The following is a 144,179-nucleotide window of genomic DNA, read 5'->3' on the forward strand; positions in this document are numbered from 1 at the left end:
GCAATGTATCATTGCATGCAAATGTTGTGATTTGCATCATAATGATGCGACACATCATTTGTCATCTTTCCCCTTGCCCCTGGGCAGAAGGCTATGATTAAAACTTTTATAATACAGTACCTCCAATACCCAATTCCACAAGGCCGTTCAGAAATAACAGAATAAGACAGTCGGAAGAGATCTTCTAGTGAATCTAGTCCAACCCCTGCATAAGCAGGGGACCCTATAGCAGTGATGGCAAAATTTTTAGAGACTGAGTGCACAAACTGCAACCCAAAACCCACTTGTGTATCGTCAGGTGCCAGGTGGGCATGGCCCATTGGGTGGACGTGGCCCATTGGATGGGTGTGGTTGCAGTGGTAACAGCAGACTGTGTGGGACTAAAAAGTTCAATCAATCAATTCCAACTTTGCAAGATCTTTTTTTTTTCCCGCAAGAAGTTGAAATTAATTGATTGATTGAACCTTTTTTTTTTTTTGCACATGGCAGCGGAGGCCTAAAGCAAAAAGGTTTTATAAAACCCAGCTGAAGGCCTAGGACTGGGGTGACAGCGCGCATGCCGCAGAGAGGGCTTTGTGTGCCACCTGTGGCACACGCGCCATAGGTTCGCCACCACAGCCCTATAACCTATACCAGGGGTCGGCAACCTCGGCTCTTTTATGACTCGTGGACTTCAACTCCCAGAATTCCTGAGCCAGCATAGCTGGCTCAGGAATTCTGGGAGTTGAAGTCCACGAGTCATAAAAGAGCCGAGGTTGCCGACCCCTGACCTATACCATTCCAGACAAGTAGCTGTCCAATCTCTTCTTAAAAGCTTCCAGTGATGCTGGCACCTGACGAACACCCACAACTTCGGACAGCAAGCTGTTCCACTGGTTAATTGTTCTCGGGGTTAGGAAATTACTCTTTAATTCTAGGTTGCTACTCTCCCTGATTAGTTTCCATCCACTGTTTCTTGTCTTCTGGTTCTTTGGAAAAATAGTTGACCCCCCCTTCTTTGTGGCAGCCCCTCAAAAATTGGAACACTGCTATCATGTCACCTCCAATCCTTCTTTGCACTAGACTAGACATACTCGATTTCTGCAACTGATCTTCATGTTTTAGCCTCCAGCCCTCTAATAATATTTGTTACTTTTTTCTGCCCTCTTTCCAGAATCTCAACGTCTTTTTAAATTGTGGTGACCAAAACTGGATGCAGTATTCTAAGTATGATCTTACTAAGGCTTTATAAAGCAGTACTAATACTTAGTGGGATCTTGATTCTATCCCTCTGTTAATGCAGCCTAGGATTGTGTTGGTTTTTTTGGCAGCAGCGGCACACTGCTGGCTCATATTTAAGTGATTATCCACTAGAACTCCAAGATCCCTCTCACAGTTACTGCTATTGAGCAATTCCACATATTCTATACTATACATTTGGGTTTTCTTGCCTAAGTGAAAAACCTTAATTTTCTCTACAGTGAATTTCATTTTATTAGGTAAGGCCCAGTGTTCAAGTCTGTAGAGATCCATCTGGATCTTGAGCCTATCTTCTGGAGAGTTGGCTTTTCCTACCAGTTTAGTCTTGTCTGCAAATTTGATGAGTTCCTCCTATATTCCCTATTCTAAATTGTTTATGAAGATGTTGAAGAATACAGAACAGAAACGTGGGGTACCCCTCTGCTTCCTTCCTTCCATTGCAATGTTACATTGCAAGGACATTGAGGACCACACGATGAGTGCGATTTGTCACCATCATATTCATCTGATGTTGATTAGTCTATCCCACAGTTTTTTAGCTTACCAAGAGGTGGGTTGTGATTTACTTTGTCAAATGCCTTACTGAAATCGAACTATGTATACTATGTAAATCCAAGTGTACTATGGACTTCACAATAATTCCATTGACCCATGGCATCAAAAGCCATGCCAGACGAATTAGCAGTCTGCTCTCCCAATTAGTTTCCTGCATTGGCTGTCTACCAAGGCAACATTTGGTTGTTACTAATCCAACTGCAGAACTTCTGCTAGTCTAAACAATGATAGTAGTGTAATACATTTATTTTTAATTTTTTGAAAGTTTAGAAAGATCAGTCCCAAATGTATTCAACTCTTAATGAATATTTTGGGAAAACTGTGTGACCATTAGTGGGACCAAGATAGATATAACTCTACCGGTTCTATTTGTTTTTTTTGGCAGGTTTCAATGCCATCTATTATGATATCTAGATGAACTTTGTAGGTTGAAGTGAAGGGCACTATGTTATAGTTTTCTTCCTTCCAGTTTGTGTTCGTAGAGAGGAAAGAGATTTGTAGGGTTTCTCATGGCCTGATAAACTCCCCATTCTTACTTAATAACTACATGAGGCTGCTAAGTGAGGCCATCTATTGTTATTTAATTTAATTTAATAATATTTCTATACCGCCCTTCTCCCTGAGGACTCAGGGCGGTTCACAGGGCAAAAGTAGAATACAAAATACAAACATTAAAAAGAAATTAAATAATTGCCCAAGTTTAAAACAATTACTATTCAATTATAAAACCCCAAAGATAAAATTAAGAATACAAAAAATAAAAAACCCCACCAATCCCCATCAGGCTAGGCCGGCTTGTACAAACAAAAACGTCTTGAGATCGCGACGAAAGGAGCGAAGATCGGGCGCCATCCGGAGCTCTACCGGTAACTGATTCCACAGCTCCGGAGCGCCCACAGAGAAGGATCTCCCCCTGGGGGCCACCAATCGACATTCTCTGATCGGTGGCACCCTGAGGAGGCCCTCTCTGTGGGAACGCACAGGGGTTATGGGACCAGGTATCATTAGGTAGCTGATGATGCTAACTTTATAACTTGACCTTGGGCCAAACAAGCAATACAGATTACATCTTCTCCCTGGGGATTATCAGAATCTGGACAGGGAGAAATAAGCTTAGACTCATCTCTAGCAAGACTGAATGGCTATGGATTCAAGGATTTTCTGATTCCAGGAATTTTCCAACTTTAGTTCTTGATGGGGTTTGTATTTGCCCAATCTTGTATATAATTTATGGCTCATCTTGGACTGTCAACAGTTGCTCAGTGGGCCTGGGGATAGATTCATCTTTCATACCAATTATAACTTTTCCTGGACTGGGATTGGCACTGTCTGAGGCATTTTTGTAAGCTATTGTACATCTTTGGCCTGGGCTTAGGTCTCATTTACTGGATTACTGTTTTATGTTGTGTCTTCCCTCTATCATCCAAGGCCATCCTTTTTACTTACTGCAAACAGTTGGATTGGAAGGCTCTTTTCATGATCAATCTCTTCAACCTCCCATTCAGATTATCATTATGGACCCAGTGTTTGAAAACCACTTGGAAGCTACAGTGGGTGCACAATGTATATAATTTGCCCATGTCACACCATATCAGCTCTACAAGGTAGACTAGACTAAGAATCAACAGTACGCAAAATCAAATAAATTAAATAAATTAATAATTTAAAAATTCTCTATTTCAATTTCTATTATTGATAGATATAATCATTAGAAACCAAAGGTTCTTGGGGTCTTCCATCACTTTTAAGAATGCAAATGGCTCTTGAAACCAAAATGTCTGAGAACCAGTGCTCTATCTCAATGAAGTTGAGTTCTAGCATTCTGCTCTGGTCTACCTCATAGGGTTGATTTCTACGACCTCACTCTCTTATGTGCATTGTATGTAATTATTTGTTTTGTCAAGGGGAATGCTAGTAGTCTTGCAGTTATTGGCTCTGATTTGTTTGTTTTTCCCCTCCAGCTTTTTAGCCTTAATTCTGCATGTTCACTGCTCAGAAATATTGTGATGGAGGCCACCTATATTGATCAAATGTGAAGGCTTTTCTTATCTTAACAATGCCCTTCATTTTGACTTTTGTATTTCACTGGTGAATTCTTTATTTTTGAAATAAAATTCTTAAGATTTAAAAAAACTGTGAAAAGTAATGTAAAGGGCAGAACATAAATGCTTAATACAAACAAGATATAACGCAGCCCAAAGGAGAAGAAAGTTCCATTGCATAACGCATCTTATTCCAAAGCAGGAGAGGCAAAGCCGTTTTCTCCGATCTAGAGCCTTCTTTGAGGATTGAACCATCCCCTCTGTTACTCCGAGACTGCTGGGTGGGAGGGATATAGCCCACCCTCGGCGGAGGTCAAGACTGGTAGTATACAGCACCGCGTTTCCGTCCTTCCCTTCCGTCTCGCTATTGAAGGGAGGCAAACGGAACCTTTGTCCCCGGGATGCTTGTTCCGGAGGGCCCCCAAAATACTTGGCGCCGAAAAAAAACCTGGTTCCCATGGTAACCGCTGGCGCGCGTCTAAGCGCTAATAAGCGACTATGTCGGCCTGCGGGGACCAAGGCTCGGAGGCTAGATATACTTTCCATTACCTCCGTCAGAAAAGTTTTCCGGCCTTGGAGAGCAAAGGCATACGGGAGCGGCTACTCAAATGGTGGGGAGGGCCTACTACCGTTTGTCCCTTTCTCGGCTGAATGGGGGAGAAGCAAGAAGTGAGGATGTTTAGAGAAATGGGGAGGAAGCTTGAACTTCGGTGAGCGAGCAAATCGCCACCTTTGGTCCTATTAAGATGGAAAAGGGCTAGGTTTTTAAAAAGAATTCAATTTTTATTTTGCCCTCTTTTATTTTTAAAGCTTTGCAGGTTTTATGGTAAGTTCTTTGGTCGTCCTGAGCTGCCCAGCAGAGTCGTTGAGTTAGGAGGCGTGCAAGTTGGTCACAAAGATGTTTAACTGGATTAGGCATTTTTGTCCATCTATGGGTCTTTCCGAAGGATTTGGGATAGGCAGATGTTTATTTGTCTGATGGAGTTAGAGGTATCCTGGCAGGATGTAAGCTGTTCTAAGTAAAGCTGCCTTTTGCAATTGACTGATGGCAATTTTGTCAATGTCGATTGTGTTCAGGTGGTGCTCCAGATGTTTTGAGTTTGCAGCCAAGGCACCCATTACTATTGATACTATTGCTTTTTTTTTTTTGGTCAGTCATTCTATTTGCAGATCTTTGTATTTTGTGAGCTCCAGGTTTTATAATGTCCATTATCTGGATTATTATTGTTGTTGTTGTATGGGTTTTGAAATAACAGTTCAAGGCATGGGCATTAGCAGATGATTCTCTCTCTTTGTGTCTGTGTATGTGTGTACATGTGGACAAACTAAGATTGCTTCCATTCTTTAAGATTCTAGTTAGGCTTGCAGTCAGAACATCAGGTTTGGAAATAGCTATGTTACAATCAGAATAGCAGGTTTGGATGCGGAATCAGAATAGTAGATTCTGATTGGTACTACTGCCTGCTTTTCATTTCATTTCATTTCATTTCATTTCATTTATTATATTTGTATACTGCCCTTCTCCCGAAGGACTCAGGGCGATGAACAGGGCACATATAAAAATACAGAATACAAAAATTAAAAAGAATTAAATAACCATAGAGATATATACATTTATATAGTAATTACACAACAATCAGGTGGAGCAAGAATAATTTGAAATTAATAGATTTTTATATTCTCATTTTCTATTTCTGAAAGGATTTATTTAGTCCTCCAAAAACCCTTATCAAGAACTACAGGTGCATTGTTCAATATGCATGTTTTTCAATTGATGGTTGATCTCTAATTTTACAAACATTATTTACTTCGGATTAACTGGATATTCTTTGTCCTTCTTTGCATTAGCTCAACTTCTCTGAGTCTTTGTTTGTTCACATTTGTACTGTTTTGATATTTGTACACAACCCCATCTATTTTACAAATGAACACAATTATATTTTTAAATAATTTTATTTTAAATTTAAAAGACAATTCATACTCTGATTTATATATCTATACAATTATGTTAGACTTCACAATAAGACATTCCAAATTTAAAGTTAAGACACAATGCTCAGTTAAAAAAAAGTGTATTGAATAGAGTGAGAACTGAATAGATTTGGGCTATTAGAATAACCTATGAGCTCTTATGTAACATATGATATATGACAATATAAGTGGTTGTTTCATGCCCTGAATTCAGAAACCTGTTCTATATGAGTAGTTCCAGAATTTGAATGCTGTAATTTAGCCTGTTCCAATCATTATCCCCTTACTGCCTTGTCGTGGCGAAGGGGCTTGCGTAATTCAATGAAGCTATGAACTATGCCGTGCAGGGCCACCCAAGACGGACAGGTCATAGCAGAGAGTTCTGACAAAACGTGATCCACTGGAGAAGGAAATGGCAAACCACTCCAGTATCTTTGCCATGAAAACCCTATGGACAGTACCAAAAGGCAAAACGATATGACGCTGGAAGATGAGCCCCTCAGGTCGGAAGGCGTCCAATATGCTACTGAGGAAGAGCAGAGGGCTAGTACTAGTAGCGCCAGAAAGAATGAAGCGACTGGGCCAAAGCCGAAAGGACGCTCAGCTGTGGATATGTCTGGTGGTGAAAGGAAAGTCCGATGCTGTAAAGATTTTTTCTCCATAGGAAGCTGGAATGTAAGATCCATGAATCAAGGCAAGCTGGACGTGGTCAAACAAGAGATCACAAGACTGAACATCGACATCTTAGGTATCAGCGAACTAAAATGGACAGGAATGGGTGAATTTAATTCAGATGACCATCAGGTATACTACTGCAGGCAAGAATCCCTCAGGAGAAATGGAGTAGCCTTCATAGTCAATAAAAGAGTAGGAAAAGCAATACTGGGATACAATCCTCAAAATGACAGAATGATCTCAGTTCAAATTCAAGGCAAACCATTCAATATCACAGTAGTCCAAGTCTATGCCCCAACCACCAGTGCTGAAGAGGATGAAATTGACCGGTTCTATGAAGCCCTACAGCACCTTATAGAACTAACACCAAAAAATGATGTCCTTATCATCATGGGGGATTGGAATGCTAAAGTAGGAAGCCAAAAGATAACCGGAATAACAGGCAAGTTTGGCCTTGGAGTACAAAAAGAAGCAGGGTACAGGCTGATAGAATTTTGTCAAGAGAATACAATGGTCATAGCAAACACTCTTTTCCAACAACCCAAGAGACGGCTCTACACATGGACATCACCAGACGGTCAACACAGAAATCAGATTGACTATATGCTTTGCAGCCAAAGATGGAGAAGCTCTATACAGTCAGTAAAAACAAGACCAGGAGCTGACTGTGGCTCAGACCATGAGCTTCTTATTGCAAAGTTTAGGCTTAAACTGAAGAAAGTAGGGAAAAACACTAGGCCAGTCAGGTATGAATTAAATCATATCCCTGTTGAATATACAGTAGAGGTGACAAATATATTTAAGGAATTAGATCTGATAGACAGGGTGCCTGAAGAACTATGGACAGAGGTTCGCAACATTGTACAACAGGTAGCAACCAAAACCATCCCAAAGAAAAAGAAATGCAAAAAAGCAAAATGGCTGTCTGAGGAAGCTTTGCAAATAGCTGAGGAAAGGAGGGAAGCAAAAGGCAAGGGAGAAAAAGAAAGATATGCCCAATTGAATGCAGAATTCCAGAGAATAGCTAGAAGAGATAAGAATGCCTTCTTAAATGAACAGTGCAAAGAAATAGAAGAAAACAATAGAATAGGGAGGACCAGAGATCTTTTCAAGAAAATTGGAGAGATGAAGGGAACATTCAATGCAAAAATGGGCATGATAAAGGACCAAAATGGCAGGGACCTAACAGAGGCAGAAGAGATTAAGAAGAGGTGGCAAAATTACACAGAAGAACTATACAAGTATGAGCTTAACATCCCTGATAATCACAATGAGGTGGTCACTGACCTCAAGCCAGACATCCTGGAATGTGAAGTGAAGTGGGCCTTAGAAAAGCTGAGCAACAACAAAGCTAGTGGAGGTGACAGTATTCCAGCTGAGCTATTCAAAATCTTAAAAGACGATGCAATAAAAGTGCTACACTCAATTTGCCAGCAAATTTGGAAAACTCAACAGTGGCCACAGGATTGGAAAAGATCAGTTTACATTCCAATTCCAAAGAAAGGCAGTGCCAAAGAATGTTCAAACTATCGCACCATTGCACTCATTTCTCACGCTAGTAAAGTTATGCTTAAAATCCTACAAGCTAGACTCCAGAAGTACAAGCAGGATTTTAAAGAGGCAGAGGAACTAGAGATCAAATTGCTAACATACGCTGGATCATGGAGAAAGCTAGAGCGTTCCAGAAAAACATCTACTTCTGCTTCATTGACTATGCTGAAGCCTTTGATTGTGTGGATCATAACAAACTGGCAAGTCCTTAAAGAGATGGGAGTACCAGAACATCTTATTTGTCTCTTGAGAAACCTATATGTGGGCCAAGAAGCAACAGTGAGAACTGGACATGGAACCACTGATTGGTTCAAAATTGGGAAAGGAGTTCGGGAAGGCTGTATACTGTCGCCTTGCCTATTTAACTTATATGCAGAGCACACCATGAGAAAGGCAGGGCTAGATGAATCAAAAGTTGGAATTAAGATTGCCGGAAGAAATATCAACAACCTAAGATATGCAGATGATACCACTCTAATGGCAGAAAGTGAAGAGGAACTGAAGAGTCTCTTGTTGCGAGTGAAGAAGGAGAGTGCAAAAGTTGGGTTGAAACTAAACATTAAGAAAACCAAGATCATGGCATCCGGCCCTCTCAATTCCTGGCAAATAGATGGGGAAGAAATGGAGGTAGTGACAGATTTTATTTTCCTGGGCTCCAAGATCACTGCAGATGGGGACTGTAGTCAAGAAATTAAAAGACGCTTGCTCCTCGGGAGGAAAGCCATGGCAAATCTAGACAGCACACTAAAAAGCAGAGACATCACCATGTCAACAAAAGTGTGTATAGTCAAGGCTATGGTCTTCCCAGTTGCAATGTATGGCAGTGAAAGTTGGACCATAAGAAAGGCTGAGCGCCAAAGAATTGAGGCCTTTGAACTCTGGTGCTGGAGAAGACTCCTGCGAGTCCCTTGGACTGCAAGGCGATCAAACCGGTCAGTCCTAGAGGAGATCAACCCTGACTGCTCTTTAGAAGGCCAGATCCTGAAGCTAAAACTCAAATACTTTGGCCACTTAATGAGAAGGAAGGACTCACTGGAGAAGAGCCTAATGCTGGGAAAGATTGAGGGCAATAGAAGAAGGGGACGACAGAGAATGAGGTGGCTGGATGGAGTCACTGAAACAGTAGGTGTGAGCTTAAATGGACTCCAGAAGATGGTAGAGGACAGGAAGGCCTGGAGGAACGTTGTCCATAGGGTCGCGATGGGTCGGACACGACTTCGCAACTAACAACAACAAAAATCATTTATAGAAATGATGCAAAAACCATTGTATATCAGGAATAATTATGTTAATATTTCACTTGCAATGGTATTTTTTTTCTTCCTAGGCAGCTTTTGTTGTATACTCAAACTCCTTTTGAATAACTGTTTACTGTCTTATTAGATATCATTTATAAACTAACATTAGTGTTTCTTTACAGGTCCATGGATGGCAGAATCACAGCACAGGCATTCAGTTTTGATCAGAATCTCAAAAGCTACCAACAAGATGATTTTCTGATGGTAGTTACCCAAATTTTATTTATTATTTAAATGATTACTCATTTATTTATATTCCCCTTATTCAGTGGGAACTTAAGCTGGCATGTAAGGAGATATCCCCTCATTTTATTCTCAGAATATTCCTATAAATTACAGAATGACTCAAACGTAATCCAATGAACTCCACCATGAAGGGGTGACTTGAAACTGGATTTCTTCCATTCTGGACCAGTTACTTCATTACTATCCTACTTTTCAATATTAAATTAAATCGTTCAAAGTAGAATGTCATAAATATTAAAAAGAAAGTAAGAATATAATCAACAGCCATACTCATATAGGCAGTTAAGAATTATAGTATATACTAGATATGCCTCTGTAAACTGTTGCATAACAGCAACGAAAAAAAATTGCCTTTGAAGAAAGGGATGTACCATCAGTGATATGTTTTCAGCTATTGTAAAAACCTGCATGGCTTTTACAATTAGTCGTAACATCAAAACTGTGAGTATTTTTCTAGGTGGTGAGAAGATTTCTCTGCATGCCATTTATTGCCAACAAATGTATATCCTGAGGCTGGCATAGATTAACATCCTCAAAATAATTAATAGGAAAATACTTATATAAGGCCCTTCTTTTTGATTAACATATTTATAAATCTGTTTGTGTATAGATATGTGTATAGCAGAGTAAGATAAAAGAATAGAGTGCTTTCTTAAGTTTTGCATTAATTCTGTGTATATGCAGTGCTTTTTTTTTGTAAAAGAAAAAGGCTCCCAAACTCACACATGTCATACAACCCTCCTTGCCTACCCTACAAGGTTCCATCCAAAAAAGGTGCCGGAACTCTGTTCTGAGCGTTCTGTGACAAAAAAAGCTATGTGTATATGTGTGTGTACACACACACACACACACACACACAATATATATATAATAAGGAACTTACTAAGGCACCGTGCTTCTTAATTAGAATGTCAGTTAATAGTAAATAAGCTCCCCAAGAAGACAATGTGTTATTTTTTTTTATCTTTCTCAACTCAGTATGCTCTAGGATTCTTTTATGATTAGTGGCTACATACAAGATGTCTCAAAGATGCTTTTTTTTTTTAAGACAACTGGACTGTTTTTTCTTTGGGAAAGAAGAAGAAAATATTTCGCTTCTCATCCAAGAAGCTTCATCAGTCCTGATGGTGTGGGAAATAGAAGGATAGGGACTGACATTTGAAACTGGATGGTGCGGGAGGGGGGGGGTTGGGGAATGGAAGGATAGGATTTGATAGGATGGTGGGCAGTGGTTGTGGAAGGCTTGTAAATAGAATCCTTTGCAACTGTCAGTACCTATCAGAATCTATCCTTCCCTTTTTGGAAGAGAAGCAGAACATTTTTTCCCCTTAAGGATAAAACAGTCCAGTTGCCTTTTGAAAAGGCACCTTTGAGACAGCTATGACCTGGGTGACTGAGAATCTCCACAGACGTATATACAAAATGAGATTTGGGTTCTCATTTTCACAGGGCAAGTTAAACATGAAGAGCCATCTCTTTTGTTTTGTTTTGCATTGCATTACATACAGTAATAAGATTCTTGGTGATATACAAACCTATAAAAATATCCATAAATCTGCACGGTACATATAGATAGTACTAGGGCAGGGGTCAGCAACCTGAAACAGTGAAAGAGCCACTCGGAACCGGTTCCCTCACCGGAAAAACTGGGAGCCGCAAAAAATGTGTATGCATGGGCGTACATGCGCGCATGCGCAGAACAGGGTTTGACTGAAGAGTGGAGCCAAGGCGAGATATGCACCTACCCTGCATATTTGAATTGATTGGTTAAACTTTTTTAGTCCCACTTTTTTTTTGGACTGCACATGGCAGAGGACTGGGAGCCGCAGGAGATGGCTGAAAGAGCCGCATGCGGAGCCGCGGGTTGCAGAGCTGTGTACTAGGGTTACAATGGTGATTGGGAATGGGATTGCAGTCACTAATAGTCTCCCCTTAATTTATTCAGTGTATGTGATGAATAAATAGGGAGGGAAACTACATTGGAAATAAGTGGTCTTTTAAAACTGGAGGCAAAAAATATAAATCTTTGCTGTACTGATAATATTATTCTGATTGTTGAAAATACAAATGATCTACAAGCTTTAGTAAAAGAAGTCCAGGAACACAGTGAAAAAAGGAACTGAGTTAGATATAAAGCTCTAGCTAATGGCAATAGGTACAACAACCGGCTTTAGAAAATACATTGAAGACATTAAAATAGTGGATAGCTTCTCCTTTTTAGAATTGATTGTCAGCCAGCAATCAAGAAGTACTTTGCAAACTAGAATTTGTCAGAGTAGTAAAAAAAGGCCTTGGCAACATGATCAGATGCTATAATAAGTCAATCATCTATAAATATCAATCTTGTAGGAGATTATTTTCCTATGAGCTCTTTGGAAGTAAAAAAGCAAAATAGAAAACGTATTATCATCTTTGAACTTTGGTGATAGAGTAGACTTACGAGAATACCATGGATAGCCAAATAAATAAATGGATCATCATACAAATGGATCCAGAATTCTTTGAGGCACAAATCACCAGGCTTAAATTATCATATTTTAGACCCATTATGCAAAAATCTAGCTCTCTTGAGAAGTCTATTATACCAGAAAAGGTAAAAGGAAAGAAGAGGATACTAACAACTAGGTAGATGGACTTGATTATGGCAGAAATGAATGCAGATTTGGAAGTCCTGAAGGTTAGAAAGAGGTCATCCTGGAGAAAATTTATTTATGGAATTCTGATTTGAAGGCGCATAATCAATAGTGATTAATGTATAGGGTTATGTTGATCTGGAGTGTGAAGTAGCTTCAAAATGATGAGTAGTGAATTGGAGCTTAGAAAAGAACTTGAATGTTATATGCTGCTTTTAATTTTTTTATTACTATACTGTGTATAGTATCAAATAATATGGTTATTTGATTATAATTATGGTTATTCCATAATTCTAATATTTTTCATTCATAGAAAAATCATGTTTTTGGCATGACAAGATTTTGAAGCAAGTGGCCAGACTTCTCTGGTTTATAAAGAGACGTGTATATATCTTTATATATCTTTATATTACAGATTTCATCATTGGAGTGATTACAGCCTCCCCACATGAATAAAATCCAATTTGGAAGGTAGTCCCAAATTCCAGACATTTGGAAGTACGCAGCGTCTGATAGTTGTCATCTAATTTAACATGCCTGTCAGATATTTCATAACAGAATCTAATTAATGACTTGTCATTGTCTCTATACTTCTAGGCGTTTTTTAATCACTCAGAGGTTAACAGCAATTTGAAATTGCTTTCATCATCTGGACAGTGGACTACATTAAGTAAGTAGAGGATATTTAAGATACGTTTTTCTTGTCTTTTAAACCTTCTTTCAGTGTAATTATTTTACTCTTGCAGCCACAAAGCTTGCAACTGATGTTATCTCGATAACATAATTACAAAGATGAACATGTTACTGTTAAATTGATAAGGGACCTATACTGGATTTTTTTTTCTTCAGAACCCTTTATTATATGCTTTAATGTTTTTGGTTAATGATTTGTGATGTTGATTTGAATTATAATTCTATTTTTTTTAAAAAAACTGATACCAATCAAATGTGAATGTAGTAACACATTAAACAGAACATTTTGGGGCAGATTCTAGAAATTCATAACATAGCTTAGTATCTGACTAAGTGAGTGCAGGTCCTTAGCTGAGGTTTGTAGATTTCTTGATATTAGAATTGATTGAGGATTTTTGTTCTGTTCTGTTCTTCTAACTATTCACCTATAAGTCATTAGCTAAGGTCTGTTGAAGAGTCATTATGTCTTAATTTGTTTCTTTGGGGTAGTAAAACATACTTTGTATTTTGTATTTATTCCAGGCTATACTCAAGAATGTAAATGTAACTTTTCAGTTTGAAAAGTTTCCAAAAGTAATCTTGGAGAAAAATATCCTGATATTCCTTCAGGATTCTAGTGGCATGGCCATGTGTAGAAATCAGCAGATTAAACTTTACTTTGCAATTACTTGCATTTACCTAAAAGAATCAAGTTTGCATTGTGATGTGATCCATGATCCAGTTTTGTCACTAGAAGATCAAGGGAGCTGTGAACAAAAAAAAAAGGGATGATCAGCACCTATATTTGGTTAATTTCCAGATTAGATTTACAATATATTGTCCATAATTATACATTTGGATAATTATTTATTAAAGAAAGATGCTTCTTCAATGATTTTATTCTCACAACACAATAAAGGTTTTCTGTCTGTCTGTCTGTCTATATCTATCTATATCTATCTATCTATCTATCTATCTATCTATCTATCTATCTATCTATCTATCTATCTATCTATCTATCTATGAATTTTCAATTGCCTAGGTTTGCTGCATATACTGAGCCATGTAACTAACCACAATGGCTAAATTCTTGCAATTAATACACTACAGACCAACTAACCACATTTTTTTTTCAGTCCCATTTTTTTTCAGTCTTTCTCCGAAGACTCAGGGCGGCTTACAATCTAAAGTACAAATCAATGTGCTTAGCAATAGCCTTCATTCTATGTATATGCCTGCTTATTAGGGCTTTCGTGCCCCCCCCCAAGCGGCATTATTACAAAGTCAGCTTATTGCCCCCAACAATCTGGGTCCTCATTTTACCTACCTCGGAAGGACGGAAGGCTGAGTCAACCTTGAGCCTGGTGGGACTCAAACCTGCACTAATTGCAGGCAGCTGGTGTTACTTAAGGAGGCATTAGCCCACTGCTCCACCAAGGCTCTTTTAGTTTAGTAAATTAATCTAACTTCTTTTATTTTTTTAAAAAACAAACAAACTATTGGCTTCAAGGCCTGATTGGCCCTCAACTGCAAATTAAAGTATTGGTGTTTATTTATTAGTGCTGTACGTGTCTTCGGACTGGAGGAACTGTTCCCGTTCAGATCAGTTTAGCTCTAACTAACATCTTCAAAGATTTTACAATTCCACTCACTAGGCACTGCATACAACTGGCAAAAGAGCATTCTAGATATGTTGTCCTAAGCATAGACATTTCTTCCCAGATGTGTAATTCTCAGTGCCGGTTTAATTATAGTTTTATTATGTTGTATAATATTTGCATTTTATAATATGTTAAATTTCCAGAAGAATTTACAGCATAAGGATAATATAAAAATGTTTTATTTCTTTGTTCATTTCACTCACACACACACACATGGATAAATCAAGAAAAAAATCTCAGTCAACGCCTTTTCTTTACAAGTATTGCTGGATGCTTTTAAATCTATTTTTTCAGTTAGCATTGTTTCTTTTTTCCATCTTAACTTTTACTTAGAAGTAAAGATATGTACTTGCTGTTCAAAAAACAATTATATGTAATTTTTTCTAGAAAATTACTTGAATGTTTCCTGTTCACTTCAATAGCACATTGACAAGAGGCTTTTAAGACTGAGGCTGTTTAAAAATACATATACAGTAAAAAAAAGTGCATTTAACAGAAAAAGTTCAAGGTCTGGTATTTGAGCTATAATGTTATAATATATTATTAAAATGTATCATCCTAAATAAGTAAAGGCAATATTTTATTCTATGTTAACTTGAATTATAATGGGTTATGCAAGGCAATCTATTGAAGATATAACTGTTTTTGATCTCTTCTTTTCTATCCCCTCCCCTCTCCTCTCCTTTCCCCTTCTCCTCGTCTCCCCTCCATAGAAAAAAGAGCTGGAGCATGAATTAAATGGAAAGCCAGTTTGGGGTAGTGGTTAAGGTGCTGGCCTAGAAAACAGGAGACATTGTAGACCTGTAAGTGAAAGATATCATGCAGATGCCTTTTATCTTTCAGATACTAAAGTGAAAAAAGTGGACGCCAAGAATATTCCGTGTACCCAAGTTTCTATGTCATTTTTTGACCGATTATACTGTGAAGGACTTGTCCGAGAAAATGGGACTATTGTAAAGTGTTTTGATGAATACCATGATGAAATTCCTATTGCAGATGAGCTGAGAAAGGTTAGTAAGTGTATTTTTAATCTCTTGCCAACATGCACATGTTGAGCCTTGTGAGTAATTTTTATCATCCATCTATATTTTCTTAGAGTTGTTGTCTTAGAGTTGAAGTAGGAATTATCAACTTTAGGAGAAAAGGAAATAAATCAAAAATTGGTTCAGCTGCAGTTCATCAGTAGGAGGTTGTTTTACAAATAGCACGGAGTTTACTTTTAGTATGAATATATAAGTAGTTCTTTTTGTTTCAGTGGAAGGTAATTAAGTCCCCTGAAATACTGCAGAACGATTCTATAGATTTTAGATATTTATTTTGCAAACTACATTCAGCTGTGATGGGCCTATGCTATGACCAAGGTATATACCTTGACAGAATATGGACCAAAAAGTTATTTTCTTCCAAGGCCCTTAATTACAAAGTTTTCTGAATGGAATAGCCAGGCTCTTGCAATTGTAAACTTTTTCAGTCCATTATCTTCATGCAAGCAGACACATTAACAGGAAGTGGACTATTTTAATAGACTTTCCTCAAGAATTTCACCAAGGCTAGGAAATAATCCTCATCTTTTTATTATATATTATATCTATGAGTGAATGCAAAACAGAATAACAGAGTTGGAAGGAACCTTGGAGGTGTTCTAGGCTAGTGCCCTGCTCAAGCAGGAGACCCTATAGCATGTCAGACAAAGGGTGGTCCAATCTTTTCTTAAAAACTTCCAATGATGGAACACTCACAACTTCTGAAGGCAAAGCGTTCCACTGTCAGAAAATTTCTCCTTAGTTCTAGATTGCTTCTCTCTTTGATTGGTTTCCATCCATTGCTTCTTGTCCTACCTTCAGGTGCTTTGGAGAATAGCTTGACTCCCTCTTCTTTGTGGCAACCCCTGAGATATTGGAACACTGCTATCATGTCCCTCCTCACCCTTCTCTTCATTAAACTAGATATACCCAATTCCAGCCACCGTTCCTTATATGTTTTAGCCTCCAGTACCCTAATCATCTTGGTTGCTCTTCTCTCCATTGTTTTCAGAGTCTCAGCATCGTGTTTATATTGTGGTGACCAAAACTGGATGCAGTATTCTAAGTGTGATCTTACCAAGGCATTATAAAGTGGTACTAACACTTTACGTGATCTTGATTTTATCCTTCTGTTAATGCAGCCTAGGATCGCATTGACTTTTTTGGTGGCTGCAGCATACTGGTGGCTCATATTTAAGTGGCTGTCTACTAGGAGTCCTAGATCTCTCTTGCAGTTGCTGCCATTGAGCCAGGATCCACCTAACCTGCTCCTGTACATTTGTTTTTTCTTGTCTAAGTTTTAAACCTTATTTTTCTCTTACTTACTTTTAAATTTCATTTTGTAAGATAGAGCCCAGTGTTCAAGTCTGTCGAGGTCCTTCTGGATTGTGAGCCTATTTACTGGAGTGTTGACTATTCGTAAGATTGTCAAGATCTTCAAAGTCAACTAATTGCTCAGTTCTGGCTTATGGTATAGCTGGTTGTTGAAATAGGACTTTCAAGTCCATTCTCAACTAGGGAAGTTCATTGGAGATTTCAATTGGCTATTATCCAACAGCCAAATTTAGGTCTACAGAAGAAATGTGGAAATAACATGAAGACAGATTCTCATCTAAACTGCTTTAGTTCATGAAGGAACTCTAACAAAGTCACTATTGAAGCATTTTTTATATCATTTCCTATTATTAGCTGGGGTGAATGAAATTTAGTTGCAAACATTCAAAAGGTGCCACTAACAAAATATACATTTTTTCCATACCATTAAATAAGGGAAGTTATATAACATATATGCAATTGTCTTTATCTGCCGTGTCTCCAAAGAATCTTTTTTTTTGCAAAGAAATCTGTTAACTGCTATTTTTATATATATTCAATTTTTTTGCAAATAAAAAATGAAAAGATGAAAAAAAATAAGACTCCTGTTTGAATCAGTCAAAAGATTTTTTATTGCTGTTAATAGCTGGAATGGATTTCATAAATGTCAGTTTCTTTGCATTGAAATAAATCACACTGTACAAAGTATTTGTGTACTCTCCTATAGTTTTCTTTGTCCACCTATTGGAATATTAATCATGTTTTAGGTTGTAGCAGAATGTTACATTAACGCCACTTCTAATCCACTAGCCCATGGATCCAGTTGCTTTTTCCGCAAATAAAGCGTGGACTTTTTCTTTTCCATCGAAGATATAAACAGTATAATTAATATGAACAAGCAGAAAGGGAAACAATGACACAATTGTTTTTCATCCTACCCTGTGAAGTTTTTTTTTATATATTTGACAATGAAAGGAATTCAGTGCTGGATCACACCAAGCTGTATTTATTCCAGTCCTGCAGTTTAGTTTCCTTGGGAAGCTTATGGATAGAAGCCGAAGGTGATTATTTGCTATGTCTTAACATTTTTGATCACAGAATGCTTTTATTCCTAGATCGATCAGGTATATTATGAGGGCCTTGTGCACATAAGTCTACTACATAGTAAACATTCTCAAAATCCTTTGCTATTTGATAATGATGTAAGTATTTAGTTTCCTACAACTGTATTTGGCCATCATATTCTGACATATTGTAAGGGCTGCAATGAACAGATTATATGCTTGAAGCATGATATTTTTATATTCCTTCCATTAAAAAATGTTTTGGCAACTGCTGTTTCATCAAGGGAGGGAGCCAGAAACTTGCTCATAATGATTTTTTTTACTTCTATAAAATCAATATTTCTTCTCTCTTCAGTGAGTTTTTCCTGAACTTCTTGCTGCCCTCATTGACATTTAACTGCTCCATTTCCTTGATAACCCAGCTTTGCAGAATGGAACAATAGGTCCTTTTATAATTTTTTCTTCCAGCATGATCTAGGCAAACTTCTCTGATTCAAGGGTGGATTATATGTCTCCTGTGGTTATAAACGTACAATTATAGAACCAAGGGAATATATGTGTTTCAATACGTGCAATCCAAGTGTCAATGATAATGTTTCTAGGGAAAGGTATAGTTCAGAATTGCTTAGCACATATGACTCATTTCAATCTTAATAAGTAGGTTGGTTTTTCAAACATATATACATATCTAGCATGGTATTCCCTTTCAGAGTAAGCAATATTATGCAAGCACAAAAAGAAGGTAAGAAATAGGTCAGAGAAATTAAAGACTGATAAGGGGGGGGGAGGAAAAGTAGGTAAATCTAGCTTACATCAGCAACATTCAACATTCAGTATCCAGCTCTATATTTTTCTCTATAAACTGCCTGTGCTTCCACCATGACCGTTCTCTGTCCATTGCCTTGCCATATTCCCTCTTAGTGTTGAACCATTAGTTAAGCATTTGATTTATTCTTAGTAATGATGTGCTTGCATCATACAGACAGCCTTCCATCCTATATTCATGTAAGCATTCCATAATTCAAGCCTATTCAGTTTACTATACATAAGTTTGTCTGAATTAACAACCTATAGCAAATTTTCTCATATTCATACATTTCACAATGACTGTTAACACAAGTTTGGTCTGCATACTCTCCTTCCTATCACAAAGCCACATTTCTCTTATTTTGCACCTCAATATCTCACAATTTTTCAATCAAAATTACAATAATTACTGTTCAGGATGCACTTAATGACCTCTTTCCCTTTTAGGGTTTTTTTTCCTTTCATTTACTGTTGCCCTCTAAGGATGTGGTCAATTCTGAATCCATCTTACTATAGTACCAGCTAGCTTTGTCATTATATTTTATTAAGAATAACAGAAGGCATTTTGTTAATGATTTTGCTGAGGGCAAAGTACATGACATCTGCAGCATTCCCCTGATCTACTAAGCAAAGAGCTCTGTCAAAGAAAGAAAATGCAAAAAGGGAAAAAAATAATCTGGCAGGATTGTTTGTGGCAAAGTACTCAGAAAGGTTTTATAGACATTACATTGATTGGTTGGTAGTTTCCTCCTTTCTTTTTTTGAAAATGAAGGAAACGTTTGCTCCCTTCCAGGCTTCTCAGTTCTTGCTGTCCTTGGAAATTTATTTGTACAGAGCACTAAGTTATTTATATGATGATCTCTGTTAATTCCTTTAATACCCTAGGATGGAATCTATTTGGCCTCAGAATCTTGAATACCTTTAAATAAGTTTTCTTATTCTGTCTATTCTGTGGTTTCCTCATTCCCCAGTAGCATAACAGTGACCAACTAGGACTCCCATTTTTCTCCTGTAAAGCGACTTATGTAAAATATGAATTAAGTTGTAAAATATGAATTAAGATATTTTGCCTTTTTACTAACTCATATTTTCTCCTTTAATACTCACATTTTCTCCTCAGAATGCTCCTAAATCCTCTTAGATTTCCTGTTTCTTGTTTGTGGTATTTGTCACAAGACCCAACGCCTTCTAAACTAGATTATTTTTATTATTATTTTATGGATGGAGGCCATCTTGTATGCTTCTTCCATTATTTGTTCCTCCATCCATTTCCTATAGCTATCCCTTTTTCCTTACAGCATTTTGTAGAGCTCTACATGTATCTTTAGCATTTCTCTTTAGATTTCTGTTTTTTTCCTTCTTGTAGAACTTGTTTGCCATTTTTGTTTTACTGTTTTATTTCATCAGATTTCCCATTCTTCTGGACACTTTTCTCCTTTCAATTGCTAGCCATTAGAATTAGTCTTATCTTACCTCATAATTCATCCACAATCTGTTTAGAAAAACAAAAAAGTCTCACTATTTTGTTCCTCTTCTGGCAAAACAAATTTAAATAGCATATTTGCTTTCCCCCAAGATTCTAGACACCTTTAATTCTTCAACCAATTCTTCCCTATTAGCGAAGACTAGTTCCAGGATAGTAGAACCCCTCTATTTTTCCTCAGCTTTCTGAAAAAGAGAACTTCTCAGCAAGAGAGGAAAAAGCTTGATAATCCTCTGGCTCTTAGATGTCAGGATAATTGAAATAATGATGACAATAACAGACTTATATAGGAGTGGCTGATACTTATTGAATCTACAGACCCCTCACATTCTGGACATAAATTGCTTCAACTCCTCTCCTCAGAACACTGCTATAGGGCATTGCATGCCAAAATAACTAGACATAAAGACAGTTTTCCCCCATGCCATCACTCTGTTAAACACCAAATTCCCACAGCACTGTCTTATCTCTAAGGATATTTAGCCATGTAGTAGGGCTGTATTATTATTATCTTTCTTATCTTTCCTATTACCTACTCCTACTGGTATCTTATGACTACCACTTCATTGGTTGTATCTTACGATTTATAGAATAGAATTCTTTATTGGCCAAGTGTGGTTGGACACACAAGGAATTTGTTTCCAGTGCATAAGCTCTCAGTGTACATAAAAGTAATAGTGGTAATCATGATCATATACAACATGAAAATACATTCATCATAAATCATGAAATACAACACTTCATCATAAATCATAAGATGCAACACTTAGTGATAGTCATAGAGCACTAGCTAAGCAAACAACATAAATCATACTAGGGTACAACAAAAAAAAGCACCACAATATAACTTGTAAGACACAAGCAGCAAGTTATAGTATAAGAAGATAAGGATAGGTAATAGGAAAGATGAGGAGTATCATAGTAATACAGCTTTACTAATATTTTGACAGTGTTGTAGGAATTAGCTGTTAAGCAGAGTGACGGCATGATTGTATCTTATGATTTATGACATCACTTTGTTGATTGTATGCGTACTGAAAGCTTATGCACCAGAGACATTTATTGTGTGTCAAATCACATTTGGCCAATAAAGAATATTCTATTCTATTCTATTCTATTCTATTCTATTCTATTCTATTCTATTCTATTCTATTCTATTCTATTCTATTCTATTCTATTCTATTCTATTCCATTCCATTCCATTCCATTCCATTCCATTCCATTCCATTCCATTCCATTCCATTCTTCACAGTGCTTTACAACACTCTAAGCAGTTTACATCTACCACTCAGTCATTTCTTCCTCTTTTAATCTCTTTCTTGTTCTCTTTGGCCAGATGCTTTGTGAATATCTTTTAATATACATTATATATTTCTTTCATCCTCATTTTTGCAGCAGCCACTTTCATATGTGTGTTTTCCTCGATCTACGGCCTTTTTTACTTTATTATTCCTTCAGGCATTTTATATACTTCCCATTAATGCATTTGCACCCATTTCCATGACACCCTATAATGTTCTTTTCATCAAGCAACTTTAATATATTCTTTTCCCATATCTACTTTCCATTTCATCCGCTATTCTATTATATTCTCCTTCAGTCTTTAATTGCCCAATCACTTTTCTGAATTCTCTCATCTTATTCCAGCCCATCCATACATGTCATTATACTGCATATTAATGCTGGACTTATTATTTCCATTCTGCTTTAATTCTATTTTCACTTTAGTTTATTTGCTTTCTTCCAAGTCCATTTGCCCCTAAGATATACTGTTGATCATGCCAATCTGTTTCACATTCAGAGCCTCTCTATTACCCTAATATCTTTCAGTGATTGTTGAAGATTTTATTACAGAAACAAAAAAAAGTGTCTGTGTATTTTTTCATTCATTTGTAGTATGAAAAGTTTTAACTTGAACCACGTAGTTGAAATACATCTTTTTCTAAGCACTATCATTCTCATTCCTAGTTCTTCAAATGCCCCAATCTGTTTTATGTTCTCTCTCATATTCAGGTCAACTAATGAATAATTTATCCTCAGATTACATTTATTCAGAATGTGGTCCAATTTTCCTAAAACCCATTTCTGGTTCTTCTGTTGTCACCATTCATTGCAACATATGTACCACTCCATGATTCTACTTACTGTGCATGTCTGTACAGAAAACACATTGGGAATCCAGGTGAATTTATCTTTGTATATCTGAGGTAATTAAAATATTTCCCAACTCACCTTGCTTTTGCTTTTTGTTTCACCAAGGTACTACTTCTGGATGATTCAGACCACTATGACTTATTCAGTCATTTAGACCGTGAAGAGTTTCTTTTTTGCATCTTTAAACACCTTTGCCTTGGAGGAGCTTTCTGTCAATATGAAGATGAAGTCGGCCCATACTTAGAAACCACAAAATCTTTATATAAGGATCTAGTGAGGTTTGTTCCTTTTATGTAACCAATTTTCCCATTTATTTTTCAACTGTTCATCCAGATCAGAGGTAGGCAACCTCGGCTCTTTTATGACTCATGGACTTTAACTCCCAGAATTCCTGAGTCAGCTGACTCAGGAATTCTGGGAGTTGAAGTCCATGAGTCATAAAAGAGCCGAGGTTGCTTACCCCTGATCCAGATCTTCAGGTAAAAACTAAACATTTAAAATAAAAAATGTAACAATTGTATCGAAAGAGCATAAAAAAAGTAAATTGATACAATATAGAATTCAGCATTTAAAGTGTCTATATCCAAAGAAAGTGCTTTCCTACTGCTGAAAAAAGTACAGATTTTGTGCCAGGCAAGTGTCCTTAGAAATCCAAAGTCAAAATACAACAATATAAAATGCCCTAGTCTCACTGGCAGTGGAAAAGGTACTCAAATGTATTGGTGACAGTGCCAGGTTTGGTAACTACTGCAATTGATTTAAGGCTAGCTTGTTGGAGAAGACTCTAGGGATCCCTTGGACTGCAAGGAGATCAAATCAGTCAATCCTAAAGGAAGTCAATCCTGACTTATTTGGAAGGACAAATACTGAAGCTGAAGCTCAAATACTTGGCCACCAAATTAGAAGAGGACTCATTGAAAAAAAACCTCGATGTTGGGAAAGCAAAAGGGAAAGATGATGACAGAGGATGATATAGTTAGATGATATAGTCATCAACATACTGGGGATGAGTTTGGGCAGAACTCAAGCAGATAGTTGAGCACAAGGGAGGAGGGGGACTGGCATGCTATATGGTCCATGGTGTCGTGAAGTGTCAGATAACTTAGTGACTGAACAACAGCAAGATGCTAGCTACACTCCCATCCTAGTTCACAATTGTTGAATTTTGTACAAACTGGTGTTTCTAAATAAAGCTTATGAGTAGTACCATGCACAACATATACCATGGAGAACATTACCATAACATGAACACATGCTACTCTTCAGAAAAGCAGAGTATAGCAGATATTCTGCCTTGATCGGTGAAAGGTAAAATAAATTCTAATTGTATCCTACTTAACCATTTCAGATTTTTCTTCAGAACTTTTTCCTTTTCCTCTATCTAATGTATTTCATCATTCTACTTATAACTTAGAGGTTTACTTAATTTGATTTTTTAAATTTTTTTGATTTAATTTGATCATCTTGTTAGGAATCAGTTTATCTTAAGATTCCGTTTTATTTGTTGGACCAAAGTTTTAAGTAGCCCAGCTGACTTTGTTAAAAGCTGTTTTGTATTTTTTATGAATTTCAGTGTACAAAAGGATCCTGAAACAAAGAACATAAACATAGTATCTACTGTCTTTAAAGTCTGTACTTATGTAAGTATCTTGTTAAAGCAGTATTAAATATGTAACATTTTTGGTATAATTTGAAATAAGATTACATGTAAGAGTAATCCAAATAAGTATCACCATTTATGTTTAAACTGAATCAATCTCGTTAACAATAGATTGGTGTACAATATATACAATACCCAAACACAATCACACACATTTATTCATGTCTATGGAGGTTCTTAATCATATAGGTCTTGGTTGTCCCAAAGGTGCTTTTCCAAAAGGAAACTAGATTTTCTTGTGTTTTTTTTCTTGAAAATGTTTCACTTTTCATCCAAGAAGCTTCTTCAGTTCAAATTGACTGGTGGGAATGGAAGGATTTATATTCTTTGCAGCCATTTGGTTGTTATCTCTCTGAGAGTCGTTGGGGCCACTTGGAAGTTTATCTGTACTCTCAGAGTCATCTGAATCAGAGGACAAATGGGTGTGGAACCTTTTTGGGACTGCTGAAAGGACTGTGTTGTAGACAGGAGATAGGTGGTGTTGTATCCCTCCCCCTCTGTTGAGAGAGGGATGTTCAATTTTAACAACAGATGGTCTAACATAGGCCATCTGATGAGAATGGTATCACTTAAAAAAATAAATTGTATTGTCAATTTAATTTTTGGAGATTATGATGATATACCAGTTAACTTTATATTTTTCTTTAGCTAATTATAAAAAGTAGATTTCTGGATTAATATGGAACACATATGAGAGATATGTTCTGCTTATGATTTAAACATCAAAATGTCTTGCAGTTCTTAGGCTATTTTAATAATAATATATAAAATGAAAATTATTCCCATTTTACAAATTGGAGAGTTAACTGTAACTTGGTTACAAATTCTATTAAGGTTCATTTGGAAAACCTCTATATTTTCTGCAGAACATTTTGTGTGAGACAAATAGTCTGATTTGTGTTGAGTCAGTGTTCATCCTCATGTTGCAATAACTGCAGCACAAACATGTCTCACTAATCATTCTTAAATGACATGTTTTTATGATACTGCTTTTAGCTCATTCCCAGTCTGCAGTGTAGACAGCTTAATATTGTCTCAAGCTGTTACAGATTTAAAGTACTTTTTTTTTCTCTTTTCAGTGTTTACAATGAATATAATATAGGGTGCTTCATTAACAATGTACTTGAGTTTGGGGGTGATTATACGGTGTTGTAGGAAAGTTCCTTCCCACTTCACCTCACAGCTACCCTGTGCCTATCAGCCAACTTAAAAACTCCATTTGAGTGGTGAGAGACACCTCGACTGATGGAGAATGTTCAGTGCAAAACTAAAGCCATTTGGGACACATATCCCAACATGATTGCATTCCCATCATCACATTTTGATTTTTGTATTTTTGAACTGTAGAGATGAATGTATTTACGAATAAATAAGAAAGAATGCTTAATTGAGAAAAACTCACATGGTAGGCAGGATATGAAACCGAAACATAGAAAAAGATAAGGTTTATGGATTCAAAACATATTCACATATGACTCTTTGACGTCTCTAATGATGATAACGATTTTCTTAAGATTCAAGCTGCTTGCCCATCTATTCTAAAACAAAGGAACATAATAGACCAGTTCTAATCCAATATTCACACAGTGGACTTTGGGATGCTCATAAACAGCACACTTAAGCAACGTAAACACCCTTCTATTCGCTGCAATCTGATCAGTTGGGGAAGCACTGATCTAAGCAGAAGAAGACAGTTGCCCAGTGAAGCAGGAGAGCACCTCATTTTTATCAAGCCACCACCACCTATTCCACAGATCAATTGTCTTGATACCATTTTTTACAGAAGGCTAAACCAAGTGGTCTGGCCATCTGTCAAAACAGACCTTCCTCCCCAGTTCACTCCTTGATTATAAATAGTGACTTGGTGATCACTTTTCCTACCTGTACATGATCTTGATGAATGGGGAAACTGAATCAGGAATTTCCTAGTTACTTTCCACCACCTTTATGCTTTAAGGACAGTAGCATTATGTACAGTAGACAAACTTAAGATTCAGCAGTCCGGACAATATAATTGATGCCAGCATATTTTTCTACAGGCTTCAGGACCAGATGTTAACTCATTTTCATGTGGTCATGAGAAATTTGTAAATGAAACTGGTTGACTGAAACACTTGTAACTTAGCATAGAACTGCAAACGGATAGATGGATAGGTGGAAGGCCGGCTGGCTGGCTGGATATTTACAACATGTGCTGTATCTGTATGCCTGAAGTAGTCTGCTTGGAATATTTTATTTTTCATTTATGAAGTTCACAATGCAGCCTTCAAAATATCAGTAAATAGTTAAGTTTGTGAATTGACTGTAGTATATTTTAGAGTAAAAGGATAGAGATCATCCAGATTACAGAGTTTGCTTTTCCAAAAGAGCAAGGTGATGTTTTCTTAATGGGATTTTGATGCCTTTGTAAGAAACACTTATTCTGATACGCAGTTCTAAATCTTTCAGGCCAAGTTATTTTCCTACTTAATTTGCAACTCTATCCCTGCACAGAGACCACACAGAGAAAAACCTCCCATCCAACACAAACATAATCCCAGACTTGGGAGTGGGGTGTGGGGGGGAACCACATTCTCTGCCCTCTCCTCTTCTTCCCTCCACCAGGCAAAAACAAGCCTCTGAAGACCTGTTTTACCTGCATACAAAGGTCTATCTCTGTGTGTTTGTATATGTGGTGTGTGTGTGTGTGTGTATGTATGTGTGGTAAAGAGCCAGGCAGTTGTCTGGCTGCATTGTGATGCACATGAATGCAGTGTTGCCAATTTCAGAATTAGAAAATAAGACTTAACTGAAGATTGCTTTTGTTTTGTGCCTTTGAGTCACTTTGTGACACCTGGCAATTGTCTGGACAAGTCCCTGCAATTTTCATGACAAGGTTTTTCAGAAACAGTTTGTCCTTGCCTCTTTATTTCTAGAACTGAAAGAGACTGACCCAAGGTCCTCCAGCTATCTTCATGGCTAAGGTGGGACTAGAACTGCCTGCTGCCTTAACCACTACCCCGACTTGTCTTTTGAATTGAATTCAGTGGGGTTTATAGTAAAAATTTATCACATTTTAAAACCGCCCATCTCACTCACATATAAAAGTGATAGAGTGTTTTCACTTTGAAAGCACTAAACATGTTTAATACTATGATGGTGTTGGCAAATATATCCAACTATGGCACAATTGACAAAGCTAAAGAATTTGCAAAGTATATTCCATATAAAAGTTGAACTCTCACTTTCTGGCATTAAAATAAATGCACATAAGAAGTAGCTAAATAGGTTATGCAGTGTCTTAATAATTTAGTAATGGCAACAAAACCATAACACCCATTTTCAGGAGAGTACCAATTCAATTCACTGGAAGTTTTTAAGAAGAGACTGGACAGCCATTTGTCTGAAATGGTATACGGTTTCCTGCCTGAGCAGGGGGTTGGACTAGATGACCTCCAAGGTCCCTTCCAACTTTACTATTATGATTATGATCTATATACTACTAAAGCTTTCATGTCCATAATCTTTAACTGGGCAAAATGGTGCATCATAGGGACAACAGTTTTTGAACCAAGGTGCCTCAAATGGAATAATTTACAGAATGTATCCAAAATCTTGGACCCATGACTCCCATGAACTGAAATTTGGCAAATTTTATAAAATACTTTATGACAAAAAAATTATCATAAAACAGTTTATAATACAAAAGGTCATAAACCATTTTCTACAATGATGTTTGATTGTAGACTGTATAGTGATGTAAGTACTGCTATACAGTTCTGTTAAACTAGTGGCCCCCAATCTTTTTGGCACCAGGGACCAATTTCATGGAAGAAAATTTTTCCATGGACGGGTGGGGGGAGGAGCACCTAACCTACATCCCACACATGTGCAATTTGTGTTTGCTTGCTCACGTGCCACTTAACCTCCAGCTGTGCGGCCAGACTGGTACCAGTTCACGATCTAGGGGTTAGGGACTCCTGTGCTATACAGTTCAACATGGACTGCTTTCAAGGCAGATACATCTCTGAACTTCTCCCTGAATTTTAAGAACTTTTCAAATACACTAGAAGTTCTATCATTGTTGAAGGTATTGAGGAATCCGGTAACAAAATAGATCAGAAGGGATGCCCAACAGGTCACAGTTTGCCTGGTTATAATTAATAATAATAATAATATAGACTTCTCTACGTTATTCTTAATAATTCTGAGAGAACTAGGTTTTTGAAACTATATTTGAAGAAAGCAAGCAACAAATAATTAATGGTTTGGATATGGCCAAGTGTCATAAAAACAAAAATCATTTCTCAAATATTTCCCTATGGGAAAAACAATTGGGCAACAGCTCAGAATGTTGCTGACTTTATATTCTCAGTCCCCCTTTTTTTCCTTAACAATAATTATTGCTATTGTGAAGTGATTGCAAAGAATTCTAGTAGCCATGCACTATGCTTTATCTAGGTTGTTATGGTTTCCTAGAATGTTATTTATTATGTGCCAGCAAGTCAATTTTGAATGTTGATGACCACAACATTTCCCCCATGATCGTATGCCCTAACCTGATCCTTTTGATCTTCACCACTATAACTGAGTCCATCCACCCTTGTTGCTGGTCATCTTCTCTTTCCTGCTTAATAAACCAGGTGATTTAAAACCTAAAGTCACTCTTCATTAAGAAACCTTCCACTGCATGAGGGTTTTCCTTTGAAGTGATAGAGAGGTCAGACATACACAAGTGGTGACTAAAGATCAGCTAGGAGGTAGTAAACAATCCTGATTTGTTTTGGAGCAAGAAATGGTTTAGAATATTTTTAATTTCGGTAATTAAAATGGTAACAGCAGGGCAGTGCTTTCTTTAGCTAATCTATTCTTATAAAGATGAACCAAACCTTTTACATTTATGTTTTTCTTATACTTTTACTTTTGTGGTTGATCAGATAATTTTGACAAGAGTTTTTAAACAGGTTTGGGGATCTTTAATTGATCGTAATACAGTTTTAAGTAGGCCAAGTTCTAACTTGTGGAAAATGCTGTGTCTGTTTAATAGAATTGAACATAGTAGAGCTCTGATATTGTTCCACGGATCTGTCGGAGTCATTCTCCCAGCTTAGGAATCACAGCTCCAAGTGCTCCTACCACTACTGGGACCACTTTGGCCTTTATGTCCACATCATCTCTACTTTCACTTTTAAGCCCTGATACTTTTCCAGCTTCTCATTCTCCTCCTTCCTGATGTTGCTTCACTCGGCGCTGCTACATCTATCATGATTGTTGTCTTCTGGTCCTTCTCTACCATTATAACATCTGGTTTATGTCTCTCCTGTATGACTCCTGGCAACTCCTTGGACAAGGCCCTGAATTTTTCTCAACATGATTTCAGAAGTGATTTGCCACTGCCTCTTTCTGAAGGCTGAGAGAAACTGACTAGCCTAAGTCACTCAGCTGCTATTTTTACCTAAGGTGGGACCAGAATGCATCATCTCCTGGTTTCTAACTTGATGCCTTAACCAGTCCACCAAACTGGCACTTGTCTTAGATTAACGTGATAGAAATGTGTTTGCAGTACCCCTGAACTTAAAGAGAAGAATACATGTAATTAAAGTGAATGCTGCTTCATGATTGATTTATATTTTTAGAGGGATTTCCGTGTAAATGCATGCCAAGTATTTTAAACAGGTCGGTAAACCACTCAGAAAGTGTTAAAGGAAGGTCACACCATTAGGTATTCTTTATCTAAATTATAATTTTCACATTGAAGATAGGAATTTTCACTTTCCGAAATACAACTGAGCACATATTTTTGATTCCTGTTTCATCATGAAATTTAAGTGATTATTTCAAAATTAGAATTGGAAAGTTATTATTTTACCATCTTAATATATTTGCTGCATCATATTAAATGATTAATATTTTGTCCTCTAGGATGCTGATGGCCTTTGCTATCCTTCATCCAACAGGCATGAACAAAATTTTGCCTATTTGATTGTGAATCCTTCAAATCGTCATATCTATGTTTTGTACCATGTTTTTGGAGTATCTTCATTCTGTGAGTGACTGCTCATAGTTATTCAATTAGTTCTCGTAAATAGTGGAATTTGTTTTAAATATTGTTTGTTGGAATTCCAATATTGTTAGGGCATTAGAAATTACTTGCACACTGAAAGTAATTGATTTTGTCACAATGTTGTTAAATTAATGTTATCAATACCTGCATATACCTTGAAATGAGGTTTTGCTAAATTAACTTACATCCTGTCCTTAGAGATCTTTATTTTAATAATTCTTTTATTGTACTACCAATAAATTATTAAACAGAAATTTTGCAATGGTGTGAATGTATATCCCCATTATATAATTTTACAATATTATTTCTGGATTTTCTTTTGATCCTGGAAGGATGGCTAGGTAAAATCAATATTTAAAGTAAGAAAAATAGTCTTACAGAAGTGGAACAACAGCTTTCTTGTTAAAGAAGAACCTGACCAAATTTTCTAGGACAGAAATATAGGCCGTTGATAGACAAAAGACTCTCCCATCATTTGTATTTTTCCTAATAAACTGAAAGACGTAAGAAAATTTCTGAAATACGGTGTGTGGGACAGATATGGGGAATAGATCCTTTATTTTGAGATGATTCAGTTGAGTTCATATTTATAATTCTTACAGAAGACTTCAATGAAAAAATTTACTCAAAATTTAGATTACTAATGAGAAAAGGAAATACTGCTTAATAATATTATTGCAACACATTGTACATGGGACTGCCTTTTCAAAGAATCCAGAAACTTCAATTGCTTCAAATGCAGCAGGCCTAGAGGTGCATGTGTCATCTCTCCTGCTGGAATTGCACGACTGACTGATTTTATGTTTTTTTGCAGTAGTTGTTAAGCAAATCACAGTAGTTGATAAGTGAATTCACGGTTGTTAAGTGAATGATGTGGTTGTTAAGCAAAGGAAACACGGAAATGCAGAGTTTTGACAAAACTGTGATAAAGCATGATCAAGTGATTGGTGAATCCTGCAAAAAACTATAAAGGCGGCTGTGTTGGGCATGTAACCACGGAGGGGGGTTGACTGTCGGTCAGAAGTCCTGTTTTTCAGGTTGGTTGCAACTTTGCTAAGTAAGCAGCTGCAAATCAAGGAGAACCCCCTACATTCTTTCACTTTTTATTTATTTATCAAATTTATACGCCCACCCATCTCACAAAAAGGGACTCCTGGTGGTATACAACATTTAAATAAAATACCAAATATATATAAAACAAATCACAACCACTGTTAACAATTAAAATGTTAAAAATTAAATAATTGTTCGGTACAAGTTTACACATTTTAGGAACGACATGCTCATCATTTGTATACATTTTGATTTCCAAATTCAGTCTTAACAAAGTTTAATTTTAATTAAAATGAAAATTTAAGAAAAAAAGAGTAAGGCAGAGAGTCCAGAGAAGAGGAAGGGTATTCCTGTCAATGAGCACTATTGTGTTTCTTAGCTTTCAGTAGCAAGTAGATCCATCAATCACATACGTTCATGATTTCAATGATTAAATTCCAAAATAGGTTTTAGGGAGATAAAGACACTGGAAGGTAACATTCTGGAGCTTTTGACAGGATTAGAGGAGTACACAAGAAATTGTTCTCTCTTTTAATTTTTCTTTGTATTTATGCACCTATTTTATTTATTTCTTACAAACAACCATAAATATTAAGTGGTTTGTTGTGATGTGTATGCTAATTATGTGTTGTATCTGCCTCTTTTTTGAAGTAGTGTTTTTATCGTTTCTGTACTGTTGCCAAAAATTGTAAGGTTATGCCATTTTAATCACCAGGAATCAGGCTCAACTTGAGGATTTATTTAATCAGGATCAACTTGAGGATCTATTTACCACATTTATACAGTTGCTGTTCTCATACACGACTGTGCGAGGCTAATAATTAAAACATATTAAAACCCAAAAGAACAATATAATAACGTAGGAAAGAAGAAAAAAAAAAGCACATAAAAACCCTCATAAAAACTCCAAAGCCGAAATGATCGCGTCTAAATAATAACACTAATACAACCACGGTACCATCTCTAGCACATTCCCCGATTTTCTTTTTCCTTTGCTTTAGTTCAGGGGTGTCAAACTCAATTTCACTGAGGGCCGCATCAGCATTGCGGTTGCCCTCAGGGGGCCGGGTGGGTGTGGCCTGGATGGGCGTGGCCTACTGTATGGGCGTGGTTAGAGTGCGTATGGCCTACTGGGTGGGCGTGGCTAGAGTGCGTATGGCCTACTGGGTGGGCGTGGCCAGCTCTACATCCTTCGCATCAAGGGTGCCTATGGGGGCCTAGGCAGGAGTTGGACAGATCTGAGGGTCTCTGGCAGAAGGAGGGTCTCTGGGCCAGGGCCAAGGCAGTGGGGGCCATTCCCTCACTGTTTCCAGGATACTTAGCGGGCCACATGAAACCACTTCGCGGGCCGGATCCGGCCCCCGGGCCTTGTGTTTGACGTGTCTGCTTTAGTTACTTGTATTTTTTTTTAATTTACACCTGCGTGTTTTGAATCCCGAGTTTTTCCGACAAGCATTTCTCTTCTGCAAAACGAGCCCTGCGTGGTGATTTGCAAGGGTGCCAGGCCAAGCTAATTTCAGGTTACAATCAAGAGTTTTGCGCTGGCCAGGACTTGCATCCAGTTCATTGGACTACAACAGCGTTTCCCAACCTTAGGAACTTGAAGATGCGTGGACTTCAACTCCCAGAATTCCCCAGCCAGCTATGCTGGCTGGGGAATTCTGGGAGTTGAAGTCCACACATCTTCAAGTTCCTAAGGTTGGGAAACGCTGGACTACAAGTCCCAGCACTGCCCTTGGGGATTGTGAGAATTAAAAACGCAGGAATCTGGACAACAGCAAGTGGTGGTGGGGGGTTTGCATAGTGGGGAGGGACAAAGGAAAAGTGTTTCCTTTCCCTTTTCCCTTCTAACCCTGATGGGTCGGGGTCTAGTTGCTATTTCCCTTTTTTTTTCTCTTCCAGTGTGGGGGAGGAAGAGAAAATAGTCCCAACTGTCCTTCCTCCTCCCCTCTCTGGGAGGGTTGGAAAACTTTTTGGAAAAAGCGGGGAGGGGGGGGGGCGGAGGAAGAGAGCCAAAACCCATAAACCCCATGTTTCCTGTCCATATCGGCGAGGGTGAATCCTGCCCGGGCGGCTCCAGGAAATGAGAAAAGAAGTTAATCCGGAGGCTCTCGAAGAAGCAGTTGTACCAGTTAGAAAGAGAAGGAAGTGGGGAAAAAACAAACAAACAAACAAACACTACAGGCTGGACGGGGGTGGAAAGGAAGCTCGGGAACACTCGGTGGCAAAGTTCGCCGCCGTTCCATTTCAGCGCGGCCGGGCGCGGAAAAAGAAGAGGCGGCGGCCGCGGCGGCTCCTAAACTTGAGTGGCTGAGTGGAATTAAAGCTGCTGGTTGGGAGTCGGGGCGGGCGGGCGCGCGCTGGGCGGAGCAGGCTCGGGCGGGCGTCTTTCCGAACTTTTGTTTGGGAGGGTTCGTGCGCGGCCGGATTTATGCCCCTGGCTTCGCGTCCGGCGGAGCGAAAGCGCGGGAGGCCCCGAGTCCCTCCTCGCGTGTCGGAGCCCCGGAGTCGCCGGTGCCCCCCTCCCGCGGAAAACGGGCGCGGGGCGAGACGAGGGAGCGAACGACCCCGGCGCTCGGGCATGCGGGTCGGCCAGCTCGGCGCTGTTGCTTAAGCCGAGCGGCTCCAGCGAGCGAGCGAGCGCGGAGGGGAGACGGCCATGGACGCCGCCGGGCAGCCCCAGCAGGCTCCGTCGGCGCCCCAACCGTCGGCGGGGCAGCCCCAGCCTTCAGGGCAACCCTCGCCGCCGACGCCTCAGCAGCCGCAGCCCGGCGGGGGCGCCGTATCCGGGCCGCCTCCGGCCGGCCACCAAGTCGTCCACGTCCGGGGCGACTCGGAGACGGACTTGGAGGCCCTCTTCAACGCCGTCATGAACCCCAAGGGCGCCAACGTGCCCCACACGCTCCCTATGCGGCTCCGCAAACTGCCGGACTCCTTCTTCAAGCCGCCGGAGCCCAAGGCCCACTCCCGCCAGGTGAGGGGAGAAGAGGGGGAGGGGGAGGCGGTTGGAGGGGGAGGGGTCGGTCTCCGGGATCTCTCTCTCACTCTCTCTCTCAACACACACACACACCACACACACACACACACACACACACACACACACACACACACCCCTCCCCCCCCGCCGCCAATAGTCGCTGCGCTGCTTTTGGAAAACTTTCCCGGGGGAAAGGCGAGAGAAGGGAGCGCGCGCCTAGCCTTTCCCAGATTGTGCAGGCTGGGAATTGTAGTCCGGAGACATCTTGGCGAGGCCAAGCTGGAGTGAAGTGACTTAGAAACTAGGGCCGGGGTCGGCAACCTCGGCTCTTTTATGACTCGCGGACTTCAACTCCCAGAATTCCTGAGCCAGCTACGCTGGCTCAGGAATTCTGGGAGTTGAAGTCCGCGAGTCATAAAAGAGCCGAGGTTGCCGACCCCTGAACTAGGGCAAGAACAGCAAAAGCTCCTTCCAAGCGCCGCAGGACTTTGCTTGGCGCTGGGCGGAAGATGGGAGCAGGCAGAGCCAGGCTGGAGTCTCTTCCTCCGCCGCGGGACCGCCGGAGGGGATTGGGAGGCCGGCACCCTCTTTCAGCCCGGGAGCCCGAGGGTTGACGGTTTGAAAACAGGAGGAGAAGAGCGCCGGGGATGCCCTTTTCAGCTGCAGGAGCGAAACGCGGGATCGAAATCTTGTTTTTCAGCTGCAGGAGAGAGAAAAACAACAAAACAAAACCCCAACCAGCAAAGAAACGTTTCCGAAGCAAATAAGTGACAGTTGGGGCTGGCTGAAGCAGGCCTTCCAAATCAGCCCTCTGGATGGGGCAACAACTCCTGGAACAATATTGCTACAACACTCCAGCCAACAAGGTCATTGTGCTGGCTGTGCGTAATGGGAACTGTAATCCGACACAACCCGAGAGGGACAGGTTGAGGAAGGCTGAGGAAGTTCTTAAATAAGCTTTTGGAGGTTGGTTTTTTATTCAGAGGTGTGGAGTTATTGGAATACTAGCGAGAGACATCTGGGATTAGGACGACATATAGGTAGTCCTCCATTTACAACAGTTCATTTAGTGACCATTCAAAGTTACCGTGGCACTGGAAAAAGTGACTCATGACCACTTTTCACACTTTATGACCATTGCAGCATTCCCCAGGGTCATGTGATTTACATTCAGATACTGGGCAACTGGTTCATAGTTATGACAGCTGCAGTGTCTCAGGGTCATCTGATCATCTTTTGTGACCTTTGGACAAACAAAGTCAGTGGGGAAACCCAGTTCACTTAACCATGTTACTAATTTAGCAACTGTAGTGATTCACTTAACAAATGTGGCAAGAAAAGTCATAAAGTGGGGCAAAACTCAACAAATTTCTCACTTAGCAGCGTAAATTCTGGGCTCAGTTGTGATTGTAAGCTGAGGACTACCTGTATTTTAATCTTATGCATTGATTAAGATGCTGGTTACTATCCTACCAGACTGGGATGGCAGCTATTTTATCTCGCAGTTAAAATTTTTGGGGACCAGATGATGGACATAAGTGAAGCTAGTACCAAAAATGGATGGCCCCACTCATTGTTTTCCTGAAATTCTGTTGGTTTTTTCCCTTCAGTTTGAAGTCCTCTTCTGTTTTTTCAAGCAGCAGGCTGCAAGGGGAGGAGAAAGCACTTTTACCAAGGGTCTGAACTGATCTTTTGCAGATGGGTTTTAAAGTAGGTCAAGGATTTTGTGAAATCAGCCTGAAGGCTGCAGGTTTCTCATCCCAAACTAGTGGTGTGTATTGGATATTTGCAAAGTTGGGTTAAAAAAAGAACTAGGACTCCTCTCCCAACCTAAATATAATAGAGATAGAAATGGGAATGCAACGAAAAGCTCAAAAGATACCTGGTTAGAGGAATCCTGCAAGTCATGCCAGAAGGAGATCCAAATATGGATGAACCACCTTGTTCAGTGTTGACAAACTTCTGGGGGGAGGGAACCATTTCTCCCCGTGCTTTAGTTTTTCTTTCCTTTTTAAATGTTTTGCATGCTATTGAAACCAAAAGTGCAATTTATATATGCAAATTCCCAGAGTGGCATACATCTCTGCCTATATGGAGGGTTTTTGTGAGTGTGGAGATTGGGTACTTAGATTTATGTAGCACTTCAACAGAATTGGAGTGTTATCACTGTGGCCCTTCTCTAACCAAGCTGAGTTAACCCATAAAAAAATTGAGCAGGGCTTTCCAGCTGTCTTAATATACAAATTGGATTCTAGCGGGAGAGGGGATACCTGAGTACTAAGCCCACTGTAATTTTCTATTCCTTCAGAGATGAGATGAGATTCAAGTGGGCTGCTTAGCTGACATCCTCTCAGAAATCATTGTGGTCTTAATTTGCATTCAATAAAAACTAGTGTGGTTCTGCTTCCCTCCTTTCATTCAGTCCTGTGGCTGAAATGGGCCTTCACAAAGCCATATCTTCTTGTACCCTTGGCATTATATGAGTAAAATGTGCATATGATAGTTGGTATTTCTAATGATGGAATATGTCATGAATGGCTAAATAAATATGCCTGTGTAGCAAAATGAAGTTTGGATTTCTTATAATGATTGCGTATAAATTTATGCCAATATAAATGGACGCTTTTTCTTGGAAGAAAACTCTTGTCAAGTCAGAGGGCATGGCATGTATATACTGTTTGACACTGCACCTTTATAATTATAAAATAACTATATTAATATAACATATATGATAATATTTTATAATTATATTTTTATCACTTAAATCTGTATAGATTTCCTATACAGTAATTGCATTATGTTGAAGATTTCCCTTTAAAAGAAAGAAGTGTAGAAAGCATTTTCTGTTTTCTATTTCTTTACACCCCAGAGTATTCTTTTGTTTCCCAATTTCACAGAGAAGACAAGTATTTTATGTCATCAAATGTTATAATCATTATTCAGCATATTTTAAAGTAGTGGAAGTGATGGCTGTTGTTTCCATCTTATGCTGACTTTAGCTCTGTGAAGTTGATTAGGATGTGCAGGAACAAGTGGATTCACAAATGGAAATTGGAAAATTTCACTCTTTTCTTGAATGTGCCACTGAGAAGCAGACTCTTCCTTCATTTGCATCTTCTCTGTGGTACTTGTAAATAAGTGTTGGCAGTTCTAATATTTCAAGAAACAACTCCCAGAAATATCTTGAGTAAGAAAAATAAGCTTTTCTTGTGGAGAAATTCTGACCATCGATAGAGATTACATTTCTTATCCAAATTTCCCTCATCAAAGGATAAAAAATATACTGCTCTTTCTACATCTTAGGAGGAATAATTGTTGCATGCTGGGGGATTATACCCTTATGTCTTAAAGTTAGGATTCACCAAATGTTGCCTTATTTCCACGTACAGATTCATCCAATTCATGTTACTCATCTTTCTTTCAGAACTCATCTTTAGGAAAAGCTACTTCTTTTCATGTCCATTCTTTAAATTTAGTTGTGGGAGAGTTCCTTCAGTTTTGTTCATTTTGATATTTGTTGCAAAAAAGTTGATTTTTGCTCTGGCTTTATTTTTTCTTCTGAAAAGTACCTTCAATTAACTCATTCATGCACCTTCTTTCATAGTTTGTTTTCCTTAACTCTCTCTGTGTGGGGGCTAATAAGAGTGGTTGTAATAGTAACCATAATATATTTTACTTCCTTTGGGAAATCTATTCTGACACTGGGGAGCCTACTTTGCTCTTTCAGTTTTTCTCAGCTGCTTGTGATAATTCCTGTTTTCTTTCTGTCTTTAAGGAAGCTAATATGGGATTGGGAGTGAGAGGCACGGTTTTTCAGTGGTTCTCCTCCTACCTCCTGGGACGTTCGCAGTCGGTGTTGGCAGGGGGACAGAGGCCGACCTCTAGGCCTCTCGCTTGTGGAGTACCTCAGGGGTCGGTCCTCTCACCTCTCCTGTTCAACATCTACATGAAGCCTCTGGGTGAGATCATTCGTGGTTTTGGAGTTGGGTATCATCAGTATGCTGATGATACCCAACTTTTCATTTCGACCCCAAACCACCCCAGTGATGCCCTCGACGTGATATCCCGTTGCCTGGAGGCGGTTCGGGTCTGGATGGGGAGGAACAGGCTTCTGCTCAACCCTGACAAGACTGAGTGGCTGTACGTACCGGCATCTCGGGAAACTCAGATTATTCCATCTCTTACTATGTCCTTACCCCCCGTAGACAGGGCTCGCAACTTGGGTGTCCTCCTAGACTCACAGCTTTCTTTAGAAGATCATATAGTAACTGTGACTAGGGGGGCCTTCGCCAGGTTTGCCTGGTGCACCAGTTGCGGCCCTATCTAGACCGGGATGCCTTGCGTACAGTCACTCATGCGCTCGTGACCTCTCGGTTAGACTACTGCAACGCTCTCTACATAGGGCTGCCCTTGAGGACCACTCGGAGGCTCCAACTGGTGCAGAATGCAGCCGTGAGAGTTGTGTTGGGGGTTTCCTGATACTCCCATGTTACGCCTCTGCTCCGTGAGCTGCATTGGCTGCCAGTTGTCTTCCGGGTGAGATTAAAGGTGCTGGTAATGACCTTTAAAGCCCTACATGGCATGGGTCCGGAGTACCTTAGGGAGCACCTGCTGCCGGTGTCAACCTCCCTCCGCCCAGTCCACTCCCACAGAGAGGACCTTCTCAGGGTGCCACCGGTCAAAGAGTGCTGACTGGTGGCCCCCAGGGGGAGGGCGTTCTCTGTGGGTGCGCCTGATCTGTGGAACCGTTTACCGGTAGAGCTCCAGATGGCCCCCGACCTTCGCTCCTTCCGACGTGATCTAAAGACCTATTTATTTGAACAAGCCGGCCTGGTCTGATGGGTTTTGGGATTTTATTATGTTTTTATGTATTTATCTGTTTTATTGGGCATTATGGTTTAATCTCTTCTTAATTTTTGTACTTTGTATTTTAGTATTTATTGCCCTGTTCACCGCCCTGAGTCCTTCGGGAGAAGGGCGGTATACAAATTAAATTAATAAATAATAAATAAATAAATAAATAATATGAGGGTGGGAGATGGAGAAGAACTAAACCTATGTTGAATTAAGTGATGTGTTTACAAACTTCATCTACGTTCATCTTGTCTCAAATTTTGGAAATCTGGAACTCTACTCTTGAGATAAAGGACCTCTATGGCATGCTCCATTCTTGCCCCAGCTCCTGCCCACCTATCAATTTGAAAGCATGAAAATGCGAGTAGATAAATAGGTACCACTTTGGTGGTAACAGTGTTCCGTGTTTCACCTCACGCTCTGCACTATAACATGATGTCATGCTGGCCATATGACTATGGAAATGTCTTCAGACAATGTTGGCTCCCTCCGCTAAGAAACAAGAGACGAGCACCGCCCCCTAGAATCAGACACGACTGGATAGAGCAGGCACGTCAAAACTCGCAATGTCATGTGACATTGCGCGATGTATCATGACTTTTTCCCCATTGCCTGCAGTGGGGTGGGCGCGGTTTTGGCATGACCCATCCGGCCCATGGGCCGGCAGTTTGACATGCCTGGGATAAAGGAAACTACCTTTTTTAAAAAATACTATTCTAATCTTCAAATTTGCTGCAATGGCAGACTTCATTATCATATAATAAGGTTCTTGTGTCTCTCGATAAAGAAATACTTAAAATCCATAAAGTTAAATTTGGAATGATATTGAAGACCCAAGAACCTTGATAGCATCATTAATCTTGGTTGAGTTGCTGAAGTCGCAGCAGGTTGGGTGGGCAAGAGGGCCCCCAAACTCCAGGTGATTTATTTATATTCCTCCTTTATTATTACTACAGATAACTCAAGATGTTGAACATATTTAATATACTTTTGTCCTATGATCACCATCACAGCAACCCTGTGAGGTGAGTTGGGTTGAGAGAGAGTGACTGGCCCTAGGTCACCAGCTGGTGGGACTAGAACTCACAGTGTCCTACTTTCTAGACTGATGTCTTAACCCCTAGACCAAGGGTCCCCAACCTCTGGGCCACGCGCCACTACCGGGCTGCTGCCCTATTTGCAACTGGCCCGTGTGAGCGGAGGGCCAGTGTGCAGGCATGCGGGGCTCAACTTGCGCAAGTTGAGCTGCGCACGCAGTGGCCTGACGCTCATGTGGCCTGGTTCCTCTCTTCCCCCGCCAAGCCACAAAGGTTGGGAACTGCTGCTTTAGATCGAGCTGGTGTGCCAAATTTATATAGAGCTTCCTCTCTAGACCATCCCTTTTGCCTCTTCTGATATTAGAATGCCAACACTACTGCAATGTTCTCTACATGGGGCTGCCCCTGAGGACCACTCGGAGGCTTCAGCTGGTGCAGAATGCAGCCACGTGAGTTGTGATGGGAGTCTCCCGATACTCCCATGTAACACCTCTTCTCCGCGAGCTGCATTGGCTTCCAGTTGCCCTCTGGGTGAGATTCAAGGTGCTGGTGATGACCTATAAAGCCCTAAATGGCATGGGCCTGGATTATCTAAGGGAGCACCTGCTGCCAGCGTCAATTTCCCATCGTCCTGTGCGCTCCCACAGGGAGGACCTCCTCAGGGTACCGCCGGTCAAGGATTGCCGACGGGCGATCCCCAGGGGGAGGGCATTCTCTGTGGGCGCGCCTGCCCTATGGAATCAACTGCCAACGGAACTCCGGACTGCCCCCGACCTTCGTTCATTTCGCCGGGACCTAAAAACCTGGCTCTTTGAGCTATCTGGTCTGGACTGAGGGGTTTAATGTTTTTAAATTGTGATTTAATTTTTGTGGCTAGACTTAATTTAATTTATTTTAATTTTATATTGTATTTTTAAATTTTTCTTTGTAAACCGCCCTGAGTCCTTTGGGAATAGGGCGGTATATAAACCAAATAAATAAATAAATAAATAAATAAATAAATAAATAAATAAATAAATAAATAAATAAACACGGGAAAAGCAAATGCTAGATTAAGATGCTTGATCTGAAAGTAGGTTTTCTTTATTTTCTTGTGGTCATTAAGTCATGAATTAATGCTTGAGTTTACATGGACACAGTGTAGACAAAATTGCAAGATTAAGTTTATTTGAAAAGCTTTTACATTCCATTTATTTTTTAGTCAGAATGTTTTCAGTTATATTTTATAAAATGATTTAATTATTAGCTATTTATTTATATAGCCAAAAGGAGTGAGTGCTCTTCAGTAACTGTCAAATATTTCTGTGACTAGTGTCTTTTTATAAGAGGCTTTGAACAACACAAGTGTTTTAAAAAGAAAGATTTTTTTTATTTAGTTGTTAGTTTTATTTGCCTCCCATCTCATTTCGAAATGACACTGGGTGGCTAATAGCTTTAAGATGCTCAAATCATTGCCTAAAGTGTTAATTTACTTGTCAGATATAAAATGGAAAAAAACCTAGACTTTTAAGTCATGGAATTGTAAGTGGAGACTGTTGCTTTATCACCTTTGAACTTTAGCCTAATATAGGCCTGACACATGCTTTCCATGTGGGCTGAGTTTCTTAGTGTCTGCTGTGACAACTATGAAAAACAAGGTATTCCTTATATAGAAGCAAAATCTTCAACAAAGATAATTCTGCTTTTTCCCAAATAATTCACATTTGAAATATGAGGGCTTTTCCATTTACTGAGAATATAGGAAGGGAAGTAAATTTCTTGGTTTTGGTGAGAAATTGCTGTAAATTAAATTAAAAACATGTAAAATAGATTAAAATTGTTGCCTGAATTGTATTAATTTTGTATATATTATTGAATGGAGAATTTAATTCTGTGTTATGAGCCTTAAAACTTACAGAAATGTGTGTGTATACAGTATTGTGTTGCACAGGGATGGCAGCATTTTCAAGTGGCAGGCACTATTGCACAGTTTCATTTAAAAATAATAGTCAAAATTGAGCACTCTCTTATGAAGGCATAGCCAAATGCTATATAAGAACTCAAAAAATACATTTTACAATTTTAAAAATCAAGTACTCGAGTGCCATCTAGTGGTTTTGTAAATGCAGCAGTACCTATAGGTGCTTTATTGTTGGCTCACTTTCCTAGGAGGGTAATCAAATGGAGAGTTACCTATAGTATTTACCTACTAGCACTGGCTGAAAATTATCTGCTAAAATGTAGACTATGGTTTCTGGATTAATTAAATCTGATAAAAGTAATAAAAGTCTGGTTTGATTATAGTAGGAGTCTCTTTACATCTCTGCAGTCAAGTTTTTTAAATTTGATACTTTAATTGTAAAGACTTTCAGTTGTGTAGGTAGTCCTCACAACCATTTGTTTAGCGACTGTTTGAAGTTACGAAGGCATTGAAAAAAATGACTTATGAACATTTCTCACACTTACAACCATTGCAGCATTCCCATTGTCACATGATCAAAATTTGGATGCTTGGCAACTGGCATGTATTTGTGATGGTTGCAGTGTCCCAGGATCATGTGATCACCTTTTGCGACCTTCTAACAAGAAAAGTCAATGGGGAAGCCAGACTCATTTAGTAATTGTATTACTAACTTAATAACTGCAGTGATTCACTTAACAACTATGGCAAAAACGTTGTAAAATAGGGCAAAACTCTGTCAAGTATGTTTTGGATAAACAGATGTGTACTGTTTCTATGAAGGTGTATAATACCAAGAGACAATTTCTTGTCCGTAAAATCAACAATAATGTATTAGTAGTGGTGAATGTGTTGCTTAGCATTTAAAATTTCCTCAATTCATCATATAATAGCAAGGTATCTCCATGGTGGAGGTATATGTCTATGCAGTAATATGATATAAATACTGACACAGACAAGCTAGTAGATATGTGTTCTACTTGTATGATTTAACTTGACTTTCATGTGAGCAGCTGTCATCCTTAACAATTCCAATGCATTTTTCTGTAGTTATGCATATTGTTAATGTGTTTTAAGAAGCAGTTTCATATTTCATCTTTATCTTAGTGCCTAAGTGTAAAAACAAATACGTTGTAATACATTTGTCTGATATTTATTATTCCAGTGTGTTAGACTATAGTTAATACCGTTCTCAGACAATTATGTTGCTGTCAAATGATTATGGGAGTTTTAATTTAAAACATGAATGTATGGGAGAAAAATTAGCTAGGTTTATGAGGTGATAATTCTTTAGAACCTTTGGGAGAAAAAAAAAGAGATAAAGCAAGCAAATTTCTGTAACCCTTAATATGCATGTATTTAAAAAATGACATCTTTTTTAACTTTTATACTCAAGCCCAGAGTTCGTTAGGTCATTATTAATTTTAATAGTTTCATTTTTAAGGAAAATTTAAACCCTGTTGCTGACAGTAAGAATAGCATGTAGTTTACAAATGTGGCTTACTATCATTTGGGCTAATATATACGAACATAATATTTACATTAATTTAGCCGGTCGAATGTGTTTGCATTCTTCCATTTGGTTGAAGAGTACTTGATTCTGCGGAAGGGCCCCCCTGTCTGGAGAGAGTTGACTCTGTTCTCACCAATTTCCTCTGCAGCCCTCCAAAATCAGCTTAGGGGGACTGGGAGTCTCTCCAGAACAGTATGGAATGTGGCACAGAGAAAAGGGTAATTGATGAAAATTGCTTCCCTATCTCTTCTGTTAGCTGAGTTCTCCATTGATTCAAAGAGTTGTCTGCAAACAGAAGGATTCCTTCTGTTCCTGGAAGGGATTGTTGGTTATAGTTCACAGCTGTGACTTAATCCCCCCTCCTGAGATTTAAAGGAGGTGAGGGTCCTTCCAAGACCTTTTGTGCAGATGCTAAAAAGGTTTCCCTAAACAGTCTTCACGACATCTGTTGAAAGTAGAAGAGGCACGGAGGTGCTTCGTTAGATATTTTTTAGAATTATTTCTTCTTAAGGCTGTTAGTTTAGAGACATTTTTCCCAAGAGTGTATCTGATATGCAGATGGCTACTGAGAAGAATCTTAAAGAATAATGCATTTACTATGGCATAGGTTTTCATAACCCATAGTCCACTCCATCAGAAAAATGATGCATTATCCTGGGCAAAAAAACATAATACTCCTCCGTTGGACTGCAATACCATATGTTGATGAAAGTCTATGCCATAATATATTTGTCAAATCACCATAATATTCTGTTGTTTCTGCTCCTCTTCCTCGGTCTCTTTAACAGTATGCAGAGGAAAGCTATTGTGATGTGAAAGAGTTGTGTGGATTATTTTCCGAATAATTTTTTAAAAGGCAACTTTTGTGAATTTTAATTCAAAATTAATAGTAAAAGGAAGAAAGTCTGAAGAACAGAATGATTCGCCCTGTCCTGCTTTAAATCATGCTTTGCTTTCTTTCCCCTCCCTTTAAATCTTTTGTCATCTGGAATACATTTTAGGAAAACCAGACATGTATTACTGTTTGCAATGTGGACCTCATTTGTCCTATTCTGTAATACTGTTTAAATAGCTTTCACAGCTGTCTCTGAAGCCCTTGATAAAGATGTGGGACAAAGAAGGGAAAAGCAGTGGAGAAGGAAAGAAAAAAGGAGATTGACTCAGGTATTCTGAGAAAAAAAAGAGAACTACTTGAACATTCTAAAAAGTAATAACTATGTGGGTCCATGGGGAAAAACCCAAAATCTAAAGCTGCATGATCCCTTTATTAAGAGTAACCAGATTTTATTTCTATTCCCTTCTTGTGCCTGACAGAATGCAGAAATAAAGAAACATCAGTGTTTTTAACCACAGATCTGGGGAATAATTTGGCTTGTCTGTAAAATGAACCATTTCTTAATGGTTGGAAGAAATTTACACCCTCAAAATGTACAAATTTTGTACAAAATGTACAAAGGCATAAATTTTCAGAATCAATTTTCTTAGTCTATGCAAAGCATCCTCCAGGTTCCATAAGAAGCAATTGTAGATATCATTGATCTTTGGTAAAAAAATAAACAAATCAACCCCAAATGGTAAGATGTTGCATACATATAAGTCCTTTATAACTCAATAGTAGTGTTTTTGTAAAGCGTTATACCATTGTTCCCATTCTGTTTCTTATATTTCTTACTTGGTCTCACACATACTTCAAAATTAGTTTGGTATTGGGTTGAGTGTTGCCTTACACATTCATTGGTCTCTAAAGTATAGGTCTAGTTGCAAAATATTTCAAGTTAGTGGGTTCTTTAGCATGTTAATGTATTAGGTATCTAGATTAAAGAGCTGTTTAACTCTCTACAGGCCAGCACGGATGCAGGAACGGCAGGCGCCCTAACTCCTCAACATGTCCGTGCTCACTCCTCTCCAGCTTTGTTGGGAACAGTTTCTCCAGGTGCACTTACTCCATCTGGTGTAGTTCCTGGAGGTACATCCTCTCAGCATCTACGTCAATCATCTTTTGAAATCCCCGATGATGTGCCCCTACCACCAGGTTGGGAGATGGCAAAGACACCTTCTGGCCAGAGATATTTTCTGAAGTAAGTAAAAGTATGAAAGATGGGGAGGGGGAAACGATGGTGCTGGCAGTTTTTGGAGCAGCGTTTGATTGAATCCTTACCTTTTGCCTAATCTGTTCATCCAAGATGTAGTTCCTGTTCAATGAATAATGTGGAAAATTGTATTACCTGAAAAAGTTGTGCTGAAGTAACTTATGTTTAAACGATTTATGTTTGAAAGCCTAGATGGTTTGTCACCTGGGCACTTTGAAGGGGCCATCTTTCTGTTCCGCTTTTGGCTTGCTTGTGTGGTCCCTTACAGAAGGTACCCCACCATAAATATAATTTTATCTATAGGCTTAAGTACGAATGAAACGATTAAAATGCATATTAGAGAGCATGAATTGGTTATGGCGGGTATGTATGAAACTATGAATCTATAGGTAGGAATCCATTTTCATTTCAAATTCATTTGATTATAGTTGCATGTTACACGGATGGTGAATTGTGAATGAAAGAATCAGAAGAGAATTTGGAACTTTCTGGGTGAATGTAATTCAGGAGCGAGAAAAAATATTCTGCTAGGTGACAGAAAATAGACTTATTCATTATGAGCTAGATGAGCAGACTCTCATAAGATGACCGAAGTATATTGTAAAAACATCTTGGACTCTTTCAAGACTGATTCCTGAGAAAATTGACAGATTTCTCTGATGAATGAGATCCAGCCAACTGAGAATTAGATACTTGTCTGATGTGAGGCCAGAGAAATTACTGTGGCATAAGTGGGGGTGAATATGTCCTTGGCAGAGGGATGATATGTTTTGATTGATTATGCTCCCTCATAAGACAGCCATTTCTTGACCTCTGTCTGAATATACCAGCCACTCTCCAAATTATTATATCTTATTAAGGTGATTGAAAAGGATCCTGATGGATTTTCCTGTCTAGCCTTTCAGAGTTGGGCTTGGAAACGCCATTGTCCTTATGGCACCCTTGGAGAAGTGGTAGCTTACTACTTCTTGTCTTACTCAACCTCAGTGGCATTGATCATTGTGTTCCTTTGCGTTATCTGCAGAGCGTGGTAATTAGAGACATTATTCTGAGCGAAACCCTTTCAAAAGATTGGCAAGTTGCACTTGGAGAATTACATTTTCAGTAGCAGCTTTTCATTTTAGGACAGTATGCTCTTTGAGATCATGTAGCTCTCTCCCTTAGTTTGGGCAGGGTGGAGTTTGGTATGAAAGTGCTGAAGATTCCCATTTCTATTGGGAAAATTGGACTGTAAGTCCATAATTATACAGTTATAATTTTCAGAAACTTCTGAATTGCTTTAATGAATTTTTTAAATTTTGTATATTGTAAATTATTTAGAGTTGCTTTAGTATCATACTGATTTGTTAAATAAGTGAATGAAGTGAGTGATTGAGCGAGAATCAGTGAATCAGAAGATATGAGACAGCAACACAAGATGGTATAGACTAAGTCCCCAACCTGTGGGCCGTGGCCTACTACCAGGCTGTGGGCTGTTGGCCTCTGGGCCGTGTGAGTGGCTGGGCAATACATGCGCGTTTGCCCCCCATTCATGCTAGCGTCATGGCATTGCCCGGGCACTAGCATTTCCATGAACTCACCCCCCACTTGTGCTAGTGTTGCGGATGTCGTGATGGCACTAGTGATGCTGTGAGTGTTGTGTGGGTTCTAGCATCACTGCAAGTACACACTCCCCCCACCTGTAGCATCGCAGCATCGCACAGGCCCTATCATTGCTGCTTACGCGTACTACCCCTACTCATGCTAGCATCGTGGCATTGTACAGGTGCTATCGTCACCGCAAGTGCATACTTCCCCAACTCGCGCTAGCATCTTGCAGCATCACACGGGCACTAGCATGCTGGTGGCCTTGTTTGCGTTGCGTGCGCAATACGACCCACTCCTGCACGTGCGGGTAAAGGCACCTCCACCCCACTGCCCCGGGTCTCCAACCCAGACAGGTTGGGGACCCCTGGTATAGACAGTTATTGGGCAATTTGGAGAACCAAGGATTAAGGAGCCTTGGGGGAGCAGTGGGCTAATGCCTCCTTAAGTAACACCAGCTGCCTGCAATTAGTGCAAGTTTGAGTCCCACCAGGCTCAAGGTTGACTCAGCCTTCCATCCTTCCGAGGTAGGTAAAATGAGGACCCAGATTGTTGGGGGCAATAAGCTGACTTTAATAATGCCGCTGGGGGGGGGAAAGCCCTAATAAGCAGGCATATACATAGAATGAAGGCTATTGCTAAGCACATTGTGCTTTAGATTGTAAGCTGCCCTGAGTCTTCGGAGAAGGGCAGGATATAAATGGGATTTTTAAAAAAAGGAGAATAATTCTTGGGTAAGAATAAAAGATGACCCTTTGTTTCAAAGACATGGTTTAACATGGGTGCATTTATATGGCAGATGAATTACTATAAATCTAACATCGAGTCCCTTGGACTGCAAGGCGATCAAACCGGTCAGTCCTAGAGTAGATCAATCCTGACTGCTCTTTAGAAGGCCAGATCCTGAAGCTAAAACTCAAATACTTTGGCCACCTAATGAGAAGGAAGGACTCACTGGAGAAGAGCCTAATGCTGGGAAAGATCGAGGGCAATAGAAGAAGGGGACGACAGAGAATGAGGTGGCTGGATGGAGTCACTGAAGCAGTAGGCGTGAGCTTAAATGGACTCCAGATGATGGTAGAGGACAGGAAGGCCTGGAGGAATGTTGTCCATAGGGTCGCGATGGGTCGGACACGACTTCGCAGCTAACAACAACAACAAAATAAGAGTGATGAGAGGCTTCAAATTTAATTCAGACCATTTCTTGATAATGAAGAGTTGATATAGGAGGACGAGAAGGAAAGTAGAAAAGAAGAAAAAAAGATTTGAGAGTACAATGTCTACAGGAAAAATAAGTCTTACCAGGTGCAAGGAATCAGGAACCAATGTTGTTCAAATGAGTACAAGTTTATTCCATGCTATTCCTAAACAAGAATCTGAACTACTAACAGTCAAGACAAATTAGCGGTAGATAACAGTCATCGGAATTCAAGGAGGGCCTCAGTCTGGTCATCTCCTACCATCCTAGCTCTTACCATCCTCCTAGTATTAGTCTTGTGTATTGGAAGGTTAGTTATTCCTCCACAGAATGACTGGAAAAATGAATATTTTTTTAAAAAGGATCTAAAAGTCACTTAGAACATGTTCAGAATCAGTAATTTACAATGTATAGAAATATATGGCAAAAAGATGCTTGATGGAATGAAAAGGGTTCTTGATGGAATTACAAAATGAAAAAACTCTAGATGGAAAAACAGATCTAAGACTGTAATTATTTAAAAAAATGAGGATTCATTCCGCGAAATTTGCCAAGAATGTTGTCATAGAAAGCAAGGAATGGTTAAGATTGGTCAGCTGCTTCTTTGTGTTATTTCCGTTACATTTGACACCTTTCTTGCTATAATAGTTTTCACAGACCAGCCAGTACACTTAGCCAAGTGATAGCGTGGGCTAGCAGAGATAGATAATGTATAGTTCTGGTTTGCTTTTATTCTGCATATATTCCTAGAATTGCAGGAAGTTGTCCATAAAATGGTGCCCAGTTGACCTTGTTGTGTGCAAGGAAGCACTTTGGTAGATTAGTAATTATCTTCCTTAGAATAGGGGTATTTGTATTGTTTAAGTCCTATCATAGTGTTTCATTTGTGTGTCCTGGGCTGAAATAAACACATAGAAATATTTTTGGTAACTGCCTCACTGTTTCTTCCTTTCTTCAGGGGTTATTGGCAGACCTTATTCTGTTTCACCCCTTTGTGGATTACTGCCTTGTCGTGGCAAAGGGGCTTGCGTGATTCAATGAAGCTATGAGCTATGCCGTGCAGGGCCACCCAAGACGGACAGGTCATACATAGCAAAGAGTTCTGACAAAACGTGATCCACTGGAGAAGGAAATGGCAACCCACTCCAGTATCTGCCATGAAAACCCCATGGACATTGTCCATGGGGTCGCAATTCGCAACTAACAACAACAAAAATTCTCTTTCACTTTCCAGTTCTGAGACAAAATGACTGAGCCAAGCTCTTCCATAGTGAGCTTCATAGCTGATTGGTATCTTGAGGCTTGTTATCCCTAGTCCTAATTCAATTATATCCAATGCATATGTTGTGTCTTTGTAGGTTGTTATTGTATTCATTCCCTAGGCCAGGTGTAGGCAACCTCGGCTCCTTTATGACTCATGGACTTCAACTCCCAGAATTCCTGAGTCAGCTGACTCAGGAATTCTGGGAGTTGAAGTCTATGAGTCATAAAAGAGCCGAGGTTGCCTACCCCTGCCCTAGGCTCAACACTTTACTTTTTTAAAAAAAACTGTTCACTTGTAACATTTAGAAGACAAATGTAACCAGTATGAATTGTTGTACTGAACAGCCTTTTGAGAACATTTTCTGCTGGTTTAAACTGTTTGCATCAACTGCTAATATGGCTAGTTACAGATAAACTCTTCAGCCTGAACTAGAAACAATTTTGGGCTGTAAGAAAGTTTAGTGGAACAAATAAACAATATAGGCCTGTTCAATTAATTGTACTTGGTGATAGGTCACACAGTTGTATAGGACATGCTTTACTTGCAGAAGAATCGGGGCATTGGCACCTCCAGTTAATAAGATTAGGTAATAGGTAATGGGAAATAGCTTTACTTAAGTCCTGGGTAAAGAATAACGGAGCAGATAAAATGCTTCATAATATACATCCATTATATCCATTATATCTAAATAATAGGTCAAACCCAAACAATACTGCGATTATTAAAAATCCATGATTCTAGAGACAACACAGTTACCGGTAAGTGGATTTGAAGGCCAGCTTAGACAAAAGATATTTCTGAATGAATTATTTTATTTATTTTATTTTATTTTCATTCCATTTATATCACGCCCTTCTCCGAAGATTCAGGGCGGCTTACAAGCTTAGCAGTAGCTTTCATTCTATGTATATGCCTGCTTATTAGGGCTTTCATACACCCCCCCAAGCAGCATTATTACAAAGTCAGCTTAATTGCCCCCAACAATTATGAACAAAATAAAAAGAAATTCTCTTGATAATTTGAGGTGGAGATGCAATTCAGTCTTAGGAGTTTGCTGTATCTATTACCTATGCTTTATCCATGTTTCTTGTATGCAGTTTTGTTGGTGGATTCCTGAACATCTTATGACAAAAAGTTTAAAATTTCTGAATTATCTAGACTATAGACTCTTGTGTTAAAATACATTCTTGGGAAGATCCAGAACAGTGTTTGGAACACCAATCATAATATAAGTAGTCATACTGTATTGTTCACTGCTTACAAACATATACAACTCCAAGTCCAAAAGCTAATTTATTCTGATAGACTTTATTCCATTGGAGAGAAAAATATGTGTTTTTATATGTGGAGTGTCAATATTTTGTACTACATAAATAGAAAGCACAAAGAAAGTTGACTTTTGCTGTGTGATATTTCTGTTAAGATTTTTGACTATGTAACCTCAAATTAATATCACCTTTTACTAGCCGGAGAGCCTGACCTTCTTCATGATGATCTGTAGAAGGGTGGCTCTTAAGGATTTCCATCCTTACATCCATTACTGCAACAATTACATCTGTCTACCTTTGTATTGGTCATCCTCTTCTCTTTCTTTCCATCTTTCCCATCTTATGGGCTTCTCAGAGGAGCTGTGGTCTGCATAATGTGACTAAAATACATTAATTTAAACCTACCGTATTTTCCGGCGTATAAGATGACTGGGCGTATAAGACGACCCCCTACATTTCCTGTTAAATTATAGGGTTTGGGCTATACTCGCCGTATAAGACTACCTCTCTTCCAACGCACACCAAATAAAAATTAAAAAACATCAGATTTGATTTTAATATGGTAATTTTAATTCAAATGCTTATGACATGCAGGTACTTAGTAGGAAAACTGTCACTTATAAACGTAAGGCTGTCATCAAACATGTAAACATAAAACAGTGCAAGTGGATTAAACTTTAAACTTTTCCCTAATTCACTCTAAAGCTTTCCCTGCGCAGAGCCTTAAGTAACACCACCTGCCTGCAATTAGTGCAGGTTCGCATCCCACCAGGCTCAAGGTTGACTCAGCCTTCCATCCTTCCGAGGTAGGTAAAATGAGGACCCAGATTGTTGGGGGCAATAAGCTGACTTTGTAATAATGCTGCTTGGGGGGGGGGGCGAAAGCCCTAATAAGCAGGCATATACATAGAATGAAGGCTATTGCTAAGCACATTGATTTGTGCTTTAAATTGTAAGCCACCCTGCGTCTTCGGAGAAGGGCGGGATATAAATGGGATTAAAAAAAAAAGACCAAATGGGAGATCCACTCCAGGTTTTCCAGCCAGCCCTGTCCCTAAAGTTTCAGCACTTGGCATATAAGACAACCCCTGACTTTTGAGAAGATTTTCATGGGTTAAAAAGTCGTCTTATACGCCGGAAAATACGGTAGTCATTTGGGCCTTGTGAGAGAATTGAGAAATGATTTGTTCTATGATCTCTTTGTTTTCTTGGCTGTCTGTGGTATTATCAGAAGTCTTTCTTAACATCAAAGTTCAAAGATACCAGTACTCTTTTTATCTTGATTCTTTAAAGTCCAGATTTCACTTCCCTACAGTGTCACAGGAAAAACAATACATGGTTGCGATCTATGTAGACATGTTATGGCATCCAAACATCTTTTCCAATGCTTTCTTTGCTACCCTACCAAGCATTAGTCTGCAGCAGATTTCTTGACTATCAGTTTCTTTAATGTTGATAGTTGATCCTAAAAGGCAAAAGCTATCAATCACTTCAGTGTCTTCATTGTCTAGCTGCAGGACTCATTGTCATTAATATAGCGTGTTTTTATATTTAATCTTAATCTCACTTTTTCACTGTGCCCCTTGACTTCCATTACTAGAATTTCTAAATACTTTGCATATTCAGCTATCAGAGTGGTAGCACTGATAATAACATACGGTACTGATTTCTGCCTCCCGTTTTAATATTGCACTTATCATCTTCAAAGCCTCCCTCCTCTGTATATCTAACATATAGACTAAATAAATAAAAGGAGGGTATGCAGTTTTGTTTCGCACCTTTGCCAATCTGAAGCCACAAGTTTCACTGTGTTCCATCCAGACTGTGGCTTCCTGTTTTCTTTATAGGACAATGAGATTTTATGGAATTGCTACTTTACTAAGAACATTTCACATTTGGACATGGTCATGACAATCAAAGGCCCTTCTATAATCGGCGAAGCTTTTTTAAAATTCCTTTTTGGCATTCTTTGGCCTTCTCTGTTATCCACTCTGCACCAGTAAAGTTTTTTTTTCTTGTGGTTCAGATTTTTCTAATATAAAATCAAATATCTATCATTTCTCCTCCTATGTAGGGCTACACTGTGCATTGGATTATCCCAAACATAACTTTATTGATATAGGAAATTAAGAATATTTGTGATACTTCTCACATTATGATAATTGTCCTTTCTGTGATAATGATCTCTTCCAATCTGTTGGGGGCAGATTGGGTCATTTCCCAGTTTTCCTTGCATAGTTTGGTTAGAACCTTTACTGATTCTTTTTCTGGTGCTTGCCATATTTCTATAGATTCAATCAATTAACGTTAATTTTAGTTAATATTATCTTTAATTCAATTTTAGTGTTACTATTTACTGTTTCAAATGTTTTACCTTGTTTTAATTGATAGTAGGAGAGAGAGTAAAACTCAAATACTTTGGCCACCTAATGAGAAGGAAGGACTCACTGGAGAAGAGCCTAATGCTGGGAAAGATTGAGGGCAAGAGAAGAAGGGGACGACAGAGAATGAGGTGGCTGGATGGAGTCACTGAAGCAGTAGGTGTGAGCCTACATGGACTCCAAAAGATGGTAGAGGACAGGAAGGCCTGGAGGAACGTTGTCCATAGGGTCGCGATGGGTCAGACACAACTTCGCAGCTAACAACAACAAAGGAGAGAGAGAGAGAGAGATTTCTGTAGCCTTCCCACTTGGTTAGGATGAGATTGCTTAGATATCTTGGGTAGTGACACTACAGAATTTTAGTGTACTGTTTCCATCCTTCTTTGATCTTTTTTTGAATCAGTTACCGTGTGTCCCTTGGGATCTTTAACTTCTTCTGAGTTGGAACCTCTTTTGGCAGATATCTTTTATTCCTTGTCTGTTTCCATTTTTAGCATGTTTTTAGATGTAGTAGTGCAGCTCGTTGCCTTTTCTTCCAGCTGTCTGAAACAGCAAATTTCAGAGATTTGTTTCCTGAGGTCTTTGTCTTCCTCAGCTCTGTTTTTTTTTTCTTCCTGGAAATTTGTTTCCTTAATTTCTATCCCATATTTATTAGTTTTATATCCTGAAATCCTCTTTGATTTGTACTATTTCTTTTTCTGTGGCAGCCTCTTTTTACATTCATCAGAAGTTTCATCTGGCCTAGAGTGCAGAAAGTAGCATGTGCAATATCAAAGACACAATGATACATCCATGTAATACTGTTACATGAGCTGCACTGGCTCCTAGTAGGCTTTCAGCTGCCATATAAGTTTGTCACAATTAAATTCCTGCATGGCATGAGATCAGATTACTTGCAGAACTGCCAATCCCGAAGGGTTTCTTCCTGTACTATTAATTAGATCTGGTCCCAGAAGGCAACTGGACTTTCTTTGTTTTCGCTTGACGACGTTTTGCTTTTCGTTTGAAGAACTGAAGAAGCTTCTTGGATGAGAAACAAAACGTCTTCAAGGAAAAATAAAGAAAGTCCAGTTGTCTTTTGAAAACGCACTTTTAGAACATCCATTAATAATAATTAATAATAATAATTTTATTTGTATACCGCCCTTTTCCCGAAGGACTCAGGGCGGTGAACAGGGCAAACATATAAAAGTACAAAAATACAAAAGTTAAAAAAGAATTAAACACAATGCCCAAGCTAAAACAATAAATAAATATATTAGAAACAACAATAAAATCCCAACCCATCCCCCATCAGGCCAGGCCGGCTTGTTCGAACAAATAAGTCTTCAGATCGCGTCGGAAGGAGCGAAGGTCGGGCGCCATCCGGAGCTCAACCGGCAACCGATTCCATAAATCCGGGGCACCCACAGAGAAGGACCTCCCCCTGGGGGCCACCAGACGACATTCTCTGACCGGTGGCACCCTGAGGATGACTAAGAATCTCCATAGATATTAGCCAATTGCCTTCAACTCCAATTCAAGAGATAAACAGTTGTGGCCCAAGGAAATGGTGGGGTTACACTCAGTGCATCTGTTTCTGATACTCTTTGTGAGGCCCATCCCAGGTAGGTTTGCCATCAGTACATGGTTCTGTTTTCTTTGACTTATGGATGTTATTGGAGATGAAGCAAGATCACTACTTCTAAAGAGAATCAAAAACTTTATTTTCTTAGGCCTTTGGTATTGTTTTGTCTTTCTCACCACCACCATCATCATTCTCATCTGGTTGTTAGTGAGGTTTTTTTTTACTGTAACTTGCAAACTGCTGGTAAGGAGATAAATTAATACACTACTTAGCTGCATAATTGCTATGAAAATGAGTTGTGCATTAAAGAACCATTTACTTGATTCTTTGCGTAGCCATGTCTATATTTCTTAGCACAAAAGATAGGAATAATAAAGGATTGCTTTACAAAGGGGTTATAAGGATTAAGTCATGTAAATATACTTTATATCTATTGTAGCTATTGTAAATTTTTACTGGGAAATTATTTTAGGTTGGAATGAGCAGCTTTGGCGTACTATTTACAACACACAAGTATTTACAACTGTGTCTGTTCACCATTATTACAAACATATATTAGGATTATTTTGTGTGAATTGTTTCTTTGAGATTTGTTGGGCTGAAAACTATGTGGGGATTATTTTAAAAAAATCAAGAGACTATAAAAATGGGGAAACTTCAGAGTGTCTTTTCCATGCAGTATGTTCCAGGATCAATGCCTGGCATTCTTTGATAAGACGAACTTCCACCTGAATCCTTATAAAACTTAAGAGTCCACTCAAACACTACCTGATTTTAATGCAAAATAGTCTGAGAAATCAGATCTGTTTTTTTATTTAAATGTTATTTAACTTTGCAGTTAATGTTTTTAATTTGGCTTTAGTATATATGTTTGATCAGACACATTATTAGACTTTTTGTTCAAGACAGTTACCTCCTTTTAAACAATACTAATTTTTGCATGAAACAAAGAAAGCAAGGCTTTTTACAGATTTTTTTTTTAAAATTGTGGTCCTTCTAGTGAAATTAGATTTTATTATGACTAGATTTTTATTATTGCTACTGAAAACAGTGTTCTCCACCCTTGAGAGAGGTGAGTTTGGTTTTTATCCTTCCCTCTCCCTCTGTCCTTTGTTTTTTCCTGATATCTACTTCAAAGAATCATGTTTCAGTAAGAACAATCAAGAGGCTGAGACTGGAAAGTACACACAAGTCTGGCAAACTCATCTGCATGAGCATTTGTTCCCAAGCAGACATCCAAAGTAAATGATTGAAAGAGCTGCTAGCTATGGGGATGTGTCTTGAAGGGAGGTGGAGTTGGGGGTGTAGAAACAAACCAGGTTGTTAGGAAGAAAAATAAAGACTGTACTTTTTTTTAATCTCTCCCTGCTGGATCACATGCTGTTATGGAGGAATAAGCTGTTTTTTTTCTTTTTCTGCTTTTGCTTGGGGGCTTCTGTGCTTTGAGAATCTGAAATAACTGTAAAACTAAGGCTTAAAGAAGAACACACACAAGTCTGTATAAACTATAAGCGATTTCTGGTTTGCTTTGAAATAAGAGCGAGATAATTTAAACAAGTGATTAGTTTTATAAGCTTTCTTTTTTGGAAATGTTTATTAGTATGTGTGTATCTTGTGCAAGATACTGAATTCTCATTTTGTAAACTCTTTTTCCTTGTATAAGCTGTAAAATTAATATCTTTTTGTTAATGGTATCAGGTTTTTACAGCTTGAAGGAATTAACTAAAACAGTAGATCTTTTTTTTTCCATTCTCCCCCATCACCACTCCCCAAAATTTCCAATTGTGGTTCCATTGGCAGCATCAATTTTGCATCTATATAGGGCTCTGCTACCAATTCATTACCATTGCTAAATGACAGTGATGCTTAAAAGTTTGTGCACCCTTTTAAATTTAAATTTTAAATTTTTGATGCTTCCAAACCAGACTGTGATGCAGTATGACAGGATGCTCTTGATCATCCCTCTGTAGAAAGTGGTAAGGACAGGGGAAGGAAGATGTGCTTTTCTCATGCGATGCAGAAAAAGCAGGCACTAGGTTGGTTCTCTCTGTATTTAGTTTCCATCCATTGCTTCTTGTCCTGCCTTCTCTGTGCCTTGGAAAAAAGGTTGGCTTCCTCTTCTTTGTGGCAGCCCATCAAATATTGGAACACTGCTATCATGTTACCTCTAGTTCTTCTTTTCACTACACTAAAGGTAAAGGTAAAGGTTCCCCCGCACATGCGTGCTAGTCGTTTCCAACTCTAGGGGCCGGTGCTCATCTCCGTTTCAAAGCCAAAGAGCCACGCTTGTCCGAGGACATCTCCGTGGTCATGTGGCCAGCATGACTAGACGCCAAAGGCGCACGGAAAGCTGTTACCTTCCCACCGTAGTGGTCCCTATTCTTCTACTTGCATTTTTACGTGCTTTTGAATTGCTAGATTGGCAGAAGCTGGGACGAGTAACAGGCGCTCACTCTGTTACGTGGCACTCGGGATTCAACCCACCAAACTGCCGACCTTCTGATCGACAAGCTCAGCGTCCTAACCCACTGAGCCACCGCTGAGCCACTGAGCCACTAGACATACCCAATTCCTTCAAACATTCTTCATATGTTTTAGCCTTCAGCCGCTCCCCAAAAAAATTTTTTGTCACTCAGAATCTCAACATCCTTTTTATATTGTGACCAAAACTGGATGCAGTATTCCTAGTATAATCTTACCAAGGCATTATAAAGTGGTAGTATTACTTCTCGTGATCTTGATTCTATCCCTTTGTCAATACAGCCTAAAATTGTGTTGGCTTTTTTGGCAGTGGCAGTACCTTGCTGGCTCATATTTAAGTGATTGTCTTCTAGGACTCCAAGATCCTTTTATGTGGACAAGCCAGAAGGCTATTGGAGGAATGTTCAATTATTTTGTGGACAAAATGAGACCAAAATAATTTTTTTAGCTTGAATAAAAAGTGTTAATGTTTGGCGAAAGATAACTACTGCATTCCAGCATAAGAACTTTATGCCACCTGGGAAACATGGCACTACCATGGTTTGTGCTTGCTTTGCTGCCTCTGGACTAGGATGGCTTATTACCGGTATTAATGGAACAGTGAATTCTGAATTGCATCAACAAATTCTGCAGGAAAATGTCAGGGTATCTTCTGTGAACTGAAGCTTAAGAGATCATGCAGTAGTAGGACAGTGTCCCAAAGAATGGTTGAAGAAGAAAGTTAATATTTTGGAATGAAATTGTCACCCATCTCAAAGTTCAGGTGGCTAGTTTTTCTTGGCAAGATTTCAGAAATGGTTTTTACATTGTCTACTTCCTAGGACTGAGAGGAAGTAACTGGCCCAAGATCACCTAGCTGGCTTCATGTCTAACTTTGGACTAGAACTCACAATCTCCCAGCTTCTAGTCTGATACCTTAAACACTATACCAAACTCGCTTTTTGATTTTTAAAAAATTGGGTTTTCTTTATATAAATTTAGGACGTGAGGAGAACAGGTCATATTTAAGAAACATTGAAAATTCAAAAGCAGTCACCAGGTTTTAAGCACCATAGTAATATGACATGGTAGCAGGAGTGTATAATTATACTTTTTCTTTTTCTTTTTTTCTTTTTTCTTTCTTTTTTTTGCAAAATTGTGCAGATACAGCACTGTTTCATGGTGGATACCTATATGAGATTTTCATGCTACATTCCAAGTCATTCCTAACTGTTACAAATGATTCTTCAGCTGTAGCAAGCACAAAAAAGTAGTACTTTTTATGATGTTCCCAAATTATTTAGACTTGATCTATTTTGTTCAAGTTGAATTCTGGAGGCAGTTTAGTTATTAAATTGATCATAGCTTTATTCACTTTTGATCAACGATCATCTGCAACTATAACTGAAACAGTGCAACAGTAGTTCACTGCTTGTTCCTGTGAATTCTTTTAAAGAGTGTGCCAAAAATTCATATATAAATATTTGGGTATTTCTGTTCTATTGGAGAGAGAGTTGGAAAGAAACCAATTCATGAAAGTAATGTTTCTTGGAATGAAAGTGCAAGATAGGCCCCAATCTTAGTTTTGATGAAGACTTTTTCATGAAAAAGGTAATCAATGTTTAAAATACATAGGCGGTTTTTCTTTTTAATTCATTCATTTAAAAATAGGGCCTACTTTATGCCTGAATAGAAAAAAATACCCCTATATTTAAATAGAATAGAAAATTAAAAGAACCTGCTTGGAAACAACACAGAATAAAGCATTTTAATTTCTCATTTGTTGAGGTTGGACAAGCTGTACAGAAATAAAGTGCATTACTGGTTCTGTTTGAAAAGAGACATTTTTGTATCTTTGAATCATGCAGCACCAAGATGATTTGGTATGTATACTATATGAGGCATGTATCATTTCTATTTGGAATTTAGTCTTACATATCATTCCATCATGGTTTTGATCCAAGGTATGATTTTAAAAATACATGCAGCAGCCTTATTTAACATAAGCATAAGTGTAAATCTGGTTGATACGTGAGTAGGAAACTTCCTGTACAATCCATCTATCTTGTCTTAAACTCTATCTTAGAAGGAAGTTAGCATAAAGAACAACTATGTAATTAAATACAGTAAAGAACAAACAAATTGCAATTAGCTATTTCCCTTTTTATATTGCAAACAGCAATTATCTCTCCATTCAAAATCAATTTATGTTGTCCATCACTTGCCCTCCCCTTTATAGAAATTATGCTGCAATTTTCTAATTACAGCACTTAATTTATTTAAGATGTGGGATAAAATTAATTTTAGAATTCCAATTTTATTTGAACATACTAATAATGCAAGTTATTGTTTACTTCTGCAACTTCGGACCATCTTTGTTGATAAATAAGTACTGCCAGATGCACAGCTTTTGTTTTTGAGAGCTATTTCCTGTTTTTCCATAACACGCTCATTTTGCATATTTCTCTTATGCTGATGTGAGATAGTTGGCTATTGCACAGATGGAAGCTTTGTGAGAATTTGTATTTGGGATCATAGTATGACAGGAAGAGCAAGACATAAAGCTTGTTAGCAAATCTCTTCCTGTTATGACTGCTTACATAACCTAACCTAATTTTAATTTCATTGTTGAGACTTGCAAATGAAGCTATAAGTTTAGTATCTTAAATGAAATTCATCAAATGATTATTGAACTTTTATTCCTATTTTGGCACACAGAGCACAGTGCATGTTAATTTGTGTCTCTTTTGAAGATTCATTGACCTTTATTAGGAAATTAGTGTTTTAAAAAGTCTGGAGGTATTCACCAGGTGTATGACGAATTGAACAAAGACATATATACTACTTTCAAATGCTTCCTGCTGGCCAGCTGTTGGTTGACATTGCAGTGAACTATGAAGTGCAGTTTTGGGTTCATCCTACAAGGTAAAAAGCAGGCTTTAATTATCAACAGATGATTTTTCAGAACTGTGCCTTCAAGAGAAGTGCTTCTCTTTAGGTGAATTTAGGTTTATTTTCTAAAGCAACCAAAATTGAATGATTTGATTTTATATTTTCATCAACTGAATCGCACATTCTAACAATACTTGCTTAATCATACCTTTGATGAGGAAATAGTTACTTATTATCCCTGCTGTCGTTAGCTTTCTCTGCAGGAAACTGTTCTTCCAAAGAGTTTGTCAACAACTTCCTTTTTTCTTTTGCATCTGGCATATAGCTTCCTAAATGAATTTCTAGGCTGTCTTCAGTTGATGTCTGGGTTCCCTTAAAGATGTTGCTACAGCTCTAAGTAAGTACTAATAGAGCAACAAATTGTTCTGCCTTTAGTGAATCAGTGTTGGATTGAATATAAGGCATTCAAGTAGTCTCTTTAAAAAAGTAATCTATTAAATAGAACAATTTCATAAATAGGCAAAGTCATAGCTCTGTGTCTGGAAAGGGCAGTGAGTGGGCGATATATATATATATTTCCATATTTGGTTCTGGATGGGGTTAGGATTAAATTTACAACAGTCTGAATTTCTGAGATTTGCAACATGGGGTTCTCTTGGGTTCTGAGCTCCTGCAAAAGAACAAACGGTAGCTGTGACTAGGAGAGAATTTGCAGTTACATCTTGCGTGGCATTTTTTATTCTTCCTAGATTGGGAAGCCCTAGTTAGTGTTACCAATGCATTGGTGATTTCTTGTTTGAATGTTGCAGTGTGCTGTACATACAAGTGCCCTTAAAGAAAGTTTCAGTTGGTCTTGAATTCAGTAGCTTGTGTAGCCTCTAGGTATTCTTACACAAGACCTCTAGTTCAGGAACTGCACTGGTTACTACTTAATTTCTGGGTGCAATTCAGAGTTCTGGTTTTAAAGCCCTCCATGGCTTAAAATTTGGGAATTGCCTACTCCTACTTCCACTGGCTTCTGATTGTGGAGTAAGATTTGGAAGAGTAGTCTCTTAATTCTCCTCCCTAGGGAATTTCATTATTAAGAACCAAAGGGACAAGACTTCTCAGTCTCAGCTCTACATTCTTTGGAGGATCATGCCCTTCCCTTGTTGATCTTTTTTTTAAAGAAAGCCTTTAAAATCTGTTTCAAGAGAGCCTTGTGTAGAGTAGTACAGAGATACGGTAATCTTCAAGAAGGAATGTAAGAACAGATACGCAAACATCAGCACATCCCTGAGAAAGAGGGAGGTAGAGAGAAACTCAAAATTTCCCTGCTTTAATTCTTGATGCAAGAAGAGCAGAGAAAAATTCTGTGAGGCTGCCAAGATGATTGTCAGCCATTCCAGGTAGGCCATGTTGGGATTCGGATACCACAAGAAGTACTAGAAGTCTTCTTTATTGTTGTAGGATTCAATACAGTTAGAGTATCCTGAAAACCTGAAACATTGGGAGTGGATTAAGTAAGTTAAGTAAGTTGTTAAGTAAGTTGTGCCCAATTTTATAATAAATTTTGCCATGGTATGATGATGATGATGATGACTTGGACTTCAGTAAGGCATTTGATAAAGTAGAAAACAACCTACTACTTGATAAGATAGAAAAATGTGGGTTAGATAGCATCACCACCAGATGGATTCGTAGCTGGCTGACAGGCCGTACTCAGCGTGTGGTCCTCAATGGAACTGCATCTACATGGAAGGAAGTGTGTAGTGGGGTGCCCCAGGGCTCTGTTCTGGGCCCTGTGCTCTTCAATATCTTCATTAACGATTTGGATGAGGGGATAAATGGGGAACTCATCAAATTTGCAGATGACACCAAGCTGGCAGGAATAGCCAATACTCCAGAAGATAGGCTTAAAAGACAGGAGGATCTGGACAGACTCAAACACTGGGCACTATCTAACAAAATGAAATTCAATGGTGAAAAAAGTAAGGTTCTACATTTAGGTAGGAAAAATCAGATGCACAGGTATAGTATAGGTGGTACCTTGCTCAATAGTAGTAACTGTGAGAGGGATCTCGGAGTCCTAGTAGACAATCACTTCAATATGAGCCAGCAGTGTGCTGCAGCTGCCAAAAAAGCCAACACAGTGCTAGGCTGCATTAACAGAGGGATAGAATCAAGATCAAGTGAAGTACTAATACCACTTTACAATGCTTTAATAAGGCCACACCTGGAATACTCCATCCAGTTTTGGTCACCACGATGTAAAAAAGATGTCGAGACTCTAGAAAGAGTACAGAGAAGAGCAACAAAGATGATTGGGGGACTGGAGGCTAAAACATATAGGGAACGGATGCTGGAATTGGGTATGTGTAGTTTAACGAAGAGAAGAGTGAGGGGTGACATGATAGCAGTGTTCCAATATCTAAGGGGCTGCCACAAAGAAGAGGGAGTCAAGCTATTCTCCAAAGCACCTGAAAGCAGGACAAGAAGCAATGGATGAAAACTAATTAAGGAGAGAAGCAACCTAGAACTAAGGAGAAACTTCCTGACAGTTAGAACAATTAACCAGTGGAACAACCTGCTTCCAGAAGCGGTGAATGCTCCAACACTGGAGGTTTTTAAGAAGAGACTGGACAGCCATTTGCCTGAAATGGTATAGGGTTTCCTGCCTGAGCAGGGGGTTGGACTAGATGACCTCCAAGGTCCCTTCCAACTTATGATGATGATGATGATATAATAATAATAAACCATCATAAATACGTGCCGGTTGGCAAGTATCCAAATTTTGATTGTGTATGCATGGGAATTCTGGGGCTGTCATAAGCGCAGGGACTGGTCATGTCACTTTTTTTCAGTGCCATAACTTTAAAACAGTCGCTAAATGAATTGCTTAACTCTAGGACTCCTTGTATGTGTTTTCCGTTTGTCATTTCTTGGGTGTGAAAGTTGATTCTAAAAGTTAATTACAATTGATTTTTGTAATCAGCTTTCTTATTTGTGTGATTTATTGTTTGGAACTTTAGTGCAGGTAAACTGTTCAGTCTTTTCTGTGTGTAGTTACATGTAAATCCTAGCAAATAGATTATTTCTACGTGTGTATATATACATATTATTAAGTAATAATATAAATATGGCACATTATAGAATGCCTCTGCTTACAGTGAAATCTCATTGTAATGCATTAATTGGGGGTAGGGGTTATGCAGTATCTAATAAATCAGAGTATATCATTAAGATACAAAATAACAGGTTTAGTATGTGGTCTGTTACATATAAACTCTCTGGCATTGAAATTTGAAGAATTATGGTGTCATCGTAAAGTGTGTTGCAAATCTTTTTTAATCAGCACAGAAACTGAGGTAAAGGAAGTGTGATCAGACAAAACAGCCTTATTTCCACCCAAGTGAGATGTTAATCTCTTTAAAGGTTTTGTCTGACAATTGCAAAATACGTTTGTGTAGATATGACATTCATTTTGTTTTAGCTAGTATGCAGCGATCTCCGATTATCAGCAGGCATAGTTTAGCAATTCACTAATCATAAGCTTGTGCCTTTCTTCAGTAGTTATCAGGCGAAGTTCAACCACGGATGACTTCCTGGACACATCTTTGCTTTTGGGCAGTATAACAGAAGTGATTTGCTAGGATCTTTTTCTGAAGGGTATGGGGGAGGAGAGAAATTTTATTTTATTTTATTTTATTATATTGAATTTATATACCGCCCTTTCCCGTAGGACTCAGGGCGGTTTACAGGGCATAAAAAACATCAATGCAAACATTAAGAACAATTAAAAAGATTAAACTAAATCCCTGAAAAATATAAAACCCTAGTTAAAACCCCAATTAAAACTCAATCTTTGAAATAAATCCTGCCACTCATTGACTCTTTCTACATGTTTCTCCTATCATCTTCAATTTGTGTGTTGAGCAAATGTTCTGTAGATGAGCGGATACTTGCTATGCTACACTTTCTATATCTTGCCCTCAATTGTATAGATGTGATGCAAAATATTTTGTTGTTTGGCTTGCTACCAAACTTCTTGGTTAGAAAATGATACAGGAATGAATAAACGTTGGCTTTTGAAGTGCTACTGAATTAGAGTTTTCACCAGTCCTAGCAGATGCAGCCAGTAGTAAGGAAATTGAAAGTTACAGTAGATTATGGTGAATGATACTAGATGTGACTGCCCACTTCCAGTGTTGTTCTACATATCTGTTTAAATAGGTTGTCCTCGGATACATGCGAGGCAAAAGGTTTTGCTATAATCTCTTCTCTTAAATGTGCTGTGATAGTGTTGAAATAATGGAAAATATTTATTAAATGTAAATTAAGTACAGTTTTCCAAAATTATTTTTCTATCTGTAGTAAGGAGCATTTACCTATTTATGTAAGTTTTCTGGTCAGTGAGAGTAGAGTATTGGTCAGCGAGGGCAGCTCAATGAGTAGCCAGTGGCATAAAGATTAACATGCTAAATAACATACTACCTTAAAAATGGGAGTTACTTTGCTGTGTAACTACCTAGCAGAGAACAGAGCAAAGAAAGAAATCTGAATAAATATCTTCTGGATTCTTTAGGTTGTATGAGGGCTAGGGCTTATATTAGCTCCCCCCTCCAAAAAAAAAAAAAATCAAGCAAGAGCTTATTTTCAGGGTAGGTCTTATTCTTGGGAAAACATGGTAGCAGTTATTCTGATAGTTGTGCACTTATCTGGATATAAAGTTTGACCTGTGGAAAGAAATCTGCAATAGCAATTTTTGACTGGAAAGAACTTCTATATACATATTTAAAGAATGAATCATAATGCAGAAGGCATATAAAATACTAATATAGGATGCCTTATTGTGGACTCTAGCATACGTGATTATTTTCTATATTGCTTGGGTTCTGTATGGTCTTACAGTGAAATTGATGTGCAATGTCTCTATTATGTACAATCTCCTGAAATTTCAAACATCTTGAGTTTTTTGTTAACAAAAGCTTTCAGCTTAGTAACTGTTTTTAGGAAATTCTGACTTGTAAATTGCAGGGGTACAGAATCAGTGAGCCACAGATACTTTCTTCTGGGTTCCCCCACCCCACCCCAAACCCTCTAACTGGATTTAGATTAACAATCAATAGTACGAAGGATTGGATTTCAGTCATAAGGTTTATCACTTTGACTTTAGTTGCAGTTTCCCCCTTCCTTTGAAAAGAGATTAGGCTTCTGTCTACATCACCAAGATGGTTGTTTGGGGAAAACACGAGGAGGAAGGTGTGCTGGGTATGTTTGCGTTATTTGTAAAAATAGTACAGGTGGGATACAAATAAATAAAAATAAATATATGTTCTAATGTTCTAGGTCCCTGAGAGACCATTCTCATAAAAAAGCATGTGCTTTTGAAATAGTAGTGGATGGGCTTTGTACCCAACACGTAAGAGTGCATGTACCTTTTATCTCACCCCTAGCAGTAATGCCAACAGTATTGTTGCCTACATAAAAAAAATGATGTACCTTATTTTTTTTGACCTTTCAACTATGGTGCTGGAGAAGACTCCTGTTAGTCCCTTGGACTGCAAGACCATCAAACAAGTCAATCCTAGAAGAGATCAACCCTGATTGCTCTTTAGAAGGCCAGATCCTGAAGTTGAAACTCAAATACTTTGGCCACCTAATGAGAAGGAAGGACTCACTGGAGAAGAGCCTAATGCTGGGAAAGGTTGAGAGCAAGAGAAGAATGGGCTGACAGAGAACGAAGTGGCTGGATGGAGTCACTGAAGCAGTAGGCGAGAGCCTAAATGGACTCCAGAAGATGGTAAAGGACAGGAAGGCCTGGAGGAACATTGTTCATGGGGTCGCGATGGGTTGGACACGACTTCACAACTAACAACAAAAAATTTTTTGACAGTGAAAGACTCAGAAGAAGCAACAGGCAGTGGCCTCTCCCATGTTATTTTTTATGTGGATAACAAGCTTAATGGCCTCGTTTCTTAAGGCTGTGAGAGCAATAGTTTTTAAGTGGCATATTTTCTTCCTATCTCAAGAATGGAAAAAAGCACATTATCTTGGGGGTGTGTATAAGCCTTAGAAACAGTTCAAATATTTTCATTCAACATTGTTCACTTGTGTGCCAGAATAAAAGGACACAGAAGGTAACCATTATAAATCCTCATAAATCTTAGACCATCCAGAAACCTGAAACCAACTGCTTAATTTTGTTAACCCCTTTGAAAAATCCCTACTTCTGTGCTTCCTACTAAAGCGCAAAGCTAATTGCAAATCTGATACCAGAAGTATTCTGAGGCAAAGTCTGTGCATTCCAAGTGACTCTCTATACAAAGCCCCCACTCCCATTTATTTCAAGGAGATATAGCAATGTAAAATGAAAGTCAACACAGCAAGGAAAACTGCTATTTTGGCAGGCCCACTTTCTTGAAGGTGGTTTTAATGGGTTGAAGTTTCTTTATTCTCTACTAGAAAAGAATCCCTATTCCAATCCATCCGCAGAAATTCTGTTAGTTTTGCTAGTTTTGCTTATGTGTCTGGGGAAATGTATCAAGGAATATGTGTAAATGTGCCACCTAAAGTTACCTTATAAGGGAGATGGGCGGCATAAACATTTAATAAATAAATTAAAAATAAACATAAACCTCTATTGTAGTTTGAATTTTTTGCAAGTCGTGATCACTATTGCTTGCTCATGAGCTAAATGCTTTAAATAATATTTCTAAGATATGTGAAATTGTGAATTTCAAATTGCAAATGTACTTGATTATCTTTATTGCATGTTCCTTAGTACTATTTATTTAAAAGCATTTCATCCTATTAAGGCATTAGTGCTTAGTCATGTTTACAAATTGTTCCACAATGTAATAATAATCAGTGAAGTCTTAAAAGTTGTAAATGAAACTATATATACCTGTCGTTTTATGATAGTTATGATAGTTCTTCATAAAATAGTGAGATGAGATTTCACCATTCTTTTTGTCCCTTTGTCCCTACTTTTCCCTCTATATCAGGGGTCCCCAACCCCTGGTCCATGGCCCAGTACTGATCCACAGCATGCCAGCAACCGGTCCGCACAAACAAAGCCCCATCCATGAGATGCAGGCAGTACACAAAACCACGCACTTTCCGGTCCATGGAAATACCTCTCTCCACGGAACCGGTCCCTGGTGCCCAAAAGGTTTGGGACCTCTGCTCTACATCTTTATAAAAATGTAAATAAGCAGAAATCCAACACATTTCTAACATAATCTTTTAATTCTCTTTTATGTAAGAAAGACTATGTAAGCTCGATTTTCATGAGTAAATTTTTGAAAAATTATTTTCAACCTATTAGCTAGGCTCATTGTGAACAGTTTATAATGATTATTAAGTGATGGTATTGGTCTATAATTTTTCTGCCAAAGTCAAATGCTTTCTCCTCTTACATTCACTGCCATTGTAGCTTTGCATGGTAGACCCCTGTACTATCACTCAGTAGTCCTGTGTAAGGTTACTAATTCACTTCTAGAAAGGAGTCTTCAGAGACACCCCCATCTGGCTGATGTGACCAATTTACATAGCACTTCAATTCACCTGAATTCCCAGACTTGGATAGGCAGATTCTATAGTCTTGCCCTGTTATTTGGAAATTTTGGAGTCTTTTAACTTTGAGGAAACGGATAGAATGCTGACTAAAATGATTTTCCAGAGTTCATAAACCACTTAATATTTAATTATTCATATTATGCCTTGTGTGGCAAGCATACATGGGTTTTGCATCTCTGACGCCCTGAGGAATGCTGGAAGCTGATTTCCCTGCTCCCTTTAGTATGTTACTATATTTATTTTCAAACATTCAGGGAACCTATGAATGATGTTGCTTTTCCCCATGCATAATTGCAAGACTAAAATATATAAAGTAGGATTGCAAGATGCATTTAGTTGATTCAGACTTTCACATGCTGATGGATTGGGTTATAATTTCAACTATCCCTGTCAGCTTTACCGTTGACAGTACTGAATTTGGATGAAGGAATGTATAGAAGTCATATTCATCAGCCACATAGTTGTGGAATGTATACGTAGAGAACAACTTCAAGTAGAGCTAAAAGGGGAAAAAAGACTCACAATCCTGTCTTTGAATCATTTGAATAATTTAAAATAGTACTCATAAACAGTGGCATACAGAAGTTGACAGGCCGTTGTTTTGAAGAAGAAAGATGTATTTAATTCTAATGCGGAAAATAATTAACTAGATTGATTTAAGTGATTGTAGAATTTTTGTACTTTGGAAACTCAGAGCTTATTGCCCAATTAAGTATGTAAGTTAGGTTCAAGAAGCCATCATCTTATTACTACTGTTGCTTGCTCATGAGACCTTACATATAAGATCCTGCTCTCTAGCAGAGCTGGAAAAACTGCATCTTAAGAAATGTGATTGCTCAATACTGATGGCTTGAAATACCGTAAGTTCTACATGTGTTTCTGCATTCTGATCCTCTAGTCTATTCGCTATTCTTTTCACTTTTTATTCTGGGCCAGATTCATTGATTTATGCTTCGTGCATCATACTCACTCATATTGTTTGCATGGATTTTCTCTCCAGTGCATTTCATGTAAACCGATGACTGTAAATTGTTATGACTTGCTTATTAGTGCAATGTCTAGAACTTGTTTCTCTGCCATTAATTCTACCCATATTCCTAAAATATTGGATATAAAGCTGTACGTGTCCATATTGTGGATACTTTGGAATCTAGCTAACGAAAGGCAGAACTATATTTAAGAACCTAAAGCTAAGCAGTAACAGGAGTCTCTTCATTTTCCCTACTCCTTGAAACCAAGAAGAAGAAAAAAGTCTCCTCTGTATGGATAGAGGACTGTAAGCTCCCCCACAGTTGCTTTGGAACAAGATGGGGGGGGGGCTGAATCAATCAATTAATTAATTCTGTAGCCCAGGGTTAAAATGAGGGATCCTTGGTGATCTCTGAGCTTGCTTCAGGAATCCCTCTATGTTTTGTGCTTTTGTAATTTATAGAACTATATATAGAACTGTCCATCATATTTATATTTTAATGAAATAACTTCTCCATTTGTTAATCATTATATTTTCTGGGGAAATGAAACTGTTAATACATAACTAGCTGGAAATATGCTATCAAGTATGCATATTTTGTCCTGATGGACAAAATTACTAGGATTTATAATAAGTTAATAATTTCCAAGCTGTACTAAAAGTATTAAAATAACTGTTCTGTATAGTAAATATTGAAGGTGTAATTGAATCCTTGCTTTCTGAATTAAATAAAGGATTTATGATACTTCAGCCTGAATTTTTTTTTACTATATTATGCTAGTAGTGTTAGCCACTGGTGAGATTTCTTGTGAAAAGCTGACTTCCATTGTAGTATGACATTAATAAACATGGTTTTAATTTGTGTAATGTAATTGTAGTTTGTTGTGTCTATGCTTTGTATTGACAATTCTGGAAATAGACGAAAGCAAATGTCTAGTAGTGTAAGCCAGATGAGAGATTTTTGTATGAGGAACTGTAACAAGATTACATAGTCAACAATAGAGCATTGTGAAGAGAGTAAATTAAACTTGTAGGTTTAGTGAGCTTGAGAGCAAGTCCAAGCATGTGACTTTATAAATAACAATTTCACAACGAATATAGGCTTGGTAAGCAGCCCATAAATCTGGCCAAACAACCTGCTGAGCATTTTAATGCCAGCTGTGCCATCTCTACTCTTTGAACTGGCTACTGATGAGAAAATTAAGGAAAGCTGAAATTAAGTAGGATTCTGTGGACAAGAACAATTTTATACTCTTCGTGAATTTAGCCCGTATCACTTGTCTTTTCTGTCAAGGAATATGGAATTATTAGATTAAATCAAGAATTCAAAGGATTTTGATATACAGGAAAAAGAAATACAGCACCGGTGGAATGCAACAGATGGCACATCTCTTAGGACATACGGTAGTAATGCAAGCTTTGTCATAGGAGCTATTGTGTGACTTAATTTTTCCCCCAAGTCTTCTGTTCCAAGCAGAAGGGAAAATACAGAGGAGAACACAATTTGGATATGTAGAGAGGTTATGCTTCTTCACTTGCACTCCCCTTCTCCAAGTATACTCTTCAGCTAGGTCAGGGGTAGGCAACCTCGGCTCTTTTATGACTCATGGACTTCAACTCCCAGAATTCCTCAGCCAGCCAGCTGGCTCAGGAATTTTGGGAGTTGAAGTCCATGAGTCATAAAAGAGCCGAGGTTGCCTACCCCTGAGCTAGGTAGACAAGATTTGGAGGAAAGTACTTGTATACACTCTTTTTCTGGCTTCCCTAGAAGCTTTGCAGACTCCTTTTCCTTCTTCAGTATTCTGTTGTTCTTCAACAGTACAGAGGTAAGAACTCCCTATATTCAATCATTTAAAAATACGACCCCTAGTTTAATATAATAATATGCATTCTTGATCAGATAGAGAGAGATACCTATCTCACAAAACATAACTGGGTAGCATACAAGTACAGCGACAATTACGCGCATACACAATATATCGTTGAACAGCTTCTCATTCGTGGTTACATATTGCTCTATCTGCAATAATAATTGCAAATAACAGGTACTTTATATTCTACTTAGATCTTGCATTACACATCAGTGATAATAGGCCAAGAGTACTGTAGATGAGGGTTAAATAAAAGTTAATGTAAACAAGTTGAAACTTCTGGAAAGCTTGATATTTGGGGGACAGTGTTGTTCCTTGCCTGGATTTTACTTTTGTAGTTTTCCTATGTTTTAAAATTTCAGTATAAAAAAGTCCCTAGATTCACTGAAGAGCAATTTGGCAGCTTTAACTTTTGGAAGACGAGGTAAATATTTTTTTCATAATTTGAGCTCCAGTAAAATTAAGACACACTCCCATTGTCAATATAAACCTTTAATTCTTTTTTCACTTATTTTTTTAACCTCAGAATTTATTTATTGATAACATATCTATTAAAATTAAGGGGTATAAATTAATTGGCAGTAATATTCATTGTGAGAGTGTTCACCTTTCCCCTTAGAATCAAGGAGCTGAGACAAAGTCTTACAGTATACTTTTGGCGTGCAGCATTAAAGGCATAATGAGCTATCTAGACTAGTACTGACTGTATTAGAGCTATAGCAAGCAGGAAACTGCATGCTTTACTCTTGGAAGTGACTGGCTGAAAAGTTGCCTTCTAAGAATTTACTTAAAACAGTGGTAGAACTGGTAATGATAAGTTGTTTTTTCTGTAGGATTATTAAGGGCTTCTGTCCAGCACTGTTTCATTTGTAAAGTTAAATATATTTTCTTCCAAGTCAGCTGCTTACCTTATAGTGCTTTTTTTTTCTTTTGAAAAGAAGCAGGATAACTGTAATATGAGATTCATGCTGAGTAGGAGTCAGAGATATGCCTTAGTTAGAACAACAGGCCATATTAAAGGACTGAAAGTCAACTCTTTGTAAACACTGGGTGGGCTGTGGTTTGTCTTGAAAGGATCCGTGAGAAGTTGCTGCTAATGTTTTTGTTTTAATAAAAATCAGTCAACTTCTTCTGTTAATCTAATTTTTAAAATTAATATTTGAAGCATATTGTGGGTTGGTAGTTACTGAGCTACATTTTCCTATAACCTTATTCTATTTCTGATGAGAGAGAGAGGGAGGATTAGTTAGGATTTGAATGCATCTTTATTAAAAAGGGATTGGAAGAATTATATGGAACTTTCATCACTTCGTTTTGAATAGAGACCAAATACAACAAGTTACCGTATATACTTGAGTATAAGCCGAATTTTTCAGCCCACTTTTTGGGCTGAAAAATTCCACTTCGGCTTATACTCCAGTCAACAAAAAAACTTACCGAGGACTTGTGCGCGGCCGAGGCTTTGGTGCTACTTTCAGAGCCTTCTCCGCTAATCAGCTGTCTGCCCATCAGCTGTCCATAGGGATGCTGCAAAGCTCTCCTTCTCTAGGCCTTGGACTCCCTCCTGGCTGAAGAGTAGATGAACCAAGCCAGCAAGGAGACAAAATGTTTCTGCAGCTGTTTTTCCTCTGAAGTTTTTTTTTTTTAAAGTAATCTCCGAAGGTTATGCCAGAAAATGGAGGACGCTGGGTCTTTGCAAGCTTTAGCTGTCCGCCTGGCTGCCTGAAGGCCGCCCTTTTCAGGCAGTCTGACAGACAGCTAAAACTTGCAAAGACCCAGCGTCCTCCATTTTCTGGCACAACTTTTAGGTCTTTGCAAGCTTTAGCTGTCCGCCTGGCTGCCTGAAGGCCGCCCTTTTCAGGCAGTCTGACAGACAGCTAAAACTTGCAAAGACCCAGCGTCCTCCATTTTCTGGCACAACTTTTAGGGATTTATTATTATTATTCCTACTACTACTATTACTACTACTACTACTTCAGGAGTAAAAAGTTGCAGAAAAAAATTCTCTCCTTACTAGCTTAGTTCCTCTACTCTTCCATCTGGAGCCAAGGTAAGATTTTAAAAAGGGATATTGGTTGGAAGGCAGAGGGAGAGTTTAGTTTTAGCATCTAAAAAAAGGGGGGGGGAAATCAGCGAGTACATCCCAACCAGCTTTTTATGTTTTTGTTATTGAAGAAATATGGGGGAGGGGGAGGGGTTCTGGGGTGGGTTGGGGAGGGGATAATATTGTAACTTCAATAAAAATTTTCAATTAAAAAAAAGAAATATGGCTTTCTGGGGGAAGGTGGGGAGGGCGTTAAGGAAGGAAAGGGTTTTTGGAAGCTCGTCCTGAAGCTGCCTTTTGTGCAAGGGGCCTTTTCTCAAAGCCTAGAGAGGCAGCTTTGTTGCCTCCCCGTAGACAGCTGATGGGCGAACACCAAAAGCTCCAAAAGGCTAGGGAACTAGTCCCAGAACAAAACGGAGACCTGCCTGGCGGCAGAGGCTTGCAGAGCGCGGATCCAGCCTCCGAGGCATGCAGAACGGCGGATCGGCTTATACTCGAGTCAACAACTTTTCCCAGTTTTTGGGGGTGAAATTGGGGGTCTCGGCTTATACTCGAGTCGGCTTATACTCAAGTATATACGGTATTGAAAAGTACATTGCAGGCTGAACTAAAGGAGATCAGAAAGTGTTTTTCAGTGATATATGAGCTGTGACTTTGATTACAGGATTCTAGTGAAAAGTTCACAACATTAAACATGGGAAATTTTTTCTACAATAAACTGAATGTTTTTTAGCTAAAAAATAGTAATACTGACTGATGGATGTGTGTGTGTGGCAAAATGGGCAGTCATCTACAGATATTCTCCTCTGTTAATTGAGGGCTTCTTGTGCTTTTCATTTATCTAATAGTACAAATGGATGAAAATTTTTGGCACCTCCACTTTAGTGTTTGCATGAACTTAGTGAGATGGGGAGTGTCTAAATTGGATGAATCAGTCTGCTGCTTTATATCCCATCCCTGCATCTATTATCAATTTTGTAGAAAGTTATGTGTGTCTGTGTGTGAATTAGTGGTGTATGTTCTAGGTCAGTGGCCCCCAATCTTTTGGACACCAGGGGCCGGTTCCGTGGAGAGTGAAGTTTTTCTGCACACTGGAGGGGGTGTGGTTTTACATGCTGCATGCATCCCAGGGATGGGGCTTTGCTTGTTTGTGCGGCCTAGTTTCTGGCACGCCGTGGCCTGATGCCGGTCCACCCCTGTTCTAGGTATTTTCTTTAGGAGTTGTGTTCATGATGCAATTTCTCATGCAACTTATCTTTCAAAGAATGATGGTTGCTTTCTTATCATTTTAGTGGGCATGTGTGCTATTCCAATCAAACAATGCTGACCCAGATCTGTAAATTGGGTTAAAAACAATACAATAAAAATAAATTGGTAATATTGCACAACCTACATACAGCACCTTTATTTACTTGTTTTGGAAAGCAAGGTTGGGGTTCTTCAAAGTTCTTGGGGCAGAGAGTGTTTTAAAGGGGAGTGCTGTGGTCAGGTGCTTCTTGGGCCCTTCACATGACATTGCTTAATAGATGGGATCCAGAACATGGCAACTTCATCTGATCTTATAGTGCTGGCAGAAACAAAGGGAGAAAGGTAGTCCTACAAATAACATTACAGGTAATCCTCAACTTGCTACAGCAATTAAAACTAGAATTTCTGTCACTAAGCAATGAGGTCATAAAGCTTGACTGCATCACATAGTAACAGCAATGCCTATAGCCTTGGTTGCTGCTGTTAACCAAATCCCATAATCATTAGGTGAGGCAGCTTCCTTTCAGTTTCCCACAACAAAGTCATTGGGGAAGCTGATAAGAAGTTGTAAGTTCCATGCCAGCTGGCAGACAAGTGACTCAAGGAGGCTGTGAAGAGGTGCGTGGGAGGGAGGGCACAAAAGAGTGCACTGGAGGGGAGGGAGGGGCATGGGCATATATGAGTGGCCAATGTGGCTTGAGCACAGAGGGGCTAGGGGAAGGTGTGCAGGTAGAAAAGACTTACTCCAGAAACTTGTGGCCTTCCCTGCAGCTTTCTCAGATAAGTCAGTGGGGAAACTGGCAAGGAAAGTTACAAATGGCAATCACATGGTTGTAGGGCTGGAGCTAATCATAAGTGCAAACTGGTTGCCAAGTGCCCAGATCACAATCACGTGACTGTGGGACTGCTGAGATGGCCAGAATTCCAAGGACCAGTGTAATGGAAAAAGACCTTTCCTTGAAATTAACATTATTCTAGGAACACAAACAATTCAGGAAATACCAGTTGGCCACCTTCAAGATTGAAACCCAACATTTGACAATCTGCCAAATATTCTAAATGCTACCCTAGATGGGCCTATGAATTGGTATATGTTCCAACAGGATTCCGTTTGACTCGAAACATCAGACCTCACGTGACACAGATTTACAGATTTATTCTTTTGAAGTATTTCTGAATTTCAAAAGCAACACATATCAGCAAAAATTCTTGGACACTCTGCGCTAATTCTGCCTCCTGGCTGCAGTGATTTGGAGCAGATTTTTTTCAGGACTGTATTCATTGCACATTTTCTAATTGCTCATTATTAAATTTTATATTGTTTCACTTACATGGTATTTTAACACTGTTCTATTTTGCTTTAGTCACATTGATCAGACAACAACATGGCAGGATCCAAGGAAGACTCTCCTTTCCCAAATGAATGTTACAGCTCCTACAAGCCCTCCGGTGCAGCAGAACATAATGAATTCAGCAACTGGTAAGGAGAAATCAACCAAAATTTCTAGAGAATTGCAAGTTTAACATTAGTATATAAAGTTTATGCTGACCAGTGTTGTTTCTCATTATTGCTGAGATTTTTTTACTGAAAGTGGATCTTTAAAGAGATTGTCTTCCATAAGTGTTTATCAAACAGATATTTCCTATGAGAAATAAGACACACAAATTTATGAATAGAAAGTGTTATGCAAGTGAAGGTAGCAAGCTTGATTCTTTTGAATCATTCTAATTTTTAAAACAGTACACGAGGATTTATGCAAGATGCTTAAAAATATATGCAAGTCTTCATTAGCCCTTTCCCAGGCTTTGTCTTGTCATGCTGAAAACTTTCTCAGTTTTGTTTCTTTTATATCTTGCTGCATTTATTTCTTATTATTTTGTTTGATATGACTTCATAGTGGCTTTTGTTGGCATTAGTTTGTAATATAAAACAAATCTTTGTAAAACATCAGTATTGTTTTCTGAATTCCGTGTTGCCAAGTGATTTAAGCAATCCAGAATGCTTTTTTATAGTAAAGGCATGTCAAACATATCTGTTCTTAAGACCATGTTACAGCTGTGGAAGGCAGCTCAGTGATCTTGGAAAGGGATGTAGCTGCCTTAAGTGGTTGCTTACTGTTTTTACTTGGGATGTAAATTTCTCACACAGTCCTGAGAAATCTGAATGGACTAGGCTTTGGATTGGAGGAAATCAGACTGGAGTGTTCAAGGGGGAAGGGTGTGGCTTCTCCCCTGTTGGGTTTTGTCATCCAACTTTTTTTCTTAGCTTGTTTTTGGCTTGTCATTCCCACCATCTTTTCATTCTTCTAATGAATAATTTTCTGCCTTTAAAATAATATTCAAAGTAGCTTACAAATATATAATGCACAAAGAAAGTCAACTATAAATGTGCAGGACATTTGAAACAAAAAATAAAGCATACTCTACAAAATAACAAGAGTATTGGAAGAAAAACAAACACTGATTTTTTTGGCAACCATTTGAAGGAAAGATTTTTTTGAATGAAGATGGGTCTCGGATTTACAAAATGGCACTTTTTACAGATTCTGCTACAGATACATTAATAATCAGTACAGATAGTCCTAGACTTACGACCACAATTGGAACTGGGACTGGAACTTCCATTGCTAAGTGATATGGTCATTAAGTGAGTTGTGCCCAATTTATGACTTTTATTGCAAGACAGACAGACTGATTGACTAAGCTGAAATGCTGAAATGGTTTAGTTCTGTCCCTGCTAGGATTGTGAATCAACAGACATTGGAACAGGCAGTCAGAAAACTTGGCTGCAATTTCCCCAGTAAGAATATGCTAATATCTAATATCTGTCTGCTACAAGTTTTTGTACAGTGAGTGATCTGAAACAGTTGCCTTTCCCTGACAGAAAAGTCCTGGATTATTAATCTGTAGCTTCTCCGTTCATTTTGGTAGATAACATCCAGGCTCTCACTCTGAATGATAACTAAATAGGTCTTAATAATCCTCATCTTAGTCCATATCTTGTCCATTTGAAATAAAAATGTAGACTTTATTAAAATATTTGTATGAGCAAATACTTTTATGACTAAGAAAACAAGTGTTTTACTCTAAATGGTTAAGGTTTGTTCCATAGGCCTCTATTCTCCATCTCCTTCCTAGAAGATTAAGAAAAGATGATAATATACATACATTGCAGAAGTTGTTCTACTGTTATTTGTTCCATCAGCATGTTAAAGGAAAGACTTCTATTTGAGAATATTGTTTGATTATTCAAGAGAGAAAGAGTTCATTTAAAGTTACAGAAAAAGATGTTTGTGGAAATCTCCAGGGATTTTTAGCAAAATAAGTGTGTTTTATTTTATTTTTTTAAAACCATGATTTAGAGAATGGTAAAAATTTCACAGTAATTTTTGAATCTGTCTATGCAATAAGACATGTTGCTGATTTGAAAGGACATTCTTTGCTGAGGAATAATAGAGATTTGTAATTAGTCATACTTCCTAAGCTTGGTGAAAAATGATAATTATGGGTATCTAAGAATGTGGAGAGAATACTGCAAATGATTCTGGTGGCAAATGTAGTCTTAGCAGCACACTGATTCATCTTGGCCCAAGATGTAACAGTGAGACATGATTTAATGGCATTGTATGAAGTTCAGGATTTTTTTGTGAAAATAGTATTTAGTATTTGGTTCGACAACATACTAATCATAAGCAGAATCAGTGGTTGAAAAGAGACAGTTATTTAATGGTTTTATTTTATTTACAGTATGTAGCCACTCATCTCAAGTACATAACTGGGCAGCTCACAACATTAAATGATATAGCAGTTCTTTGCAAGCCTAACCTGGCATTCTCATTTTTATGGAATTGCTTTATGGTATTTTCTAAGCAGAACAAGGTCAACTTTGGCATTTTTTTTTGCTTCCTTGTATTTGTGTCATGGTTCTGATAGATGAGACTAACTAAAACAACTCTGAGGCTTGAGCTTTCCTCTAAGAACATGTTTATTGGTTACAAAGTATTGGCAGGGTCAAAAGTGAAACCAAGACTAAAGTTCCCTCCAAAATGTTACAATAATACAAAGTTAAACTTCCCACCCCAGTACTGTGCAATCAACTATGTTTCCCAATAGAATAGTTTGGCGGGCTTTCTAACATATGGTTCTACCCCCAGTCTAACAAACAGAAATGACCTTGGTTCCCACAGGACAGAATTGTTTAGACTAGCATAAAACTCCACATCCCTCCCCCCATTCTTGTGGCAACCGAACACGAGCAAGATGGCTTCAGCCAGGTTTGGTGAAGAGTTGACAATTTGCTCACATCAGAGCAAAGCAGTTGTGAAGGGGGAAGATTATTACTAATATAAAATGAAATGCATTATCCTAGATTATGTATTGGAAGTTTTTTCAAACCATGGCTTATTAAAGCAGACAAGATCAACTTGTCTTCAAAATTAAAACAAAATTCTGACCTTTTTTTTTTAAAAAATTAGCTCATTTTATATACATGGAGGTAAATATAGTGATAGATGCAGGCACAGATATAGACTTCCTACAGTTAGGAAACAAGGCACTGCACTATAGCCCCAAAATTTAACAGTTGAAAAGGGTTGAGGATGGTATGGGAAATAAGAGTTAAGAATATTTGCCACAGTTGTATTGGATGAAATTATAGTGTTTTAGCAATTTTGTTTATTCTCAAGCTACAGAGTTTGATGAGAGTTGGAGTAATAAAGCTAGCTGAACTCTGTCTTATCAATTCTCTTTTTTTAAAAAAAATATATATAAACAAAAGTAAAATGAGCAAAGATTTTGGCAGCATAACATTATTCTCGATGTTTTGAATTTTTCAGAAAGACAATATTGCAAATAAACTTTCCTATTTTTCTACACTCTTCATATCTTCCTTTTATTCTCTCTTGGTTGACCTTCCCAACTTAAGGGTTTGCTCTCTCTTTTTCTTGAAATAACACTGAAAAGTTTGTTAGCTAATCACTTTCACTTTCAACATAATTTCCATAGATTTTCATAATTAATGTGTTTCCCATTGAAGCTAAGTGGAGCATGTTCTACTGTGATATTTCAGTATGGAACATTAGCAATGCTCATTAAAACAGGCTGTTGCTGTTCCCAGCTAATAAACAAGCTTCTCCCTGATTAATGGTTTATATAGTTCTTTTATTCTCTAATTTATTTGTGGTCTTACCAAACCTGTGAAAACTACATAATTGCTCTTCCCATTCTGTAGGACAGGGGCAGGCAGCCTGTTGCCCTCCAGTTGTTCATGGTTAAAGATAAAAAAATGGTCTGAGATTTGTGAAATGATAGTTCAAAGAATCTGAAGACCATCAGGCCCCATTTGCTTTTTATATGCACCATAGAAGAGGGGGAGAAAAGGGATTTTTTTCTCAGAAGATATCCATTAATTTGCCAGCGAAAAATTAGCATAAATATTGCTGAGGGGTCCGCGACAACCTGCATTAATATACACAGACTCTTTATTGAGTTATTGCAGGATGTTGTTTTTTTTATATAGAATCCCCGCTGTTTCACATAAAAACAATTGTACAATATAAGGAATAATGTACAATATATGGAAAATTAACATAGATAAATAGGAACAGACATGTGCCTAAAACAGCGCTTTGAAATGTCCTGAAATAGGAATGTGAATTCAGCTAATTCTGAAAAAGGTGCCAAGACAAAAATGAAAATAGGAATAGTTGTTTTGTCTCCTATTATGAAGCCAAGCAGTAGAGCCTGGGCTTGTAATTTATCCCTTTCTTTTCGTTTTCACAATAGGAAGAATTTAGAATAATCAAAAGATGGGGTAAATTTTAGGGCATTTTTATTTTTTTTATTTTTTACTCTAAATATTTGAAACAAATGTTTTATTGCAACACAGCTATAGTATTCTTCTTTTCCCTTAAACCAGGGGTAGGCAACCTTGGCTCTTTTATGACTCATGGACTTCAACTCCCAGAATTCCTGAGCCAGCCAGGCTGGCTCAGGAATTCTGGGAGTTGGAGTCCATGAGTCATAAAAGAGCCAAGGTTGCCTACCCCTGCCTTAAACCCTCAGAGCCACGATATGCTGAAACAATTAGTTTCATATGTGCTGTGTTTTATGTAAATTAACTGAGGTTTGATTCTTTTTTTTTTAAGCTTAGCTACTTTTTTTCAGCATAGCACAGCCTACTATGAATTGCTTCCTTCTGTGTTACAGGCCCGCTCCCTGAAGGATGGGAACAAGCCATGACCCAGGATGGAGAAATTTACTACATAAACCATAAGAACAAGACTACATCTTGGCTAGATCCAAGACTTGACCCACGTTTTGGTAAAAGTTCCTGGCACTTAAAATTCTTCCCTCCACCCACCTACTCACCCTTTCCCCCCATTTAGATAAAAACTAGTGGCTATAGCCAGAGACTTGGCTAATGATTTCAAATTAATTTGAGAAATTCACCCCACCCACCCACCCATCTTGATGTCTTGTGCCTTTGCCCACTCCTACTAACAGCATGTAACCCTTTCTCTTCCCCGAGGGCAAGGCGAAACTTCCCGGAAACACTCTCTTTTCATTCGTCTCATCATATTTCAATTTTCTGTTGCCTCTCCATCCTTTTTTTCAGATTTGAATTTTTCCACTGCTATTACATTTGTTATTTTTATGGTATAAATGTAGAGATATTTATATTGCCATTTGTTTCAGAGATAATTCAGTTTTCTTATTGAACGTGATGGTAGGGTAAAATCAACTTTAAAAAGTCTAGTTCATGATAGTTTTTAAGCCTGTATGCTGGCTTAACAAGAAGCTGATATGAAACTGAATATTAATTTAGCTTTCAAATCTTCCTTTAGATTTATGTGTCGTGGGGCATTGTTTTAGGTTTGTGTTCTATTATCAGGCATTGTTAGGCAGTATAAATTCTTGTTAGTATAATTTTTTTCCATTAAAGAAAGCAGTGGCAGTTATTTGTTGTTTAAGCTATCATTATCAGTCTTGTACTCAGACCTAAGAACTTCCCCACAACTGCAAAGTAGAATTTTTTTTAAATTACAACACCTTTGTTCAAAATTTACAGCTTCCAATTCTGTATAATTTCCTTTTCATGAAATAAGAGTTCATGCATAAGAGAGTCGAGCAAACCCCATTAAAACTAAAAATGTCACATCGTTACTTTTTAAAATACTCCACTGAGGACCAAATAATTTTGGAGAGCTAAAATACTAGTGTCTGATGCAGTAATATCACTTCGTACTTTATCCTTTGAGATGAATTTTCTTGAGCATAAAGATTACTAGAAAAAGTTAGGTTTTAATTTTGTTTCACTTTTAAACAATTGCTGATGCAGAGGCAGCAAAATTATCCAAAAGTTTCAGTTTTCCCCAGTGGATTAGTAATTTGCAATGTTTTTCATGTCCAGTGCAATCCTATGTATGTGTATTTATATGTTAATCTTACAGTGATTAATTGGGCTTCCTAAACTGTGACTTGTAGTGAACTTTGTTTGGAATTTAAGCAGTGAAAGGTACTTTGCAACTAATACAGGAAAAAGTAAAGAAATTGCAATAAAATATTAGCCTATGCCTCTTTCTTTAATAAGAACACTTTCAATTCAGATCTGCAGCATAGCTGAAGTTTCAAGAGTGAAGGAAGAAAAAGAAATATTCCCTTCCATTAAAATCTTCCCATTCTTTATTAAAGGGACGCAGTGGCTCAGTGGGTTAGGATGCTGAGCTTGTCGATCAGAAGGTCGGCAGTTTGGCGGGTCGAATCCCAAGTGCCACGTAACAGAGTGAGCGCCTGTTACTCGTCCCAGCTTCTGCCAACCTAGCAGTTCGAAAGCACATAAAAATGCAAGTAGAAAAATAGGGACCACTGCGGTGGGAAGGTAACAGCGTTCCGTGCGCCTTTGGCATCTAGTCATGCCGGCCACATGACCACGGAGACGTCCTTGGACAAGCGCTGGCTCTTCGGCTTTGAAACGGAGATGAGCACCGGCCCCTAGAGTCGGAAACGACTAGCACGCATGTGCGGGGGAACCTTTACCTTTTACCTTATTCTTTATTATGTAATGAGAAAAAGGAGATCAAAGACTGTCTTAATTCTAAAATGTAACAGAGATAGGACTGACTATCGTTATAACTTTTAATTGCTACTATTATTATTTCATTCAAGATGCTATAATAGGACTTACATTTCCAGTTTTTTTCATATAGCAGCTCTGTCAGCTGGCCTGAATTGACTGATAGTGAAGAACCACGAATCTTTCACCAGTTCTAGTCCTATACTTTATTAACAAATAAGCATCTGGCTCTAAATGGCAGAGGTGGGGCAGCTTCCGGAGAGTTGCAGAAGAAAGGTGTTTTTGTTTTTTTCCTGTCTTATTCTAGAAGTATTTCATAAGATGTGGGGGAAAAATGAGTTGAAAAGCTCTTTTAGCACATAATTCATTTCTGTTACCAGTTCTAAATCCTGTAAAAAGTCAGGGGTTATACGCTACTCCACATACAGACTCTTTTCTTTTCCATTTTCTTTAAAATTATCACTCGCAACGTATTGGTCACATTTCCAGACAACCAGGTGCACAGAACATTTCTTCCTTCCAATCCTCACATTGTACATGTTGCATGGATGCTCCTGCAGTTCAATTCTCACAGTGGGTCTGTAACTGCTCCATAATACTGAAGGCTGCTTAGCGGGATGGAATAGGAATGACAGTCCACAAGTTACTTCTTAGTCCAATACTTGACTTATTTCATTTGAAAGTATTGTTCTGCATATTTGGAGTCTGGCTGAATAATTGAAACTACCATAAACTGGAAGAGCTTAATGGAGACTTCCACTGCTTGATAACAGCTTGAAAAATTATCCTAGCTTTCATCAAATTGGACAAAGCAATATTTAAAACAGTACATAAATCAAGGATGATATTATTATCTGCTCACAACAAATTGAAGACACAGTTGCCAGATTTTTTAGCCGATGTTGGCCTTCATATACATCACGTTCTTCCCAAGAACCTAGGGCAGGGGTAGGCAACCTTGGCTCTTTTATGACTCGTGGACTTGGCTGGCTCAGGAATTCTGGGAGTTGAAGTCCACGAGTCATAAAAGAGCCAAGGTTGCCTACCCCTGACCTAGGGTGTCGTAATGAAATGTGCAATGTAATCTGGGTTCCCAGCAGGGAGGGACCGTTTTCCAGAGAGCAAAGAAGCAGGGGAGCTTGCAATGAAAGAGGGTTAAAATAGTTCCTCTGTAGCTATTCCCAGAATATATCTTTAGTTATGCCAATAGTTGCTTTAGTCTGGCAAGATTCTGTCTATAGGTGGAGAGGGATAAAGGAAACTACTCTTAAGTTCTTGGGGCCTAGCAAGTTGTGCTAGAAAAGGCGTGCTTCTTTGCTCCCATAAGATGACAGCATTTAATTGATGGGACTTGGAGTGCATCCATTCTGCAGATGATGCGTTTAGGCAGAGGCATGTTAGTATCTAAAGAGGAAGGATGTGGATAATCCTGTATCTAAAAATGTGGCTTAATCTGTTTCCCATAAACGTTTGCAGTTAGCATACCTAATATTATTATATGATTTTCAAAGGCAGATTAGAAGTGTGGTAAAGCTTTTGCCTCAAGCAAGACTGCCTGGTACTGAATATATTAGCCTTTGCCTTTTTCCTAATTGTCCCTGGCAACCTAAGTTACTGTGTGGATACTTTTCAGGTTTTCATAAGATTGCTTTTCAAATGTATTCGTGTTGAATACATACTCTTAATTTCCAACTACTGATGTGTACCTTCATTTGAGTGAAAGGTGATGTCTCTTTCAAGTCAGTTCTTGATTCTGCTCTTATGACTACACATATATTTGTAAAACCTCCCATCTCACAAAAAGAACTTTGAGTGGTGTGAATGATCAAATAAAAAAAAACAACTACCGTACATTAAAAGATAAATGTTATAGAAATGAATTTACAGACTCTAGGCAAAGAGGATAAAAATGGCTGCTTTAGCAATGGAGTCATCTGAACATGTCTATGTAATTGGCTTGATAGCACATAGAAGTGCTTTTCCTCCAGGATGTGTATACTTCCCGTCACTGGGATTTCTTGATTGTCTTCCATCCATGTATTAATGTCGCCTTACAGTGTAGATGTAGATAAAATTATCCAGGGACTATTCATCTGCTGAGACTTAAATGGTACATATCACACAAAGTCTGTCTGTGTGTGTGTGTGTGTGTGTGTGTGTGTGTGTGTGTGTGTGCGCACTTTCAGGTTAGTCTTGACTTCTAGTGTCTGCCTAGACCAGGGGTCGGCAACCTCTGCTCTTTTATGACTCGTGGACTTCAACTCCCAGAATTCCTGAGCCAGCATAGCTGGCTCAGGAATTCTGGGAGTTGAAGTCCACGAGTCATAAAAGAGCCGAGGTTGCCGACCCCTGGCCTAGACTAATCCCTGCAGTTGTTCTTTCAGAAGTGGTTTGCTGGTTAAGGGTGATAAAAGTATTATTATTATTAATATTTTCATTTTTAAAATGAGCCTTGAAATATTTTCTGAAAATATAGGCAAAAAATGATTGATCAATTAAGCAATATTATAAAATGGAAGAAGAGACCAATTTGAGCTTAGAGCCACGCAGGTGGTACCCCAAAACACTGGGGTAAGTGACACATAAATCATCTTTAGGAGAATGCATCATTGATGGGAATCCCCTTTAGTGAAGCTTGTCAAGCCTCTCAAAGGGTCTGGGATAGGAAGAAGTGGGACAGTGTTTCAATCAAGGTCATGTCACTGGCAAATTCTCGGAGTTCAAATCCACATGTCTTAAAAGTTGCTGAGGTTGAAAAGGGTACTTCTACAGGGAAAGAGTAGATCAACTACTACGTTGCACATTTGAGTTGTTTGTTGATGATTTGTAAAAAAAAAAAAACAAATTTCTTTTTTTGCTCTTTTTCCCCAAGGCAATTATGGTTTTCTTCTTCACAAACTTTACTTGTGAAACTTAACTAAAATTTATCTGCACTAAAACAGTGAAACAAATGCATCCTTCAGGAAGTAGGGTAGTAATGTGAAGGGGCATAACTACTTGGTTTAAGCATTCCATTGTTTCCTAGGATTCTTAAATGGCAACATCAGTTAAAATAAGATCTTCAGCATCTAAAAAAGAAATGCATGTGACTGTTTTATTTTTGAAACTGAATAGTTTCCCTTTTTGGGCCCACTGTCTATGCTTAGTCAAGACAAGTTTGACTAAATGCCAGAAGTTTCTTTTATTATTATTTTGTGTTTGGGCTTTTAATCTGTTTCAGGTGGGAGGGAGGGTGGGAGGAAGGAAGGAAAGGAAGGAAGGAAGGAAGGAAGGAAGGAAGGAAGGAAGGATTATTTAGCAAAGGAGAGCTAAATAAGAAAAGAACAAAACGAAACACAAGGGCTTCCCTGAACTCCAATGGCAAGTGTGAGATAGGCTGCTATTGAACAAAGAAAGGAGGCTTCCTTGAAAATGAACTTTTTCTGTGCTTATGATAAATATATTACAGATTTCTGTGCCAAGGAAGTTGTTCCCCTTACAACTTCAGTTATATGAGTGCTTCCTCCAGCTTAAGGACCAGCAGAAAAAGTCAAAATTAATTCCTTAGATTTCCCTTGATGAACATGTGCAGAAAAGGGTGGAGGATGCCTACATTGCCTGTCCCTTCTGTTAGAATCACTTGGAGTGATAAAAGAGGCATCATGAAATATTGTAGTGGACGGATTAATTATTAGAAATCATTCTTTCACACACCCCTCCCCATCCTGAGGGAAGAGAAACTTGGGATTTAGCAATTTAGAAATTATTGGACTTAGCTCTTAGACTTATATACCGCTTCACAATGCTTTGCAGCCCTCTCTAAGCGGTTTACAGAGTCAGCATATTGCCCCCAACAATCTGAATCCTCATTTTACCAACCTTGGAAGGCTAGGTCAACCATGAGCCGGTTAGGATCAAACTCTTGGATGTGAGCAGTGAGTTAGTCTACAATACTACTTTCTAACCACTGCACCACCACGGCTCTTGATGTTGTTGAACTAAAGATAGTGCTTTAGATAAAAGTTATAGATCTTGTGCCTCTAGATATATCGGATAGGAAAGGTTGCTTCATCTCCCAGAAGCATTATTTGTTTGACTGCCCTGTATCTTGCTTTCTTGATACCCCTCCTTCTTAAAAAATGGTTGTTTTCAATTCTGTGTTGAAAGTAGAGGATTCTGAAGTTTATTTATAAAAACTTGAAAATCTGTTTGGAGGAATAAATAATTATTTATAATAAGTATAATAATAATTTATATTTACTGATTTACATCTTCTAACATGCTGAAAAATAATCCCAGGTGAACCCTTGGATTAAGAATTTAAAGAAGAAGTTAAAAGTCAGAGTAAACAGAATTAAAGGACCGGGACATATACTGCAGAAACTGTCTGTTGCAACACAAGAGTCAGAATGTAATAAAAAATAAGCAGCTATAACAGATATCCTATTATTCAAGCACTTTGGAAATCAAATGCATTGAGTCTTGGTCATCACAGAGTATTTCTTCCTTGCTAGTTAATGAAATAAAGACACATCTGCATTTCTTTATATTAGGTGGTTTTTTTTTACAAAGCTCAAATATCGGTAATGAAATGCAGCATCTTGCTTGCACTTTCCATTCAGTTCAGCTTTTATGGGAAAGTTTCCAATTGTCCCACTGTAGCTCTTGACAGGCAGATAGAGAACTTCAAGCAAATTATTTGTCCACAGTTTTTCGTACAGCGTAGCAGTAATAGAGAGGTGAAGGAATCACTGGAGGACGGAGGAAGTGGGAGTAGCAGATGGAGGAGGCAAGCAGGTGTTAGCAAGCAATGTAAGTATATGTTTTGGTGAATAAAATATGCAGAAGTATGCACACAAGTTCTCACTTGTACATCCTTTTTTCCGAAGACTTAAACTGGCATCCAGTGAGCCCTTGGGAACAAAAAGTAAATAAATACAGCTATTCCTGTTTGAGTGCTTGACAAAGTAATCCTGCTGACACTGTCTTCGTAGAGACAGTGATCAAGGTATTAGTCTAGGTAGGCTTGATAAAACTTTTTTCAAAATGTTATCCAAACAAAATCAAAATAGGAGAAACAGCAGGCGTAACGCTTTTGGTAATGTATGTAAAGGGCCATATTCTCAAGTAAATAAGTGTCTGGTTTTGATTGGGAGCCACTCAGGTTTCAGCTATGTACATTTTTAAAATAAAACAAATACATAGACAACTTTCATATTTTCAAAGCTACATTTCAGATTTGTAAAGCTTTTCTATAACATTGACAGCTTTGAGAAGAGAGGATGAACTGTTACTCTTCTAAATGAGCTCATTTCCCTCTAGGGATGCAGAGAAGGTTCTTTCCCATCATGAGCATTGGATTGTAGTTCCACTCACAGTCTTCTCAGCATCTCTACAGTTTGGAGAAGGAATAGGTGGAGCTATGATGTCCTTTCTGCATTGGACAGCAAAATGACACGAGCTCCCCTTGTTTGTTATTTTCTCTAAATTATGGCTTTGAGAACTAGATAACTAGAACTAGATGGGTCACATCTCTGCTTTCTTCAGTCAGTGGTATCCGTCTGTATCAAGAATTGAATGCACAATTAGTGTGTTTTTTCTCTATTTTATTTAAAAATATATTCCTGAAAAGGTTTATGATCGTATTTTAAGAATACTGAGAATTTTTTAAAAATAAGTTATCTTACTTACACTTTATAACTTGATCGAACCATTTTATAAAATGTGAATAATATATATACATTCTGTGCAGGTTAGTAACAATAATAAGACATGTTAGGGTTTGTTAGTTTTCAAGTAATATAAAAGCGAGTTCTTGGCCTTAGTAGTATAGAGATTCTGAAATCATGAGCATGTCTAATAAAGTGTCAGAATCTGAAGAAAAATTGACCCATGCCATGAAGGGCTTTACAGGTGATAACCAACATATAAAATTGCACTTGGAAGGAAAACAGCAGCCAGTGCAGCTCGCAAAACATCAATGTAACATGGGCCACCCTAGGGGCCCCAAGAACTCCCCATACCACCACATTCTGCACTAATTTTAGTTTTGAAATATTCTTCAAAGGGAGCCCCCTGTAGAATGCATTGCTGACCAGGGCTTGAATGATTGAATGCAGGCACTCCCAATCCAAGAAAGGATACAACCGGCGTACAACATAGAGTTGTGCAAAGGTGGTTCCAACCAGGACTGCCACCTGTTCTTTGAGCAGAAGTCGCGAGTTCCAGGAGAACCCCAAGTTGTGCACTGGCTCTGACTGGGGTAGTGCAACCCCATCCAGAATTGGAGATGCTGAACTCCTGGATCTCAAAAGTCCATGTACATAAAGCCACTTGGTCTTCCCAGTCAAAGACTGTTGGGCCCATCCCGACCATCATAGCCTCCAGCCACTACAAGAAGGCAACAACATCATCACTTGGGTCACCAGGGGTAGAAATGAGAGTATTTGGTATCATCCACTTACTGATAAAACTTCAACCAATGGTGATATATGACCTCACCCAGCAGCTTCATGTAGAAGCTAAAGAGGAGTGGAGAGGAGAGTACCAGTACTGAGCCCTGCAGCACCCCTCAAGGAGCTAAAGTGAATTGGATCTCTTACTCCCTATTATTTGAGACTAGCCTTGAAGAAAGGAGCCATGCCTAGCCTCAAACAGTGGGCCCATGGTTGATAGTATCAGAGGCTGCTGAGAGGTTGAATAAGGGTGTTTGTACCACCCCCATCCCACTCTCATCAGAGATCATCAACAAATGGAATCAAATGTTTTTGCCCCATAACCAGGCCTGAAACCTGACTGGAAGGGGTTCAGATAATCCTTTTCATCCAGGGCCCTCTTGAAGCAACCACCTGCTCTACCACCTTCCCTAAAAAGGGAAAGTTGGAAACTGGATGAAAATTGTCCAGGAAGGTTGGGTCAAGAGGTGTTTTTTTTAGAAGGGGGCAACCCAGAGCCAGGAACGTCCCCTCCTGCAGTGAGGAACTAATTACTTCCTAAAGGCATCTGGTGGTCACCATCCTGGAAACTCATCATCCAGGAGGGATAAAGATGTAACTGACAGGAGGTTGCACTGACAGCATTGAGGACCCTGCCAACTTCATCAAGTCCAGCAGGATCGAACTGTTCCCAGGTAACTAGGTAAAACCTTTCTCCAGACATTTCACATGAACCCACACACAGATTCCAACTGGGAACAAATTCGAGTGACTTTGTCCATCAGGTATGGAACAAAATCCTCTGCAACCATAAAGATGATCTTCCGAAACAAACACACACACACACACACACACACCAACAAACCAATCTCAGGAAGAACCAAGAGATCGTGAACTTGGCAGTACCCTGCGGACACAATAAGAGCAGAGAAATGATATTTCACCACTCATAACTGCCACAACATGGGCCTTAATGGCAGCTCTTGAGTTATGTCCAATTAGACATCCCTCATCTTCCTCCTGTGGCGCTCTAGGTATCTCTTAACCCTTTTCAAATCCACAATTCCTCCGTGAAACTTGCTGAAAAGTTGAGCAGCTTAGTGATACGTTATATTAAACTTCTCACTGAAGGCTACAAAGGAACCAGTTTTTAATTCACTTGTACAAATAGAGATTCTCTTATATAAAAATAAGGTCTGTCTACTTTTGCTTTGCATTAAATCAAATGATTAACATGAAGAAGTACCATTTTTTGTAGGTGTATATGGTCATAAGTACTTACGAGACCGTATTGAAACCAATACCCTTCCATCTATATGGACATGGGAATCCTGGGGGAAATTTCATTAAATATCTAAAGCCAGCATAGTCTTCCATTTTTTCTATTGAGACTTGTGCCTTTTAAGTTTGCCCATAATGTATAAAATGTGAATGTTCAAATAAAGAACCTTTTCAGTTCTTTTTTTTATATATAGACATAACATTAAATCCCACATAGAACTTAACCGGAGTGTAAAGCCCTTTGAAAATAGTTGGATTAAGTTCTAAAGAAACATGGATATACTTGTTTATGATTTGGTTCTTTGTATTTACTAGGTATTTAAGAGTTTCCAGGATTTTGGTCTTTAGATATTTTTTTTAAAAGAAATACTGTACAGTTGTCTTTTAGACAAAATGAGTAGGGTATATATATATATATATAATAGACTGGATTTTGATAATTTCAGAAGAATAACTGGATAATATACTGCATTAGAGCAGCAAGAAAATGATTAGACAACATTCTTTCCTAAAATTATCCTTGTTAAAAGGCATGGTGGTTTCATGAAACTAAGATAGGTAAACAGCGCATTACTAACTTGTTCCTTCACTTCTTCCAAATCCTTTTTCCTCCTAAATCCTCTGTGAAACAAAGACTTGCTTTCTTCTTGTCTGCCTGTGAGGTCTTTGCTACTTGCCCCGTGTGGGTGTAGAACCCCATATTTAAATACTTCTCTGTTACCCAAGAAAAGAAAGAACAGGAAACAGATAAATCCAAGTTCTAGTAGATAAAGGACTACATATTTACTTTTTCCCTTTCCTCAATTTAGGCACCATTTAAAAAGCAGTTATGTTTTCAGCTGCTAAAGAGGCATTGAAGTTATACAAAAAAAAAAAGATCCCCTATGGGAGACTTGCACAGTTGAAACTTAATTGGTATGGTTTTTTTCTGATCTCACATCCGCTCCTTCCTCGACAGAATTATTCTGTTCTGTTAATAATGTTTTAAAATAATGTTAATAATCTCTTTAAAATACGTTTTATTATATAAAAAAGCCTTTAGTGTTATTTTTCTATTTCACTCATGGACTGAAAGTTGTAGAGCAGGGGTCCCCAACCCCCGGTCCGTGGACCAGTACCGTGCCGCGGCATGCCAGCAACCGGGCCGCATAAACAAGCAAAGCCCCATCCGTGGGATGGAGGCAGCACACAAAACCACGCACCCTCCGGTCCACGGAAAAACCTCTCTCCACGGAACCGATCCCTGGTGCCCAAAAGGTTGGGGACCTCTGTTATAGAGTTTGGACTGTAAGATGTTTTCCAATGTATTTTTAAAAGTGTTTGCTTTCACATCTTTTAATCTCCTATTATAGAGATAGAATGCAAAGGCTGAGTAGTACTTTTGTGTCTTTATTTCTCTTTATCAGAGAAGTTATTAGAGACACTGTGCTCATAAACGTTAATCATTATATATCTTAGATCTGGCTTAGAATCAATTGAGAGATTGAAAATGTTTGGTTCTTATTATCACATGCCTTATTATCACATCTTGGTTTACAGCCCAGTAGAACTGGTTGATGGTTGTCTGTTTACAACCAAAATGGAAACTGGATATAAACCAGGTTTATGGAGTTTCTGACCTTGTTTTCTCTTCAACTGCTATACTGAATTCAGTTTGTTTCTTCCTTTCATTAAGCCATTTTATTCTATTTGAAATAATATTAGAAATAATAAGGGTATCACTAAATATTTATCACATAATGTCTATATATTATGGCCATGTTCTGAGGACTTCCTTTCATATACAAAATAAATTTTGTACATATATACTGATATTATGATTTCAATTTTAAACTATCTCTAGGATTTATCTTTATGCCTTATTGGCAATCTCTTTGAAATTCAGAGAAAGAGGGAGGCAGGCAGACAGACAGAGAGACAGACAGACAGACAGACAGAAAGACCCATCTGGATGGCCTTTATTAGAAGTACTAAGAAGATAATTTTGCTTTCCCAACTCATCTAGAATTTCCTCTGCAGCCTGTGAGATTTTTCACATTATTATTCCTTCAGATTTAAACTTCCAATGTGTGTTGGTGAACTCAAAACATAAATTTGCCTTTTTCCATCTCTTGTTAACATTATTCATTTGTTAAATTTATAGGTAGTCCTCAACTTATGACCACAATTGAGCCCAAAATTTCTGTTGTTAAGTGACACATTTGTTTAGTGAGCTTTGCCCCATTTTACGACCTTTTTTGCTACAGTTGTTAACTGAATCACTGCAGTTGTTAAGTTAATAACAAAGTTGTTAAATGAATTTGGCTTTCCCATTGCCTTTGCTTTTCAGGTTTCAAAAGATATACGACTCCAGGACACTGCAATGAATATAAATATGAGTCAGTTGTCCAGCACCTGAATTTTGATCACATGACCCTGGGGATGCAGCAGTGGTCTTAAGTGTGAAATATGGTCATAAGTCACTTTTTTTCATTACTGTTGTAACTTTGAAATGTCAAGAAATGAACTGTTGTAAGTCGAGGACTACCTGTGTTTGCCACCCACCTGACTGTGGGGCTACTTTAGCGTTAAAAATAATAAACAAGATATACTTATACTTGCTAATGGGAATTCTTACTCCATTTCCTTTCTGACTTCTCACTTCCTGTTCTGAAAGTCTGTTAATGTGGGGAGACTATTATATTTGGCCCTAATTCTTCCCTTATTTAAATCAACTAAGGCAGCGGCCCCCAACCTTTTGGGCACCAGGGACTGGTTACGTGGGGAGAAGTTTTTCCACAAACTGGTTTCATGTGCTGTGTGCATCCCCTGGACGGGGCTTTGCTTGTCTTGTGTGGCCTGGGTTCTGGCATGCTGTGCTCTCTAGATTCCAAAAACATTGGGATAAGGCTTGCTTTACAGTGCCTGCTCTTTTGTTTGCTTCTACAGCCATGAACCAGAGAATCAGCCAAAGCGCTCCAGTGAAACAGCCGCCACCACTTGTCCCCCAAAGTCCTCCTGGTGGAGTCCTGGGAGGTAGCAGTTCCAGTCAACAGCAACAGATAAGACTGCAGCAGCTGCAGATGGAAAAAGAAAGGTTGCGACTGAAACATCAAGAACTGCTTCGGCAGGTGAGGCCACAGGTTAGAAAACACACTTCCACTATAATACGATACTTGTTGCATATGCATGAGTGGCATTGTGCTTTTCAACTCGCAACTCTAGCAAGCATCAGTAGATAGAGGAAGTCGCAAATTGTATAACTTGCTCCAGCAAGCAACGAATGTGAGACTCTTTTTTTTTTGATCCTTTCAGAATATTTCTTTGTGACGGTTTGTGGTGCTGGGCTGTTTCTAGCATGGTGCTCTTTTTATTGCTGATAATTCTGCTTCCTGGACAACTTGCTGAGTAGCTCTGCAACTATATTAATGCTCTGCATGGTCAGAGCTCATCTGACTGAATTTTCCAGCTTTCATGGTGGATGGCATGTGTGAATTGGATCTGGTCTTGCTGTGTTTGTGAAGAGTTATTGAAGCTTCAGCCTTTCTGTTAAAAACGAAGCTGTTCCTTGGTTTTTAAGGACATGATGCATTGTTCCATTTCTGTCAGTAGTCACCAGGGGGTTTGGGAAGTTGACAAGCAAGGCCTAAGGATGTTGGCCCTGTTGCCTATCCCAAGCATCTAGGACTTAAATATAACAATATTTATCTCTTTAGGTAACATAATTTAAAAGTCCTTGAAGAATCGATGCTCCAAATATACCTAAACCTTTTTTTAAAAAAAGTCATCTAAGCCTGTTTCTGTCAACAGATCTTATGGAAGTGAATTCCATAAAATAATGAAATTCAGGAAACTTGATCATCATGGTACTTTGCTGCGCCCTCTTCCATGGATGTGAATTCTTGCAGAATGCATGTCGAAGTGGTAAATTACATAGGTCATTATGAACAGCTTCTCTTGTGTGCTTCATAAGAGAGAAAATGAAAGGGATAAATTCATCCATGTTAGGTAATGTTTACGTGGTTGCAGTAACATGAGTAACTCTCAGAACAGAACTTTAAAATGGATTAACCAAGGTCTTTTACTTCCGTTTAAATTTAGTTCTTTTAAACCATAAATACTTTTCTTAAATGCTTAAATGTAAGCTGATTTGTTGCTTTTGCTTATTTTTTGTGACTCAAAGAAACAATGAAGCTTACTTTCTAAAACCTTTGCTCTCAGTCATTGCTTACTGTCCTAGATCTTTTGCTAATGATTAATTAGCTCCCTGTCTCCAGTGCTTTGCATCATGTTTTGTGAGGGTTGTGGAGTATTGCAGATTTCCTAACCGCTTTTGGAGAATCCTTTTAAAACCTCTTATTCCTTGCTTTTTGGGTGGTGGTTCTTGCACCAGGCAGTATTTTCCTAATCTTGGAGATCACTTCTTCAGGCTTTTGCCTTCATCATTCCTTGCTTTTTCCGCCCTTGTTCTAGAGGCAGTTAGACTTTATACTAAAATAATATTAAAAGGAATAATACTATGTTTAAATTGGATGGTTATGGGATGTCTCTCTTTTTTCTTTTTCTTTTTTTTTTTTTTTGATTGTCATGAGTTGCCTCTGGACAAGTTCAAAATAACAGCTTCCTAAGCTGAAATTTCCAAACTTTGCCTAAAACTGCTTTGCTATTAATATCAAACAAATTCAAGTGCCGCCAGGCCAGCATGCTTTTAGAAAAGGCTTCTAATTTGGGATTTCTTTTCTTCAATGTCTTCTTCTCAAGAAGACAACTAACTTCAAGCCAGGCAGTGTCCACACTACTTCTTTTTGTCCCCTATGTGTTTAAGCAAAATGTGTTCATGTGCTCTGTAAGCACTCCTAAGCGTCTTATTCCATTATGCAGCAAACTTTGTCATCTCTTAATCACCTTATCCCTTGTCATCGGTGGCTGCTTTAGGAGCTTCCCTCTTGTGAACATTAAGAAGGTGAGGAGTAAGTCAAGGTAGCCTAGCCATCCCTGTCATAAGACACAAAAAGTAATGTTGACCCATCTTATTTCTTTTACTCTTAGGCGTTGCGGAATATCAATCCCAGCACAGCAAATTCTCCAAAACGTCAGGTAGGCTCATAACAAATGTTTCAGCAAAATAAGAAACATTTTCTTTTGACTTAGATCAGCTGTGCAAGGTTCTTGGGTTTCATTTGTATTTTAATACCCTGGCATGCCTAAAAAAGCAGCGATGTATATCTCATCAGCTTGCTTTTGGTATGTTTCATAAATAATTGATGGTTTAATAACAGATTCCTGCACTTGATCTGTCCCCACCCCCACCCCCCCACTCATCCAATACGTATCCCCTTAAACAACTTCAAGATGGTATGGTCATATTTGTCATTGCTGGTTTTCAGGGATCAAAAGAAGGTGCCTAGTTTTCCAGTTCTCTCTTAGACTTGTGTAACTTTGGATTTCTAAAGCATATAAACTGGCCTATAAAGCTAAGGACTCCATTTCAGCTTCAAGGAGCTGAGTTGCCTCAACTATTTTCTTGGTTGTAAAACTTGGCAGTCAATCTTACAAACGTTTCTTCTGTAGAAAATAGGCCTAAAATTGAAATTATGAAATCTGCCGAATGTTTTGTAAAGATTTGAAAATTATATTAACTGCTAATTCTCATTTTCAGATCTCCTATGCAAATAACTACGTCACATTTAAATAAACAGTACCTCAGAGAAATCTTGTCTTGGCCACCCTGGGATATAGTTTTTCAAATTTTGCCAGTTAAGGAGTCGGATAGCATACTGAGTCTTATACTGGGCTATATTAGGAATGGACCTCTCTATATGGAAGAATTTTGCTATAGTACTTTGTTGGAAAATGCTTTGGGGGTAAGGAAAATAATGACATACAGTTTCATTCCATCTGTCACATTTTAGGAGACGCTCACATTTTTATCTTCTCAGAAGCCTTCAGTAATAACATGATTTATCAAAAGTCAATTGATTTCAGTTATAGCCAAGGCAAGATTAAAGCCTGATTTTCTTGATTGAAAATCAGTACCTATTCCTGGTGTTGGATTAGGTTTTGTGTTTCTCATATTATTCCTGTGCTCTGTATTTAGAAGCTGGCAAAATTAATGCAGTGGTGCTATTTTAATTTTTACAGACATCCCAGCAATCAAGTTTGTTTTAATCAGTGTATAATGGGCTGTACTGTTTTTGTTTATTGCAGACATTTTATTTTTCTGCATGCCATACACAAGTTGAAATAGCTAATTAATTTGCATTTTAATATATGATTGGCTGACTTGAGTATTGCAACGTGGTCATTCTGTGCCGTTTTAACAATCAAATTCTATTTGAAAGAAAAATTTTGGTAACGACTTAAGCACATTTGCTTCATCTGGCCACTGTACAGAATTTGTAAAAAAATGTAGCAAATTTGTAACAAACCTGAACCACTCAATTTTAATTGGAATGTTGCTTCTTACAGTATAGATTTTTGGTACCTTGTCTTCAATTTTCTTTGTCAGCATAAATTGTCATCTATAGAGCATAATTAGATTAATGTTCAGTGAGCAATCTTTTATTTTCTTCTCATCTTTTATTTTCTTCAGTCACTCTGAAACATAGACTCATCTGTTTCACAGAGACACATCTTTATACTGATATTTGGGAGGGGGGTTGAGGACTCATCAGTATGTGGATGATACCCAGTTATATGTCACTGTCCCCTTGCCTGGTGGCTTTGAGGATCTGGCAAGCTTACAGCTCAACCCAGCCAAGACTGATTGGTTATGGGTTTTGCATCCCAGATCCAGGAGTTGGAGGACTTCAATCTTTGATTCTGAATGGGGTGGCACTACCATGTTCAGGCTGTGTGTAATTCAGTGGCACTCCTGAGCAGCGAAGGTTGTGGTTTTGCACAACTGTGCCTTGTGTGCCAGTTGCACTTATTCCAGGACCCAGAGGCTCTGCTCATGGTGACTCACGCCTTAATTTACCCCCTGACTAGATGTTTGTTTGTTTGTATCCTGCCTTAATTATTTTTACAAATAACTCATGGCAGCAAGCATACCTAATACTCCTTCCTCCTATTTTCCACACAACAACAACCCTGTGAGGTAAGTTAGGCTAAGAGAGTGTGACTGGCCTAAGGTCATCCATCTGGCCTTTATGGCTAAGGTGGGACTAGAATTCTACACGGGGCTCCCTTTAAAGACCATCTGGATGTTTCCCTTAGTCCAGAATGCAGGCGAGTGGATAGTTAAGAGCACATTTTGTTGTTTTTTTATGTAACACTGCTACTCTGTGAACTTCACTGGCTTCCAGTAAACATCTGGGTGAGATTCAAAGAAGTGATTACCATCTCTAAAACTATATAGCATAGGAGTAGAATACTTGCAGGACTGCCTTTTCTCAAGATCATGTGCCTGCCACACATGCCACACCACACAGGGGTGGGATACTCCAGGTTTCTTCTTTTATGCGTCACCACCTTACGGGACCTATGTAGTGTGCTTTTTCTGTACTTGCCCATTTTCTCCAAAATGATCTCACTCTGAGATGTGATAGGTCCCAAATCTGCTGCATTTTCAGCAAGCTGTTAACAACTGCCTCTGCCCCCCCCCCAATCTCAGGAGCCAATTGACAGTCCCATTAGTTCTACTATGTTGCTTGGTTGCCCTTTTTATAAATGTTTAATGTTATATAGATTGGGATGGATGGTTTATTGTTCGTTTTTGATGCTGTACACTGCCCAGTGTCACACTGTTTGAATTGGGTGGTTTTATACAGCTTGTAAATCAATAAAATATTTCAGGAGGGAGGGCTATTAGGCCATTTCTTTTAATTTTTGAAGTGGTCATTTTTATGTTTTTTCTCAGCATTGCTATTTGTGATTCCAATTCTTACTTGTATTAATTGTAGTTGCCGCCTCCCAGTGTGATTCACATGGGTTCATAATTTTTTGTTTGAAAATATACTGAAATATGTTTGATGTCTATAGGTCTCCTTACTACTTTTTTTTTCTTAGAGGCTCTAAAGATATGTTTGATCAATTGCTGGAATCATAGTTATATTCACACAATATACATTTTCAAAAGGAATTAAGAATATCTTATAAAAGTTTTTGAAACAGCATGAGACTCAGAGTTGCAAAAAGAACTGTAATAGATTATCTCATGTCCTAGCAAAAAAGATGAGTTTGCCATGCTTGCAAAATTAAAATATATTCTTAGTAACAATATTACCAACATCCTGCTTATGTATAAAATTATCAGGCAAAATAAAATCGTTCCTAACCCTATAAGCCAGACGTATCAAACTCGCGACGTCACGTGACATCTCAGAGCTTTTTCTCTATTGCCGGCAATGGAGTGGGCGCAGCTTCCACGTGACGCATCCGGCCCGCGGGCTGGCAGTTTGACACCCCTGCTATAAGCTAACAACGCTGATAAGAAAAAAGCACTTAATCCACTGCACTTTATCTTATCAATGTTACCTGCTTAGTGGAAGCTCTCAACATCAACTACACTTTACATATGTTGATTACTCAAATGATGCAGAATATGTAAAGAAATATTAATCTCAGTAAACTATAAGAATCCATTATAATGTGACTCAAAATTTCCTCTTGTTTGACTTTTTATTTTTAATGCACGGGTCCCCAATCCTTGGACCACGGCCCACTACTGGGCTATGAGCTGTTTAAAACCGGGCCACCCGAGTGGCGGGCAAACACTCCTCGACCCCCTTGCGCGAGCAGCGGGCAAGTGCGTGCACGCACACTCCATTTGCGTGAGCGGCATGCTTGCTTGTCTGCAGCTTGCGCAAATGGAGCTGGCACACGTGAGCTTATCCGCCGCTCACGCAGAACCATCCCCTCTCTCCCCCCCACCAGTCCGCAAAGCTGGAAAGGTTGAGGAACTCTGCTTTAATGCATACTGTGTACTGGACCATGAAGACTCTTAATACCAAAATTGATCTTGCAGGAATTGACAGTTGGAAACATTGAATAGTATCTTCAAAGACGGTATTGTTTAAATCCCTCTGAAAGGTTGATAACATTATGTGTGGGTACAGAAACATGATTACAAAAAATTGGTATCTCTCTTCCTTTCTGAAATGCCTCCAGCAGCTCTATAACGCAGGTAGCCCTCAACGTATGACCATAGTTGGGTCCAGAGCTTCCAGTGCTGAACTAGGTGGTAATTAAGTGAATCACACCTGATTGCACGACTTTTTTTTTAAGCACCGTTGTTAGGCAAACTATTGCAATTGTTAACTGAATCAGACCATCATTAAGCAAACCCAGCTTCTCCCATTGACTTTGCTTGTGGGAAGCCAGCCAGGAAGGTTGCAGATGGCAATCACAGGACCCCAGGACCCTGCAAACTGTTGTAAATACATGCCAGTCGGCAAAGTGACCATGAAGCTGCTGCAGCAGTGGTAAGTGCGAGGGCAAGTCATAAACCACTTTTTTCAGTGCTCTTGTAATTTCAGACAATCACTAAACAAATGGTTTTAAGTCATGGATTACCTGCAATATTAAAAAAAAATGACTAGAATATTTTAGGTATCTGATTTGTTTGTTATCCTCAGGTTTGTTGGCTTTTGTTTTTGCTTTCAAGTCAGTCAGTCTTGACTCCTGGCAACCGCAAACACAAATCCATGCAGTTTTCTTGGCAACATTTTCAGCAGTGGTTTTCCATTGCTTTCTTCTTATGTCCACAGAAAGTGACTGGTTCCCAGTTATCCAGCCAGCTTCTATAATTGAGGCAGGACCTGAACTCAGGTTTCCCCGCTCCTAGTTTACCACCCTAATCATTACACCAAATTGGCTTTGCACGCACATGCATATTTGCAGATACCAAATCAGTCAAAGGTCTATATGAGGCTTGGGCAAGTTTTATCTTTTGAGAAGAGACAGATATCCTTGCAAAATCAATATACTTCTGCCAAGAAATAAAAAGGTTATTAGCAGTCCCCATTTTTAGAAACAATATCAACTAGTCCCATTGGATCTATGTAGGTATTTCCAAGAAAGTCAGCTTTACAACATATATGCCTAAATTATAGAAATGCTGTAGGTATAATTTATCTTGATTTCAGCAGGTGTCTCGTGATATTCTGATTAGCATACTACTTACAAGGGTTGGCTTAAAAGAATAAGTGGAATGTATTGCTTATTCAAAAATCATATTTAAAATGTCTTACTAGTGGTTTTTCATTAAATTCAATGCAGTATTTAGTAGGATGTCAAAAGATTCTGGATCCTATCCAGCTTTTGTGTTAATGCCTTGGATGAAAATCAGGGAAGAATAACTATCAAAACTGCAGATGCCAAAAATTGGGTGGGATAGTTAATAGCTTAGAATAGAAGTTCTCATAGTTGTGTTTTGATGCCCACACCATGCCCATGAGTGAAACCAATGATTTCCATAGAGTTAGTAGCTGCCAAGAAATTACCTATTTTTTAAAATTATGTTTATTTACTACATTTTATACACCCACTTAGTCCAGCAAGGATCAAAGTATCTTACGTCAATATAGTCACACAGTGAGAGTATGCAATGTTAAAATAGCAACAATCATTAACAACATGGAGAAGTAACAACCTGATGAACAGCAACAACATCCAACCTAAAGGAAGCTTCCCCCCCCATCACTGATCTATACCAGAGTTCTTTGGAAAAGCTAGATTGTAAAAGGTTCCTCAAAAAAGGAATAAGGTGGAAGCCAATCTAATCTATTTCAGATCTTAAATTATATGTCAATGATTTTCAAGATGCCCACTAAGATTTGCACAAGCAGAGCCAAGAACCCAGAGCAAGCTTTGAAAGCTATAGGCAAATCTGGGGTTGTATAAAACCTACTCCCATTTGGCTAGAGTCTAGACCAAGGTAATCAGATTTTAAAAACTATAACCCCTTTGCCTTTAACCTGCTTGCAACCTTCTCAAACGGTTCAAAACTTGTTTTAAAATCCTGCTCTAAAATACAAGTTTCAAGTCAGACTTTTATTTCTGTCTGAAAAAAACTTCAGAAGTTGAATTAGTTAACTAGGAGATGTGTTGAAAAAGAGACTAGGCAGCCATCCACCAGGGACACTTTAATTTGGATTCCTGAACTGAACAGTACATAAATTACTGCTTCCTATTCTAGGATTCCTAATAATAAATAACTGAATACAAATGTTTAAGCAGATTCAGCAGAAAGGTCTTGGCATCATACAGTGGTCTCAGCAACTCAGCTATAGAGAAAGAAAAAGTGGTCAACTTAAATTCTTAAGAATACAAATTGACAATTTTTAATAAATATTTTTTGAAGAAGTCAGGAAGAAGAGTGAATAGAAATAATGTACTGCCTTGATAGATGCAGGCTTATAAACCTGGGCAACTATTTAAAAATAGTCTGAAATGACTACAGAGTATACAATCTGCAAAGGACTCTTACCATATTAGTTGGTGTAATATATAGCTCAGGTAAGGCCTTTCTGGGTATGGCAGTTATATTAAATAGCTGATTTGCCGTGTTCTTAAACTGATAGTTTGAAATAGTTGAGACAGTTTGGTTAGTGATCAATATGATGGATGTCTTTGCAATTTTGTACTTGGATTTATTTTTAAATACCATTTCTAGAAAACTGCTAATTTGCACTGTTCTCCTTTTGAGACCAACAAATTAAGCCCAATTTATATGTAGTTAAAAGCATAGTACTAGAATTATTTCAGGCACCAAAGACCTAAACCCCTCTTTATATTAAACTGACTATGTTCACAACACTATGATGTTGTCAGTGGTGAGGCTGTGTGCTCTCTGAAGATTATGGTGTAAGACTGAGCTCATCTGTATTGAATTTCCTGACAAAATGTGTATTAATGTTTTTAATAAAAGTGCGTATGGTCGCAAGTCTGTTTGTGATGTTCCATCTTCTCCAGTGTGGCTCAAAATTTTGCCAGACCTCAAAAGCACATACTAGTAATTCCACATTGCAGTGCTGTGGGTTGACTGTTCAGGACTAATGGGAGGTATTGCTTGAATACTAAGTACTGTAACTGAACGTGGAAGAGTTGATTATAGAAGTATTACAGCAGGCCATGCAGAATCCTGATTTAAACAGACTTAAAAAAATAAACTAGAAGGTATGAAAAAGCTCCTGTTGTAGCTTCATGCAAGATGATTGGTCCAATTAAGCATCTACAAATGGTGAAACTAAGTAGACATTATTGATGTCTCATGTTACTTCAAAATCAATGTGAGCAGGACAAATTTTGGACTCGGGAAATACTATAAATGCTTAGACAATATTTATCTGATCTTGGCTGATTTCAAAAAGCTAATTGGATTACATTCACTTAGTGCTTGGACGTAGGATCAAGAAGCTGCAGGATTATAGGTAAAACTGGAATTGAGATTATCTCAGAAAATGGCTGTGGCAAACCCATTCCGTCTTGCTGCCAAGAAAACTACATGGAACATCAAATCACCAATAATGGAGTTTGACTTGGACATTTTATCTTTTCTTAACCTAATTAAAACACAGCCTTTAAATTATTGCTCATAAAAGTTGCTGACTCTTAAGCAAAAGAATGAACAATAATATCGCATGTAATCTTAATTGTTACTATGTTTACCTGCTTGAACCATTGGTTATTTTTGTTCATAATCTCTAATTCTGGATAAACTTCTGAAAGTTTAAGATAGGATTCTTGGCTATTTATCTGTCCATTTATTTAAATATGTAATATCAAATTGGGAGAAGCCAGCAGTGTCTTGGATTCCAGAGGACTACAATCTTAATCTCAAATTATTATTTTTTTTGCTTTCTTACTTTTTGCTATACAAAATATGACCTATTACATGAACTGCTGTTTTAGGACAAGATACCTTTATGGTTATGTATTACATTGAGAGTGTATGCTTTTAGTCTATTAGAAGCAATAATCTGACTGCTAAAACGTAGTGAAAAGTTCTTAAGAGTTTATTTCAGCAATGAAACCATTGTAGAGAAAATTGGTTCTGATGATATAGCAGGAATTAACTTCTTTCTAATTATTCCTGGGAGTTGCTTACTTGTAGAAATAGTAATATCAAGGCTGCAGATTCATGTGAGATCACAGGTTCTTTTGATTAAAAATAATTTAGCAGATTAATGAGTCAAAGCACTAGTTGATAACTAATAGCGCATCTAACGGAAAAAACTTGCCCCAGAATACCTTGAAACTGTATGAATTGAACAGTGATGTGAGGATTGCAATCTTGCCAATCCTGTGTATTCCTTTGATTCCACTACATAATAAGCCTGTTTTTGTCATGGTTTCAGTGTTGCTTTTCTCAACTCCACCCTTAACATTTTTGTCTTATGTTCATATGCAGTCAGATCCTGAAATTCAAGTGTGTCTATGCGACACCTGTTTGGTCACTTTCAGGGCCTCTGGAACACCAAGACTAGAGTGGTGTCAATGTCTAGAAAAGCCTCTAAAAATAAAGGGGCCAGCAGCCTAATAGATTTATTTTGGCTTGAATCTAAATATTCTTTAGCCTGTGGAAACTATGACTCTTCTGTAGTTCTGTTAAAAGTCATTTGAAAGATTCCATTCATATTTGATGACTGTAATCTTTATACTCACTTGCTTCTGATTGATACTACTAACGTCTACATTGAAATTAAAAATTGAAAATTGCAAAAATAATAAATATATATTATAAAATATTTTATAATAATACAGCTTACATTATAATTGTAATATAATTTATATGATAAAAATAATATAAAAAACATACCCATGGTAGTTTAGAACTTGTGTTTTTTTTTATTATTCAGTAGACATAGCCGCCTACTTACCAAGCAACTATGGGCAACTAACACTATCAAAAAGAAAAATCAGTAATAAGCCAACGAATCAGTGGAATGCACAATAATTCACAAAAAACATTGAAGAAGTCTGGCAGCTCACATAATTTCCTGGTTCAGGACTGAGGGAAGAGCCAGGACTTCAGGTAGTGAGGAAAAGTGTTGCACCATAATAATAATGCTTTCAGTTTTAATTTGTATTCCTTATGTGGTAAACTATTACTAGCTCTTAACTTTTTTAAAAAGCTGTTTTTAATTTATGGAGATTTCTCTTTTGCAAATTCTCCCTTTTTCCCCCACATAGAACTTTATTTTAACCTGCACTTTTTTATATTCCAGAAAATACACCCCAAATAAATAATGTTCTGTCAGCACAATGATGTCACATTATTGTCCATGGTATCAGTAATCTGAACCCTCATGATACATTTTACATTTATGGAAATGAATACATTACTGCCATACATTATCTGTCATTTATTATTTCTAATCTTGTATATCTCAATTTGATAAAGAGTTCAGAAATAAATAGGATATGTAAAAGATCAAGCAGTATCAGAAAATGGTCACATTAATAGCTCTAGATCAGTGATATTATGAATTATGTGCAACAATAATTTAAAGATGACAGAAATTATCTGCATTTATACATTGCACTAAGCCATTCTGAGGTTACTTTCTTTTTGACTGAGAGTATTGCACAAATGTACACGCTAAGGTACGTAAAGCATGGTTTGTAACTTAACATGTTATGCAAAACCAGCCAGATGGTTTCTATTCACTTATATTGTGATGTAGTATAAATTCACTATTGAAAAAGAACACTGGAACACTAGAAATCAAAATCGTTTTGTGTGATATTGTAAAGAATGAGCTATTAACCTTCACTTCTGAAGTCACTCTGACAACTTTAGTGAAATGGAAAAATTATTGAAATTAAAATCCATAAATATGGGGGGAATGTGTTTTAGAAGGCTTAATGGCATGTACAACCAATTAAATGAATGTGGGGTATGACCTATAAACAATTGTTAAAACACATATAAATTATTTAATAATTATGTTTTTAATAGGAGGTGTTGGAATTATATTCGTATTCTACAACTGACAACTGTATTTTAATCTAGACTGCTCTCCAGCATAATCCTATTGCCAAATATTTGCTGATTTAATAACTAATCCTCTTTGAAATCTTTGGATTTGATCCTATAAAACATTTAAAGGTAAACGTTTCCCCACACACGCGTGCTAGTCGTTTCCAACTCTAGGGGCCGGTGCTCATCTCCATTTCAAAGCCGAAGAGCCAGCGCTTGTCCGAGGACATCTCCGTGGTCATGTGGCCGGCATGACTAGATGCCAAAGGCGCACGGAACGCTGTTACCTTCCCACCGTAGTGGTCCCTATTTTTCTACTTGCATTTTTACGTGCTTTCGAACTGCTAGGTTGGCAGAAGCTGAGACAAGTAACAGGCGCTCACTGTGTTACGCGGCACTCGGGATTCGACCCGCCAAACTGCCGACCTTCTGATCGACAAGCTCAGTGTCCTAACCCACTGAGCCACCGCGTCCCTTATAAAACATTTACATCACTATAAAATATAAGATTTTCACATTTCAAGGACAGAAAATGTTGAAAGAATCTTATTACCGTATATATTTCAAGATTAGCAATAAATTTTATGAATTTCTGACTCAAAAATAGCATTTAAAGTGCAGTTGGACATTATTCAGAAGTCCAAATACTTTATAGTAGCTTCTCTATAGATTTGATGGATTATTTTAGCTTGGTTTATAAAGTCTAGTGTTAAAAATTGTGTACTAACAAAAGTGTTAAATCTTATTGGCAATTAGAAACATTTAACTATGTTTTTTTAAGTAATCAGGAAATAATAATTACCAGGCAGATTTTTCCAGACTTCGTATTCAAACAATAACTTTATGAGTTCAAATATCAAGTTTCAAAGCCTTGCATTGGAGTATATACTGTATATTAATTTCATGATTAAGAAATCATATTACAGTGCTTTTTTATTCAGCTGCATTTAAAACCGAACTGTGCACATGTGTTTCTAGCTAGTGTTATCTTTTATTCTGAAAACATTAATTTCATGAGTGAAATGTTGAAAATAGTGGGCAGTTACGAATTACTTTCTCATTGTGTAAGTTAAGAGCCATGCTAACATTTATTAAGAATCAAGGTGAGTAATGTTTGAGGAGCCATTGAAGGATGGTGTCTCACAATCCCCATTAAACCTGTTGGCACATGTCCCCATTTCTAAAGCTGCTGACAGCACCAGGTAACTTCCTATGTTTCAGGTGGCAGAACTTTGGCAAACTTTCAAGGCCTTTCCCATTATTTAAACTGGCCCTTCCTGTCTCTCAAACTAGCAGAGCAAATCCTCTTTTTTTTTAACTTCGTAAGAACTGAAATACCTCCTGTGTCATTACCATTCACATTGTCTTTGACTTGCCCATCCCTCCTGTTTAGGTCTCAGGTTCTTTTCCCTGCAGGTGTCTTGGTCTATTTTTTTCCCCCCAACTCCACCATTTAAGTTGTTTCTCAACATATTTTTCACTGTATCCCGTTAAGGAGTGTGTGTATGTATAAAGAAAGGCATCCAGATGCTAATAAAGTGAAATAAATGGATGAGAGCGTAGTAATAAGTCTGTGAGTTCTGCTGGCTCTGATCAAAGATTTACTTAGTTCATCATTCTGTTTTCACATCTGCCAACCAGATGCCACTTGGGAAGTTTAGAAGTAGGAGATTACTTTACATTAGTACTTTCCCACTTAATTTCCCCAACAGCTGATATTCAGGGGTATTACCCACGCAACTGATGCAGGAGGTAGCACATAAAATACCATGACTAGTAAATAATCACTCATAACTGGTAAGAGACTTGTCATAGCTTTTGAAATCATAGAGCTTAGTACCAACAAATAGTATCTTCCTCCAGTGTTGCAAATGAGCATTGAACCTTGAATGTGAGTTATGAATGCAGTCATTTCTTAATTGGCAGGAATTGGCTCTCCGTAGTCAGCTTCCCAGTATGGAACAAGATGGCACCCAGAATCGAGTTTCCTCTCCTGGAATGTCTCAAGAACTGAGAACAATGACCACAAATAGCTCAGATCCCTTTCTTAACAGGTTAGTGGCAGTAGCTACGAGAGCAGCTTCGTTTCACCAGAGCTAATGATTTTTTTCAAACTTGTGTTTGGTTTATGTAATCATCTGTTTGGGACTGGTCTGTTCCAAGAACCACAGCTGTAAAAGGATCTTTTCTTCCAGGGCAAATCCAGTTCACACTCACATTCGTGCCCCCACCCCACCCTCCCCAAAAGCTGAAGATTAAGAGCTGTGGAAGTCAACTGTTCAGAACTGTAGGAAAGATTTGTCTTCAAAGTCATAACATATTGTCCCAGGCACAAGGCAACTGATGCACAGCCATTTAAAATTACTGACTCAGAAAACCTTTTCAAAAGCTAGCAGTGAACTTGCTGTGGGGCTCTCTTAAAGGGGTTTGCAGCATTCCTGGTTTTAATTTTATTCTTTACAGCATTGACACACAGGAAATGGTGATAGGATTTAGCATATCACATTACAAGGCAAGTAGGCTATTTTTTCTGGTATTAATTTATGCAGCCTCTAGTTACTTGTTAACAGTGTTGTATGTTTTTTATGCTTCTAGCCCTTATTATTACTGCTAAGCTTGTAAGCCGCCCTGAGTCTTCAGAGGAGGGCGGGATATAAATGGAATTAAAATAAATAAATAAATAAATTATTGAATAGTTAAAATAGTTTAAAATGACATATCAATATACACAAACAACTGAAAAGAAACCTTTGTTGGTTATTTGGATATTGCTTCACCTGAGGACTTGATTCTTATTTTTCAAACATAAGTCAGTCACAGAAGAAAATTACTGCTTTTTAATGAAATGTGTCATTTCTCAAGGGCATTCCTCATTGTCCTACTATCATATAAATATTATTTTCAAAGTTTTCTCAGTGGCAGTCATGCAAAGTTCTAACTTCAAGGATACTGACTAACATAACTAAACTCTGAATATATCTGGAGCCCCTGTGGGTGCTATATGTCTGTGTATGCTATAGTTAAAATGTCAGCCATTGTGGAACGAGTGCATTCAGGCAGTCCTCAACTTTCAACCGCAAAGGGGCCGAAAATTTCTGTTGCTAAGTGAGACATTTGTTAAGTGAGTTTTGCCCCATTTGACGACCTTTCTTGCCGCATTTGTTAAGTGAATCACTGCAGTTGTTAAGTTAGTAACATGGCTGTTAAGTGAATCTGGGTTCCCCCATAGACTTTGCTTGTCAGAAGGTCGCAAAAAGTGATCCCGGGTTACTGCAACCGTTGTAAATATGAACCAGTTGCTAAGCATCTGAATTTTGATCACGTGACCATGCAGCGGTTGTAAGTGTGGAAAAAAGGTCATAAGTCATTTTTTCCAGTGCTGTTGTAACTTTGAACCATAACTAAATGGACTGCTGTAAGTCGAGGACTATCTGCAGAATTTTGCAGCAGGGCAGTCAGTAGTATAATAGTGTGTAAAGTAAATTTTGTTTATTTATGGAAAGTTTATACTGCTTCAGTCAATTGACTCAAACCAAGTTACAGATAGCAAGTACAAATTAGAAACATGTTTAGATTAAAACTCTGAAGAACACGTGAGCAAATTAGAAGGCATTGCCAACTTTTTAGAAAAAAAATTGCCGTAGTGGAGCTCTGTCATTACTAACTGCTCTGAATTTATTAATTTTTTTATTGAGAGTCACAGACTTATTTACCATTTCAGAAGGTTGCAGTATCATAGCGTTTGAGAAGCACAGGATTTTTATGTGGTGGCAGCAAAGATTAATCAAGGTTGTGGATGAACTTTATTGTGCTGGGAATGGATGCCACATGCTGTATTGTATGCTGCATTGTGGGAATGGAGACCTGCAGAATTGAACCTTTAAAGAATTCTCCTTCACAGACTTTTTTTTAGGGTGTAATTTTACAGAGAGAACATAATTCAACCCTGAGTGTGAAAATGAACCCTTTTGATGATCAATGCTGGCTGTTCTTTCCATCAGTAACTTAAATTAACATAACATTTCCCTTGCAGTGGAACATACCACTCCAGAGATGAGAGCACAGACAGTGGCCTCAGCATGAGCAGTTACAGTATTCCTAGAACTCCGGATGACTTCCTTAATAGTGTTGATGAAATGGATACAGGTGAGGCTCAGCTCCTTTCAGTTGCTGTCTGACTGATGCTTCTTGTACCTACGTCAGGGGTAGGCACCCTTGGCTCTTTTATGACTCGTGGACTTCAACTCCCAGAATTCCTGAGCCGGCTGGCTCAGGAATTCTGGGAGTTGAAGTCCACGAGTCATAAAAGAGCCAAGGTTGCCTACCCCTGACCTAGTTTAAACAGCAGTAAGTTAGGTGGGTTAGTTGCAGTAGAATAGATATGAGTGAGACAGTGGAATTGTCAGGAGGCAGAAAGGTGCATTTGACATCACTTTCCTCAATAAACAAGGAAATCAACTATTTGTCTCACAAGAGTTCTGCCCAAATCTTCTTTTCTATGAAGTATCGTTGGTAACGAGGAAAAAAAATCCCACTATGGATTTGTAGTGATTTTGACAACAATATTATATCTTCTTCAATGATGTGCCCAAATATGAATGTAAAGATATGAAATATCTTTAATTTAAAATGGCCTGGATATTTTTTGAGCTGCAAATCTGAACTATTTCCTAATTTACTGCTCCAGCCTGTCCTTATGGTTTCAGCTTTTGAGGCTCCATATTTCCCTTCGCATTGATTAGAAACATTATTGAAAGTTACTCTGGTTTCAGTTATGCACCTTACTATGTTGTTTATTTAATCCTTTTGTATTATTTATAAAATAATTTTTATTATTTTAATTTTGCTTTTCATCTTGGAAAAGCCTTCCAGAGTGTCCTACAAGATCAGTCATAACACAGTCCCGCTTTCCGTTTTGCAATCTAAATAACATGCTAAAAGAAAGGGACGGGGGAAAAAAAACAAGCAAAGGCTTTAAACTGATAACCCTCCTTTTAAAATCTTTTATTGTGGGTTGCTGGCAGTTTCAGAAGAGATTATCTTTTCCTTGAGCAACAGTTGTTGCAAGTTTTCTCCACATGGATTGGCAGTTGCTCTTACTATCAGTTAGTTGATGCCTTCCTTTCTTCAAAGGAGTTGTCCCAGTGGGAGGGGTCTCCATGATTATGAGCACAAGACGTTGTGCTGATGTTTTGATGTTTTGTACCTAGGTGACACTATCAACCAAAGCACCATCCCCTCCCATCAGAACCGTTTTCCAGACTACCTTGAAGCCATTCCGGGGACTAATGTGGACCTTGGAACACTGGAAGGTGATGCAATGAATATAGAAGGAGAGGAATTGATGCCAAGCCTACAAGAAGCTTTGAGCTCCGATATCCTTAATGACATGGAATCTGTGTTGGCAGCCACCAAGCTAGATAAAGAAAGCTTTCTTACCTGGTTATAGGGGCCTCGGGGAGATGGAATTTGAAATCTTTGAAGGATCTAAGGAGATAAGACATGTACCTGTTGTTGAGAACGAGCCTGTATCATAAAGGCATCTTGGCTTATGGTCAGAGAGGAAAACCTTTTATTGAACAAAATACTTCAGATTTTATTGATCCAATGTTTTGTTCTTTTTATTTTTTGTCCAATCGCTGCTGTTATATCGCTGACCTCTTTCACATTGACTCTGAAGAATTCAGTTTTTTTTTCTGTTGCAACTACTGTTCAGCATTGGTGGTAATGGACAGGGAGAGGATGGGAAAGTTGGGAGAGAAAGAGAGAGAAAGAGACCAGCTATATTTCTGGATAATGTCTACCATTCCTTTTGCCCTGCTTTCTGTTAGCTTGTCCTTTTCTTTGACTAAGGCTGTCGTGGAGCTTCAGCTTGTGTGTGTGTTGGCAAAAAACCCCCCAAAAAACCCCCTTAACTGGCCCAGCAAATCAAAAATGATATATTTGATAGGGAGTAGGGTAGAGGGAGTCCATACTAATTTGGAAATAAAGCATATAATGTTTTATTGTTGGGCAGAAACTATCAGACACTTTAGTGTTGGGTATAGTTCTTCATGCTACTTGATCTATATTGAACAAAATAAGACACATGCCAAGAACGGCTGTAGGATTGTGTTCACTGGCAGCTTTTTATTCCCTCAAATAGTTTGCTCACATTTTACAGCATCATAAAGAAACCCTTTTATACAAAAACATGGGTCATGATTGTTGCCTCTTAACTTTAGCTTGTTTTCCAAATTTTAGATCTATTTTTAATTATAGCAGTAGATTAGAAAAGGAACTTTTTCTGGTTCTGTTGTGTGTATTGGTTGCTTTTGTTTTAATATTTTTAATTAGTGAAATCTGAATTTCCTGACTTCACCTAGTCTTATTTAAGTCTGAATGGATTTTTTTTTATACTAAGCTAGTATAGCCAGTTAATATCTGTAGTTCTATGTTTTGCTTACAGCTTTTTTAAAAAATAATTTTGAATATACTCATTAGATTAAAAAGCCATTGGCTTAAGTTTCTACCCAGAATTCAAAGAAACTTCCTCTTCTTACAGAATACTTTACCTAAATGTACTTATTTGAACATTACTCTCACATATTCTGAAAGGAGTTTTTTGATGTTTTTAACTGCCATTAAAGAATGACCAACTGTGTGGCTTTTAAGCCCAAGTTTTAAACACAGTAACCATTACGCTATGTATTAAATCAAAGGACAGTTTTTGTCCTCGTTTGGAGAGCTTTTTAATTTTGATGAAATGGATGGTTTGAGAATCAAGTGTCCCTTAATGAATAGAAACTGATGCTTTCCTGTACATATGATACTGTCTGCGCTGTCATGTGAGTTTACAATATTAGCAATGGGAACACTAAAGTTAAACTGTATCAAAAGCATACTGAGAAATAGGTCCATTATACATTTAGAAGACTGTAAAGATAAGTGATAGATGGCAACATGAGCATGTAGTTGGCCATGTATTTTAGTTGTAGTGATTAGCACTGAAGTCAAAGAGTGAGTATATATATCTATAACTTTGCTTTTAGCAGGAATGGGTTATTCTCAAAGTTGTCTGTAGGAACTGTGATATTCCAAAGAGTATTTTAAATGAACAAAATGCCCATGTTGAAATATAAGCTAGGATGCCTTTTTTTTCTTGAAATGCATTGGCACCAATAAGTGCCTTAAAGGTCTGTCAACATTCCCATTAATTCATTGTCTTTATAGCAAGAGTTTATAATATAACAAATCAAGAAAAGTTTAAACCTGAAATTCAGTATATTTCAGACTAGGACATGCTTTAAAAAAATGGTCGGAGTCCACTTCTTTGCTCAAGTTGGTAAAAATTATTTCCATTTGATGTATTGTGAAGCAGGAAATGCCCTCTCTCTCGGGCACCACCTATTCACCCTCAAAATCTGCTCTAAAGAGATCTGCTCTTTCGGAAAAGATTTTATGGGTATATGGAAGAGAAGTCGAGAAGTGTAATGCTGGGTTTTAGCAGTGTGTCCCTTTTTAGTTGACACGAGAATGAAGTTAACAGTTGCAGCCTTGAGATTTATGTATGCTGAAAAGCCACAGCTTAATGAATTATTTTTCTTCTGCAATGCCATATCAGCCTCCAAGTGGGTGAACATGTGAATGGGATCATGTGAGCAGATTCTCAGTCCCATTAAGAAGATTCCTTTGTTTTTTTACTTCCCTACCCTTTCCAAGAAATACTTGTAAGCCAACTGACACTAAAAATAAATTGATTCATATAGTGTTCCAAACGGGAGAAAAGGTGAGAAATTCAGAGTTCTTGCATTTTTTTTTCTTCCCCATACATGGGAGGGCCATGTACCCCTGTTTGAATATTAAATAGGAACTTCTGAATTCCTGTACCCAGTAATAGTTTTGGGATGCTTTAGTTGGTTACAGCTTTAAAGTTGGAACATTTTTTTTCCTAATTTTTCCTTACTGTACACTACACTACACAGCTCAAACTATATTTGAGTAGCACTGCTAGAGAAGTACTTAGCTAAAACTGTTCTTGAATTTTTCTTAACACTAAGCTGTCTGTACAGTACTTAACTAGTTACATTTTAGTGGGAAATGTGCCTTAGCAATCACTTGTACTGTTGGCAGAAGAAAAACAAAACTAGATGCTATTACAGATTTTTTTATTCAAATCTATCATTTGACAAAGTGGCTTACTCCTTTTAGGGTGTTGAAATGCAAAAGAAAAAAAAGTGTTATAGGTAGTATTTTGTATTGACTGGTGTATATATTTAAACAGATTTACTGTCCTAACTTTATGGCTTCTAGATATTTTTTTAAGTACGGTGTGTTCAAAATGCAATGATACCTTATGAATTCTTGTGTATGTTTGACAACAGATTTTGAAAACTATACTGTTTCGATAAATCATGTGGATTCACAGTTGTACCAATCAGTGTTGGAGCTCAAGCAATGCAAAGTTAAGAGCAATTAATGGTACCCTATCTTTTGCACATATGGAAAATCATATTAAAATGACTTCACTTGCAATCATGGGGGGGAACGTGACTTTTTATACAAGAGGCGGGTTTGTACGTTTGTCTAAAGTGACACTTTTTTCCTTTGGGTGAAAAACTTCTATATTTTAAAATGTTTTCTATTAGAGAACTCTGAAACACAACTCTCAAATATATATAGTTATAAATGTTATATTTTCTTTAGGTGTAAGAGCATGCCTATGTTAGATACCCTAGAAAATTCTGTTACATTATTTTCTTTTATGTAATACATTTTTCACTGCTTTTTTTGTTTTACATGATATAAATATATACTTTGCGCATACAATGTGTTTGTTTTATTTTTTTAATATTTATATTTTTAACATGAAGCACATCCTAATGCTAATAAAACCCTAATATGAGCAAATTTTCACCCATAAACTGACAGGTAACTTAAAATAATGATGGGGGAGGGGTGTTTTTTGTTTTAATTTATAATCATATTTGAAGACAAGGACTGTTGTATTCTCAAGAAATCCAAGTACTTTAAGAAATGTAAGTCTGGCTGGCAAGGTTGAACAAAGCAAAGTGGTGCTTTGCCCATTCAAAACAAATTTGTTTTGCAACGTTTGTTAGCATTAGTACAATACTCTTAACAATCATTTTTTAGAATGATTGTGTTGCTGCTTCAAAGGGTGTCATGATTTCTACAGATATGTGTACATTGACAGCCGAGATTTCCAATGGGAATTCCCATGTGACTGGGGAAACATTTTGAAGTAGCTGTGACTCTCTCCCAGAACATAACTGCTTTAATTGCCTCAAAAAGAGTGGCAGAGGGTGGATCTTTTATTTGAAATTCAGAAGGAGGGAAGAGGAGAAAGTCTATTGAGACTTTCTTTTGAGACACTAACCTCTCAGATTTGTAACACAGCGAGGTGTGCCTTTGACTCAAACTGCATGGTAGATTACAATCAACTCTGCAAGACATTTCTACTTTGGGAATGACTCTATAGACTTTTACCCCAAAAGTTGAACTTCGGGTATTTGGTGTTCGGCTGCTTTTGATAATGCTGATCTTAAATTGCAATAATAAATTTGATTTTGCACTCAGAGCTTAAGACAATATACTCAAAATAATGTTTATGTATCTGATATTCGTAATGCAGTATACGATCCAGCGTTAATGCAGCACGTTAGGTTTCTGAGGTGTACATGGAAAGAGAAGCAGAACTGAACAGAATGGGCCTCCATCATTCAGCAAATCTGCCTGTCATCTTAGGAACAGTTCTGAGTTACTTTGCACAGGTGAAACGTTCAGAGGGGTGGGTGGGTGTGGTTGCCCATTTATATAACATAACTTAAAGCTTAAATAAAAACTGCAGGGCCTAACTCCCATCTTGACCCAAATGGAGGGGAAGAGCTGGGTCTTAATGGGCCTCCCTCCGTAAGGCTAGGTGGGAAGACCCTCCAGATCCTGGGGAGGGCGTCTCATAAGACAGGCGCCACTCCTATGTCCTGACCGATGACATTGTTTAATAGGACCTGGAAGGTGGCCACCTAATCTTACTTACCCCTCAAATAACCTGACCCTGTGCTATGAAGGGTTTTTAAGGCTAATAACGGGAAGCTTGAATTGCAACCATAAAGAAGCAGGAGCTTACATAGCTCATGCAGCAGTGATATGTGACAGGCAAACTGCTGGGCATCCGAGACTGTGCAGCTTGGTATTCTGGATCCATTGAAGCTTCTGGGTGGTCTTCATTGCCTCATGAAGCACACACAAACTTTGGCTGTGAGATGTACATTATATTTAAACCTTTATGACTTGTGCATTAATAGCTGTTGAAGAGTAACGCAATAAAAAAGCAAGTTTTGGATGAGAAAGGGGCTTATTGCCATTAAGAAAAACTATTTTGCACAGAATGCATCATAAGGAGGGTTGCTGCATTAACTGAGCAACAGAGTGAAAAATTCACGGTTTTAAGTTATGGATTATTAAGCACATCATTCATGCAATGTGTTCATTGTCCGACCTGGAGATCTACAAATGCATTTCTGTCTCAAAACATTTCTTTCCATTTATTTACTATCTCAATATTCCTCTTTCCTAAGTCATTCTCATATTGGGTTTCCTCCCCCCTCCCCAATCAAAACAAATCTTTATTACAGTCATTGACCAATGTAAGGAGGGCAGGGTACCAACCATCAGTAATTTAAACAAATACAAAAACATGAGAGTAATTTTATGTATGTTCTCTATAAAAATGAAAATAAGCTCATCACCATAATAGTTCAGTTCAGTAAAGACAAGGTTCTGTAATTCATTGTTTATGTGTAATATATTGTGTATTACACATAATATTGTTATAGGGTGGTAGAGCTTTGCATGTATTGCAATAGCATTGTGCAAATCATTCCAACAGTGTTTGTGACAGCACTATATTATATTCATCATAGGGCACTTTCACCTCACATTTCAATAAAAATATAAAAACAAAATATGAAATATAAAAGCTAAAATATTATAAACGCATGTCTAGATTACAGATATACCTCCTTTATCACAGAGTCCTGAAAAGGGCCTTGTATTCATACTTTGGGGCATAATTTAGTATAGTGTTCATGTGATAATAGCCAGAAGATCACTAGAATTAACTGGCTGATGTATCTTTTGTTTTGTCTTGAAGTGACGCACTGTTAAGTCTGACAGCACATAATTGACCTTAGCTGGTTTAGGAAACTGGTTTGGACCTGGCTAATACAGGTAGCCCTTGACCTATTTGTTTAGCAACTGTTGGAAGTTACAACAGCACTGGAAAAAAAAAGATTTACAACTAGTCTGCACTTAAGGCCGTCACAACATCCCCCTAGTTACGTGATCAGAATTCAGGCACTTGGCAGCCAGCATGTACTGTATTTACAACAATGCAGTGTCCCACTGATGTGTTCACCATTTACAACCTTCCCAGCAGACCTCTGACAAAGTCAATGCGGGAAGCCAGATTTTACTTAACAACTGCCTCATTCACTTAACAACTGCAGTGATTCGCTCAACCAGGGCAAAAAAAAAAGAAAATAAAAATCAGATACAACTTATTTAGCAACTACCTTACCTAGCAACAGAAATTCTGGTCCCAATTGCCATAAATTGAGGACTACCTGAAGAGATGAACAGGAAACCCCAGGGATGTAAACTAGGCTGGGAGAGCAATAGCAAATCACTTCTGTATTGTCAGAGAAAAGTACAGCAACCTGTTCAAATCTTTGCTCAAGGGAGCTTTATGTTATCCATCAGCACATTTATACAATACAGCCATAAAAAGGGTGATGGGGTTTGGGGTTTTCTTTTGTGTCTTTGAGTCGGCATTGTCTCTTGACAACTGCCTGGACTAGTTCTTGGCAAGATTATGGCTTCTGAGAAACAAAAGCAAGACATTTGTGTGAAAGTGCAATCAATACATTGCAAGGTCTCTTGGTACGTTTAAATTTTGCACATTAAAGCTTTTTTGTTGTTGTTTGCTAACAAAATCTGAAAGCAAGAAGGCCAGAAATATCTTATTTCATAGGAAATCAGTTTGCTTTACAAACATTCAAACACTGCATTTTGTGCAGTTAAAGCACTTTTTAAAAAACCATGAATACCCTTTTAAAGTAGGGTAGGATCTACGTCTAGGTTGCAGATAGAAGACTGAGGCTGAGAAAATGTGTGACTTTTCAAGACCACATAGTGCTGTGTGTCACACTAAACTTCTGATTTAGCTAAGTGTGAGTGAGCATTTGTCCATTTGTACTTGAGACAGACAACCATTTTTCTTGCCTTTAATGATCATTCCCAACATTTTCTAAGCATTAAAATGCTTACTCACTCTTGAATGAGATGGGTGGTATCTAAATTTGATAACCACAGATAGTCCTTGAGTTATGAGTGTAATGGAGCCTGTCAGAGAAATGTTGAAAATGTAAGCATAAACCAGGTTCTTATTATCATATGTGGTAGATATGTGTTAAAGCAAGGAGATATTGGACAAAAATTCACACTTGCTTAGAAAAAATGTTACAGAAACACATAAACTATAAACCTGAAATTTTTTTACTAGGTATAATGCCAGAAAAACGTGATAAGCAAACTACATATTTGATATGACATGTGATAACAGCAGAAAGAATTATATTTGCACAATACTGGAAGAACAAAGAAACACCACTAGAAGAAGAAATAATTTTAAAAAAATACTAGACTGTGCGGAAATGGACAGGTTGAAAGAAAAAGAAGAAAGAACATTTTCCAAACTTGGGACCGATTTTATCAATGGTTACAGAAAAGATTTAGGGATTAGGAATTTAATTTGTATTAGTGGATAAGATACTCAGACAACACGTTTTGTTGAATGATTGCTATTGAATTCTATTAAATTAAAACTTTATATAAAAAAAGAAAACTTGTAGAGTGAATCTTGTTCGAGGTACGAGATTACTCCCTTGCTCGTTAAAATGCATGCGGCTCGTTAAGTGAACATGAGGTACCTCAGGGTGGGGAGGGCTGTGGAAGGCCTAGTGCTGGAACAGGCCCCCAAGGCCTCCCCGAGCCACTAAGATACTGCATGCTTCCCCCCACACACACACTTCCTGCTGTGCCGGACTCACCTGGAAAAGATCCATCTCCTCTCTGCCACGGTTCCTGCTGCCACCCAGATTTGAGGCCAGGGAATGCTTCTGCGCCCCCCCCCCCCACAGCTTGATCCGGGCTCCGGAGGCCTTTTCCGGGCCGCTGCCACCCAAATTTGAAGCCAGGGAATGCTTTTACAGCCTCCCTGCGGCCCGATCAGGCCTGGAAAGTGTGTCCAGATACCGGATCGGGCAGTGGAAACATTCCCTGGCCTTAAATCCTGGTGGCAGCGGCCTGGAAAGCAGAGTCCAGATTGGGCCATGGGGGAGGGGGGCACGGAAGCATTCCTTAGCATCAAATCCAGGCAGCAGAAGCCTGCAAAAGGCCTCTGGAGCCTGGATTGGGCGGCGGGAAGGCGTAGAAGCTTCCAAGGCCGATTCAAGCCTTGGAGGTGTTTTCCTAGCCATTTGCGCCAGGAACAGAGGTTGGGGGCAGCTTCTGCATGCCTCCGGAGGTTGGATCCAGTCCTCGGACTGCTGCAAGATGCTGCTGCCCGGAACGGAACTTCCAAGGGCAAACGGATCAAAAAAAAAGTCAAGATGACAATCACAACTGCCTGGTTAAGGATCACCTCTTAATTACTTTATTGATTTTGATTTTTTTTTTATTTCAGTGACTATTCAAGATGGTCATTTTTAAAATTTGTAAATGTGTATGCTAACAAGTGTTGCACTGTATAAAACTATGCAACATACAGTACTGGCCAAAATTGTGGAAACCTTTTGGGAAAAGTATTTTTGACGGGGGGTTTGGCTAATAACACCACTTTTTTTGGAGTAGTACCATAAAATTATGTATCGGTGGAAAGATAATTAATCAAGAATGTAATGCAACCAGGTTTGTTCAATTATCTGTACTGTATTCTATGAAACGTTATAGCCAAATAACCAGAAAAAGGAAGCACAACTTGCTTAGGTTGATATCAGGTAGCTTTCCTTCATCTGATTGTAACCAATGAGCATGAGTGTTTTAGAGAGCCAATCAGGTGTCATCTTGTTTTGGCAAAGAGCCAATCAGATCACAGTAGGATTCAGTTATTGATGTCATGTATTGAAGCTGAGAGGAGGACATTTGTCAGTGTGTTATGTGATTGTTATATATTTATATTTATATTTTATTATATTTATATACCGCCCTTTCCCTGAGGACTCAGGGCGGTTTACAGGGAATTAAAAATCAAAACATACAAAAGTTAAAAACCAGTTAAAAAATATTAAATTCACCCTGTACATTTAAAAACCCCAGTTAAAATTTTCTCCTCAGCCTGGGCCCGAGAGCTCGAAGAGCCAGGTCTTCAGGCCCCGGCGGAATGATCGGAGGTCGGGGGCAGTCCTCAGCTCCACCGGCAGCTGGTTCCAGAGGGCAGGCGCTCCCACTGAGAAGGCCCTATCCCTGGGTGTCACCCGCCGGCAATCTCTTACCGGCAGAACCCTGAGCAGAACCTCCCTGTGGGAGCGCACTGGGCGAAGGGCGTTTGATGCCGGCAGCAGATGTTCCCTCAAATATCCCGGACCCAGGCCATGTAGGGCTTTATAGGTGATAACCAGCACCTTGAATTTCACCCGGAGGGCAACCGGAAGCCAATGCAGCTCGCGGAGTAGAGGTGTTACATGGGAGTATCGGGAAACCCCCATTACAACTCGCGCGGCCGCATTCTGCACCAGTTGAAGCCTCCGAGTGGTCTTCAAGGGCAGCCCCATGTAGAGAGCGTTACAGTAGTCCAAACGGGAGGTCACAAGCGCATGAGTGACTGTGCGTAGGGCGTCTCGGTCCAGATAGGGACGCAACTGGCGCACCAGGCGAACCTGTGCCAAAGCCCCCCTGGTCACGGCTCCTATGTGATCTTCAAAATTGAGCCGTGAATCCAGGAGGACGCCCAAGTTGCGAGCCCTATCAACGGAGGGTAACACCTCACCCCCCATCATTAGAGGTGGAATAACATGGTTAACCCGAGATGCCGATATGCACAGCCACTCAGTCTTGGCAGGATTGAGACGAAGCCTGTTTCTCCCCATCCAGACCTGAACCGCCTCCAGGCACCGGGACATCACGGAGAGGGCATCACTGGGTTGGTTCAGGGTGGAAAGAAAAAGTTGGGTATCATCAGCATACTGGTTGTACCCCACCCCAAAACCACGAATGATCTCGCCCAGCGGCTTCATATAGATGTTGAACAGGAGAGGTGAGAGAACCGACCCCTGAGGAACTCCACAAATGAGAGACCTCGGGGCGGATCTCTGCCCTCCTGTCAACACCGACTGCGAGCGGCCCCGGAGGTAGGAGGAGAACCACCGTAGAACGGTGCCTCCCACTCCCAACCCCCTGAGACGCCGCAGCAGGATACCATGGTCGATGGTATCAAAAGCCGTTATCAAGTTGGTTGGGGTTTTTTTTGTGTTCTTTCATTTAGTGAGCTTGTAAAACGTAATAAAATTAAAGTAATAGTGCAAAGGGTTGACTGGTCGCCCAGAAAGCGATGTAAAATAGTATTATTAAGTGAACAAGGCTACAGTTATAAAGAAATTAGAAGAAAAATTGGTGGAAACTTAACCAAAGGTGGCATTTCTACTGTACACTTTTCCCAAAAGGTTTCCACAATTTTGGCCACTGCTGTATATACAGAGTCCACAACTGAGACCAAAATTTCTGTTGCTAAGCAAAACCATTCTTAAGTGACTTTTGCCCCATTTTGCGATCTTTCTTGCCACAGTTGTTAAGTGAATCACTGTGGTTATTAACTTAGTAAGAGGATTGTTAAATGAACCTGGCTTCCCTATTGATTTTCTTGTCAGAAGGTCACGGACAATGATCTCATGACCCCAGAAGACTGCAACCGTCATAAATATGAGTCAGTTGCCAAGCATCTGTATTTTGATCACCTGGCCAGGGGGGGGGGAATCCTGCAAAAGCTGTTAGTGTGAAAAAGGTCATACGTCAATTTTTTCAGTGCTGTTGTAACTTTGAATGGTCACTAAATGAATTGTTGTAAGTCGAGGACTACTTGCAGAACAGCTGCAAAAAAGTATAAAAGAAATATAAAAAGGTAAAGGTTCCCCCGCACATGCGTGCTAGTCGTTTCCAACTCTAGGGGCCGGTGCTCATCTCCGTTTCAAAGCCGAAGAGCCAGCGCTTGTCCGAGGACGTCTCCCTGGTCATGTGGCCGGCATGACTAGACACCAAAGGCGCACGGAACGCTGTTACCTTCCCACCGTAGTGGTCCCTATTTTTCTACTTGCATTTTGACGTGCTTTCGAACTGCTAGGTTGGCAGAAGCTGGGACGAGTAACAGGCGCTCACTCTGCTACGCAGCACTCGGGATTCGACCCGCCAAACTGCCGACCTTCCGGTCGACAAGTTCAGCGTCCTAACCCACTGAGCCACCGCGTCCCTTCATAAAAAAGAAATAAAAGAAATAGTTATGCCCAAATAATAAAATAATTCAGCCTAGCTAAAGGGATACGTTAACATTAAATCTTTTTCTGTCTTTTTTACAGTAGTCATTCATATTAAGTAATCTTACGTTCATATTGATCATATTCTCAACCCTGTGGTCTCCCCTTGATTTATGGAGGAGCATTTACTTTACTGGAGGAAAGTATTAAATCATTTGAAAGTTTAACAAGAGCCAACAAAACTATCAACCAATTGCATGACTAATAATAAAAAATACTCTAGTTCAGGGTGACATTTGCTGTTGTTAATTTGGAATAGGAACTAACTTGAAAATCTGTCCTTCTAAAACTCTTAGTCTGTAGACCAGGGGTGTCAAACTGCCGGGCCACGGGCCGGATGTGTCATCTGGAAGCCACGCCCACCCCATTATACATTGTGCAACATCACGTGACGTCGCGAGTTTGACATTTGTGCTGTAGACTATACGCCCCTTTGCAATATTTATTTATTTATTTATTTATTTATTTATTTATTTATTTATTTATTTATTAATGGGATTTATATCCTGCCCAGGTAGCAACCAAAACCATCCCAAAGAAAAAGAAATGCAAGAAAGCAAAATGGCTGTCTGAGGAAGCTTTGCAAATAGCTGAGGAAAGGAGGGAAGCGAAAGGCAAGGGAGAAAAAGAAAGATACACCCAATTGAATGCAGAATTCCAGAGAATAGCTAGAAGAGATAAGAATGCCTTCTTAAATGAACAGTGCAAAGAAATAGAAGAAAATAATAGAATAGGGAGGACCAGAGATCTTTTCAAGAAAATTGGAGAAATGAAGGGAACGTTTAATGCAAAAATGGGCATGATAAAGGACCAAAATGGCAGGGACCTAACAGAGGCAGAAGAGATTAAGAAGAGGTGGCAAAATTACACAGAAGAACTATACAAGAATGAGCTTAACGTCCCTGATAATCACAATGAGGTGGTCACTGACCTCGAGCCAGACATCCTAGAATGTGAAGTGAAGTGGGCCTTAGAAAAGCTGAGCAACAACAAAGCTAGTGGAAGTGACAGTATTCCAGCTGAGCTATTCAAAATCTTAAAAGACAATGCAGTAAAAGTGCTACACTCAATTTGCCAGCAAATTTGGAAAACTCAACAATGGCCACAGGATTGGAAAAGATCAGTTTACATTCCAATTCCAAAGAAAGGCAGTGCCAAAGAATGTTCAAACTATCGCACCATAGCACTCATTTCTCATGCTAGTAAAGTCATGCTTAAAATCCTACAAGCTAGACTTCAGCAGTATGTGGATCGAGAACTACCAGAAGTGCAGGCAGGATTTCGAAGAGGCAGAGGAACTAGAGATCAAATTGCCAACATACGCTGGATCATGGAGAAAGCTAGGGAGTTCCAGAAAAACATCTACTTCTGCTTCATTGACTATGCTAAAGCCTTTGATTGTGTGGATCATAACAAACTGTGGCAAGTTCTTAAAGAGATGGGAGTACCAGACCATCTTATTTGTCTCTTGAGAAACCTATATGCGGGTCAAGAAGCAACAGTGAGAACTGGACACGGAACCACTGATTGGTTCAAAATTGGGAAAGGAGTCCGGCAAGGCTGTATACTGTCGCCCTGCCTATTTAACTTATATGCAGAGCACATCATGAGAAAGGCAGGGCTAGATGAATCAAAAGTTGGAATTAAGATTGCCGGAAGAAATATCAACAACCTAAGATACGCAGATGATACCACTCTAATGGCAGAAAGTGAAGAAGAACTAAAGAGCCTCTTGTTGCAGGTGAAGAAGGAGAGTGCAAAACTTGGGTTGAAACTTAACATTAAGAAAACCAAGATCATGGCATCTGGCCCTCTCAATTCCTGGCAAATAGATGGGGAAGAAATGGAGGTAGTGACAGATTTTATTTTCCTGGGCTCCAAGATCACTGCAGATGGGGACTGTAGCCAAGAAATTAAAAGACGCTTGCTCCTGGGGAGGAAAGCCATGGCAAATCTAGACAGCACACTAAAAAGCAGAGACATCACCCTGTCAACAAAAGTGCGTATTGTCAAGGCTATGGTCTTTCCAGTTGCAACGTATGGCAGTGAAAGTTGGACCATAAGAAAGGCTGAGCGCCAAAGAATTGAGGCCTTTGAACTATGGTACTGGAGAAGACTCCTGCGAGTCCCTTGGACAGCAAGGCGATCAAACCGGTCAGTCCTAGAGGAGATCAACCCTGACTGCTCTTTAGAAGGCCAGATCCTGAAGCTAAAACTCAAGTACTTTGGCCACCTAATGAGAAGGAAGGACTCACTGGAGAAGAGCCTAATGCTGGGAAAGATCGAGGGCAATAGAAGAAGGGGACGACAGAGAATGAGGTGGCTGGATGGAGTCACTGAAGCAGTAGGCGTGAGCTTAAATGGACTCCAGAAGATGGTAGAGGACAGGAAGGCCTGGAGGAATGTTGTCCATAGGGTCGCGATGGGTCGGACACGACTTCGCAGCTAACAACAACAATCCCGCCCTATCTCCCGAAGGACTCAGGGCGGCTAACAACAATAACATATAATAAGTACAGAAATTAAGATAAAAATAAAATTAAAATCATCTGTGCAATAAATTAAAATTAAAAATTAAAAATAAATTAAAAATTGTAAATATAATTAAAATGCCTGTCAGTCCAGGTCAGCCAGGTGGAAAAGGAGTGTTTTGAGGCCGCGGCGAAAGGACTGGAGATCTTGGGCCATCCGAAGCTCAGGGGGGAGCTGATTCCATAGGACTGGCGCTCCCACAGAGAAGGCGCTCCCCCTGGGGGTCGCCAGCCGACATTGTCTACCCGACGGTACCCTGAGGAGGCCTTCTCTGTGTGAGCATACTGGGCGATGGGAATTCGTTCCCGGTAGCAGATGGTCCTGCAAGTATCCCGGGCCTAAGCCATGTAGGGCTTTAAAGGTAAGTACCAGCACCTTAAATCTCACCCGGAGGGCAACCGGTACTTAGTTAAATACTTAGATAAACACGCAGCTCCTGCTTATAGTCCACCAGAAAAGGAAATGAAGAATGTCTTAAGCTACTTTCCTGCAAGCAATTTAAAAATGCCCAGGGAAGATCCTGCAATTACACTATATGCACAAATGCACTCTTCAGATGTGTTTCCATGAATGCTATCAATTCTGTAAAATGTTTTAGAAGCACTTTTGTTAAGTTTGTTTTAGAAGCATTGTTCTTCTCATTGCAGGAATTGGGTATGTCTAATTTAACGAAGAGAAGGGTGAGGGGTGACATGTTGGCAGTGTTCCAGCATCTCAGGGGCTACCCCAAAGAAGAGGGAGTCAAGCTATTCTCCAAAGAGCCTGAAGGCACGACAAGAAGCAACGGAGGGAAACTAATCAAGGAGAGAAGCAACCTAGAACTACTGTAAGAAGAAATTTCCCAACAGAACAATTAATCGGTGGAACGACTTGCCTCCAGAAGTTGTGGGTGCTCCAGCACTGGAGGTTTTTAAGAAGAGACTGGACAATCATTAGTCTGAAATGTTATAAAGTTTCTTGTTTGAGCAGGGAGTTGGACTAGAAGACCTCCAAGGTCCCTCCCAACTCTGTTATTCTGTTACTCTGTTGCATTCATTTGGAGTGCCGGTAATTCTCCCATATAGTGCTGTGACATTGGAGTTGAAGCTACTAATACTGCTAAGCTTGTAAGCCGCCCTGAGTCTTCGGAGAAGGGCGGGATATAAATGGAATAAAAATAAAAATAAAATAAAATAATAGTAATCACATTCTATCTCTAAGCACTGCCTGAATAAGAGGAAAAAAGATATAGCTCAATTCCCTTCCATCAGTATGTAGGAAATTTGGCATGCTTCATTTTCCCAGAAAGTTCTAGTTTGCTTGCAAACATTGTCCTCTGATTGTGACACAGTTTGCTTTCTCCAAGTTAGAGGAAAATAAGACTCACTTTTCCTGAATCTATATTTAGCATGAAATCAGATTGGACTGGTTTTTTTTGAGTAATTTGTATCGGATAGGGGCATTTCTCAAGCTCTAGACTAGGCAATCTCTGAGTATTTGAAAGAAGAAAAATAATATAATTTCATAAAAGACTGTCCATGACCGATCCTTCTTAACTTAGACTCCCAGTGCTGAACTGGGTATGATTCATCTGTTCTTGGCAACCTCATATGTTTTGCTATCAGTGAAAAAGAAAGATTTCCAGCCAAATTGTTAGCTCTGAACTTTGGAAACAGTTGAATTTGGTTTCAGTGGGAAATGACATTGAGAATGTAGTGACTTTGGATGACCCTGTTCTACAGAGTATATAGAGAGAAGGATGGAGTTTGCATAGACAGACGTATGAAGAGTGTCATTCTGTGTGTGATATAGAGAGCAGTTATCCTGCAAAACAATCTTAATGGCAGATAAAAGCCTAGCAGCAGCATTTGTAAAACATTAGGGCTTAACCTTGGTTAATTGGAATTTGGGAAAGGGGCTTTGTTGCCTGAACTTAGCTTGTTTGGTTAGTTTGGGATTCACTGTACTATGGGAACTGAGAACATGAGTTAAGCATGTTATGTGGATACAGGTAATCTCTGTTCTGCACCAGCCTGCTACCGTCCCTACAGAAAAGGCAGGGACAACCCCTTTTACAAGAAGGCAAGAGGCTGGAATTACGCCTGCCAAATTTATAGCTACAAAAACAAACAAGACACGAACCAAGAAACAGGAGCTTTAAGAAACAGGAACTATCCAAGCGGTTGCCTTCAGCAAACCAGCCCTCCCACACATTCCCCTTATATAGAGTTCAGGGCGTGGCTTCTGTCTGCCTCCTTCCGAGGAGCCCCATTGCCTTCCTCTGTTTACTCCTAATTGACTGGCTCCTGCGTTGGGCGTCCTTGAACAGGGCCAGCTGTGGGTCATCTTCATCCACGCTGTCAGGCTCACACAGCTGGGTCTCCGTGGTGACCAAGTGGGAGGGGCCTGGCTGAGGGCTCTCATCAGCAAGATCTTCAACCCCCTCAGCAAGGTCTTCAACACCCCCCTCCTCCTCTGAGTCGTCTGACCCAACTGCCGAACCCACAGGCTGACCCTGAATCACAACAATCTCTAATCTCTGGCTGTGAAAATTGGACCATAAGGAAGACTTGAGTGCCGAAAAACTGATGCTTTCAAATTGTGGGGCTGAAGACTCTCGAGAGTTCCTTGGATTGCAAGGAGAGCAAATCAGTCAATCCTAAAGGAAATAAACTCCTTTGGGAGTTCGGATACTGAAGCTGAAGCACAGATACTTTGGCCACCAAATGAAAAGAGACGACTAACTGGAAAAAACCCTGCTATTGGGAAAGACTGAAGGCAGAAGGTGAAAGGTGAGATGGTTAGATAGTATCATCAATGCAATGGGCATGAATTTCAGCAACTATGGGAGATAATGGAGGACAGGGGTCCTGGCACGCTATGGTCCATTGGGTTATGAAGAAACAGACACACCAACTGAACAAAAACAACAAAGTATTTGAACAAGTGTTCCATGGTGGCACCCCAACCTTCGACTGAGGACACCCACTGTTGCTCTCTCCAACTAGTAAATGCAAACATGCTAAAAGAAATCTCCAAGAACCAATTGAGCTAGTCTCTGCTTACTCTCTTACCATAATTTTTTTGTGTAGCAACAACAGCCAGGTGCACAAAGAGTGAATGGATGGCAGCAAGATGCCTTAGCTACAGGCAAGTGGGGGGAAATTCCAGAAGACAGACAATACAGAATTTACAGAGTTGAAGAAATGCTGCCATTTGGAATAGCAGTTCAGCCAATGCAAATATGCTAATGCAGCCCAGCCAATAGAAAATTAGCTTAGTTTCCAAAACTCCTTGAATTGTGGGTAGAGAGAGCAGTGACTAAGATCAATGCAGTCCCCACATTGGAAGAAGTGATGTCTCTGGACTATTTAAAATAAGTTAAACCAACAACGTGATTCCTATTTTCTTTTCTTTCTTCTATTCTTCTTTTCCCAGTGGATCTGCTGATCTGCAGAGCAGATTCCAAATACAGGAGTACCTTGGTACTGAACTGCTTTGAAACTCATCAAGTTTTGTTCTCAATGCATTCATCTGAAAATTTTGTCCCGGTACTCATCGTTTGTTTGATATTCAGTGTACAATAGAACTTGTCAGTGCCTTGTGACTCACTACACCAGGGATAGGCAACCTTGGCTCTTTTATGACTCGTGAACTTCAACTCAGGAAGCACAGCTGGCTCAGGAATTCTGGGAGTTGAAGTCCACGAGTCATAAAAGAGCCAAGGTTGCCTACCCCTGCACTACATTATTCCTTATCTGAAAAATTTCTTTGGTACTCATTGTTTTTGGTCCTCATTGAGCCTCCCAGAACCAATTAACGATGACTACCAAGGTACCATTGTATGCTTGAGTGATGGCTGAATGATTTCTTGGATTGCACCAAATTGGGAAATACTCATTCATCACTTTAAAACCTTAGCTTTCCTTAAAAATAAAAATATCTACCATACATATAAGCTTGCAAGTTATGGAGGAGGCAGATGTAACCCAAAGTTGGTCACTGCTGGGATATCTGATTCTCTTCTTAGCTCATGGCCCTTCCACAAACTCAATTATAAGAGAAATAGCTATTAAGTTAGTTCAACCAGGCAAATGTCATAGTCGGCTTGATCAATTTAAATGAATAGCACGTTGCCTTTCTGCTTTTCTCACCTCGTTGTTTTCCTTTTGAATTGGGTCTTAACCACTAAAATATGACTTTGCAGGCACAGAGGGAAATCTGGATGTCTTTGGGGATACAAATGTGTTTCTAAGGAGGCTTCCAGATGTTGGTGTTCTCCAGTGATTTGAATACTTTTCTGGGAGCCTGGCACCTGCAGCCCAGATGTCAGCTATGCTAATAAATTCTTGCAAGGATTTGCTTACTGTCCAAGGGAAACCAGCATGAGCAGTGTGGGAAGACTCAGCACTGTGCAAAATGTGCTGTTAAAACTCCAAATCTCCATGCTAAGGGGGTGTGTCTTCCCTTAGTTCTTCCCTTTTTCCTTTTGCTTTTTCCCCCCTACTCCTTCTTGCTAAAAAAGGTAACATTCAAAAGTGCTTCCAGGTTGTACTTGAGATGGAGCTGCCAAAAGTCCTGGATCAAATCAAGCAGACAGGCAGGCTGATGCATCTGGTTGCAAAACCACAGAGTTATAAAACTCTGGCAGAAGGAAATAGGTTGTTGAAACCTTTCAGTGGCTGCTCCAGTGAACAGCTGTGCATCTGGGATGGGCCGGTGGGCTGGGGAAATGGCCTTTTAGAGTTTATTTCAATTTATACCTGATGACCCAAGGTTTTCTTTCAGGGGTTGAGAATTTGACACCCGTGAAGGAAGAGGGCAGGAAATCTAACTTAGCCATTCAAAGGGGTTGCTTTGCAGAGGAAAACCTGGCTGTTTGGAAACCGTTTTTTTTTTACAAGTCCGTTTCCCAAACACTAATTGTGCAGTTTATTTCAAAGACTCAAGGCCAGGAAAAGGCTGGATTTTGCTAAGATTGCTACAAACCAAAGGTGAGCCAGTTTGGCCTAGTGCAGGGGTAGGCAACCTCGGCTCTTTTATGACTCATGGACTTCAACTCCCAGAATTCCTGAGTCAGCAGCTGACTCAGGAATTCTGGGAGTTGAAGTCCATGAGTCATAAAAGAGCCGAGGTTGCCTACGCCTGGCCTAGTGATTAAAGCAGCAGGCTAGAACACAAGAGACTGCAAATTCAGGTCCCTCTTTAATCATGAAAGCCAACTTGGTGACCTTTGGCCAGTCACTGTCTCTCAGCCCAACCCACCTCACAGGGTTGTTGTTGTGGGGAAAAATAGGAGGAGAAATGTGTGTTGGATCTGTTTGCTGCCTTGAGTTATATGTGAAAATAATGAAGGTGGGATATAAACAAACAAACAAACAAATAAGAAGGTACTACTCTTACAGCTACATGGCACAATAGGAGATTATTATTTCAGAAAAAGGTACCAAGCCAAAGATAAGCAAGCAGGACAAATAGATTTTCTTGGGAAACTGGAATTGTTAGGGTTCTCGTGAATTCCTTCTCAAGACTTTAACTCTGTACAAGTGACACCTTGATACTTCCCTGCTTCAAAACTTGTTGAATTTGTTACTTGATGCATTTTGGCATGAAAATGTTGTCCCGGTACTTGTTGTTTGTTTGGTACTCAATGCTCTATGATAGGAAAAGGGGGACAGCCGCAGAGAATGAACAGGAATTCAGCCATGCTGGAAATATCACTGTAAAACAGAGGTGGGGAACTATGGCCCTTTTATGACTTGTGGACTTCAACTCCCAGAATTCCTGAGCTAGCCACACTGACTCAGGAATTCTGGAAGTTGAAGTCCACAAGTCATAAAGGAGCCATAATTCCCAACCTCTGCAGTAAAAGAAAGAGGAGGAGTGCCACAGAGGGTAGACAGGAAGTCAGCCATGCTGGAAAAGTCACTGTAAAAGGAAGAGGGGGACAGCTGGAAAGAGTAGACAGGAAGTCGGCCATGCTGGGAAAGTCACTGACGTAGGAAAAGGGACAGACGGAAAGTTTTTCCCAGCTAAAACAAAGGATCATGTGGTAAGGCACATGGTTTGTTTGGTACTCGTCAGTTTTTAGTACTCATTGCACCTCCTGGAATTAATTAATGATGAGTATTTTTTTATTTAGTTATATTTATATACCGCCCTATTCCCTGAGGACTCAGGGCGGTTTACAGGGAATTAAAAATACAAAATACAAAAATTAAGAACCAAATTAAAAAATATTAAATTGACCCTGTACTCAATTAAAAAGAACCCCAAATTAAAAATTTCTCCTCAGTCTGGGCCTGAGAGCTCGAAGAGCCAGGTCTTCAGGCCCCGGCGGAATGATCGGAGGTCGGGGGCAGTTCTCAGCTCCACCAGCAGCTGGTTCCAGAGGGCAGGCGCTCCCACCGAGAAGGCCCTATCCCTGGGTGTCACCCGCCGGCAATCTCTTACCGGCGGGACCCTGAGCAGACCCTCCCTGTGGGAGCGCACTGGGCGAAGGGCGTTTGATGCCGGCAGCAGGTGTTCCCTCAGATATCCCGGACCCAGGCCATGTAGGGCTTTATAGGTGATAACCAGCACCTTGAATTTCACCTGGAGGGCAACCGGAAGCCAATGCAGCTCACGGAGTAGAGGTGTTACATGGGAGTATCGGGAAACCCCCATTACAACTCGCGCGGCCGCATTCTGCACCAGTTGAAGCGTCCGAGTGGTCTTCAAGGGCAGCCCCATGTAGAGAGCGTTACAGTAGTCCAGACGGGAGGTCACAAGCGCGTGAGTAACTGTGCGTAGGGCGTCTCGGTCCAGATAGGGACGCAACTGGCGCACCAGGCGAACCTGAGCAAAAGCCCCCCTGGTCATGGCTCCTATATGGTCTTCGAAATTGAGCCGTGAATCCAGGAGGACACCCAAGTTGCGAGCCCTATCGACGGGGGGTAACACCTCACCCCCCATCATTAAGGATGGAATAACTTGGTTAACCCGAGATGCCGATATGCACAGCCACTCAGTCTTGGGATTGAGACGAAGCCTGTTTCTCCCCATCCAGACCTGAACCGCCTCCAGGCACCGGGACATCAAGGAGAGGGCATCACTGGGTTGGTTCAGGGTGGAAAGAAAAAGTTGGGTATCATCAGCGTACTGATGATACCCCACCCCAAAACCACGAATGATCTCGCCCAGCGGCCTCATATAGATGTTGAACAGGAGAGGCGAGAGAACCGACCCCTGAGGAACTCCACAAATGAGAGACCTCGGGGCGGATCTCTGCCCTCCTGTCAACACCGACTGCGAGCGGCCCTGGAGGTAGGAGGAGAACCACCGTAGAACGGTGCCTCCCACTCCCAACCCCCTGAGACGCCGCAGTAGGATACCATGGTCGATGGTATCGAACGCCGCTGAGAGATCTAATAGGACCAGGACAGAGGAGCAACCCCTGTCCCTAGCCCTCCAGAGATCATTCACCAGTGCGACCAATGCCGTCTCCGTGCTGTGTCCGGGCCTGAAGCCCAATTGGTACGGGTCCAGATAATCAGTTTCCTCCAGGAACAGAGGGAGCTGATGCGCCACCACGCTCTCAACAACCTTCGCCAGAAAGCGAAGGTTGGAGACTGGACGGTAGTTGTTTAAAACAGCCGGGTCCAAAGCAGGCTTCTTGAGAAGGGGTCTCACCACCGCCTCCTTCAAGGCGGCAGGAAAGACACCCTCCTTCAAGGAAGCAGTTATTACTGCATGGAACCAGCCTCGTGTTCCTTCCCGAGCCGCATAAGCTAGCCAGGAGGGGCACGGATCCAACAAACAGGTGGTGGTGCTCAGTCTCCCCATGATCCTGTCTACCTCATCAGGGGAAACAGGGTCGAACTCATTCCAGATAACGTGCTCAAGACCGCCTGATTCCTCCACATTAGACTCTGCCCAGTCAGAGTCCAAGCTGGTCCGGATCCGAGCGATTTTGTCCGCCAGATGATGACTAAACTCCTCGGCTCGTCCCTGCAAGGGATCCTCTCTCACCTCCTGATTAAGGAGGGAGCGAGTCACCCTAAACAGGGCGGCCGGGCAATTATCTGCGGACGCGATAAGGGCGGCAAAGTAGTTAGACTTCGCCGTCCTTATCGCCGCAAGGTACCACTGTATTTGAAATGTCAAAGCATATCAGATATATCAATATTTGGAGTTTCTCTGTACCTACTTACTGGGCAGTTCGTTTCTGTGGACAAAATGAGTGGAAGAAAAACCAATTGCATTTGTTTTGCATTAACTTAGCATTCAAAAAGGAGAAAGTTGAAGAGGAGACGTTTTATTCCAGAATCTCTCAGAAAAGACCCTGCAACAAGTAGGATGAATTGGAACAAGAGAGAAACTAGTGAAATAATAAAGGGTTGAGCATCAAGAGAAAGAAGGACAAATAATAATAAAGCAAAACTGTTTATTCTATTATGATAAGAATAAAATTGGAGAACCAATTAGGTCTAATGGTTAAGGCACCAGGCTAGAAGCCAGGAGACAGTGAGTTCTAGTCCTGCCTTAGGCATAGAAGCTGACTGGGTGACTTTGGGCCAAATATTCTCTCTTACCTCAACCCACCTCACAGGGTTGTTTTTGTGGAGAAAAGAGGGGGAGAAGTATATTTTCTGCCATTAAAAAATTGTATTTATTAAATTTGCCACCCATCTTTTCATAATAATAATAAACATATACATGCACATTATGTGTGTGTGTATATGTGTGTGTGTGTGTGTGTGTATGGGGTTTGAATAAATAAGATGAAAATAAGTAAAACAAAAGGACAAGCTTCAGAGCTAATTAGGCTTATGAGTGCTATACCCGAGTGTCAACTCTATAAATGCAATGTGTATCTGAAGCAAGCAATGGAGAAGCTCCAAGCCATGTACACCTGCAAAACATCATTTGGTACCACACCCAAGAAATAACAGTCACACCTGGCTACACCTTTTGGCTCTAAAATCGCTCCCCTTGTGGGAACCTCTTCTCTGCAATGTTGCAAACCAATTTATAACAGGATGAGACAATGAGGTGATTGTTGAAGAATCCCAAGAGGTGAGATTATTGAATGACTACTTTGATAACAGTAAGGGGGCAACCAACCCCATTTTTCCCCAGTAAGTATGAAGCAGCATACTCTGTATATAAAAATAAATTAGGCTTCAATAAATTATCTTACCTAAAAGCATAATTATACTACAGTGATACAGTTTCTGTATGTTGCTTTGAGTGACCTGCTAGATGGCAGCTATATAAATTGGCTGATTGACTGATTAAATAAAGGCAGAAATAAAAGTGGCAGCAGGCATTATTATTTATTATTTATTTATTTATTTATTTATTTAATTTATATACCGCCCTTCTCCCGAAGGACTCAGGGCGGTGAACAGGGCAATACATAAAAACTAGATACAAAAATTAAAAATTATTAAAGCGTGATTAAACAATGCCCATAATAAATTAATACAGATTAAAAATTGAAGTCCATTTATAAAAATCCCACCCCATCCCATCAGGCCAGGCCAGCTTGTTTAAAGAGATGGGTTTTAAGATTGCGCCGGAAGGAGCAGAGATCGGGCACCATCCGGAGCTCGACTGGAAGATGGTTCCATAAATCCGGTGCACCCACAGAGAACGCCCTCCCCCTGGGGGCCACCAGTCGGCATTCTTTGACCGGTGGCACCCTGAGGAGGCCCTCTCTGTGGGAGTGTACTGGGTGGAGGGAAGTTGACACCGGCTGCAGGTGCTCCCCAAGGTATTCCGGACCCATGCCATGAAGGGCTTTGTAGGTCATTACTAACACCTTGAACCTCACTCGGAAGACAACTGGAAGCCAATGCAGCTCGCGGAGCAAAGGTGTGACATGGGAGTATCGGGAAACTCCCAATACAACTCTCGCGGCTGCATTCTGTACCAGTTGGAGCCTCCGAGTGGTCTTCAAGGGTAGCCCCATGTAGAGAGCGTTGCAGTAGTCAAGACGAGAGGCCACGAGCGCATGAGTGACCGTACGTAAGGCATCCCGGTCTAGATAGGGCCGCAACTGGCGCACCAGGCGAACCTGGGTGAAGGCCCCCCTAGTCACAGCTACTATATGGTCTTCTAGGGAGAGCTGTGAATCTAGGAGGACTCCCAAGTTGCGAGCCCTATCTACAGGAGGTAATAACTCACCCCCCATAGTGAGGGGTGGGATATCCTGAATATCCCGAGATGCCGGTACGCACAGCCACTCAGTCTTGTCAGGGTTGAGTCAAAGCCTGTTCCTCCCCATCCAGACCCGGACCGCCTCCAGGCATCGGGACATCACGTCGAGGGCATCACTGGGGTGGTTTGGGGTCGAAATGAAAAGTTGGGTATCATCAGCATACTGATGATACCCAACTCCAAAACCACGAATGATCTCACCCAGCGGTTTCATGTAGATGTTGAACAGGAGAGGCGAGAGGACCGACCCCTGAGGGACTCCACAAACGAGAGGGACTCCACAAACATTATTATGCCAATATTGCATCTCACCACTCAGCATAATTTTGCCACCTCCACAAGATACTGCTAAATTCAGCATCAAAAACGTAGAGTGACTGTAGAACTATAAGGTTTTTCTGAAATATCATAAAATGCAAGAAGCCACAAGATTGCTGAATAGGGCTCAGCCTACTTTTTTGGCCCCTTAACCCATCTCTCCCCCACCCACCCACCATATACAGATAGTCCTCCAGTAACCGCTTCAACTGAGCCTGGCAATTACAGTTGTCAAGTGCTAGAGAAATCAGGAGATCCAGGCAGTTCAAATGGGTTTAAAGATTTATTGCAAAGTTAAATTTTCTACAAGTATCTGAACCAATAATGGTCAAAGCAATTTGGCGGTAGATAATTTCTTTGTGAGTTACACAATGATAATAAAGGTATTCTATTCTATAAGGAATCCAAGGTGGGCTGGACTTAGATCTCTTGTGGGTGTAAAGGAATTCATGACTGATGATGTGTTTGACTTCGCCCTCAAGTTCAGCCTGATCATCATCTACAACAGTCATAAGTCATGATGGTTGTTGTTGTGGTTCCTCGCCAGCCAGTGGACCCGGCAGCTGAGTCTGGGGAATCAGAGGAGGAGGAGGATGGGCCTCTGATGAGCTCCAAGACTTACAATCTGACAAGGAGCCTGGCCCTCCACCCCTACTCAGGCTGAGACACAGCTGTCCTGGGAAGCTGAGTCAGACTCTGAGGCATCACAGCTGGAAGACATCATAGATGCTCGCTAACGCCGATAGGCAACGAGAGTTGAACAGAGGAAGGCAATGGGGTGGGTCCAAAGGCAGAGGAGAAGGCATTAGGAAGCCACGCCTTTGGGGCTGCATAATAAAAAGGAAAGGTGTGGGAGGTGCTGGTTGCTGAAGGCAACCACTTGTGAAGGAATCCAGTTTCATTGAATCGTGTTTTGTTTGCCTGTGCCTTTAGACAATTTTCCGTTTGAGAAACAATCAAGTTTCATTTAATCATGTTTGTTTGCCTTTGCCTGTGGACATTTTGCAGGTCTGTAAATCATAATAAAAGGGGTTTGTTTTTCCTACGGTTCCAGCCTACTTGTTGGAAGAGGGGTTTCTTCTTGTGAGTTAACAAGGACTCACATAGGCTGGGACAGAAGAGTTGTAAAACAGATCACCATGTGTTGGGACACAACTTTATGACCTTTTTCACAGTGGTTATTAAGCGAAGGGGTGATCGTAAAGCAAACACCGTGGTTGTTAAACAAACACCATGGTAGTTAAGTGAACGCCACAGTCTTTAAGTGAACCTATTCTAGTTTTGTTGGAAACTGGAAGTAAACTCCAGTTTCTGGCAAAACTATCGTAAATATAGTCATGTGAACATAAGTCACTGCATAAGAAGAGGCTAGACTGTCACTTATATGAAATGGTATAGGACAGGGGTAGGCAACCTTGGCTCTTTTATGACTCATGGACTTCAACTCCCAGAATTCCTGAGTCAGCATAGCATAGCATAGCTGACTCAGGAATTCTGGGAGTTGAAGTCCATGAGTCATAAAAGAGCCAAGGTTGCCTACCCCTGGTATAGGAGGTTCTCCTGTTAGAGCAGAGGGCTGGACTAGAAGACCTCCAAGGTCCTTTCCAACTCTGATTCTATTCTATTCTATTCTATTCTATTCTATTCTATTCTATTCTATTCTATTCTGTTCTATTCTATTCTATTCTATTCTATTCTATTCTATTCTATTCTATTCTATTCTATTCTATTCTATTCTATTCTATTCTATTCTACACTAAAAGCGCCTAAAATGCAGCCATGTGATTGCGGGGCGGGGGGCGGGCAGAATATCAGCACTTAGAAACTTGGCATAACTAGTTTTTGGGAGTTCATTAACTTCAAACTGTCAGTAAGCAACTGATCATAAGTTGAGGACTACCTGTACATAGAGTCCAGTGTTGAATTGCAATAAATAAATGAACATTTTTTTAAAAAAAAATCAGTAATAAGCCCTTTATCTATAACAATGCAGAGAAAAAGAGGCCTATCCTGCTCCACCATCAGAGAGTTAACAAAGTGGCAACAGGAATGCCTCTGTAAAGTGTGTGTGTGTGTGTGTGTGTGTGTGTGTGTTCTCTCCTCAGTTTCCCTCTGTTCTTGGAAGTTAAATTTGAAGTCCAGGAAAACAGACACGTTTAGTTCATTTGACAGAAAAAAAATGGATAGTGAAAGTGACAGCCTGCCTGAGGATAATGAGCAGCTGGCCCAGAAACGCAGCATGTTCAGACCTGATGTTTCACCTTTGGTTGCTTTCTTCCTGGTGTGTTTGTATACCATTAAAGCACATCTCTAGGCAAGGAGAGTGTGTTCTCTTGGGGGTTGTTGCCAGTCCCTTCATGCACTGTGCATGGAAGACAGAAATAAATAGAGAAACAATCAAATAGGATGCAACTCAGGGCAACTGGAACATTTATGGTGACTTTAAAAGTGATATAATAATAATAATAATAATAATAATAATAATAATAATAATAATAATAATAATAAGAAGAAGAAGAAGAAGAAGAAGAAGAAGAAGAAGAAGAAGAAGAAGAAGAAGAAGAAGAAGAAGAAGAAGAAGAAGAAGAAGAAGAAGAAGAAGAAGAAGTAGTTGTTGTTGGAAGGGACCTTGGAGGTCATCTAGTCCAACCCCCTGCTAAGGCAGGAAACCCTATACCATTTCAGACAAATGGCTGTCCAGTCTCTTCTTAAAAACTTCCAGTGTTGGAGCATTCACCACTACTGGAGGCAGGTTGTTCCACTGGTTAGTTGTTCTAACTTTCAGGAAGTTTCTCCTTAGTTCTAGGTTGCTTCTCTCCTTGACTAGTTTCCATCCGTTGCTTCTTGTCCTGCTTTCAGGTGCTTTGGAGAATAGCTTGGCTTTGGGGACCAGCTAGTGAAATAAGCAATACATCTTCAGCAGAGAAATAACTAAACTATCCTGAAGGAATTGAGGGAACAAGGAAAAGCGGACCAGTGTGGGAATTTCGCACTCTCAATTCCCACTGTAATCTGATGGTGCGGATAGTTGCTAAGATGATGATGATGATTCATGATATAAATTTTATTTTGGGGTCCGTGTTGCTTTTTGAGCAACATGGTTTTCTTGCAGATGTTTCATTACCAATCTAGGCAACATCATTGATGAACCCTGATGATATTACCTAGTTTGGTAATGAAACATCTGCAAGAGAACCACCAAGATCAGAGACCACCAAGGACCCCACCAGTTTAACCCTGAGCTATTTATCTTCTATTGATACATTTTAATATTTTTAAAAGATTTTTATCCCATCATAACGTGGGATTAGAAGTCACATCCTCTGGGGATATATACAGACAGTGCCTTATCATGGGAAGTCTCTTTTTCCTTCTGATTAGCAGTAAAGTGCAAAATCAACGCTGATACTGTCTGGACTCATCTTCATGAAGAGTTTGGGGTTCTCCAAGGGCTGCCAGACTCGACTGACTATGACCCTTTTAAATGTTAGTGAAGCAAAGCCAAATGGATTAACTTTGACCTACTTCCTTCTTCAGAGGCACTGTGCATTATAATAGAAAAGTTTAACCAGAAGAAAAATAGATTCTGGCAGCCAGGACAGGAACAGCTTTGAGTCATTTTTAAAAGGGAAAGCAACTTAAAGGTGGGTGATAATGAAAGATAAACCTGTTGCTCTTCCTTCTCTACTTCTTCCCTGTTACTCATCCTGCATGACTGACTGAATACTGCATGAACAGCAATTGTGAAAGGAATATAATTCAACTACCTTGATATTCAAATTGTGGCACATACTATTTGAGGATTCTATTACTTACAGCTCATTACCTATATACATAGAATGAAGGCTACTGTTAAGCTTGTAAGCCACCCTGAGTCTTCGGAGAAGGGCGGGATATAAATGTAATAAAAATAAAAAATAAATAATCAATGACAGCTGCCCTACGGTAGTAGCTGTCCTGCACTCTGGAGTGTGTCTTTGAAAATGAGGTAGACAGTGCAGTTGGTGCAAAATAAGGCCGTCAATTTTTCAAGTGCAACAGATCAATAATATCATGTTACATCTCTGCTTTATCAAGAGTGTTTCTAGGTCCAAAACAAAAGGCGGATTTTCAAGAGAAAGTAAGTAGGACCAACCCCCCCACACACACACACAAAGAGAGAGAGAGAGAGAGAGAGAGAGAGAGAGCGCTAGCGAAAACATTGCTGTTTATTACTATGGTATACAAAGTGTAGTAATCTTTGACGTACAACCACAAATGGGGTCAGAATTTTTATTGCCAGGCAAGGAGATGGTGAAGTGAATCATGTCTGATTTTACAAACTTTTCTTTTTTGCCACAGTTGTTGGACAAATTTTTGCAGCTGTTAAGTGAATCATGCAGTTGTTAAGTGAATCTGGCTTCCCTCATTGACTTTGCTCGTCAGAAGCCAGCCAGAAAGGTCACAAATACCAATCACGTGACCCTGGGACATTGCAAACTTTATAAATACATGCTGGCTGCCAAACACCCAAATTTTGATTATGTGACCCTGGGATGATGCTACAGTCATAAGTGTTAACACCAGTCATAAGTCCCCTTTCCCAATGCTGTTTGAAGGGTTGCTAAATGAATGGTTTTAAATTGAGAACTACCTGTGTGCACGTGTCTATGTGTCTACACAAAGAGAGAGAGAGAAAGAAAGTGAGAGGCATCAAATATTTTGAATATGTGCACGAAGAAAATCTAACTATATAATATAATGTTATAACATATTATAAAATTATAGATATATATACCCATGTTTTCCCCAAAATAAGACCGGGTCTTATTGTTTTTGCCTCCAAAAGAGGCACCAGGTCTTATTTTGGGGGGTGTCTTTTATACTCACCTCCGGCACCGTCAGCCCCACCCAGCCGGTCCTCTTCTTCTGGGGCCAAAGGAGCAGCTTCATTTTGCAGCTGCATTCCGGCCTGCCTTTTGCAATCAGGCCTTTCCGGAAGGCCTATTCAGTCAAGTACCGACTGAATCCATAGCTCGGTTCTCGACTGCAGAGGTCTTGCAGAACCAAGCTATGGATTCAATCCATAGCTCGGTTCTCGGCTGCAGTGGCCTTCTGGAAAAGCCTATGACTGAGATATGCAGGCCTGGCTGAAGAAGATACCGCAGAAGAAGTGGGCCAGCGAGGAGAGGCCTGGCTGCCAGGTAAGTGCGTGTGCAGCCTGTGTGGCACATCCACACACCCCATCCCACCATAGCTTGATTTTTAGGTGTGTGCCTCGCCCAAAGTAGGGCTTATTTTGGGGGTAGGGCTTATATTAGGCCCACCCCCAAAAATCAAGCTAGGGCATATTATCAGGGTAGGCCTTACTTTCAGAAAAACACAGGTAGTTTATATTTAAGAGCCCTGGTAGAGCAGTGGTTAGAATGCATTACTGCAGGCTACTTCTGCTGACTGCCAGCTGCCAGCAGTTTGTCAGTTCAACCCTGACCGGCTCAAGGTTGACTCAGCCTTCCATCCTTCCAAGGTCAGTAAAATGAAGATCCAGATTGTTGGGGAAAATAGGCTGACTCTCTAAGTCTAAGTCCTATTGCTATTGCTATACACAGAATTTTAACTAAATGAATGAAGCCTCTACTACTCCTTTACTTTACCATACAACATATTTAGCTGCTAGTTTCTTCCTCTTCCCATTTATTTACAGTACAGAGTTAGGAATGCTAACAACTTTGCCTGCCCACTCATTACTATCTGAAAGTTTACTATTTTCATTCCTTCTGAACTGAGACTTGTTCAGTTCTCCAGCTCCTGAACCAGTGGTGTTTGCCACCATCTACAGTTCAAGGCTGTGTTTTGCATTCTGCCAAATCTTTGCAGAATCTCTCTCTGGCTTTAGCTGCCTGGGATATCTTCATAGCAATAGTTCCTCTGATTCCTAGCTCATTCAGGCATGGCCTTTTCTGCTTCATCTCCCATCTAGTCATCTTTCACTTCAGAAGCATCTCTGCCAAACCTAGAAGACTAACCATCCCTTTCCCCAGCCCTCATCTTCCTCTTCTGGCTTCTTTCTTTCAATAGCAATAGCACTTAGACTTATATACTGCTTCACAGTGCTTTATAGCCCTCTCTCAGAGGTTTACAAATGTCAGCATATTGCCCCAACAATCTGGGTCCTCATTTTATTGATCCTGGAAGGATGGAAAGCTGAGTCAGTCTTGAGCTCATCAGGATCGAACTCCTGACAGTGGGCAAAGTCAGCCTGCAATACTGCATTCTAACTTCAAAACCCAAGTACCAACTTTCAAGTGATATGAAAGACTTAAACCTTTCCCCTCTTTTCTGTATGTCTTAAGCTGGGCACCTGACAGTCAGACCATTGAAATGAGAGAGGAAAAAAGACCTTGAAATATAAGATAAAGATTTTCTGTTTCAGGACAGTTCATCCTTCTACAAAAGGATGTAGAATGACTTGGAAATGGAATGTTTCTGATTTTCCACTTTTAACTTTTCCAAACTGGACAGCCTTCCTCAACATTGGTTAAGGGATCATCTCAATGCTGGGATCCTTGCAGGTAAATATTAGGGTCAAAGTATCAGGCCTTGAAGGCTCAGGCTTCTCTCTTTGGAGACCTCTGGAGCTATCTAAGTTCTCTTGTATGTGCACAGAAGGCACATCAAAGAAACTGTCAATAAATGTACTGTGTGGAGCAGTCATATGTACCCAAGCTTGTTCAGATGGTGTTGACTCCTTCACTAATGTGATACAGCAATTGTGATAAAATTAGGTCTGCAGAGTCAGATGATGTGAGGAACACTTCAAGGAGCTTTACCAAGCCTGGGATAAGTTATGACATTTGGCTAGCTCCTTGCAAACTACCTCTTCAACTGATCTGTAGACTTCTGCCCAATTTTATTTTATTTGCTTGAAATTTCTTAATTCATGACATTTTAATTTTCTAGTTCCTACTATCACTTTGTGCTTTGCCCACTGAATATTATTGAGCACCATTGTAAAGATATGGCAAGCAATTAATTCATCTGCTTTCAACTCACACTCACTTCTTCAAGCCTTGTTTGTTTTATTGCCAAAATTACATAATCCTTCCTCAACAATAGAGGCAGCAGGCTACACAAACCCCCAGATTTGGTTGAAGTACAAACAATCTTCATGGGATGGAGGGAAGAAACAGCCTAAAAGGAAGAAACAGCTCATTGAAGACTTGAGTTTATTCTGTGGGTGTGAAATATGTCAGTTACGAAAAGCAAAAGGTTTGGGGAACGTATTTCAGGGTGGCCAAACTGCCTTTGCTGAGAGTCCGTCTAAAAACAGGGAAGTGCTGTGCTGAAAGTTTATTCTGCATTTTTTCTCATCTCATTCAGTGGGGTAGAAAAGAAATTATTTTTGATTCCCCCACGCCATCAGAAGAAAATACCTTGCATTCACTTCAGTTAAGGAGATGAGACTGTCCTGTCCTTCCTTATCCAATCTGAAGCAGGCTGCAGCCCGCCCCCCGCCCCCACTTTCTAGATTTCAGATTTGATCAAGAGGAACACCTCCCACACAGCTTTTTCAGATTGGTGACAGCCAGAAGCTCCTTCATAGAAAAAAAGCAATGACCGCATCAGCCTCACAAGAATAAAGCTTGAAAACCTGCCTAACAGAATCTTGGAAGCAATTTTAAATCATTCTGAATATAAAATATTACAATGGAACCCTGATTCATAGGCCTCTGGAACATCTTGCCCCCCCCCCGATGTGAGGTTGGCCCCAACCCTCCTCTTCTTCCATAAGGGCCTCAAGACGTGGCTCTGCCAGTTGGCTTGGTGCCCCAATGGGGGAACATTGTAGTGGAGCTGGTTGATCAAGTAACAAGAGATCCCACCTCCCTCCACTCTGCCCCTGTCCCCCCCCCCATGTGTCATTAGATTTTAATGTCTGGTTCCAATGTATTTATGTTTAAATGTATATGATTATAAGCTGCCCAGAGTTACCCTGTGGTAAGATGGGTGGAAATAAATGAATGAATGAATGAATACATACATACATACCCAATTCTTCTTCCAGAAAATTCATCAATGTGTATTCATATTGGATATTTCATGTGTGTTCCAAAAATGTGAAAAAGAGGGATGGGGGATTCAGCTTTTTCACAGGAAGAAGGGAAATATAGAATCATAGGGCTGGAAAGGACCTTGGAGGTCTTTTAATTCACACAACCCCTGCCCAAAGCAGGAGACCTTATACTATCCTGGACAAATGGCTGTCCAGTCTCTCCTTGAAAATCTCCAGCGATGAAGCACCCACAGCTCTAGGAGGCAAGGTGTTCCATTGATTAATTATTCTCACTGTCAGGAAAGTTCTCCTTAGTTCCAGAAAGAATCTCCTTCTGACAAACTTCCACCCATTACGTCTTGTCCTGTTGTCAGGTACTTGGAGAATAAGTCCACCCTTCTCTTCTGGGACAGCTTTCGTATGAGCTCTTCTCTTTGTTATTATTTATTTGTTTGTTTGTTTATCTTTTAATTCTCTTCGACACTGGCTAGATTGTAAACAACCAATTTCCAAAGGCACTTTTTTTCCCCCATAGCTGAGCTCTGATTTTGCATATGAACCTGGCTGGAAATTAAGAGGAGGCTTGCGTGATGTCCTGTCCTGCCAATCTGGATTTGTTATTTCAGGTCTTAACTTGCAGGGATGGCCATTACTGCCAATGTGAAGTAGACCAGCCATAACTACTACCTTCTGGGTGGCTATTTTAAAGAGGCTCAGGGGATCATGCGTTGGGATTTTGCCATCTTTAGGGTGTCTTCTGGATTTTTACCTGCTGATGCAGCATCTTCTGTGTTCAGGCCTTTAATCCTTCCCACGTTGTACAGAACACTAAAGAAACTGCAACCGTTTCCTTCTAAGAAGCTGCTGTTACAGTTGGGCAAGCTTTAACAATGGCAGTATTGTCTTGGCCTCTCCTACGTGGTCACTCTTAATTCCTGGGAGACAGCTGGGTAGGAACACAATCAGTCACTCTTGTGTTTAATCAACAGGTTCCCAAGAGGATCTAGAAAACTGGAATGCCACTCCTATATATTCAGATTTACCAAATGACTGAATGAGTCAGGCTGTGACGTTTGGTGGAAAGCAACTGGGTACAATGAATTAAAAATACAGAAGGTAGGATTTGTGGTGCGGTAGCTTCTTCTGATGTTGCAAATGGAGTGGGAAAAGCAGGTCACAATATATTGTCTGAGGAATCCAGCCTAAAGACACTCTAACCCCTCTCAATTAGGGAAATGATTTTTTTTAAAAAAATAGCAATATAGTCTCATATACTCCCATGTAACACCTCTTCTCCGCGAGCTGCATTGGCTTTCAGTTGCCCTCCGGGTGAGATTCAAGGTGCTGGTGATGACCTATCAAGCCCTAAATGGCATGGGCCCGGATTATCTAAGGGAACACCTGCTGCCAGCGTCAGTTTCCCATCGTCCTGTGTGCTCCCACAGGGAGGGCCTCCTCAGGGTACCGCCGGTCAAGGATTGCCGACGGGCGATCCCCAGGGGGAGGGAGTTCTCTGTGGGCGTGCCTGCCCTATGGAATCAACTGCCAACGGAACTCCGGAGTGCCCCTGACCTTCGTTCATTTCGCCGGGACCTAAAAACCTGGCTCTTTGAGCTATCTGGTCTGGACTGAGGGGTTTAATGTTTTTAAATTGTGATTTTAATTTTTTGCGGCTAGACTTTATTTTATTTTAATTTTATATTGTATTGTTTTTAAATTTTGCCTTGTAAACCGCCCTGAGTCCTTTGGGAGTAGGGCGGTATATAAACCAAATAAATAAATAAATAAATAAATAAATAAATAAATAAATAAATAAATAAATAAATAAATAAATAAATAAATATATTTTTACTCATTAAATTCCATGTAACTTAAGCCCAGAAAAATGCATGCAAAACTGCTGCTCCCACACTGCTCAACACACAGACTTCAGAATAAGAACACACACTATGAGGCACAGAGACTAGCTCTTGAAAGATGGAAAATTGTCCAGCTCTTC

At 39.3% G+C, this 144,179-nt stretch overlaps 1 protein-coding gene across 5 annotated transcripts; it reads left to right on the top strand.

Annotated features, from left to right (window-relative positions):
- Nucleotides 1-4,334: 4,334 nt before the first annotated feature.
- On the top strand, nucleotides 4,335-113,371 carry LOC310639665 (transcriptional coactivator YAP1-like; the record flags this gene model as incomplete). 5 transcript variants are annotated; one of them, XM_083361481.1, is made up of 14 exons in its annotated part: nucleotides 4,335-4,447; nucleotides 9,454-9,535; nucleotides 12,808-12,880; nucleotides 15,387-15,553; nucleotides 22,493-22,665; nucleotides 23,961-24,027; nucleotides 45,306-45,541; nucleotides 75,225-75,340; nucleotides 80,068-80,181; nucleotides 92,557-92,750; nucleotides 94,657-94,704; nucleotides 106,460-106,587; nucleotides 108,567-108,679; nucleotides 109,744-113,371. In XM_083361481.1, 14 exons carry the CDS (start codon nucleotides 4,335-4,337, stop codon nucleotides 109,980-109,982), a joined length of 1,863 nt encoding a protein of 620 aa, XP_083217607.1. In that variant the 3' UTR covers nucleotides 109,983-113,371. The 5 variants fall into 5 exon arrangements, with proteins under 5 accessions (XP_083217607.1, XP_083217603.1, XP_083217604.1 ...); XM_083361477.1 differs by lacking the exons at nucleotides 4,335-4,447; nucleotides 9,454-9,535; nucleotides 12,808-12,880; ... (1 more) ...; nucleotides 22,493-22,665; nucleotides 23,961-24,027 and adding an exon at nucleotides 33,513-34,117 and having other exon boundaries at nucleotides 109,744-113,366; XM_083361478.1 differs by lacking the exons at nucleotides 4,335-4,447; nucleotides 9,454-9,535; nucleotides 12,808-12,880; ... (1 more) ...; nucleotides 22,493-22,665; nucleotides 23,961-24,027 and adding an exon at nucleotides 33,513-34,117 and having other exon boundaries at nucleotides 92,557-92,738; nucleotides 109,744-113,366.
- Between the last annotated feature and the right edge of the window lie 30,808 nt (nucleotides 113,372-144,179).

Source organism: Vipera ursinii (assembly GCF_947247035.1).
Source record: "Vipera ursinii genome assembly, chromosome: 4".
Lineage (NCBI taxonomy): Eukaryota > Metazoa > Chordata > Lepidosauria > Squamata > Viperidae > Vipera > Vipera ursinii.